The sequence below is a fragment of the Tachypleus tridentatus genome, chromosome 1 (assembly GCF_004210375.1).
Source record: "Tachypleus tridentatus isolate NWPU-2018 chromosome 1, ASM421037v1, whole genome shotgun sequence".
Classification (NCBI taxonomy): domain Eukaryota; kingdom Metazoa; phylum Arthropoda; class Merostomata; order Xiphosura; family Limulidae; genus Tachypleus; species Tachypleus tridentatus.
In genome coordinates this window covers 56,745,931-56,890,109 of record NC_134825.1, presented here as the reverse complement: position 1 = coordinate 56,890,109, position 144,179 = coordinate 56,745,931, and the positions used below count along the sequence as shown (strand labels likewise).

The following is a 144,179-nucleotide window of genomic DNA, read 5'->3' as shown; positions in this document are numbered from 1 at the left end:
AACACCCCATACAGCAAAGATTACATCTGCAAAGTTTGAAGAGCTAGAATGGGAAAAACTTCCACATCCTCCTTATTCTCCAGACCTTGCCCCTTCTGATTATCATCTATTCAAAAGTTTGTAGAACTATTGTGATGGAAGAGAGCTTGGAACACATAAAGATGTCAGAATTACCCTCTACATTCTTTTCCTCCAAGCCCCAAGAATTTTATAGGAGTGGCATTTAGAAGCTCGTAAATCATTGGCAGGAAGTAACTGATAATAGTGGAACATACATTATTGATTAAATAACATTAAAAGCATTTGAAATCCTTTCTCTTTTTTTGAACCTAAAATCAGACATTACTTAAGTGATAACTTGATAGACAGTTTCTGAATTCTAAATATTTTATGTAAATTTGTTATGAACTTTATTGGAAGCTTTCATAATTAGTGTAACTTTTAAATTAAACAACTGTTATTTGTTTATTTCAAGTGAATGATGTAAGTGACATTAGCTGATTTTTTTTGTGTGTATGTGCATACTTTCTTCTTTTTGTGAAGATTTTTTGGTGGATGTGAAAGTGGTGTATTAAACTTCATGAAACTTCATTTATCTGATGAAAAATATGCAACTATTTATTAATATATTCACAATTTGTATTGCAGGATTTAGCTTGTGAAGCAATGGAAATATTTGATGAACTTGTGGAATCAGAAGTTGCTGTTATTGTTCCACACATTAAGAATTTACTTGAAGTGTTCATAAGGGTAAATCTGTATACAATTTTAACAAATGCATTAATTTTATTGTGGTATTTCAAAAGACAAGAAAATGTAATAAACATCTGAAACCATATATTGTGCTACGGTATTTTAATTCATAAACCTTAATATATTGTTTGAATATTAGTTAGTAAAATAAATACAATTAAGATAACTATGTATGTGCTAATTTTAAGACTTGATAGAAGTTCCACCTTTTAGTTGCATGGAAATTAATGATGGATATCTTGAACATAAGTAAAATAAAGAAAGGGTACAGTGAGAATAAGCAGGAAGGACTTACAGACATACAACCATGTTCATGTATAATGAAGGTCTGTTTGAGAACATACAGATGTGTAAGTTGCATAAAGTTAGAATAGTACTTAGAAAAAAAACAGCTCAGTACAGTTACAGTTAGAACCCACCAGAAGACTTGTTGGAGAGCAAAAATCCTAATACGTTGGAGGATTAAAGGACTAAGGAACATAATAGACTTTAGAGACTCTGATATCAATCGGTCTATCTGCAGTAATTTAGCATAATAGAAAATACCATACAATAGAGTAGAATAATACTAAATTAATTGGATGCCAATTATGGAGTAGAAAAAATAAAAGAAGGCTTCGACATATACTTAACTGATAAGACACCGATTTAACCTAGCATAGAGGTCAGCAGAATCTGGATACATACCTCTCTTGTACACATTCAGATATGTTCATTGTTCAAGATCTAGTGGGAGAAATCCCATGTGAGTGGATTTACACCAGCCTCTATAAAGAACAAGAAGTGAATACATGCTATCACCACAAACAGTCTCATTCAGAACTTCCATGAAGATGACAGCATATTACAAACCCAAACATAAAATAATTTTACTTTATAATAAGTATCTAGTAACAAAGATGAAATAATTAGTTAATAATTAAACTAAGGTGATCATTTAGGCTATTATTGAACTGCGATAACAAGTGATACTTGATCTTTACAACCGTACTCTGACTACTTATTTTTTTGTTTTTATGTTTTATGAAAATATTGAGATTGCTTGCACTACTTCATATACAACTGGAAATTTCAAAGTATAGTAACATTGTGCTCAATAAATTATAGTTTATTTTAAAAACTGTGTGTGTATGTATGTGACTACTAGAGCTAAGTGATTAGTGGTATTTGTTAATAAATTATTTGATGGCTCCATCAATTCATTACATTTCTTTTTTTGATTAGTATAGTGTTCTTCAAACCATGGTGTGTACAAATACTAAATAAAAGTTGACAGTAGATGCTGCAATACAGTTTCCCTCCCTCTAACCAGTATTTCAAAATTAGTGACAGTAACAAATAGTTGTCGTAGTATTGCTGTGACAAAGACAGAACAAGCAATTTTGATGGCCTTAGGATTGAACCTGACACCTTAAAACCACAAACCCCCTCTTGATTACTTGGATTCAAATCATTGAAAATAATTTTCATTAGTTGATTATTTTTGAGACAGTCAGTTGAATCATAATTTTGATTAACTATTGAAATAATTTAAACTATTAATCATCAGAAATACTGACTTCAATTAATTGACTTAATTGTAAGTTTGATTAATTTATATGATGTTAGTCGATGTAATTGCTATTCATAAGTAATTAAATTGCCCAGTTCTAATAATCATACTTAGTACCATCTTACTGCTTAACTACTTGAAAAATGAAGATGACATCATAAACTTGCTGGTTGTGGAACATGTTTGTTGAGTGTTGGAACCATTTTTTTTATTATTCTGCTAAAAATGCATCCAGTATCTGTTGCTGGGTAAGGTATATTACTTTTTTCTTTTTTTAAACTAGATCTGTAACAAAAGGTATATTTTTACTTTGAAAGCGAGGAACACAACTTAATGAAAATTCAAACTTTCTAGAGCACTAATTTGCATAGTAATTTATATTTCAATGAAAATCCTTTTATTTTACAGGTAATCCATTGAAATGAAATAATAATTTTACATGTAGGTTAATAATTAATACATACAACAGTAATTGTGTTTTCATGTTTTAAATAGAAATAAAAAATACATCTTGCTTGACATTCAGCCTTTTTAACATACAGTTTTATGATTAGGAATCAAAGTGAAACAGTACAAAGCACCCCTCAGTGTGGATTCTTGTACATGGTGAGGGGACCTCCCAGAAAAGGTTCTGTTCTTTCAGTTTACCTCCTCTGGGATCTAGACATCCACTCACGTGTGTGCTGTGAATGGCGATCTATGAAGGGGAGGAGAGGATCCTGTTGGTTGAGGGTTCCAACCCTAAGACACCACTGTGACCTTACATTCTATTGTTGAGGACATTATCTGATGCTGGTGCTTTGGTATAGTGCTCATTAAACTCTGTTGTGGCTGTAGTGTCATTGTTTGGCATTGTAGTGCACCTCTACATAGGGCTTCATGGTGGGTGGGGTCAGTGGGCACCAAAATATTCCTTCATTATTATGGACCCCCCAAATAAAAATAAAATAGTGAAAACAGACCATAGGTAAATTACCACTTCTTGAAGATTCTGAACCAGTAATTTTCTGAATAAAAAAGGACTAGAGTGGCTTGCTGGCTCTCCATTGTGAGTAAAAAAGCTATGATCTTGGAACATTTTGATGGAAACATCCACTTCAAAACACTGTGAACTCTTCTTGCATTGAAAGGCCATTGGGAACATAGCCATTGAAGTTACTCCCCATGCTACTTTTAATTCTTCACAAGGAGTTATTGTTGAGAGGGATTTGAAGAACATTCCTGAGTCAGAGATCCTTGCTGGTTTGTCCACCTGAGGAGTTTCTGCAGTGAAGCATATCTCCATTTGCAAAGATGGAATTTGAGGCCAACCACTGTTCCGATTTTGATGTTTATATCACCACGTTCACCTGCCACCATCCAGGCAGGTTATCTAAATTACAAAGTACAGCCATATATTCTGAACCCTTTCAGATGTTTCCAGTGTCAGTGGTTTGGTCACTCAGAAACATCATGTCATGGTTCCTTGACATGTGCTCATTGTGGTGTCAAGGATGGTAGTGTCTATGAGTACAAAATGGACTCTCATTGTATTAATTGTAGTGGCTCTTGCCTATCTTATTTTCATTCATGCCCTAGGTGGGTGGAGGGAAAAGGGGTACAGCATTTGAAAACAGTTCACAACACTTCTTACTTCGAAGCTCAAAAGTTACCATCTGCCACTTTATCTCGGACATATCCTGCTGCAGTCTATTCTACTGCTACAGTGAGAGTGCAGACAGATCTCTCTTTGCCTCCAACAGAGTCATTTTCAAACCACACAAAAAGTCTTTTGCCCTCCATTCTTAAGAAAGTTCATGAGTCAACATCAACACCCATCTTTGTGTCCACCATTCTTTCCAACAGCACCCTGAATACATTTCCATTGGTTTTAGGTTGTGGTGTTTCCTCAGGTTTATCTTTTTCTCTGGCCCTGAGATGCAGATTGATTATTTGCTCACTCCCTCAGTAGCTGGAATCTTCTTCCAATGACAGAGACCTACCCACTCGACCCAGGGCAAGATCCATGGAGGTCAATAGACTTCTTTCTATTAAAAAAAAAGAAAGAGAAAAGACATGATCAAAAATAGAAGGGATCTTTGCCCATTACTCTTCCCTGTAAGTAAAAATTGCCACACTGATACAGTGGAACTGTTGAGGTTTCCATTCTAATTCAAACGATATCAAAGTACTGATTAATTCCTGTGTGTCTTTCCTTACAGGAAACGTTTTTGAAATTTGTCGATATAGTCACTTTTCGACAGTTTTCTTTATACTGTAGTGACAAGTTGTATGATCAATAAGTGCGTGGAGGTGTTTCACTGCTGATTGACCAGGATCTGCCTGCTCTATCTCAGCCACTTGATACACCCTTGGAGGTCATAGCCATCCATGTTTCCTTCATAATTTTTCTCTCTTTGTTGCTTCTGAAGAGACCTTGATCCCTTCACTGAGCAGTTACCATTTCCCTTTTTAATCCTGGGGGATTTTAATGAACATAATCCCTTTTGAGGTGGTGCTGATATTGATTGGGAGGGGTCATTCCATAGAACACATGATCTTGGATCACAACCCTTCTTTCTTCAATACTGGAGTTTATACTTATTTTCATGCATCCAGTCAGTCTTTTACTGCTATTGATTTCTCAGTCTACTCCCCTTCACTTTTCTTTCATCTTTCATGGAGGGTTGACAGTAACCCATGGGACAGTGATCATTTTCCTGTCATTTTGAGAGAGACTGGCTGTGGTTGATGCCACCTGACCTGCATGCCACAGTGGGGGCTGAACCAAACCAACTAGCCCTCTTTTACTGCTCCGTCATAACTTGATCCTGCCGTCATTTGTCAGCCATTGATAAATAAATGTGTGGCAGCAGTGACTTACTGTATTGTCCAAGCAGCAGCTCAGTGTATTTCTGAAACCTCAAAGTTTTACATGGTATCTTTGTCTGTGGTGGAATCCTGCCTGCCACATATTATAGACGGCTCACAATCAGACCTGGGATACCTTTCATAGACATTACACACTTTTGAACTGCATTGCTTTTCAGCAGACCTGTGCACATGATCAGCAGGTAAGACATCAGCAGAAGGAATCTTGGATTAAAATCACAATCAACATCTCTTCTACCACTAGTTCCAAAGTTATATAGGACAAGATTTGGAAGGTCAGTGGGCAGTATAATTCTGTTACCTTGGAATGTGCAAAGTGATAAAAAGCTTTTCAGATAAAAACTTCTATTGGACTTTGGCCATCTTGTATCTATAAAGATCAGAAGGAGAAAGTTGTCCTAACTAGACTATGCATTGGTCACAGTTTTTTAACTTATTATTTTCTTTTATCTGGGACTGATGCACCAGTGTGTGGTGTGTGTGACACTCAAGTCACAACAGTCCACATTTTAGTGTCATGCCATTGTTACGACTCTGAACGATGGCACCATTTTAGACATGTTTTCTACACAAGTTTATCCCTGACACTGGAAAGTGTCATTGGCAATAGTGACACTGTTCACCTTACAAATGCTTTTAAATTTTAAGGGGTTATTGGCCTTTTTAATGCTATTTAAGTTTTTAGTTCAGAAATTGACTTTGTCTTTTTAACATGATTCCTTTTTACAAGTTTCAAATTATTTTGAATCATTTACAAGTTGTTTGGTACAGATAATCTAGTGGTTTTGTGCCATAAAATGCTAATCAACCAACCAACAGGTATAAAGCAACACTAACAGTTTAATTATGTACCTGTCTCATATATAAGATGTTAACACTCCTACGAAAAGACGTTTCTAGTCCTGATTTCTCCAAGCCCGTTCCCCTGGCTGTGGTTTCGCTAGATAGTAGATAGGGACAGTGGGAATCTTGTTAATCCATTCATTAATGGATTTAAATGGCAATTTCATTTAAATACAAAATTATTAGCCTAATATTAATAACCTTTCAAGTTGCTTTGGGACCTATTAGGCCCCACTTTTCGTAGGAGTGTTAAATGTAGCGCAATAATATTGAGCAGTCTGAAAAAGAAAAGTCTAAGTTTTTTTGTCGTTCAGTTACATTTCAACTTAAATTATAAATATGTAGCAAAATTAATTCTGAGTCTGTGTAAAGATTTTAGCATTTTACATTATTTAAAGCTAAATTATGTTAACTAGCATAGACCTACCTTTGGGTAATGTGATATTAAAGCTATGAGACATAAAAGAAAACAAATACATTGTTTCAAAGTGACTTTGTGGTAATCAAAGAATAGTTAAATGTGAATATATTATTTTTGTTATTGTTATATCATTTTTAAGATGTGCATTAATACTACTTCCCAGAAATTAAGACTATTTTTCATTAGTTGTTGTCAATAATACTAAATTACTTTTATCATTTATTGATGTTTTTATTTGTTATAATTTTTTTAAGTAATACTTTCAGTGTTTTGATTACTCTGTAATATTGGCTTAAATAAATTAAAAATTTAATTGTATGTTATAAATTATTTTACTGTCTTGCAGATAGCTAAAGACCAGAAGCTAGGAGACAGAGTCAGGGTTAAGGCTATGTCACTTATCAGCTGGGTTATAAGACTGAAGAAAAAAGTAAGAAATTATTTTTTCCTTATCAGTATATTATTATCTTAATTAAGAATATTTTTAACCACTTCCTTACTATAGGGATATATTTGGTACATCCACAATTTTTATTGTCAGTGGCCATTTGTGCATATTTTGATGAGCATTTTGGCACTGAATCCAGTATTGTATGGTTTTTCTTGAATAATGTGTATATAACAAGTCAATCAAATAAAAATCTTTATCACATTTTTTTTAATGTTCCCCAGTTTCAGGCCTGGCATAGCTAGGTAGTTAAGGCACTCGACTCGTAATCTGAGGGTCTTGGGTTCGAATTCCTGTTACACCAAACATGCTTGCCCTTTGAGTTGTGGGGGCATTATAATGTGATGGTCAGTCCCACAATTTGTTGGTAAAAGAGTAGCACAAGAATTGGACAGTGAGTGGTGATGACTAGCTGCCTTCCCTCTAGTCCTACACTGCTAAATTAGGGATAACTAGTGCAGGTAGCCCTCATATAGCTTTGCGCAAAATTCAAAAGAAATCAAACCCTAGTTCCTGCATTACAAAATGTCTGGTCTAGTCACAAAAGGGTTAAGGTACTCTGTGTATTTTGAGTTACACTTTAAATTTTAAAACATCAATTCATCTCAAGTTTTATATTTTATACTTCCTTTTATATTTAAAGATTTACTCTTTCATAGAATTGCAAGTTTTTTTGTTTTTGTGTTTTTGAGATTCAGCATTCTGAGTGGAAAAATTTAACATACATTGCCAATTTACTTTTAGAGAGCATAACCTATCTTCTGTCTTTCTACACTAAACTGTCAATAAATATTTTAACTCATCATAATTTTTATATAATTTTGTGTAATCTTGTTGATGAACCCAACTTGTTCAGTTTCTTCTCAAGTCTTTTGGGACCCTAGTGGGACATTGGGATGTCTGCAGACTTACAGTACTAAAACCAGGTTTCAACACTTGTGGTAGGTTGAGGCCAAATAGCTCATTGTGTAGCTTTGTGCTTAAATTACAAACAAACAAGATCTCTGGTGAGGATTCTAAACCAACTGTGATGTGTGACAGTATCATTTTTGCCATGTGTCTGTGATTAGTAGTTGTCACAAAATTTGCAAGATCTTTTATGCACATTTTTAAGCACTTAGTTCTTTAATAAAACACACAGTAAAGTGTGTGTATTTAAATTCGTATATACACATATCACATCAAACTTAAGTGTAAAATTCTGTCCTTATATGTGATAAATATTCTGTTATATTCTGAGGTTTAAATAGTACCATTAAATTAACAAGTGGATAGATTTTAGAGCATAGCTTAATCAGTTGCATTTTTACATTTATTATATGTTTATTGATTTGTGTTAATATTTTATACATTGAAACTGTTTGTTTAGAAACATTAGAGTGTATTTTTTTAATACCTTTAACATTCTAAGCATTTACTTACAGTAATGTAAATCATAATGTTTGGGAAACCAGTCTCATTTAGAAATATTTTAATGTTTTTTAATTCTTTATGATAATTTATAAGGATAATGAGTTGGTAATGTAACTGCAATTTTTTAATACAATACTGTTGAAATTAAAATGTAAGCTGGTTTGTCTCTTATGATATACTTTACATTCTAAATATTATTATTATTCTGTACTAATATCACTGGTTTCATTATACATTTTCTTTATAAAATGGCTAACATAAATAGTTATAACAACAGTTGAAAAGGGATAAATAATCTGAACTTCTAAATATGAAGTTAGAAACTTAATATGTATTCTGGTTTCATTATACATTTTCTTTATAAAATGGCTAACATAAATAGTTATAACAACAGTTGAAAAGGGATAAATAATCCTGAAATTCTAAATATGAAGTTAGAAACTTTAATCTATATGCTAACAAGTTTATGTATATTTCTTATACTATGTCTGGACCTAAATATGTATTTGTACATATTTTATGCATAAGTGCATATGAGGTACAAAGACAAAAGATATCATACATAAAACAATCTAAAATAATTTGTAAACTTAAATGTCATAGATGTAACAAGTAATGTTATATAATGTATAGCACTTAAGAATTTGAAGAAACAAGTCTGTTAGACAAACTATCCAAAGGCTTGAAATTATAGAAGCTAATCTTGGCATATATGTGTATCCTCTTATGTCCCTTATAATTTGAAATAGTAATTACAACCTATCACAGTACACTGTATATAGGAAAAACTTGGATATTGTTTTACATGAAATTATAATTGTTTTGGTTTACTGAGTCATCTTCTATAATTTAATTTACTACAAATATGTTATCAACCAAGCTTTTAGTTGTGATTTCCTTTAAATGTGTAACACACTATTAAAACTGATGAATCCTCCATCATATACTGTGAAAATGCTACATTTAAGTTGTAATGCTATAGTTAGTGTATTGTCCTTCCTAATTTAACTAGGTAATAATCAAGCTGAAACTTGTAAGTAGTATACTGAGTGTCCTCTTTTCTGTCATGTGTGAACATTCTGAGAATGACAACAAAGATGAAGAAGATAGTGATGATGAAGATGAAAAAGATGAAGACGTTCCATCATCTTTTGCTGCCCAGGTTAGAGCATTTTATCGTGGAGTAATATAAATGTTTTTATTATCAACAAATGTTCAAAACGGTTTGCCATGTAATAGTGATTTAATGATCTATTTTCAAAATATATAATCCTTTCTTAACTTTTTTGCTGTGCATAGTTCAGAGTGAGCATGTTGCATCCTTTAAGAGAGTTATCTTCAAACTTTAATTGTGCTACTGTATTTTCAATTTCTACAACTAATCTTAACATCAAAACATGGTTAATAAATAAAATTTTAATACTATACAAGTTTTAATTTTAATATTATAACAAATTATTTTCAAAACATCCTCAGTCTTCCCTAGTATGAGAATTGTAACATTTGTCTCTGTCTTTTCCCTTTCCTAATTTATTTATCATTGCTCTTTGAAATATGAAATTTAACATCACTTAATCATTATAATAAATAAATCAATGTCTAATATTGTAACCTTCAATTTTATTCATTTGCAGAGCCATAAACTAGAAATTCAGAACCCACTACCCATGCCTACCTGTCACATTCTCTCTCTCTTGCAAATTACTGGTGGTTCTCTTTATTGTATTATAGAATATTATTTATAACCAATAGGAAGAACAAGTTTTAATCTTTCAAATGATGTATTATATTAAGTTGTTTTCAGTAAAGGATATTGTCTGTTTCATTTCAGTTCAAAGTTTCTCTTGTGGTAATCAGAGTGAGACACTAGTCCTAAGGTTTGTTTAGCAGTATTTTTCTCATGCCTTTTTTATCTTCACATGTGGTCAATCCAATATGCAAATTAATTTTCATTTTAAGGTCAAAAATACATTAGATAGTTTTATCAAATATTTTTTAAGAAAAAACTATTTTGTTATTTATACTAATGAATCTTTGTATGGGTTCAGCCAATTTCATTGATCTCATAACTAGAAACTAAATATAAATTATGCCTTTTTTCATATTAGAATGACAATAGATTATAACATGAAAACATAAATATTTAGACTAAATTGCTTAAATCTCATTACATTGTACATTTATATAGATTTATATATTTTATTGTTTATACTAATGAATCATTGTACAAGTTCAGCCAATTTCACTGATTTCATAACCAGGAACTAAATATAAGCTGTGCCTTTTTTTGTATTAGAATGACTACAGATTATACATTTATATAGATTTATAATTTTATTATATTGATCTTTCAGTCATCCCTAACTAACAGTACATAAGTTACAATGACTGCACACATGTATTTATGTTACCATATCAAATAATATAAAACTGATCTTTTGTCTTTGCAAAATGACCTGTCTTAGCTGCGTTTTAGTGGACAAGTGTTTTGAAAAATAGTCGCATTTCAGTTATTATACATATATATAGATAGATTTTTCTTCCAACGTGGACAGTAAATAAAGAAATAAATAAAACAATTATCTTTTCTAGTTATGACCTTTGTACTCAGTTGTTGCTTGTCACAGCTTGCTAAGCCTTGAGAAATTTCACACATGGAGGATGAGAAATAATATATTTTTTAGGTTTTATATATACAATTGAATAATACAAAAGTCATAAATTCTTACATCAGCACCACAAACATTCATTATCATTTATAAATTTTAGTAACTAAGCTGTGTTTTGGTCTTAAAAAAAAAGTGAAATTTCAACTAGGCTAAAAATTCAACTACCAGCATGAAGGTTTGTCTCAAAAGAAAGAGAGAGCACATGTTATATTTGAAAATGACTAGGAAAATCACTGAGATATTCTTAGCTTGCAATTAGTTATTCATGTTATATGTTGAAATACTTGCATATAAGTGACCATTTCTGAAAATAGAATGAGGTGAGAAGGGACACTGTATTTGATTCACTAAATAGAGTCATAGTTCAGCACTAGAAAAGTAAAAAGATTATTTTAAATTCTTTCTTTTCATTATCAATAATTTGTGTTTCTAATTTGTACAAAATGTAGACTTTGTATTTTGACATCAGAAACATCTAATTTGAACCAGCTCTACATTCAACATACTAATGACACACAGAGATTTACGTTTAGGTGTGTTTCTTTCAGTATTTACTTTTTAAATAATATATAATATCAAAATTTGAATTGTAATCTAGAGTTTGATACCAAGCTTAATGATATAAATTTATAAAATAGTAGTTCAATAAAGCTTTGATTGTGAGTCAACAAATGCAATGAAATGGCCTTTCACCCCTGATGTTTCTGAAAACATTGAAGTATGACAGGTCATAGAACATTGTTTGCCTTGTATATTTTATGGTTCTGTGATCTTAGTTGCATTATTTAAATAAATAAGAATTTAATGTACTCTTACTAAGTATAAAAAAGTGGGTTCAAATTTTATCAGCATTTGACAGCAAATATTCTTTATTATTAATGTTCTTTATTGATGCAAAAGTAACTAAAATGTAAAAATTAAAAAGTTATTAGATTAAACAAGAAAGAAAAACAAATTCTTCACAAGGTATACTCATGAGCAGCTTTTGTTATGTTGCTCAACAAATAATGTGAACTACATATTTGCCAAGTGATTTACAACATGTGCTATGTTTACTAGTGAGACACAATTTAAAAAGACAAAGAAAATAAAATGTATAAAAAAATGTATACTGTTACAGACCTTAAGGTATTTATAATAAACATGTAGGTTAATGTTACAATTTGTAGTCATTCCAGAAAGAAAAGGATAATTTAGATCTTTTTTATATTTTTTCATAGGGTTGCAAGGTAGATCAAACCAGTCTATAAAGATTTAGGGTATAGAAAATTACAGATAAGATATAAAGTTTTACTGAACAAAATATTTGATATTTTTAGGTTGTTTTAGAGGTATGCAAAAGAAATTAAAATGTTTCAGAAGAGAAAAGCATTTTTAATGTTAACATTATAATCACTTGTCTCTCGGAGCATTCAGTACTCTAACTGTATATATTGATGGACAAATCTTTATTAAAAATACTTAATTAAAAAAGGCATGATTTTTTTGTATAAAATATTTGTAATGTTTACTGAAAGATAGTCAGATTTTGTGCACACATATTAAAAGTTATAGTAAAGAAACTTTAATGATGATTTTGTGGTTGTGAAATTAATCAAATCAACCAAGCCCATGTGGAAAGTGTTAAACAAAACATATGTCCTTGACCATCAATTTTTCAGGTTCTACATAAGATAAAAATGAACAAATAAAACACGATAGGTATTTAAGTGGAATACAAAAAAAAGCATATGATGACAGTAGAGTATAGATTAGTTTCTACTGTTCGAAACATTGCTTAATTAGGAAAGATGAAACTTTTATTATTTCATAGTAAATTTCATGTTATAGAAGTGACAGATAATTTTAAATTTATGAAAATATGCATGTGTGTGTAAATATATATTTATACATATTACTGAAAGAAAAATAATTCTTCAAAAAGTAACTTCAGACCATGTTATGGTTATTATTATCTGCTTGTTCGTAACTATTTGAATAATTTTACATCAGTAGTTAGTGAGTAATTAGCATGTGTGTTGCTAGCAAACCTGAGTGTGGAGTCTCATTGGTATTTCAGAGATCTTATTAGGTTTGTTGTCCTAATAATTTTCATGTAATTTCTTTTAATTGATCAATGTATTTCTTTATTGTAAGTCGAATTGGTTAGAGATAAGCAGAAATATATTTTTAGGAAACGTAAAGATACTCTGTATAAATGTAATATCTGCTGCACATCACAGTAGCTACTTATTTTGTTTGCAAATCTAAATTATCATTATTTGAAGTTGGAGCAGGAATCCTCTTATACTTCCTTAATTTGTTATTGCAATTTTGGGGCATAGGAGCTGTGTGTGGTGCATCTTTTAAAATGATGCAAAATTAAAAAATTATTTTTAGCAAATGAATGGTGTGATGAATAGTTATGCTTATTAATAATATTCAGTTAAACATTTATTGGTTTTCAAGTTTACTCTTTGAAATTACAAGTAAATGAAATATATGTTTTATAATGTGTGAAGGAATTATAGAAAAGATGGGAAAAAGTTCATATACTGAGAGTAAACAGTTGTTTCATCTTTTCAGGTAATTGACATTATGGCACTGCATCTTCCACCAGAAAAATTGCTTCCCCCACTGGTAAGGTTAAAATATATGATTAGGAACTTCATCATTATAAATGAAATGTTATCAGGTTTTTTTTTGTAAAAGAAGTGGTTTCAATCCTATTGGAAACCTTTTTCTTGTGACTTCATAATAGATTGAAATAAGAAAAGTTTATCTATGCAGATATCAGTACATCATTATGTAATTTTCTGTTACAGATTGAACTAAAAAAAAACAATTAGACATAGACCACATTCCCACTCTGTGTTTTGTTTTATAGATGTTTTTTATAGCAATGTTTGTAGTTCTTTGTCTAGTTATGTATTTATAAAGAGAAATATTTTGCATGGAAACTAGTTAAATATTATTGGTAAGCATTGTAATCACAATAAATAGGTTGTGTTTTGTATATTAATAAATATCTTTATGTGATGATAATTAGTATTGATGGTATTTTGTATGAATTTAACTGTTTAAATTTTTATCTTTGTTTTTATCAGATTGCTGAAATTGACTATTCACTAAATTCATGTAAAAATGATCCATACCGAAGAAAAGCAGCTTATCTAGCTATAGCTGTTATTGCTGAGGGCTGTGCTGAAAGCATTAGAAACAAGTAAGGAGAGATAATGAGTTAATATATTATTGAAATTATTTTGTTGTAAATGTGGACATTCTTTAAAATGGGTAAATTGGTAGTTCTGTGAAACAGTATATTTCTGTGTGTGTGTACATTTACAATCTATAGTTGATTTCTTCCAGAGTTTAAATGACAGAATTGAAAATGCTAAAAACTGAAACCTCTTGAAACTTATCCCCCTAAACATGTGTGTAAAACATTTGCACATAAAAAATGCAGCTCATGATCAGTGAAACTGTATAAATGCAGAGATGTAGTCATGCAATGATTAGTTTGTAAGACTGTAAAATGGGTATCATAGGAGTGTCATTTTAAAAGACCATTTCACTAACACAATGAACAGAGACACTTTTCATTGGTATCTGTCAAAAGTGGTAATTTGTCTGTTGATAGAAAATAGCTGTGAATACCATTAGAGTAATTCATTAAGAGCTGGTCAGGGTTCCACTGTCTACAAACATACAGTCCAAATAACACTACACAAACTTTTATGTGGCAGCTGAAAATCAATATGAAAACTTTTCATTTTGGATTGAAACAAGAAGAACAACCTCGATAGTATTAACTGTGCAACCAGTGTACATTAAATGACAAGAAGCACATGTTGAGTTGTTTCTTCTTTTTTTTTTCATCTGACAGTAAGTAAAATATAAACTATGTGATGCACTTGACCATATTTATGTTCTTCTAACAGTGTATGCTGCTAAAGGTGGTATAATGGTGTGGAGAATGGTCTTGTTTCAGAAGTTAGGTCATTTCATTCTACAGAAACATGAATAATGTTTAGAATGTGTTGAGTATTTTGCCATTTGTGTCCAACTCACAGTGTTATACTTACATTCTGAACAAGAATTGGACTCTTTCAAAGCAATTATGCAGTAATTCATGATATTAGTTGTGTTTGAAAATAGTGCCTAGATTACACTTGTTTTTATCATACCTTATTCTTGTTGAACATCTTTAGGGCAAGACATGAATGTTGCTTTTGTTTTCATAGTCCTGTGTCAACATTTTCATATTTTATGCTGACCATACTTTTCAGTTAACTGTTTTAAAAAGAAAGAGCTTGGTCCCTGGGCTGACCTCATAACAGTTTTGTGTTTGTTATAGTTTTCATGCTATAAATTTAAAATTATATAAATTATTTTTAAAATAATTAGTTTAAAATTAGTTTAAAATTAAAATTTAAAATAACATATATTCATATGTTAACAAAATTTGTCATATTATCAATAAACTTTGCAAGGTTTTCATATGCAAAACATTAGATTTTTTATTCATTCTGAAGGTTTTTTTTAAATAATGTATTTCTCGTGCCTTTTTGCTCTTCACGTTTTGCTTATCCAACATGGAAAGTAATTGTCATTGTAACATTGCAATACTTTTGAGTCAGAAAATTTTCAAATGCTACATGCAAAATCTTTATAACATCCAAATACTGAGATAGTTATCAAATGTTTCTCAAGAAAAATTTTATAGTTTATCTGTTACTTTTACAAATGAATCTTTGTATGGGTTTGGTTGATTTGACTGATCTTGTAACCAGTATAAAAATTTCTGCCTTCTTCATTCTAGAATGATAACAAATTATAACACAAAAACAGAAATATTTGGACTAAATAGTTTAACTATCATAACATCATACATTTATATGTATTTAATATTTTTATTATATTGATCTTTTAGCCAAACCTTGTTTACAATACAGAAGTTACAATGATGATGTACATGTTACTGTATGCAATAGTATAAAACTGACCTTTACTGTACAAAATGACTTGGCTGTATTTTAATGGACGAGTATTTTGTAAAACATTTATCCAGTCTCAGTTATAATACATAATATATTTATATACACTATTACTGTTTATAAATAACTTCATGTTGAAAGCAAATGTAATTGAACCTAACATTATAATAGTATGTTGAGAAACAAGAAAACTAAAATTAATTGAAATATTAACATGTTTCAAATAAAGCTCTATTACAATTTGACAAATTTTTCACAGTGCTATGTTCACTATAAGCTCTATTAGAATGTGACAAATTTTTCACATTGCTATGTTCACTATAAGCTCTATTACAATGACAAATTTTTCACAGTGCTATGTTCACTATAAGACTGAACATTTGATTGGTTATTCACATGTCATACAAGTGTACATAAGAAAGCATTTCAAAAAATGGGAGGTAAGTGGAACCTCTGCATTTGATTCAGTATATGACCAATTTGGGTCTTAAAAAAAAAAAAATTCAGCAGACTAAAGACTCACCAGCATAAAAATTTGTATAGAAAGAATGTGATGACGTTGTGATACTGAAAATAGTTGAGAAAGCCACTAGGGGTCATTCTGAGCATTTGATTGGTAAATTGTAGTTTTGTCCCATTGTCACAAAAATATGGGCTATAATTTGAGGAAATGGGTGCATAACAAGAGTGATAGTCAAATTCTAGTAATTGATTAGAGTAGTTCAAAAAAATGGCAGTGCAAGCTGTTAACTAGCTAACTTTTATTTTTTAGTTCAGAATAAGCAACTTGTTAACTCGGGTAGTTCCTATTGCAGTTTCCATAAATTTCCAAAACGGACAGAATGTAAAATACTTAAGTATGTTTATCTAAAGTGACGCAAATTGACATTTATACAGTCTATTTATGAAACAAAATATACTTTTTTTATATTCATTTTTTGATATAAATCTGTATTTCTTTACAGATATCTTCAAAAGTTTCTTCATTTAATTGGACAAGGAATCACCGATTCTGACCAGATTGTAAAAAATGCAGCATTATTTGCTTTAGGACAGTTTTCAGAACACCTTCAAGTAAGAACGTATATTTGACATTTACATATTTAATTACATTTAGTAGTATTATTTCAAAAACTGTTTTCAGAAATTGACTATTTTCAATGATTCTCATTATTTTCTTTAGATGAATAATATATGGCAGAAATTAATATGCTTATTGTTTTTGGTCAGTCTGAATAAGTACATTAGCACCCCAGCTCAATTTCTCATTCATTTTGGGATGTTTTTCATTCCCATTTCATATCAGTCTACCCTTCTTTCCATAATTTGTATTTCATGGAGCTTTTGCTTCAGTGGGTACATTTCTCACATTTTTACCCTGTGATTCTTTCTCTTGTGGGTACTCAGGCTTCTTTGGAGACCCTTATTCCCCTAGACTATATTTACGAGTTTTCTGCAATGGGTACTTCAGAAATAGTAAAGCCTCAGCAGGGATTTCCTGGATTACCCTATTTGCCTTTCTCCTTCCTCTTAAAATGTTTTTGACTTGTGGTTTGACAAGACAATGGCCAATTTTCATCTTCCTTCTCCCCATCCAGATGGCACACCTTTGTTCCACATGCTTCACTGTCAGGAAGGGATGCATATTGCAATTCACAGGAAATCTTAGGCTGTTGTTCTTTATTAGAATTGAGTCTCAATATCATTCTGTTGGAGCTCTCAGCTGTTCATTGGGTGATGTATCATTTTTACTGGTTCTGAGGAGTGTGGAAATTGTGATTCAATCCAACAATTCAAATTTTATTTCTTTCTTCACTTATCAAGGGGTATTTGGCCCAGGCTCCTGTGTTTTCATTGTTTTGATATCCTGTTCTGGGATTACTCTCATCAACTTTCATTTATTGGCTTATTATTTCCACAGTGATTTTATTCTTGACATGGATCTTTTGTTCTGACAAGATTCTCCCCACAGAGTGGTACCTTGACCCACAAGTCTTCCAGTGCCTATAGTGTCTTAGTTGGCTAGTCGGGTAATCCTCAACTGTATGTATTTGCCACTCATTGGAATACCTAATTTCCTCTGTATTTGATCATCCTTTTTCACATTCAGTGCTCTCAATCACAGTTGGAAGGACCTCTACATTTGTGCACAGTCTCCCATATGTCTTCTTCCCAGTCTTTTCCATTATCTCAACCATACTTTGCTAAATCCTTCTCATGGTTCTGTTTTGGCCCATTCAGTCATGGCTTTTGTTACTTCGCCTTTAGGTTTATCATCTTTTCAATATTCCCCTTTTCTCTGTCAACCTCACTCAGTAGTACTTTATTCTTTTATTTCCACACTCTGGTTTCACATGTGACTTTTGTCTGGTCCCTTGTGAGAGGTTCCAAGCTTTCCACATGTGTGGCATCCTTTCTTTCCCTTACAATCTGCCCCTCATACATGTTGTACTGGTGAATGTGGAATGTTTTTGATAGTGGTCTCTCCTTTGTGGTTTCTAACCTTCATCACCTTCTGTCCCTCATCAATCCTAATTCTTTTCCTGATTGTTTTACCATGGTCTCTCTTTTCTGACCATTGCAGATTGTTTGTTTTGTTTTGCCCATTTTCCTTCTTGTCTCTTCCATTCCTGTTGTTTTCCTTTTGTATGAGTCCTTTCATGTTCATTGCCCTCTCATCACACCTCCTTGTCAATATGGAATCTCAAAATTATCTTCCATGCCCCTTCCCTTCCTCAGTATTGAGCTCCTGACTTCCTGTTCTCTGTTTAGCCTCTTATTGGACACTTATTTCTTTTTTCAGTTTGATTGTGGGTGTCAATGGTTGATTGTGTTTGCACCTTTACCACAGCTCATGTGATCTGCTTTATACTTATAGTTTTTTCCTCCCTGGGACCTTTGCTGTTCTCGACAGTTATTTGCTTTCATTCTGATTTTCATTCCTACTTCCATTCTTATCTCAATCACCATTTGTTTTCAGTCAGTGCTCTGCACAACTCTCTTACGTGTTTCCCATTCCAGATTGTTTATCATCTGGAATTCTTTCTTTTTCTCACTCGATGGATTATTCAACTTATTCATAATGCCTGTTCTTGCTTGTCTCCTAATTCCTGTTTATTCCCCCGTGTCTCATCTTGTCAAATTTTTATTCCCTATTTTTTTTTTGCTACCCATTTCTGTCATGCTTTTTAGGGGAAACTGTTAAGCTCAGCAAGTAGACCATTCTTTTCACTATTTCCATCACCTTATGGTTTCCTTCTTGGCTGGATATTATGTTGAGCCTATTACAATACAACACTCTTCTGTTCAGAAAGGAATGGGTAAGTGAGTTTTAATGTTATAATTTTCAGTGGCCTTTTTTGCACATTATTCCAGGTATACTGTTTCTTAAAACTGGCACAGTATTTTCCTGCCAGACCTATGATGCTCACTCTTGAGATAGGGTGTTCCACAAGTCTGCTTGCACTTTCATCCTCATTGTATATTGCTTCTGAATATGTGTGTACCAAACTCAGCCCTTGAGAACTAGCAACAGTAAAGCAGATGAGGTTTCTTTGTTCGTATTTGCCAATCTTTTTAGCCAAATTAAGGATTGCTTTGCTTTTTAAAATAGGATTTTGTGGTTGTTCTTTGCACTTTATTTGGTGATGCATTCCTCCCAAATCTCCAGTCTATTTTCTTCTCCCTTCTTTCATTGGAGTGAGGGAGTCTTCACCATTTACCAGCTCCACTGTAGTATTGGACTGTGGAGGCATCCTCTTGATTTTGCTTAGTTTCACTAAGTTGAAAGTGGGGATAGTGGTGTTCTGTCTGTTTAGAAGGCATGACAATCCTCCTGTCGTGCATCTGATATTATATGCCAAATACTGCCACTCTGGACTGGATTTTATCATTGTGTTGTAGTTCACCCCTCCAACTTGAAACCCTCTATCATACCACTGCCTGGATGTTAGTTCCTTGAAGTTTAGTGTTGGTGGAGCTGGTCCAGCCAATGTAAGTCCTCACATGTGAATGAGACTCTCCTCTTACCACAGACTAGGTGATACATTCTCAATGCTGCATGGCTTTGGATTGGAGTTCACCCTCCATGTTGCCTTTTTATCTTCCTTCCATCTTTTGGAAGTCAATTCCTGGAGTTACAGATGTGAGTAATGTTCAGTTTGCACACATGATGGCTTAGGCTCTTGGAACAGGGGTTTCTTTTTCCTTCTGGTTCCTATATCTAAATAGAATGATAGAGAATCCTCCTCCTACTATAGGACAATTGATCCAATATTGGTGCCACTGGTTTAGACTGGATTTGACTTCTTGCTTACAGTCCATTGCACCCTAGCAATTGTGCACACATTACACTGCCTTGTTTATTTTGTATGTGACTTACATTCAGCCCTTTTTCACAACCCACCAAATATTTGTTTCTCATGTGTTTCAGATGTGGATTTTTCTTTAGGACAACACACTCCATTGGTACTTTTCAGACATTTTTTGAAGAGTGTTCATCTAGGTATGTTTACACTGATTTCTCTACCTGACCAATGTGGGACTCTAGCTGTACTGTGAGAAGAGATAAATGATTAAATCATTTTAAATGATTAAAAGTTAATATTTCAAAAAGGATACATCACCTCATCTCACAAATAGCTATATTTACTTGTACTTTCTTCTATTTGTGCAAATTTTTACTTGTTACTTCAACTTATTACTGCATACTAACATGCAACTAACCATGCAGTAACCTTCTACCAATAGGAGTGCAATACTACCCATGTTATGACTAGCATATGTTAATCACTTCTCATTTGGCAGTCCTACTGAGTAGACATGCTTGTTTGTTTGTGGTTTAATTAACCTATCCACACAGCTTTGTGAATCCATCCTTTGCTTAATGTGTTATTTTAGGTTGTCATTCTGTTTCTTGGAAAGTTGTGATTTATATTCTCTCTCGATTTCAAATGTTATGTACTTGTAGTTTAGGGTGATCATGACTATGACCACTGTTACTGTTGTAGCAGTATTCCCAACCATGTCTTAATGTGTCAACACCACAATTCATTTTCCATGAGGTGACAACTCTGGTCTGTTGGGAGGCGACCACTTTCATACTACAATCAGAACACGCTGATTACACAAACAAGGTTTTCAGTGATCTTTTAGTTTTGGATTTGACAGCCCCTTTTTCCACCTCTTCTGAGCATGTGTTTTAATTGTTATTTTTAGGAAACTGTCCAGAAAGTTTTACCCTTTAATGAATTTATGTCCTGTACTAATCTCCTCTTTCTTAGATTCCACCCCTACCATTGAAAAAGGTTCCAATCCCACCACCACTTTTGCTATGGCACACACACTGCCCCTTCCATGATTCAAGAGTGTCTGTTTCTTCTGTGACCTTTTCCAATCACTCTTTTGAGTATAATTTGCTAAGTCACTTTTTCATGTTTTCTTCCCATAAGCTCCCTCATGTTGCCCATGTCCCTGTCTGCACATTTTCATCTTCTTTTAGAGAACACCTTCATTACTGTAGTAGTATATATTTGGATCCCACTCTGTGACAAGTTTTACCTAAGCAGGTAAACTCAGTCTTAAGTCTTCACTTTATGACCTGTGAATGTTTGGTTGACTCCAACCAATTTGTCCTCTGTGTATTGATGTAAAATGTAGAAAAAGAAGCAAAATAACATGTCCAAAGGCCATTTTCCATTCACTGTTGGGATGGATTGTTCAGCTGAACCTGTTGTAGGTGTACCTTGTGGTTGTTTGCTTTACATATTTGCTTGTTCTAGACCATACACTCATGGATTAATGTGAGTAAAGGACAGAGGGGTTACTAGCTGAAGGATGCACTTTATTGAAGAGACTGCTCTGCTTTTCTACGTAAGATATCATGGTCACCCACTGCATTATCTTCAGTGTTGTAGTCCTTGCCATTTACCAATTCTTAGCAGTTGTGGTGGTGGACCATGGATGCATGTCTTACATAATGGACACAATACCATTCAGTTTGAGAACAGGGTAGTAGCATTCTGCAGTTGTAAGTGGTGTGACATTGTTCCTACTGTAGATCTGATGTAGAATTCTAGGAACCATTAGGTTTTGAATGTGTTGCTCTGCCATAAGTATATATACATATAAACAAAAAAAAATTGCAGTCTGTTCCTCTGGCTGAAACACTTTCTACCATTCTGTGGATGTTGGTTCCCGGGGATTTAGTGTTGATCAGAGATGGTCCAACCACGAGTCCTCATGTGTTTGGCTGGTACCCTCCTCCTATCACCAACTGGACTTAACTTTCCTATGCCACAAGGTTTTGGAACTGGAGATGCAACTCCAGAATTATTGTTTCTCTTTCTACAATTAACTGGATGTCTGTCTAAACCTGGTGAATTTGATGTTGGTTGTAGCTGGATGAGACACATAACTTCTCTCTTGTTTAAGGTTGCATAACTTACTCCTGGAGACCAAAGAACTAAATTCCCAATGCTGTCAGACTTTGAACCAGAGAGCAACACTCATCTAGGCTCTTCTCCTTTCTGCAGTCTGCTGATTTGTAGGTTCCTTATGGATCTAGTGTTGGAGGTGCATACATGCAGAGATCAATTCTTGGTTTAGGAGTTCCTCTTCCCTACTAATGCATATTTTTGAAGTGAAATATAGAGAGCCTTCTTCTTACTGCAGCCCTGCATGGGCAAGCATGTCAAGGCGTGCGACTCGTAACCTGAGGGTCGCGGGTTCGCATCTCCATCGCTCAAAACATACTCTGCCCCTTTCAGCCATGGGAGCATTATAATGTTAGGTCAATCCCACTATTCGTTGGTGAAAGAGTTGGTGGTGGGTGGTGATGACTAGCTGCCTTTTCTCTATTCTTACACTGCTAATTTAGGGACGGCTAGCACAGATAGCCCTCAAGTAGCTTTGTGCGAAATTCAAAAAAACAAACAAAAAACAAATCTTACTGCAGAGCTGACATATAATTCTAGATCCTCCTAAATGTTGGTTAATGTTGTACTTCCATTTGCACCCTAATCATTCAATACCAGGAGATCCTATTATTTCTCTGTCTTTTATTTGGGATTCCTCAAAGTTCCCACTCTTTATATTTTGGAGACATCCTACTACAGGGTGAAGAGTATATTTGGTTCAGAAGTGGTGCAGTCTCCAAGTGGAATATTGTTTTTAATTCTTTATCACACCTCATTTCCTTCCTTTGGGCACTTCCAAAAGGCAAAACATTTCTTACTGGCTCTTTCCCCAGTTCAGTGTGGGATTCTAGTTTTTTGTGAATGTCAGTATGATATTACATTGGAAGTTAAAATTTTCCTAAATGAAAAATATATTTCTGAAACATTTAGCTCTCTCAGATTTTCCACCCATCGTTCCCACTTACTGTGTGAATTAGTTTAGGTAGTTATGACTAATCGTAAAGTGATTAACATGTGCATGATTAGAAAGAGCACTAGTTATAACAGGGGTTGTGTTGCACTCTTAATGTTGAAGGGTTGCTGCATGATCATTAACTTAATAGTATGCAGTTATTGAGTAAAAGTTACAAGGTAAGTGGTAAGCAAAAATTTGTGCCAATAGAGGTCAGGCAAGTCAAGAAAGCTTTTTGTAAGGGAGATAAGTATCTATCAGAAATAAATTTTCAATTGATAAAAATATTTATGTTCATTTACTTAAAAACAATTAATTGCCATTATGTTACTGGAAATTACTAACAATAAGCTAGTTTTGGACTAATTTCTCTAAGCTCTTCTAATAATCTCCAACAATACTCTGTTATTTCAAGATTTGGCACTCTGCTAGATCCTGTCCATTTTATACATATGTGCCTTTAATAACTATATGAGGTATCCCTGATGTAATGAGTTCTTTAGAAAAAATATAATAATTTGTTTAAAAAAGTTAAAAATAGTAGCATTTGAGAAATTTTGTGTCACTTGTTAATGTTATACTTTTAATTAGGTTATTTACACTAGTGATTTTTTAACCAGTTTTTTTTCCCATTCTGGTTTGACTGCAAATAGAACCAGAGTTTACAGCTCCTTTTCCGAAAGTTTTGAAGTGTTTATTTATAGTTTGAATAAAATATAATAACAGTTATTACTGGTTCATTTTTTCTCATCAAGTAATGATGTATTAGTGTTCATGTCTTTATTTTCTTGAATAATGTTGCACAAAGGGTATGAAATACAGTAAATTTCAGGTAACTTGTTACTCCAAAGGAAAACAAGGTGATGTTATCCATCTGCATTAGTAAATCCACTTCTTATCTATAGAAATGACAATACCAATGTTACAAACTTTAAAGGAAATTACATCAGTCTAAACCACTTTTTTTTCTTTTCTTCATTGCAGTTTCTTTTGTCCCAATTCTAGTTTCAAATTTTAAAAAAATCTCAATTTCCTACTAAAAACATTTTACAAGTAATTAGTTGTGTAAAAAAATGTTTATTTTCACTGTAGGCATTCAACAAATGTATTTTAGGTATAACAAAGAAAATGAAGTATGTACATATATTATTTTACATACAATTTTGTAATTCACATTTGTAAACTGAAAATGTATGACTCAAAACATTCCTATAATCATTTTTTACCCACTTTACAATGTTTAGAAGTTACAAACAGAAACTGTTTGCATTAGGTGTAGATTGCAGTATCAAAATTCTTCATTCCAACTTATTTGATTTAAATAAATTCTACAATGAAAAAAATAAATTGAAGTATGATAAACAAAGTACCAATTTGTATAATGTTTGAGCAGCTTGCATGCATGCCTCACAGAAAAAAGTTCTTTAATTTAATTTATTTTCAATTAAGTTTTCTGTCTGACCCTGAATTTTCATATATGAGTTTTGGTTACTTTTGTTTAAAAAATCTATAACAATGAATAAAAATAGCATATAAATAAAACAAGAAAATATAGCACCTTAAGCATTGAGGGTGTTTTGTTCTTAAGTGACCTGCTTTTGTAAGCCATGTTTTCTGTAACTGTGCTGGTTGTTAAAAATTAATTCATGTAACCTTCAAATATACACTTTAAAATGTGAACAGTAATTCAAACAGTAAAAGTACCAAATTTTATCTATTCTCAATAAACTCTACTTGAAAAAAATGACACGTTCTACTAAAATGATTTAAAATAAAGACATCATAATTATACAAATTGTTAAATGACCTTTCTGTTCATTGTTAACATTTACTGTAAATGAGTTAAAGAAAACAAGCTGGAAGAAAGTAATAAAAAATACATTATTAACCAATAAACAAATTCTTGTATGTTGTTTTTGTTCAAGGACAAAATAAATTAATTTCTATTCTGGTTTTTTTTTGTTCCAAAAAATACTTTTCTCTTTGTGTATCCTTTTGATACCAATCTCTGATTTAGTCAAAAATATAGTAATGAATTGGTAACAGTTTGAAATTATAGCTTTTAAAAACTCTTTTGAAAATTCATTAATGGTGAACTTTTAATTAGATATAATGTATTATTTAGAAGCAATATTTAATAATGATGTAGTGACAAAATTTGAAAATTGTAGTTTTTTTGTCAAAAAGTGTTTAGAAAAAGTCATTCTTGTTGATATTTTCAACAAAGAATTAAATGTAGTTTTAATTTTGTTACAAAAAGATTTCAAAATTTGTGTTTTTCTCTTAGCCAGATATCAGTAAGTTTGCATCTGATCTTCTTCCACTGTTGTTCAACTTTCTATCACAGCTAAGTCAACAGCTACAACATGGAGGAAAAGATCCAACAAGTCTTTCAAAGATATTTTATGCTTTAGAATCTTTTTGTGAAAACTTAGGTAATTAGGTTAATTAAGTACTTAACTAATGAATAGATTTACCAAAAATTTATACATCATTTGTCATTTTATATTTTTAGTTTCTATGACACTACCTTATTAAAAAAAACAAATTATACTGTAATGGAGTTTATGCTCCAATAATTTTGTTTCTGGCATTTGTGCTGAATGTAATTTTTATCATTACACATTTCTTGAGTTAAGAAAAAATTAAACAAATATTTCTTGAATGCCTTGGACGTCCTGTAAGAAACTCTGTATTCAACATGCCAGTTATAAGCATTAATTTCTATAATTTTAGTTTGTAGTAAGAATCTGTAGTGTAATATTTCTTAACCATTCTGTATAGGTTGATAGAAAGGGGTGTTTTTAGATGCTCTGTTGCTTCTAACAATTTTTAACTTTTCCAGAGGAGAATCTGATTTTTATAGTGTAGCAAATTGTTGTATAGTGGCAATAAAATATAAATATTGTATATTTATAATCTGATATGCTTAATAGACAAAATAAAAGTTTTATAATTGCACTAAAATTTCAAATTAAATTAACTACACTGTATTCATGGATATAGTTAGGTTTAAAGTGATATCATCAAATTAAAGTCAGATAAAGATTGAAAGAAATAAGTTGGCAGATGGCAGACTTGGATATTGGATATATTTAACTAATATTTAACACTCCTACGAAAAGACGTTTCTAGTCCTGATTTCTCCAAGCCCGTTCCCCTGGCTGTGGTTTCGCTAGATAGTAGATAGGGACAGTGGGAATCTCGTTAATCCAATCATTAATGGATTTAAATGGCAATTTCATTTAAATACAAAATTATTAGCCTAATATTAATAACCTTTCAAGTTGCTCTGGGGCCTATTAGGCCCCACTTTTCGTAGGAGTGTTAACAAAAGTTAGTGTGGCCCTGCATGTAATGATATCTGCTGTATTTGATACTTCCAACTTTCAGTATATTGTGTGTATTTTTACAAAATTTGGAAGTCTTTCAGTTATTATAAGCCTTTCACATACAAAAGGTCATATTTTTTGGCAAAATATTTTTAATAGACTAAAATAAGGATTTGTCCATAAATATATTGTGCATTTGTTTTGAATAGTTTTTATGCAAAGTGATTTTCATGTTAAGAATACTTTTTCTCTTCTCAAAAATCTCATATTTCCATTGTAATAACCCCTAAAACATCCTAAATGTATTTCAAACTTTGTTATGAATAACACTATTTTATCTGTTTTTTCTATCCTATCTTTATATGGGATCAGTAAGTATGACTAACCTCATAACCACAAAAAATGAAATAAATGTAAAATACCCTTTTTTCTTACTAGAATGACTTCAAATTATAATATGAAACATTAGTTTATATTAAGTATCTTTGAGATGGTAACACTATATATATATATTTATAATGAAATTTTATAATTATAGGTTGTAAATCACATGGGGTATGTGCATCTCACTTTACACTGTTATATCACATTACTTTTAAGCTGCTTAGGTGCTTGCCTCATGAAACCTCTTTATTATATTATTATTATTTATTTTACCTAATCTAATCTTAACTCACCTATTTTTGTATTTTAGTTGCTTGTATAACAATAATAGAGTAAACATGAAAACATGTTGATTTTTAATGACAGTCAACCTAACTTCTTTTATACTAATGATAGTAATGCACTAGAGAACAATAACTAATAACCTACTAAAATTAGACAATTTTCCCTGACTCAAACATTTTATAGCTTTCTAACTATGCAAGAATACTTATTACAAATTCATCCAAGTTAGCTGTTGTGATTCTGTTGGGAACAGAGCCTGTACTGTGAATGAAACTGACAGTAATCTTTTCACAACATAACAATATACAATATAATTTAATAGATGAAAATCTTAGCTTTCCGTTGGTTATAGGTAGTGTATAATTAAATGTAAGGGAGAGCTAACTGTTAACAAATCTTAAAAGAGAAGATGTGACAGGTGGGTGTGGCAGGAGGAGTCTCACTTTCTGTTTGATAGCTCCGTAACCAGACAAATTAATGACTGTTAAAGTTATGATTTGTTTGAGCAATGACAATTTTATAATGAGTAATTTACATTTAATTTTGTACTTTTTGGAGGGGTGATGGATAAAATAAAGAAAAGAAGATGCCTACAGAAAATATCACACAAAGGGAAATTCAGAATTTATTTTAATATTGTCTTGTAAAATTAACAACTTAAAACATATATACTCTTAAAATATGGATTATTAGCTAAGATATTTGTTATACTAATTGGAATAACATAACTAAAAGCTAGTTTAATAAAATTTTGAAAGTAAAACACAAACATTCTGTCATGTACTGTAAAAGATACCCAAAGTAATCTAATTAAAAGCACAATTATTGTGATAATCATGTGATGGAGACATAATGGTTTGTAATCTGCTTGAACAACATTTAAGTTTCTGGAAAATTCTATTATAATGCTCCTGTTTTTCATGTTCCTTTCCAGTAGCAGGTCTTTATTGGATAAAGATGTCAAAATTCATATTATCTATTGCTATTGTATTATATAAATATATATTTTAAATTTGAGCTATTTGGTCAAACAGCTAAAACTACTCCTTTATAAACACATACAGTCAGGAAAAAAATGTAGAATACAGATAAAAAAAACTAAATGATAATATTATTGAAGCCATGAGATACTTTATTTGCACTGAAATTTAATATGTAATTATCTTGCAGAGGAAGGTCTAGTTCCTTATCTTCCCCAGCTAATGACACACCTGTTAACTTTTCTTACGACCTCCCAATCTGTTCGTGTTCGAGAACTAGCTATCAGTGCAATAGGAGCTGCAGGTAGGTGAATTTATTTATTTTTAAGTTTACAGTAAGAATAAATGGTTTGTAAATGAAGAATAATCACTAGAAAAAGGTTGTTATTGGTTTTTGTTTCTGAGGAATTAAATGATTTTAAGAGAAATCATTTCAATTTCTGACATTCCATCCAATTTTTATTATTGAGTTGCCCATGTCTAATAAATAACAGTTAATGAATGTTGTATGAAATGTTTTTTGTGTGACAAATGAAATTCACATTATATACAGTAGGTAGTTTTTACTGATGTTCCAGCTATTTAGTGTTGTCAAAATTCATGCACGTTCATAACAGCGTGTAATATGCCATAACCAAACATAGCTGAAATTTCGATGATGTGTAATAATTTTTAAAAAGTGTATATTCAGTGAATGTAAATAAAATATTGAAAAAGATTTTTTATATATATATGTATGTATACATCAATTTTTTATATTTGAAATCACTTTGAATTTTTTTATAGACAAAACTAGAAGTTTAACCATCTTGTTTAGCTTTTATCAGGCAACATGACAAGCTTAGCTAAAAGACAATAGTTTAACTGATTGAAATTTACATACAGACAATAACAAAAATAATAGGTAGTTTCTCAAAAAGTTCTGATCATCGTGAGCATTTCATAAATAATTTATTTATGTAATTTACAATATTTTCATTGTAATAAGACATTGTTTGTTAAACCTTAACTGTTATACTTGTAGATAGTATATCATTAAAATTTAACAGTTAATAGTATTAATGCTATAAAAATTTTTTAAAAAAGTAACAGTTAAACTTGCACATGGAAAGATGAAGGTTTAATTATACTTTTCATTTGGTATTTTTTAGTTTTAGCAAAAAATAGGTGATTTGTTCATTTTCTCATACATTTTGTACAGAAAACAATAACATATTTAAACAAAGATAAATCACACATGGGTAATAAGTTTATTCCCTTTTTAATTTCAAGATTAGTGATTTATCTTTTTATTATAGGAAATGCAACCAAAGAAGCACTGCAGCCTTACTTTCCTCAAATTCTTGAACAGCTGAAAGTTTACTTGTGTGAACCTCAACCTGGGGAATTACTACCACTACAAGTTCAAGCAGTTGGTGAGAACTAAATTACCTTATAAAAAACACTTGTTATAAAATAGAAACTTGAAGAAATATTCCTAATTTCAATATTATTCAAGATGTTTATGAATTATGCGTGTTATGGTAGTTTTAAGATTAACATGTTTTTTTATGTTAAAATCACATGATATTCAAGATTTCAATAGAACATAATACGAGATAAATGAAAACTTAGTTTGATTTTTTCTCTTGTCAGACACACTTGGAGTCTTAGCAAGGACTATTGGCAGAAATCATTTTATTCCTATGGCAAGTGATTGTATGAATATGGGTTTATCTTTAATTGACAAAGTCCATGATCCAGACCTTCGCCGATGCACGTTTGTATTGCTAGATTTCTTTTTATGCTTGTTATTAATATAATTTATATTTTCATTGTTAGCTACAATTTTATGATATATGCCATATTTTTCAGTATATAAGATGCATTGTTTTCCAAAAAAAGGGTTTCAAAACTCCCTGCATAATATACGCCAAAGGTAAAACATTTTATGCCTCCCTAGGCATATTGTACCTTGTATAGCAAGGACTAGAAACTAGTCTGATCAACCTTTACACTTCCCTTGTTTTTTTCTTCCCTAATGTGTGGAAACTGTAATAAAGGTAGTTAAAAAATGTGATGTGAGCAATAGCCTTAATGGCACCATAGATGATATTGTTGTGGAGGACAAGTGAGAATAAACTTCCAGAACTTGTTTTCAGTGAATTCAGTGATGCAAAAGAAGATTTTGAAAATTTTCATATGAATGAACAATGTTTTGATGTAAATATATGAAAGAACCTTATTTTATTTTATTGTGGACACTACTTTTGAAGAATTCTAAGGAATAATAAAATATTATGCTGATGTTGAACAAATAAATAAATAACTGTGATTTTTTTTCCATGAAGAAAGCCTTGAAATTAGGGGTATGTCTTATGTACAGAAAAATATAGTAATGAATTTGTACAATTGTAACACGATATTGTTTGTCAAACCCTAAATGTTATACATAGAGAAAGTATATTATTGGATTTTAACAGTTGTGGTATTTATGCTCATTTATTCCATAATGTAATAAATATGATGCTGTACTTTGATCTGCAAAAGGAAAATTATCAAGAGTTTACTTTGAAGAATTATAGGAACAAATCTAAATAAATCTGTTGTCATAACCCAGGAAAGCAATAAAAGCTGTTATATGCACTTGTATTTGTTATTTTCATGTACTTTTTCTGTCTTCCAGTTTTCATATTTTATTTGCCTAAGTTTTAAAATCTAAATGATTACTAATATTTTTTTAAAATAAAACTGTATTGTATCTGTTGTGTTGCCTAACTGTAGAGAAGTCAGCAATGTGGTATAAGATGTAAACTTAAAAAATTAGAAATTACTCTGAATGACTTTTTTTTTTTTTCTGGAATGATTGGATATTAGACAATTTACACCACTCTTTATTCTTAAGACAAATTCATTAGACTTCCAGTTTGAGTTATTTTATTGCTTTACAGCTGCATGTAAATAATCCCAGAATTTGCCAAAAGCCATTAATCAGAGCTGGGCAGCTTTGTGTAAACAAAGAATGAGTTACAAGTACAGCATATTAGAATTACTGTTTCACCTTATGGTGTGTTCATGTTTATTTAAAGGCACAACATTAGGTCAAGTTTGCCCTTACATCAACAGGGTTACTTATCTAGTTTTAAAAATAATGAAAATGCTGATTAATGTATTCATTGTGAGTAAGTGATATTAGAAATTGATAAGCATAATATGGATGGAAATGTTTAAAAACATACATTAGTGTTTTATTATTTTGAAAAATTGTAAAACCTTGAGGCCTTATATCTTATTTCTTTAAATTTGCAAAGGCTTTTAGATTTTAGTGTACTTCATTGGTTTTATTTTAACTATTGCAATGCAGAATGACAAATTCATAACAAAAGTTTATTTTGGGCATCATTTTGTTTTGCAAGCTCAGGTCAAATATGGCATATAGAACGTGAAAAGTGACTCAGCAAGAACAGGTGGTTGGGGCTTGACTCACAATCTGAGAGTCATGGGTTTAAATTCTCGTTACACAAACATACCTTTTCAGCCCAGAGGGCATTATAATGCATGGTCAATCCTCTTTTACGAATGAATAGTAGTAGCCCAAGAGTTGGCAGTGGGTGGTGATGACTAGCTGCCTTCCCTCTAGTTTTTCACTGTTAACTAACACAGATAGCTTTCATACAGCTTTGTGTGAAATTCAAAACACACCAAACTAAACATATGAAAATAAAATTATTGCAACATATAAAGTGACATTTTATAATGAATTTCACTTGAATTGAATCCAGGTTTGATTATGAAAAACTATAAAATGGTTACTTTTTGGAAATATTTTGCTATCAATAGACACTTCACAATAAATATAAAGGCTTTTATAGTTGTGTCTGAAAATGACATCACATTTTTATAGTTAAATCATCATATTAAAATAATTTTGACAGATTTTTAAGTTTATTTTTTTAAACAATGGAATATTTTTTTTGTTTCAGTAAATAAGAATGAAACTGGAAAGGTTTTATGAGATTGAGTCTGCTCAGCAGCTCAGTAGATAGAAAATATTTTACATTGAACGTAGCCATTAGTTTTAATATTCAAGATAAATAACTTGATTTTAAAACTTGAATGAACAAACTAATTCAAACATGCAATTGAGTGTGTAATAATAGTGTTGTGTGTAAGTAACTTACTATAAATTTTTCTATTACCCATAGATATGGTCTCTTTGCATCAATTTCAGTAGTTTTGAAAGGCGACATGAGCCCGTATTTGCCAGTTGTAATGGAAAATATGATTGATTCTCTTCAATCCACTGAAGGAATTGTGGTAAGTTTAATTACTGAAGATAAGACTGATCAAAATAATGGTGGTGCTTTAACAATGATTCATCAAGATTGTCACAGATAACTTTAAGTAAGTGGTGTGCCAAATCTCTTGATAAAAGAAATGAATAATTTTTGTTGAAAAAAAGAATGTCTACAAAGTCAAATTTTATGAGGTAATGAGTAAAACAATATAGTATTTTTTACTTGAAGATTTGTTCTACATTAAAGATATGCAACTGCATAGATCTAGGGCTGTTCAGAAATCATAAATGAGCTGTTCACTTCAACTCATTCTGTCACTGAAAAGTAGGAACATAACATTTGTCCAAATGTAGTGGTCCCTAAACACATCTACTATGCCATATGTTTCTCATGTTTCAGCACAGAACTGGCTGAGATTACAGGTGAGAAAGACTGTTTCTACTGCCATGGGTCCATTTTAATGAAATTAAACAATTTTCTCTACAGCGCTAAAGAAGACATAGACAATTTCTTAAACCTTCTCAAATAAGTAATTGCATTGAAAGGCTGGATTCAGACAACAATTGCAGTACTTGAGTCTGAGTTAGATGGACTGTCACTTGACTCAATCATAAATTTGAATAAGAAACACCTTATGGACTAGGATACAGTCATGATCAAGTTTTGTTGATGTTTCACAGTGGTGGAGTTTCAAGTTATCTATTGAATTTAGTTTAAGGTTCAAAAGAGGTACACTACTGAGAGTTTTCCATGAGGATAATCTGTGCCATTTACATGCTGGGAAAGTATATCCAGCAAATTGTGAGGATATCCTCATAGACTAGTTCACTGAGTAGCTACCATTCTTACCATATAAAGAAACCTGTATTTACAGATGCAGTGGTTGTACCTTTACCAGAAAACCCTCCTAAAGTAACTAGATAATTATTTTAGAATTTCAATAATAATACTAAGTTATAAATAGCTTTTTAAATAATTATGATATTTTTGAGTTTCCATTTCTCTTTAAACCTAAGCAAGCAAATTAATTCAAATGTTCCAGTAGATACAAGTTTTTTGAATGGGTATCTAAATCATGCTGAGCTCAAGCTTCAGCAAGGGTAAACCAGCAACCACTATATTTTAATGCTAAGACACAAACCTACTGGAGACTAGAGAGTGAGCAGGACTTCTCTGTCCTTTCCATAATTTTTGTTCTGCAGCCATTACTACTGCTGTTTTCGCCTAGATGATGTCTTGAAAAAGAGGATTGATACTTTTGCATCTGAGTCACTTCAAAGTGAACTAGACAAACCAAATAGGCAATAATTATAAATGAGCAACTTGCTTTTTGGACCTTCAACATGAGTGAGCACAACACATAGCTTGTGGCAAAATGTTTGGTGATATATGATCCACCCCTAGAGTAGATTTGCCACAATTTCCAGAAGAATGTGTGAAATGGTTGAGGTCTGAAATGATTGACATGTATGAGTTCATATATCAACAGCCAGGAAGTGCTTTCATGTTGCATATGAGGTGCTACAATAACAGTTAACTCTTGCCACAGGCTCAGTCATTGACTAACTTCATTACCCCAACTTAGGGCATATTGGCAGGAGTACAAAATATACAGTATAGCTAATTAATGAATAAACATTTGCTCTAAAATTCTCATCAGTGCTATTAGTGTAGCTATCAGTTTGGCCATCAATTCTTATTACATTTCTTTTAGTCACATGCTCAATTTGTTTTTGATCACATGTTCTATTCATACCTAATTTGTTTTTCATTATATATATTGACTTTGTCAGTACACACCAACAAACCACTATAAGTAAGAAAAAGTGACACTTCATAGTAATCAACACTAGCTTTAGGATTGCAACCTTATTATTTGGAACAGACCCATACTTTACAGAACGAACCATATTCTTTATAAAATATATAGTAGTAGTTTTTCTCTCTCAAACAATGGTAATAACACCATGGAAAATAGATGAACCCTTTCCATATGGATCACAGATGAAAAGCCATGTCATTGCAGTTGTTGACACTTAAAATCTTATTGAACTACTGTTTTATAAATTTATCTCATTAAGTTTAATGTCAATCTAGAGATTATAATTCAAATTTCCTTATTATACATTATTTAATTTATTAATTTAAAGGTAACTATTAAAAAAAACATCTAGACATCAATTTTTTGTCTTCCATGTGGGAAATGGAATGCAGCTCTGGTTCATATTAGGTGTTTGTGATGTCAAAATACAAAATCTATTGTTTTGTATAAAACAATAACTCAAAAGCCAGAATATTAAATACGAACCTCCTATCTTTTATATTTGCTTAGATATCGCTCATGTACTGAATCAAACACAGAGGCTCCACTTGCATATTCACGTTTTTGGAAACAGTCGCTTATATACTCTTACTTCTATATATGACATGAATAAACAATTGAAAGCTCATAATGTCCCTCAAGTTGTTTTTTTTCAGCTGTTTTACAGTATTGGGAAGCCCCCTCATTCTTTCAAACCAAGATTTCAAGTAGGTAGGTTGTGTTTGTAGTCTACTCAAAATTCTTTAAGATTGGCCATCTTGGTTCTTGTCCTTTATTTTCTAGCATGTTAATTTCATTGTCATGTGTGCTGACAGTGTTAATATCTTTTTCTTCTCAGCCATTTTGGTTTATTGTTTTTTGTTTCTAGCATGTTGATTTCTTCATCTTGTTTATCAACTGTGTTAATATCTTTTTCTTTTACCGTCATGTCTGTTGCACAGGCATGCGATGGTTTTATTGTCTTGAAGTTTTTACATGTTTTACAGTAATTCCTCTGTGCTAAATCCAAAAATATTTTTCTTCATCAAATACAGATTTATAACAAAATATGTATTTTTATGTAAATGAATAGTTTTTGTTGGAATTGAGTCATTTTTTGTTATGCTTAAAATGTTGACAACCACTAGCTATAGATTTCTCTAGACCAATCATGACGTGAAAGTTTTATTAATCATTCTAGAATCAACAAGAAACACACTGCTAGTGTATAAACAATTATGAGACTGCATGATGTTATTTCTGGACAGTATTTGTTTGTGTGTGCATTTTTACAATATTTTGTTCTTTTCAATATTATTTCTCTTGAACGAGTAAGTGATTCAAACGTATTGTATTTGTAATAAATTTATTGCAAAGAAACAAAAGCAAAACATTAAGAATTCATCAAAAAGGTGTATTATGCATATTTTGGAATAACTCTTAGAGATCAAAACAAATCATGGACTTCACACAAAGTTTGCACTATTTGTGTCAAAGAGTTGAGATATTAGACTAGGTAAGAGAAAAAAAATTCTTTACCTTTTGGAATTTCATTGGTTTATTGTGAGCCTAGAAACCATGGAGATGACTGCTATTTTTGCTCATATAATATGCACGGCTAATACATTCAAAAAGGAAATTTTTTATCCAACCTTACAGTCTGCTATAAAACCTATTGCTAATGGACCTGATGCATCTGTATTTACTCCATGCAAGTAGATTTATAATGTTGCATCTGATTCTGAGTCTGATATCAAGAAAGTCCTCCACTTATACAGTGGCAAATCTATTGATTTATAGTGGTAAAATCAAGAGGTCGATTCACCTCGATGGACACAGTGTGATGTGACTTTGTCCTTAGAAAACACACACTGGTGTCAAGAGAAATGATGATAGGGATTGTTTTTAACCTGATAAATAAATTGAATTTAATTATTTACTGAGAGATTTGGGCCTTCCAAAGGATCATTCAAACATGAAGTTCATACTTCAGGCTAATAACTTGCTTTCCACAAGGACATCATTTTACTGCTTTGTTTGCAGCTAAACCAAAAGCTACACAAAGGGCTATCTGTATTTTGCCCACCATGTACTTGTGTAGTAAGAGTTGTGTTTTTTTCCGGCATAGAACATGAATCGGGTGATCATGAATCTAAGTGGAAAGGACATTGTTTCATTAGATTTTGCACTAAAAGCATTGTTTTTCTTTCAACTAGAATATAAATAAGGTGGTTAAAATTTAAGTGGAAAAGATATTGTTTAATTAGACTTTGCCTACATTTATTTTTTCTTTGAAGCCAACAGGAGTGAGTAGTTCAACTCACAAATGATGATACAATATTGTTACAGTTTAGCTATTGGTGTAGGTGAACATCTAAACTAGTGAATGAATTTTAGTATTTTATTGTGTTATATTGTATTTGGCATGTGTTTATATGTACATGTGTACATATATTGTAATGATAGCACAAATAGTAATTTGGTTAAAAGAATTTTTGCTGTCACATTTTGATTTTTCTTAGCTCTGAGGGTGATATTGATAGAATGAGTTGAGTTTAGAAGTTCACAGGTGTCAGCACAGTATGTTATGTTGACTGTAATGGTAAATAAACCGGAAACCATTTCTGACTCTTCTAGTACATGTGATGATATGTGACATTGAATTGTATGATTGTATGTATAATGTTGTGTATGTTTATAGACATTACACAAAATCATGCATGAATTTTGTATGACAGAAATGAATCATTCAGAAAAGATGTAACTGTCAAGCAACATGTGAATGAAAATGAATTATTTGACCCAAAAGCTAAAGCTTTCTAATTTCATACTTTTAATCTTTAATAAGGTTTGTTTTTAATATCATAGCCCTACTTATAATTTTCTTTACTCCTGTGCAGATTTATTTTGTAAGTAAGGATTTTGAATTTTGTTTAAATGTTAAAAGATATTTATCTTACATTCTTGTCTTCATACTAAAAGGTTTATTATAATTTGGTTCTGAAAGGTCTGTTTTATTTTCTGTATTTGATTTAATGTTCAAGGGTTTATTTTATATACAATTTGGACCTAGCATGGTCAGTTGGTTAGGGGGCTCGACTTGTAATCTGAGGGTTACAGGTTTGAATCTATTACACCAAATGTGTTCTCAGCCATGGGAGCATTATAATGTAATGGTCAGTCCCACAATTCAATGGTAAAAGAGTATCCCAAGAGTTGGCACAGGGTGGTGGTGACTAGCTGCCTTTCCTCTTGTATCATAATGCCAAATTAGGAAAGTTTAATGTAGATAGTCTTCATTTAGCTTTATACAAAATTCAAAAACAAACATATATATATTTTATATAGAGAGGATACTTAATTTTCGATTTTGCATTAAAAGTTTCTATGATTCTATATTCTTGCCCCCCATCACAAGTACAGCAGTAAGTGGCTTTGCTATAAGTAAACACACACACACACATTCTATATTCTTAAATTAATTATAGTGTTTATTTTGTTATATACTCAGTTTGCTATGATATAATTGAGTATTATGATCTGTATGAAGCTGAACTCCCTGTTTTACTGTGTCTCACAGAAGTGATAATAAATTACATCAGTTCCAGACCAATGCATAAGTTAATTTAATTTTATGTTTCCAAATTAAGGAAGTGTGTAGTAATAAAGCATACTAAGTGTTTTCTGTCTTCTTTATTTAATAAAATGAACATTCTAAGATCATTTAAAATTTTTCAAAATTTGGGGGCATATATATGTATTTAGTTTTAGCATTAGAATGTTGGTCAAGTAATGTGGCTAAATTACTCTCACTCTAGTTACCTGTTCTGGTTCATTTTCCTTTGTATCACATGTGTTTTCTCATGAGATGGTCAGCAGATCTTTCCATTAGAGAGTATTATATCTTATTTTTGATTGGGTTAAGAATAACATCAGTTGCATGTTTGCAATGAGAGTTAATACTTGTGTATAATGCTCTGCTTTCTCATTATGAGAAATAAGGACTTACTATACATAATTTCCTATGTGAATCTCAACCTGTCCTTTCAAATATAACCATGTATTTGGAAGTACCACACACAGTACTTAAATTATATTTTTATTGTCAGAAATTGGCTGGTTTAGTAAAGTCTTTACCTAAGTCACTTTCTTTAGACAGCAATAGTGAGATGATAATAGTTTAACAGCAGTGTTTGGAAATCTTGAACAATTTTTATGATTTAACTTTAGGTTGTGTGTGTGCATATGCACATACACACACTTATCTCTTTGATTATTTAATTATTCTTCATGTAAAACAGGCAAATGGATTTTAAGACTGATAGACAATGTATCCACACTGTAACGTGAGTCCTACTTCAGCAGTTACCTTCAAAACCTAAGGTACATTTTATATCCTACATTATAACCTGTACCCTGGGTACAATTGGTGCAGCATTTTTTATTTTTGTTTGGGCTTCTTTTTGTTCATAACAAATTGTCAATAGTCAAAGGTTTGGATTTGTTGTTCTTAATGCAGCCCTTATTTTTGATTTTGTTTTATTTTAACTGTTCAGTATTAATATTTTGTATATATTTTTTAGACACACTTTTCTGAAGAAGACAACAAATTTCCTCTTTTTGATGAGTTAGATGATGAGAATGATGAAGAAGACATTGAGAATGATGAGGATAATGATGAAGAAAATGATGTTGAAGGGTATTCAATCAAAATGTTCCCCTTTGTGTGATTATATTACTAAACTATTACAGGCCAACATTGTTTTTTATTTTTATACATTTTAATTATTCTGGTTGTAATGGGTAATAATAATAATAATAACTTTTAATGTTGTGGTTAATCCTCTCTCCAAGGTTATTTTATTATTGCAGGGCATCTTCATCTGTTGGTATTATCCATAAAAACTTTTCATGAATATTCTCATGTCTTTCTTGTTGAAATAATTCCTAACACATTGAATCTATCTTCAAAAGTTTTAAGCACTTTTCACTGGAAATTATGAAAACTATTTTTGTTAAATTAGTTTTATTAGTAATGTATCCAAGTTTTTTCTTCTTTAATAGTAAGTAATACCTGTGTTTCCTTGATGCTATTGATCAATTTCATCATAAACTTGTATACTTTCATTCATTAAACATGTGTAACATTGTTTTCATACTGATTGATCACATTGAAGAACATTTATTCATATATTGTGCTGTATGTAACTGGTGATGTTCTTTCCATTTATGAGATTTTTTTGGTTACTCAGCTATAGTGTTGAGAATTCTTATTTGGAGGAAAAAGAAGACACCTGTTGTGCCTTGAGGGAAATTGCTGCAAATGTTGGGTAAGTTGTGAAGAAATATAACATAGAACATACTAAAGTATTTAACTTATACCTGAACAGTTGAGTTTCCATTTAATACATTAAAATATATGAAATAAGCACTTATTATTTTATTTTACATGTTTCTGAGTTCATTGTACAGTATGTTTAGACATATATTATGTGAAAAGGAAAATTGAAAATATACTTTTTAATGGATACTAAATAACACATTAAATATTTTTTTCTATTTAATCTTTATCCTCTCACTTTCAATATGACATTTCACTGATATATCTTATGAAGTATCTTTTCTCATAGTCAAAGAACCTTGTTTTATTGGTAGGAAAGTGCCTATTTACATACTAATTTAGATTTCTATGCAGCTGTTGCAACTTGAAATTCTATCCATGTGTTAATATACTTAAGGGTTTCAGTATGTTATACATAACTTTGAATAGCCCTTTACTTTGTTCAAAGATTTTCTAAAATTTCTGTTTTTTGGACATTTTCATTTTTTTCAGTAAATATTGTTTTAACCCAGCTATATTGTTGTTGTTTTTAAAACTTATTTTGCAAACTGTTTTCTGTTTCTAACACTGCTTTCACATTATTGCTACTAGCCTTTTACTTTATTAAATTGTTATTAGCTTATGGTGAAGAATATATTTCTGCATGTTTTATCATTTGGTTAACTTTATAGATTGTTTAAGTTATGTAATATATCTTGTGGCCTTTTTCTAACACATCCTTTTAGGATGTCCATGTCTATACCATTATGATCTCTCAGTGCACAACAATAGTCCCTGGTGGACACAATCTATCCCAGTGATGACTTCCTTTCAAATTTGACTTTTTTTTTCTGTGCATGGAATTATTTTACATTGATTTGACCTCCCATGAATGATTTCTTCATATTTTTCTGACATATGTGGCCTATGACTGATTTTTGGGTGTAAGGTCAAATAACTTCTTTATAATAGCTTTTCTTCATATTGATAACATAATTTACAGACACATAGATACAATGGTTCAGATATTAAGTAATTTGATTAAAGTTCACTAGTAAGGAGAAAAGATTTTTTAACTCTCATTTTGTTGAGTGATGTACTCGACTAATGTGTGTGTGGTAAACATGGCTAATGAAATGTCTCAAGGCACCTAGAAAAGCTACAAATGTCTCAAGTTGAGAACAGGAAATCACTTTGAAGTGTTGATATAGAAACATGATGTGGACATTGATATAGACTAAAGTTATGATGAAAGCAGCAAAATAAATAAAACAGGGTAATCAGAGCATTTCTAGTCAACTTGAAATTGTTTTGATGCAAGATATTATATTTTATGTAGTACTTGTAATCAATATAGATTCCCTTGTTCAATATTGGCTATAATCTAGCAATAGTTTAGTTCAGATAATTATTCACATTTCTTTTTTTTAAAACTTGCAGAATGGTTTCTTTTCAGAGCTGAAATCAAAGGATTCAAACTTCAAGGTGAAATTTTGGTTTAGTGTGTTTTTCTCAGTTAAGATATGGAAATTCTGATGTTTGGTTCTTTGTTTAAAATTATAGGGAGTTTACAGATTTGGATATTTTGAGTTGCAGTGATGATAAATATGGGATATTTTTATCATGTTCATTGAATCTGTTTTCCTTTTTTTTTTCTGGTTTTTCTGATGTAGAATTCTGGACATTTATTGAATTTATTTTCAAAATTAATACTAAAATCATGTGCAGAAAATTAACAATAAAATGCTTCTTGAAATAATAATTGCCAGACTTGTGAATATTCAAGGTTATTCCATTAAACCCCTCGGTGTGGATTCCTGTATGTGGTGAGGGGACCTCCCAGGGAAGGTTCTGTACTTTCAATTTACCTACTCTGAGATCTAAACATCCATCCACTTGTTTGCTGTGTGTGACGACCTGTGAAAGGGAGGAAAGGATCCTCATGGTTCAGGGATCCAACCCGAACACACCACTTTGGCTTTAAATTCCTGTAAATGGGCAGCCTTGGGGTGGCCCCCCTTGGGTAATTGGCTGGTCCACTTGGGCTAGGGTCAACCAAGTACCAGTGTTGGATGTTCTCATCAGGTGTTGTAGACATTGTATCTGATGCTGGCATTGCTGCAGTGTCCTTGTTTAACATTTTAGTGTGTCCCCTCATAGGGCTTCATGGTGGGTGGGGTCAGTGGGCACCAAAATTTCCTTTTTTTTATCATAGATCCTCCAAATAAAAACTTAAATAACAGTGAAAAAACAGTCCATAGGTAAATGACCACATCTTGAAGATTCTGAGCAGCAATCTTCAACATCTGTAACACCTATTGTACTTCATTTTCTTATCCTACATTCTATTTTAGACAAACCTTTATGGCAAATGTCTCCCTTTTTCATTCAGAATGGATTAGAGGGACGTGTTGGCTCTCCAAAGTCAGTAAATAAGCTTCAATCTGGTGGCATATTAGTGGAAACATCCACATCTCAACACAATGAACTCCTTGCATTCAAAGGCAATTGGGGATATGCCTAGTGAGGTTACACCTCATGCTACTTTGAATTCATCAAGAGGAGTTATTGTTGGGAGGGATTTGAAAAACATCCCTGGGTCAGAGATTCTCACTGGTTTTTCCACTCAAGGTGTTTCTGCAGTTAGGTGAATCTCCACTTGCAAAGATGGAATTACGATGCCTACTAATGTCCTCATTCTGACAGTTAGATCCCACGTCCACCTGCCACCATTAAGACAGGTTATCTTATATACAATGTATGGCCATATTTTCCAAACCCTCTCTGATGTTTCCAGTGTCAGTGGTTTGATCATTCAAAGACATCATGTTGTGGTTCCTTGATGTGTGCTCATTGTGGTGGCAAGGACCATGATGTCTATGAATGTGAAACGGAACCTTATTTTGTCAATTGCAATTGCTCCCACCCATCCTACTTTTGTTCTTGCCCTAAATGGTTGGAAGAAAAAGAAGTGTTTCAAAACGATTCATGACATCACTTATCCTGAGGCTCGAAAGTTTCTGTCCACTACTTCATCTCAGACGTATGCTGCTGCACTTCATTCCACAACTACAGTGGGAGTGCAGTCAGATCTCTCTATGCCTCCAAAAGAATTGTTCTCAAAAAAAATTAAAAGTCTTTTCACCTCCATGGTTAAAAAAGTTGTTGAATTAACTTCAACACCCATCTCTGTCCCTTACTATATTCCAACAAATCCCAAGATACATTTCCTGGCATACATCTTCTTTTCCCACCTTAAGATGCAAAATGATCATTCATTCATGTCCTCAATCACTGAAAACCTCTTCCAACAGCAAAGACCTGCCCATTGATCCAGGGCAGGATCCACAGAGGTTGATAGACCTCTCTTGAATAAGGACAGTAAAGAAAAAAGACGTGGTTGTAAACAGAAGGGTTCTCCACCCAATTCACCTACACATACATAAAAATGGCCACCTTAATACAATGGAACTGTTAAGGTTTTTGTTCTAAACTGGATTACATCAAAACACTGATTGCTTCTTATCATCCTGTATGTCTTTCCTGACATTTCTGAAACTTGCCGATACAGTCACCTTTTGGTGGTTTTCTCTGTACAGAAATAACAAGCTGTGTGATGGACAAGTGCATGGAAAAGTGGCACTGTTGGTTGATCAGCATATGCCCACTATGTCTTTGCTACTCGACACACCCTTGGAGGTTGTAACCATCCATGTTTCCTTGGGTCATACCATCACTGTTTGTTTTCTCTATCTGTCACCTGGAGAGACATATGATCAATCAGACCTTGTTGCTCTCATTGAACAGTTGCCTGTTTAATCCTGGAGGACTTTAATGGACATCATTCCCTCTGGGGAAGTGCTGATATTGATAGGAGGGGTTGCTCTGTAGAGCGTATGTTTTCTGATCATAACATTTCTCTTTTCAGTACTGGTTCTTCTGCTTATTTTCATGCACCTAATCTGTCCTTTGGTGCTATTGATCTCTCTATTTGCTCCATTTCATTATTCTCCCATTTTTCATGGAGGGGTTGACAATAATCCATAAAGCAGTGATCATTTTCCTGTAATCTTGAATGAGACTTTCCGTGGTCAATGCCATCTGACCTTCATGCCTCGATGGAAGCTGAATCACACAAACTGGCCCTCTTTCACTGCTCTTGCAGAACTTGATCCTGCCATCGTCTGTAAGCCATCAATAGATGACTGTGTGGCAGCAGTAACTGACTGTATTATACAAGCAGCTGTTCAATGTATTCCTAAAACCTCGACGTTTTCCACTATGTCCTCGTCCATGGTGAAATCCTGCCTGCCATGTGGCACAGAAGGCTCAAAAATAGGCCTGGTATACTTTCCATAGATATCCCACACTCTCGAATCGCATCGCTTTCCAACACATGCTTGGTGGTTAAGACGTCAAAGCCAGAAGGAACCTTGGATTAAGTTCATAACCAGCATATCTCCTACCACTAGTTCCAAAGTCATATGGGACAGGGTTCAAAAGGTCAGTGTGCAATATAATTCTGTCCCACTCTCTATCTTTCTCTCTGATGGCCAGGAAGTAGCTAATACTCAGAGCATCACTGATACTCTAAGTAAAAGCTTTTGCCAGATATCAGGCACTTTTGCTTCTTCGTCCACTTTCTTAGCCATTAAGACTTTGGCAGACGGATCACCTCTTTCCTATTGAGCTGATTGTCTCTATGACTATAATCATCCCTTTACACTGGTGGAACTCAAACGGGCCCTTCATCAGTCTGGCAGTACATCAGTTGGACCTGATGATGTACACTATGAAATGCTGCACCATCTATCTCCTGCTTCTCTTGCTATTTTTTTGATTGTTTTTAACTGGATCTGGTAGGAGAATGTTTTTCTGTTTCCTGGAGCCAGGGTATTGTCCTACCTTTTTCTAAGCCTGGGAAGAATACCAAGATTCCTTGAAACTACTGTCCAATTGCTTTGACGAGCTGTCTTTGTAATACCTTATAGAAAATGGTTAATGCTCATCTTGTTTGGTTCCTTGAATCAAACAACCTCCTCTCGCCCACCCATTGCAGGTTCTGACAACAGTGCTACACTGTGGACCACTTTATTTGACTTGAAATGTCAATCAGAGAAACCTTTCTCAAACAACATCTTGTATCAATATTCTTTGACATTGAGAAGGCTTATGATACAACATGGAAGTATGTCATTTTGTGAGACTTATATATATGGATTATGTGGCCATTTGCCCATTTTTATTAAAACATTTTTAATGGACAGGAGATTCCAAGTTTGTGTGGGTTCAACACTTTCCCAATCTTTTCCACAGGAACTTGGAGTCCCTCAGGGCTTTGGTTTGAGTGTCAATCATTTTAGTATAAAAATTAATGCCATCACTGAACAACTTCCTCTCACTTGCAAATGGGCTCTATGCCGACTACTTTCACATCTCATGTCAGTCATCGAACATGAGGTATATTGAGCAATAGCTACAAACAGCCCTCAATCAGTTACTGAAGTGGACCACAACAAATGGTTTTAACTTCTCTTTCTCTAAAAACCATTTGCATGCATTTTTGCTGCCAGTGGGGTATTCATCCTGATCCTGAACTCTGTAGAGGTGAAGTTGTGCTGCCTGTGGTCCCTGAGATAAAATTCTTGGGGCTTTTCTTTGATCATAAGCTGACCTTTATACCACACATCAAGCAGTTACGGGTCAAATATACAAGAGCACTCAACATTCTCTGTGTCCTCTCTTCCATCATTTTGGGTGCGGATAAATGTTCTATGCTAAAGATATATCGTGCTCTAATTTGTTTGAATATGGATCACTGGTTTATGGCTTTGCCAGACCTTTGGCCTTAAAGATGCTGGACCCCATTCATCATCAAGGACTTCAGTTCTACACTGGAACTTTCTGCACTTCCCCAGTTCAGAGCTTATACATAGAGTCTCATGAACCTTCTTTGCACCTCTGACATTTGCAACTGTCTTTACTATATGCTTCAAAACTTCATTTCTTACCAAAGCATCCCACCTGGGGTTGTGTTTTCCTTTCTCAGTGAGCTGTACTGTTTCAGAAGAGACGATCTGCCATTGCTCCTTTTAGCCTTCGTATCCAGGCGCAATTGGATGAATTGGCTCTGTCCTTCAATAACACTGCTGTATTCACTTGTCAGTCCATCCCATCATGGCTTCTTACAGTCCCCAAGTGTGTCTTTAAGTCATCCGAGAAAAGCAGACACTCTCGATTGAAAATGCTGTCTACTATTTGCTGAACATCTTTCAAACCATCCTTCCATTCCTACTTATACAGATGGTTCGAAATTAGGTGACTATGGCTTGTTGTTGTTCGATGGTTGTGTGCAGAATCCCCTCTACATCTTCTGTGTTCACTGCTGAACTGTATGCCATTTCTCATGCTTTGGATCATGTAGAAGCTAAGTACTCAAACTGCACTATTTATACTGACTCGTTTACCTCTCTACTGGCCCTGGAATCATTTTGTGTTAGTTCATACCCTGCTTTTGCCGATATTCAAAACCAACTTGCCCATTTCTCTTTAACATCTACTCCTTTCCAGTTTTTCTGGATACCGAGCCAGATTGGTATTCGCGGGAAGGAGCTCTCCAACACTGCAGCTAAATCAGTCTGCTCTGGCACTATCATCACACTGCCTGTTCCATACATTGACTATGGTCCTGTATTCAAAGCTCGGCTCTATGCCAGCTGGCAGTCGACTTGGAGTGAGCAACACGAAAACAAGCTTTTCTAAATAAAACCCTATATTGGACTTTGACCGTCTTGCTCTCATAAGGATTGGAAAGAGGTTGTTCTAACTAGACTACGCATTGGTCACAGTTTTTAACTCATTGTTTTCTTTTATCTGGAACTGATGCACCAGTGTGTGTGTAACAGTCAGGTCACAACAAGCCACATTTTACTTTCTTGCCTTCATTACAACTCTCAACAATGGCACCATTTTAAACATGTTCTGTCCCCAGGTTTGTCCATAATGTTAGTGGTATTGGTGATGGTGACACTGTCCACCTTGGTATAATTTTTAGTTTTCTAAAGGACATTAATCTTTTTAATGCCATTTAAGTTTTTTAATTTATAAATTAGACATTTTTTAATGTGATTCGCTTTTAAGAATCAAAGTCCATTTAGTTCGATTTGAAATTAGAAAATGATTGTAATGTTAAATAACTCAAAACAAGGACTGAAAAGGCCAACTTCAGGTGACTAAAATTGCTGTTTGAACTACCCATTATTCATCCTGGTGAGTTATTATTAAAATTTTGCTTCAAGTCTTTTAAAACTTTTATTACTTTTTGAAAATGGCCATAATATCAAATAACTCGGAACCAGGACTGGAAAGGCCAACTTCAAGTGACTAACAGTGGTTTTTGTACTTACCTGTTTAGTCTTCCTGGCAAGTTATGATAATTACAATTATGCTACAGAAAGTTCTTTACAACTGGTATTACTGTAGTTTTTCTCTTAACATTGTTGACTAGATGTAAACATTGGTTTTATGTTATTTATGTTGTTTTTTTAAACTTTGTTTTGTTTTACCTTAATTGCCTTTTATGAATTTTACTAAATTTAATTTTATCTTTTTACTAGATGTTTGGTGCAGATAGCCTTGCTGCTTTGTGCCATAAAACAGTAAATCAACTTTCCAACCAATTCCATTAAATGTGCAAAACAAACAGAGATGGACAATCTTTTATGAAATAAATTTTGTTAGTTTGTAATATTTTATATGTGTGCAATAAAAAGGTGGTACATGGGTATTTATGTAATAGATGAATAACTTACTTTACTTAAAACTCAAACAATACCATAGCAGTACTAGGAATAGTAACTGGCACTGCATGAACTCCATTGTTTGTTATTTGTCTGTTAATCCTTTAAATAAGGACTTTCTGTCAAAAGCAACTTTTTTCATGACAGATAGGTTGATAATATTTAAGATGGACTACTATATTTGGAAATAATTGTTCCTTTATTATTTTATTCCATCTTCTGAAACTTAATGAATTTTCTGTCAGACATTTCTTCAGTCAATCATATATATATTAAAATATTATTAAGAATAAGACTTGCATTCCTTGTCCATTCATTGTCAGGTTTCTTTGCTTACATTATGGCCCATCACTGTGCTTGTTGCACATTCCTTCATAGTGACTGTAACTGACGATATTTTTGTGACACCCAAACTGATGAAGCTTGAGATTTCAAAAGACAAATTACTAAAACAATGTTATTAAAAATTAACTGTTTTAGAACATTGTATAAGTAAAAGATTATCAAAGTATTAACTGCTCTTGATCCATAAACATCACTGTTTTCTCTTTAATATTAATCTATGTTCAATAAGTTCCAAAGGATAGTTATATTTAATAAAAAACATTTCCCTTTAACAGAAGCTGTTATTGGCAAATAAATATAAATAATTTATGTTATTTCTTTAGGAAGGGAAATGCTGGTCTTGGAGAACTGGCTTAGTTGGTTACCAAGACATATTTTTTATTTTTTTATTTTTAACTATTTTCTAGAGCTACATTTCTACCTTACCTAGAAAAATGCTTTGAAGAGGTCCAAAAACTTCTTGAACACCCAGGGGAAAATGTTAGAAAAGCAGCAGTCTCTGCTCTTGGCCAGTTTTGTGTAACTCTTCACCAAGTTGCAAGTGTAAGTGGGGCTACAGACCAACAAGATGGTATGTAAATACAAATCATTCTTAATATTAAGGCTTGTGTATTTGCTTAACTTTTGTATTTATCTGCTTGAGGGTTGTATAAAGGTTAATGACTTCAATGGGTTGATGTATGTGGTTGAGTTTTAAGTTGAGCATTAGGTGACAATTCCAGGTGTTGCACAAACAGTCACTAGCTCTTCCTGTGGAGATTGAGTACCTTGCATAAGATACAAGTTTCTTTGCTGATGCTACGAGTAGACTTCTGGTTGGATACTGTCCTATTGATTCATAATTTTTTTATAATCACAGTGTATGCTATTTGTACTACTAGTACTCTCATTCTTTCTGAATCTCAATGAAGTCTTTCAGTGTTTGTTGTTTTTGTTTTATTAGTACAAAGAAAGTTAATATCTTCAGTAAAATTATCCATGATTTAAGGTAGAGGCTTCATTTATGAACATGTCAGTTTGTATGTTTAGTTTTACCATTGCATTACTTGACACATACATCCAGGTAATAGTTCTGCTATTCTGCTGCTTTGCTTTTTATCTTACATCTGTTAAACCACTATTTTATACAGTACTGCTTGCAAGTCAGTCATAAGTATTATATAAGTATATGAGTTTGGAACACACAATAATTGAAGATCTTTTCTTGTTTACCAAAACTTAATTTGGTTTTAAATTGTGTATAAACTTCTAAATGCTGATAGTTTGTTTTTTATCTAAGCACTGAAGAAGGCTCTTGCTGTTGTTATACCAAAGTTCCTATCTATGGTGAGAGAAGACACAGAAAGAACTGTGGTATTGGCTGTGTTAGAAACTCTAGAAGATATGATAAAAGAAATTCAAGGAATAATGATTGAACAGAGAAGCACAGTTGATGCACTAATCAGTTTGGTCAAAGATGTGTTCAGGAGTAAGGTAAAATAAACTTTTATAAATATTACAGTGTCTGTAGAAAAATTGAAAAGAGAACTTCATAACCTGAAAACTTTAGAAATAAATATAAGTATAAAAATGAATTTCAGACAAAGTTCTGAATACTAAATCAGCTTAAGTTCCTCGGCAGTTCTTACTTCACTTGCTTCGGGGTGAATGTCAAAGTTATTCCACATATATGTACTTCTTGCAAGATATATTTCAGTTTGTACATTATGATGCCTTTACTGGTGAAACCATGGGTGTAATGAATGATATATTTGTCAGTTGAACAATTGTCTTTGTTTTCCTCAGTTCTATAAGATAAACTTCTTTAATATATGAAATCTATTAATACTACAATACATTAATTTGAAGATGTTCAAAATAAATATATTCTTGATAATTTGGCATTGCTTCAAGAAAAATTTTTTACATGGTAAGCACTTTGCTAATCAAGAGTTATAAATACTCTCTGCATGCATAGTGAAAAGACTGTATTAGGCTTTGTTTAAAATGATAGTTTATTTATGGGATATCTCTTGTTTCATAAACTTGCAGGAAGAAAAAAATGGTGTCTGTTAGTCAAAACTGAGAAAGAACAATTAGATTATTTTCAATAGGTATAGTTGAAGCTGGTCATCATATCTTGTTTAAGTTCAAAATAACTCCCAAGTGGTAAAACTTTTACATTAATAAATTGATTAAAAAAGAAAATTAATAACTGTTCCTTTGTCATGAAATGAGAATAACTAGGCTTAGAAAGTTTTGCACAACAAATATGATTAAATATTTGTTTAAACTCGGTCCAAGAGGCTTTAACAAACTTGAGAATTCCTAAAAGGGAGAATATATTTGGGAGCTTAGTTATTTTTTATGCAAGAGCTCACCTTTGGGAGTTATACTGCTGGCTTTAAATTGTAGTTGTTGTTTACTGTACCTTTAAGATTCTGAGCACAGTTTTTTAAAAGAATGAATTTAGGATTTTATTACTTTACTTTCCCAGGTTTTCTGGCATATGAATGAGGGATATAGCTGTTTGAACTCTGTCTTCTAAAATGCTTTAAAAATAGGGGGGAAGTGCTTAATAGCAATAATTATACAATAGAGTTAATAATGTATACAATTTTGTCTTAGGCTGTCTGTTTATATATCTGCTGTGTCTTTGTTGTTCATAAGTTTATATTACAAAGAACCAAAATTCAAATTTCATAAGCATTCAGCATCAGATTACAGAAGTGAAAATGTATATAGAATGCATATCACAAGTTTGCATAATACAGTAGGAATAGGGCAGGTACACAATACATGCAACACAAAAGATTTTGAGAGACACGCTAAGACGATAAATGAACCACATACAAAATTACAAGTCATAGAACTGCTTGAGAAAATTAGGAAAACAAGATACAACTAAATTAACTAAACCACATTTCACAGTCTCACTGTCTGACTGACACTGTTGAATGCTTCTAGCTGTATTACAAACAAACTTACCATAGTTATAAGTGCACTGAATAGAACAATAAAATAGGAACAATGTGCAAGTTTTAGCATCTTAATTTGCATTAAACATCACCAAAAATAAGAACTATTTGACATACACTGAATGGAAACACCATTTTAAATTACTCACATCCACTCTCTCACTTCATATACTGAGTAATGTGGTCAAATAAAATGTTAAAGGGTTGTGCTCTTCTTGGTATATAGCATTGTACAATAAGATCTGGAAATTGAGATTAATATGAGATATGCCAGGATAGGGTGAGCCTCGAGAAACTTTTCTATCTAGACTAAAAGACAAGCTACATTCTTTTGCAAAGGAATTTGTAATGTGTATTGTAAATTAAACCAAGTTTGCATTTATGAAGCATGGGAGTCTATAAATAGTTCAAACTGCTGCAACCACTTTTTACTACACTGTATTGACAGTGTGTTTCCAGTTTTTAATTGTGAAAAATTATTGAAACTGAAAGTGTTATACATACTTATAAGATAAACTCTGATCATAAGGCTGAATCATTCAGCTGTGGTGGATGAGCAATTATACACTATTTAATATTTTAGTTATTATTTTGAGCTTTAGGTGTCTGCTTTTTGTTTTTCCTGGATTTCTTCTATTTATGTTCAATTAGGACTGTAATTATATCCAACTGTGCTACTTATTCTGTTAAACAAGTTTCCCATTCAACTGAAGATAAATTAAAACTATTTGTACTCAGTTTACCTGGTGAAATACTTTACATGAACAGTACCTGTTTTTTCGTAAATGCCAACTTGCATTACCAGTTTTATTTTATTAAATAATTGTCTAAATTAGGTGAAGTAATTAATTAACTAATTTATCAATCCTTAATGTATGCACACAACCACAATGTTCACTATCAGCCAAATTACATTGCCACTATAGTATGTACAGCACACTTGCACACTCATAATGTATGACTGATGATATACATACAATATATCAACACAAATGAATAATGCATAAAATCATGTCACTTTGTATGAAAATAGTTCATGAACAAGTGGCAAAACATTCTTTTTTTTAAATTGAAATTGTAGGAATATGTGCACTGAAAAGTGAGGGAAAAAGGGGAGTAGTATAATCAAACTTCCTCTGCACAACCTCATGAGGGTGTGTCCTCCAATCCTGTCCATGCATATATCGTTTCTCTGTGTTCATAATATTATACAACATATGGGTACATAAAAATCATGTTTATGATTCTTATACTTTTGTATAGACAGTAATATCCATGATGTCAGTGCACTAAAACCAATTAGTATTTGTTTTCCTTTGTGTTGTAAACCACTTATGTAATTAATGCACAAAATCCTGTTGCCTACTCATGCAATTTTGAAAGAAGGGACAAGTTTTGAAGAAAAATCACACAATTTGTGGTTACACAAATATCTGATTCTTCTAGCATTGTATAAACAGACTTTATATATACTACCTTCAGTAATTCAATTAACAGAAATCTATAGTCATAATAAGCATAATGAAGTTTAATAAGTTTAGTCTACTTTATTGTATACAGGATGATAGAAAGACTAAATGAAGTAGGCATGGATTGGATGTTGGACACACTCCATTGTAAAGTTATACAGAGGAAGTTTTATTACATCATGCACATTCCTACACTTTCAATTTAAACAATATTTCATGTCAAATAATGACAAAGAAAACCACCACTATATTTTGGGTAAAATTACTGAATGCAGTTCATAAACAAAGAAATTAAGGAAGCATAATATAATTATTCTAAGACTGCAAAAATCATAATGAAAGATATTAAGCATATTGATCTAATAGAAAGTAAATGTTACCATAAATTTGTTACATACTTAATTTTTGACAATTGTCTCACCAATACATGGGTGTTAACTTTTTGTATGTAGATGTAATTTTGTCCTGTGAGAAATTTTTAAGGTCATTTTTTGTCTTAGAATTTTTGGTCAAACATGTCACAATTACAGTCAAAAAAGGTGTTAAACATTGCATAATAGATATTTAGTACCACCATAAATGGGTTCATGTTATTGGGAATGAGTACTTATTCAATGCAGTAGCCACTTAGACTGAAACTAGTGAAAATTCAGATATTTTAAATGGTTTCTGATCTGAAAAAATTGAAAAAAAAAGGAAATAGAAATGACTGAAAGTAGATTATCTTGGGTGACCATTTGCAAAATGGCTGAGAAAAATCAACTAGAATTACAGACATGTTGCATGTTGTTTAGAAAGGGTTAGAAATGAGAAAGCAATAATAAGATTATGTTCACAGATATATTTCTAAAATAATGAACTTTTCACAAACATTTACACATTACTCTTGTGTTAGAACTTGTTAATGTATAATATAAAACTGAGTATTGGAAAACAAAATGTTTTATTGAGTGTTCAGGAAATTGGAGACAGATACGTTTGGCTGTGGATGGATTTATTAAGAATTAATAATTGATAAATTTTGTGTTAAAGAATATTATGTATGTATATATGTATGTCTAGGTAAAAATCACAAACACAACCCTTTCTGCAATTATACTAGTAAAACAGCCAAAATTATATGTGATAAGAGGAAGGATGGGTAAAAGATGTAAAAACATGTTTTAACATTGAAAACAAGATTGCAAAGACCAGCTTCCAAAGACAGGGCCCATGGCTATCTAAAAGAATAATTAAAATACACTTAGGACACATCTGAGTCATTATTTCTTTGAGACCTGATTATATGTTTTAAGTTTTTGTGTTGGAAGTTGGATGTATATTTGTGTCTGGACTATACAGTGAAATAAGCCTTTCTTCTTCACTTTTTGAATGAACTGGGAAAGAAAATTAATGTCTAATCAGGTAATTTTGTTATTTTCCCAGTATTTATGGATAGATAGAAACTCTTCTAAAACTTATCAGAACACTATATATCATCTAAAATTTGAAAATTTTTACAGAAAAGGATACTAACCCTACTATAGTTGTTTTTTTTAACCTGGATTTACAATTTGTTAGTACCCATGTATTTCAGTGATAAATAACAGTGTACAGTTTTTATTTCATTTTTAAAGAAAATTATCCTACAAAGATTTTGAACTTCAAATACACATTTGATTAAAACTGAAGAAACCAATTATCATTCTTGTAAAGTAGATATTTGAATTTTAAAATCTCTGCCCAATATGCTATAAATCTCATGTTGTGCTCTAAATTATTTTATGATGAGTTAAGAATATCTTTTCTGTAGTTCTTTAATTTATAACTTATATTGTTCTAATTCTTTTACTATTTTATGCATAAAAATATTAACAAGACAAGACTTAGCAATTGTGAGTTTCATTAGACCCATGGCTTGCAAATACTCAATTTTTGGCAAAATTTAGGTCTTATTAACATTTTAAGTACCAATTCAAGCACATCTTACTTGCTGAAAATAACAAGATGGTTTAGTCATTCAGGTAAATTTAAAAATTTCTTGTTATACTAAAGTTCTTGTGGAGAATTAAACAAGGTGCTAGTTCATGCTTTTGAGTTCAAATGACCTTTCTGTATTCTATAACTTTTATTGTTATTGCACTGATTAGAACTATTTGAATCACACAATATTTATTATGTTTCTAAATATCTAGTAATTGATCATTTGATATATCTTAATAATATAATGCATACACTTTAAATGTGTTTATACATCAGTAATATGCTAGTCATAAATTGTATATAAAGTATTTAATTTATGAAGCTGTATATAGAAATAGGGCTATGTTTGAAAGTTCTTCAAACATTTTTTTTGTCTCTTGCAAATAAAAAATGTTTGACAATATTTGATTAGTAATCACACATTAAAAGTTACTTAGATGAAAAGATTAATCTTTTGATTTATATACTATGCTTTTTAAGCAAAAATTGTATTTAAAACAAATACACATACACTAACAAAATGTTATACTCAGCAGCTTTATCTGTGCACTGGACCAGGCCATTATGGTGAAACATGGAAGAGAGGTATATGTTTATTAGACCTGTTTAATCTGCTGGCAATGTTATTCTTAAAACAACTGTGAATGTTCAATGATGATTTGTTTTGCTCATGTTAGATGTCATTCTTTCAATTGACCACAGTGAGGTGCTCGTACAATGTCAGTACCTGTTTTATTTTATTTTTATGGATTAACCTGCAAAATAAAAGGTTTTTCATTCAGATATAAATCAGTATTTATAGTGATATCATCAATAAATTATGCAAATTAGTACTATCACAGGTTTGAATCTTTGTTCTGGAACTTTTTCTGAATATTCAGAGGTCAAAATCTCCTGTTCCTTCAAACAACTGAAGGAGAACCTTTAAAAAATTTTGAAATTAAGAATTATTTTATATTGTAATGATAGAAATGATTTGTTGAATTTTAAGAATACAATTTTCTTCATTTAAATTTAAAGAATTAACACTACCTGCTGTCTTGTCTAAATTTACTTTCTAAATTATTAACATTATTTTGGTATTTATATTGTGCTAAGTTGTTGAGTAAAGTTTTGATGATACTGCTATTTAATTATTAGTAATTAGCAGAAAAAGTTATTTGGACAGTTTAAGATAAATTTTGATGTTTAGACATACACAAAAAACATGCATCAATACTTTAGTGTAATTGTTTCAGCTTGCATGTCAAGATGAATCAGATAATGATGAACCATCTGAAGGACAAGATCAGGCTGAATATGATAGTATGTTGGTGGAGTATGCAGCTGAAATTATACCATCTCTGGGGAAAGTGATGAACTCTCAAGAATTTGCTCCATATTTTGCAGGAGTTTTGCAGCTATTCCTAAATAAAACGGTAAATGTTCTTCAATCTAAGGTTTGTAAAGAAGGATAAGATTTTTATAAGATTTGGTTTAGTATTGCAAACTATTAAATGTAGTTAGTTCAAATTCTTTTCCCTGTCAGACATAATTTTATAAAAACCTGTGTCAGCATAGTCTTTGATATGTTCTAGAATAACTATACATTGTACTAGATACATCACCTAAAGCATATTTAACTTTAAGATTAAATCTATTAAAAATAACTTCACTTTCTGGTGTAGATACAGTACATTATTCTCTGAAAAGAAAAAAATATTATTTAATCTTTCTTATGTTAACTTGAATCTAAACTTGTAACCTCTCGCCAGGAACTTAGTAGTGCTTCTTGGGGCTTATTAAAACTTTGGTTTTTATACCACAGTTGGCAGCACAGATAGCCCATGGTGTAGCTTTATATGTTTGTTTTCTGTTAGGAAAACATCCCTTGCATTTGTTAGTAACTAATGGGTACAATAAAAAAGTTCAAATAATTTGTGACAGCATATATTTTAATAGTTATTAGTATAGGGAACATTTTAAAAATAAAGCATTTATTAACACTATTATAATTTTTAAAATAATTAGTATATTTTTGATATGTATTTTCTAAATAATTAAACTTTTAACATTTCCCTACAGAAAAAGTCATGTAGCATAGCAGACAAGTCATTTTCTATAGGAATGCTAGCTGAGGTTGTTGAAACATTAAATCAGGATGCAGTATGTGCTTTTCTTGAACATTTGTTACCAGTCTTTATGAATGGTATGACAGATGATGATGATGAAGTCAGAAGCAATTCAGTTTATGGTCTTGGTGTTTTAGTTGAACGTGCCGGACAGCCTTTATATAAGTATCCTTTAAGTATTCATCATTAACATTTTACAGATTGAGTCTCACTCATACCAGTATTTACAAGTTTAGATATTTATTTAAATAATTAATATTTAATAATAGAAAAATGCTAAAAATCCTGTGCAAGTGTTAAGCCTTTCAAGGAAACATCCAACCTTAACCTATAATGTGTACTGCACCAGTCTATGATGCTGTTACTGCACCAGTCTATGATGCTGTTATAATTAGACAGTAGCTAATCACTAATAGGGAGTGTGACACATTCTTCGTGCACAAATATTGTCTTTAATTTTATGAATGTATTCTTTTCCTTGACACAGCAGTCTTTAGTAGTTCTCTTCTTTCATTAAAAATTACTCAATTTTTGTGCTCATTATTTTCAACTTTTCAGTAACAATTAAAGTGTTGTCTTTCTTTCCTTTATTTTCTTGATTTTTATAAAAACGTTAAAATTTATATACCTTTATTTCAGGTAGTGCTGATTCAAATTATCTTTTATTCTATTATTTTTATTTCCTCTTTTAATTAAGCTGATATTTTAAAATATTTGTTTCATAGTATGTGATTCTGTGGTATCTATTTATTCTTCCTCTGATTTCTCTTTCTACATCAGCCTTGTGTATCATTTCTGTCATGATATTATGTGCATTCATCCTCACAAGTAGCTTTTGTCTGATCCCTTGTCGAAGAGACAGGTTTTTTTCTCATAGCATAATTCATTTATATTACTCTATTTTCAGCCATCAAATCAACTCTTACAATTTATCACAATAAGTAGATTTATAATTTCTGGCTCACTGAGAAATGACAAAAACTAGTTTTTACATTGTATTTATGCAACAGTACAATTATTTAACATGTTTTATAACCTAACAATAAACAAATAAGCTTAAATTGTGGCCAAAGTCACATTGTACTTGAGTCAGACTGTAGATTTAATTGTATTACACTGCAACATAAAACTCTATAATAACCAATATTTATTCCATTAATTGTCAATGTTGGTATCACAGCTACAATATACAACATGTTCTGATTATATACAGGAAAATACTAATTTAACCCTTTTGCAATGGGCTCAGTATAATATACACAAACTCATATACACATTTGCACATATTAAGTACTTGCATTATAAATTTTGATACACTGTGTGTACCTTAAAATTTGGTAGACTTTTAGCAAAGATTACAAGTTTTTGTACAACAAAAAATTAAATATTTTTACTAAAAATTTGTTTGAAATATTAAGTCTGTTTGGTTACTAGTGCAAAGTAATTTCATGTTATGATTAAAAAATATTCTTACTCCTAAAAATCTTGAATGTTTTGTTACCAGTGAGATTTTATGGTCTGTTATTTTCAGTACCCAATGTGGGGTCTGTGAACTGACCAACCTCGTAACCATCATAAAGATAATTAGTAAATAAACTTGCATTGACACAGTGCACGTGCAGTCATGTCACCCTATCCAATAATATAAAGCTGACCTGGTCTTGGCTATCTTTTCGTGGACTAGTATTTTGTATTATAGAGCAACACATAAATTATTATACATTATATATGTATATAGATTATTACTATTTAGAAATAAGTTATGAAACTTATTTTTCATGAAATATACAACAGTAAATAAGTAGTAAAGCAAACAATTATCTCATCTGGCTACAACCTTTGAACTCTGTTGCTGCTGGACATAGGTTGCTAAGCCTTTTAAAATTTTGTATGTGGAGTATGTTAAAATTTATTTTTAGGTTTTTTATATATACAGTTGAATAACCGAAAGGTCATAAATAACTATACTGATACAACAGAATTCCACAATAATATATTAAATTTAATAACTAAGCTGTATTTCGATCTTGTAAAGTATGAAACTCCGAGCAGACTGAAAACACAACCTACCTCCTTGAAATCTTGGTTCAAAAGAAGATAGTAGCCTTTTCACAGATTAAAATGCCTGATAAAACCACTAGGGGACATTCTGAGCTGTTGATTGGTTATTCATGTAATAAATGTATATAAGGGACCGTTTCTAAAATAGGAAAGAGGTGAACAGGGTTACTGTGTTTGATTCAGTACATAAGCCAATTTCAGCAAAATAAAAAATAAATTTGTTTTATGTTCTTGATTATCGATATTGGTAATTTGAGTTCCTAATTTGTACAAAACTGTAGACTTAGTATTGTGACATCACAAACCAGTGATGCATTCAAAATTTCATGTGACTCACTAAAATTTATATTCAGGTGGACTCTTCAATATTTACTTTTAAATTAAGAAATTAACTCATATATAATATTAAAGTTTGAGTTATATTCTATAATTTGATTCCAAACTCATTGACATAAATTTGTCAAGTATTAGTGCAATAAAATTTTAAATGAAAGTCAACAAACAGGATGCATGACCTTTTTGACCAGTGACCTGTCATGAAAAGGATAAAAAATATATTAATGTATTAAATTCTTGGTACTTATCAAATAGTAACAGAAACATAACTTAATATTTTAAGTTAAACAAATTATTCTTTATATTTAGCTAATACTAATTAAAACTTTCATTTCAATCTAATGTGGAATAACTTTATTATCCTATAACCCAGTACCAGTAGTGATAGTTAATTATCTAAAAAACTAAAGAAGAAATAAAGCCTAACAATGTAGTATTAGGCTTAGTTTTATAACTTGCATTTATTTGTACCTGTACTAATAAAATCTTAGTATTCAATCCCAATTAATGTACCTAATATAAATATATTTTTAAAATATTGTAATAATACATATATTCTCCAACTAGTTTCTTTACATTAGAATTCAAAGCTTCCATTCATTATTCTCCACAGCTCCCTCTACATATTATAACTTTCTTGTTTCAATTTTATTACCAACTGTATCATTTTAGCCATAATATGATTTTTTTTTCTGTTTGATTCCTTGAGCTTCTTTCTATAGCCGTTATCCTGAGTTTCTCCAGGCAATGTCTGTTATGCTGTCCAAGGAAGATAAACCTCGTGCTAGAGACAATATCTGTGGTGCTGTTGCACGGTTAATTATGACTAATCCAGATGGTGTGCCTATAAAAGAGGTAGGAAATATGTACCTGTTAATTATTAGTTAACTTTTCTGTTATCAGCTCATATACCTTGCTTAATTCTTACATTCGTAAATAAAGCACATATAATTGATGTAGAAATTAATAGCTGAAATTCAAAATATTGCTTAGTGCCATTAAATACCATAAACCAACCAACAAAATTTGTTCTTCATCCTTAATGTTAACATCTGTTCTGAATAGATGTTTAAACAATTAATATAAAGAATACCCATAAAGTACCCATTTAGTGTACATTTAATTAATGTCAGCTGACTTTGAAGTGTTTTTTTTATTTTGATCAATTACAGGATTTCTATTGGTCCTCGAAAAATCCCTGAAAAATAATAATGATATTAAAAGGCCTGAAAAACTAAAATGTTTTCATCAAGATATCTGTATCCAGAGATTTTAACCAATAGAAAATACATTATTTCTGCTCAGTCTAACTCTGTTTTACTCTCACTCATGATCATCAACTTATTAATTTGCAAAAACAGAGTTCACTTTCTATAAACAATTGTGATTGTGTGTGTAATGTCAAGGGATGAATAAATATCAAATAAAAAAGCATTTTAAATATGAAATTATTTTCCTCTAATATATTTAACATTTTACTTGACTCCCCCTCCAATAAATAGTGCCTCTTTGGAGTAGGTAGTGAAAGTGTGGATACATGATATTGTTTTACTAAATTCAGTGCCATACATAATATTAACTTATATTAGTCTTTACTGAAACACCATCTTTAGATCAATCTAACTACATTTCATGAAGTAAAATGATTAAAGTGCACTGAAGATTTTGATTCTCAAAGCAAGCACTGTCAATAGATAATTAGGTACTTGAGTGATGGACTGTTGCAAAAAAGTAATGTTTTATTATTTTTTTCAGTCAGTTGGAATTGTGTAGGTTATTAGCTTGTGGAGCTAGTTGAAGAGAATTTGATGTGTTAGTAGTAGAATGTAGGTTTTAACCATTTTAGTTGTTTAGAAATCATTGAAGCAATACTAAGCAATATAACTGTACTAATATGAAAGTCAATTAAAAATGAAGAAATACCAAATTCTGCCAAATATGAATCCTTCAACGTGAACTTGCATCTTTGCCATCCATAAACTTGTATAAGAAAAACATAGGACCTTTGGGAAATCAAAGTCTCTCATGAGCAGTATCTCCTTTATCTAAAGATTATCTCTTCACAGCATTTGTCCTTGTCCCAATGTTCCTTGATCACAGTTATTTTCTAATCATGTTAATTGTATTATTGCATTAGTTCTCTTAAAAATACGTTTCTTATAAATACTCAATCATTGTTCAAAACTTTTCTTCATAGCAAATAGAAATTAATTTCACTTGGTGCTAAATAAGTTCTTGGTATAAAAACTTCCCCTTTGACAGGTCTTTATGTAGCAGAAAAGTACAGAAATTTAGGAACTATTTATTCCCACATTAGTTAACTAAACTAATGTAAAAAAATTAAATTAAACTGGGAATAAGAAATGAAAAGAGAAGGTATTATGGATGAAGATGTGAAATTGGACTTGTTTAGCATACAAAACTTGGGTTGAGCATGAGTGACCAACACTTGGCTTTTGTGATTATTATAATAGTATACCACATCATACCCTCGGTGTGGATTCCTGTACTTGGTGAGGGGACCTCCCAGGGAAGATTCTGTTCTGTCTGGTTACCTTCTCTTGGATCTAAACATCCACCCACATGTTTGCCGTGCGTGACAACCCATGAAGGGGAGGAGAGTATCCTGGTGGTTAAGGGGTCCAACCCTAATACACCAATTTGGCCTTGAATTTCTGTAGACGGGTGGCCCCCCTTGGGTCAGTCGGCTGGTCCACTTGGGCTAGAATCAACCAAGTACCAGTGTTGGAAGTTCTCAACGGGTGTTGTGGACATTGTGTCCGATGCTGGTGTTTGGGTATAGTGCTCACGAAACCCTGGCATTGCTACAATGTCCTTGCATGACATTGTAGTGCGTCCCCTCATAGGGCTTCATGGTGGGTGGGGTCAATGGGTACCAAAAGTTTCTTTTTTTCCTGTGGATCCTCCAACAAAAAATATAAATACATTAGTGAAAAAAACAGTCAATAGGTAAACGGCCACGTCTTGAAGACTGTGAGCAGCAATCTTCAACATCTGTAACACCTGTACCCCATTTTCTTATATTACATTCTCTTTCAGAAAAACCTTTAGGACAATTGTCCCCCTTTTTTATTCAGAAGAGACTAGAGGGACTTGCTGCTTGCTGGCTCTCCAAAGTTAGTAAAGAAGCTTCGATCTGGAGACATATTGATTGAAACATCCAAATCCCAACACAGTGAACTCCTCTTGAATTCAAAGACAATTGGGGATGTACCTATTGAGTTACCCCTCATGCTACCTTGAATTCATCATGAGGAGTTATTGTTGAGAAGGATTTGAAGAACGTCTCCGAGTCAGAGATTTTCGTTGGTCTCTCCACTCAAGGAGTTTCTGCAGTGAGGAGTATCTCCACTCACAATGATGGAGTTGCACTGCTGACAAATATCCTCGTTTTGACATTTACATCACCACGTGCACCTGCCACCATCAAGGCAGGTTATCTAACTTGTAGGGTACAGCTGTACATTCCAAACCCTCTCCGATGTTTCCAATGTCAGAGGTTCGGCCACTCAAAGACGTCCTGTCGTGGTTCCCTGACATGTGGTGGCAAGGACCACAATGCCTATCAGTGTCATACAGTCCCACATTGTGTCAGCTGCAATGGTTCCCACCCTTCCCAATTTTGTTCTTGCCCAAAATGGTTGGAGGAAAAAGAGGTGCAGCATTTGAAAACAACTCATAACATAAGTTATCCTGAGGCTCAGATATTGCTGTCTGCCACTCCATCTCGGACATATGCTGCTGCACTTCGTTCCACAACTACAATGGGAGTACAGACAGATCTCTGTGCCTCCAAGAGAATCTTTTTCAAAACAAATGAAAACCCTGTTGACCTCCATGGTTAAAGAGGTTGATGAATCAACTTCTACACCCATCTCTGTTCCTCCCATACATTCCAACAAACCTCAAGATCCACATCCTTCTGTTTCAGATACAGGCATTTCTTCTGATACATCTTTTTCTCCCATCCCACGATGCAAAACAATCATTCGTTCGCATCCTCAGTCACTGGAATCCCCTTTCAACAACAAAGACCTACCCAATTGACCTGGGGCAGGATCCATGGAGGTCGGTAGACCTCCTTCGTATAAGGACAGTAAGGAAAAAAGAAGTGGTCATAAACAGAAGGGTTCTCCATTTTGATACAATGGTACTGTCGAGGTTTACGTTCTTATCTGGATGATATCAAAACTCTGATTGCTTCCTACCATCCTCTATGTCTTTCCTTACAAGAATCATTTCTAAAACCTGCTGATACAGTCATCATTCAGCAGTTTTCTCTGTACAGAAATGACAGGCTGTGTGATGGTCGAGTACACGTAGGGGTGGCACTATTGGTTGATCAGTATGTGCCCACCCTGTCTTTGTCACTCAACACACCCTTAGAGATTATAGCCATCCATGTTTCCTTGGGTCATACCATCATTGTTTGTTCTCTCTACCTGTCCCCTGGAGAGAGACATGATCAATCAGACCTTGATGCTCTTATTGAACAGTTGCTGTCTTCCTTTCTAATCCTGGGGGACTTTAATGGACATCTCCTCTCTGGGGAAGTGCTGTTATTGATAGGAGGGGTCGCTCTGTAGAGTGTATGCTCTCTGATCACAATCTTTCTCTTTTCAATACTGGTTCTTCCACTTACTTTCATGCACCTAGTCAGTCCTTTACTGCTATTGATCTCTCATTTTGCTCCCCTTCATTATTCTCCCATTTTTCATGGAGGGTTGACAGTAATCCACTAGGCAGTGATCATTTTCCTATACTTTTGAGAGAGACGGGCTGTGGTCGATGCCACCCTATCCGTGTGCCCTGGTGGAAGCTGGATCAGGCAGACTGATCCACTTTCATTGCTCTTGCAGTACTTGATCCTGCCATCGTGAATCAGCCATCAATAAATGACTGTGTGGCAGCGGTAACTGACTGTATTATACAAGCAGCTGTTCAGTGTATTCCTAAAACTTTGACACATTTTCCATGATATCCACATCTGTGGTGGAATCCTGCTTGCCACTTGGCATGGAAGGCTCAAAATGGGCCTTGGATACTTTCCGTAGATATCTTACATTTTCAAACCGCATAGCTTTCCAACGGGCTCATGCACATGCTAGGTGGGTAAGATGTCAAAGTCAGAAGGAATCTTGGATTAAGTTTGCAACTAGCATATCTTCTATCACCAGTTCCAAGGTCATATGGGACAGGATTTGAAAGGTCCGTGGGCACTATAATTCTGTCCTCCTCTTGATCTTGCTCTCTGATGGCCATTAGGTAGCTGATGTCCAGAGCATCACCGATACTCAAGGTGAAAGCTTTTGCAGGGTATCTAGCACTTCTGCTTGTTTCTTCACCTTCTTGGCCATCAAGACTCGAGCAGAGCATTCATCTCTTTCCTTTTGAACTGTCTCTTTGACTATAATTGTCCCTTTACACTGGTGGAACTGAAGTGCGGAGTGAATTAATTCTATGTTGAATCACAGGTACATACTTGAAGGGGAAACTGGCTATCTTCTTCATTGAGCACACAAGTTTTTTTACTGATGAAAATATCTAATGTCTAAATTTAAATCTCTGAAGTTAAGCAGCTTGTAATGTTCAAAATCTATAAATGTTCCTGGTCAAATGTCTGTTGTTTTCCAATTAATTAGGGTTTATCACAATTATAGTATACTGACTGTAGCAAACCAACAGTATAATTAAACTCTCTTTCCATATGTTGAATTATAAACTGTAAGGCAACATTCTTGAAAGTTCACTTGGCAGCAATACTGGCAATCACTGGTATTACATACACACTTAGTACATTGTTGATTCTTATTTAGAGAATAGGCAGGACTTTTGCAATACACATATAACGATACAAGTTATATGCATTTATAAATATTTATTATACTGCAACAAACACAGATATTAAAATAAATATATAATATTAAATCTGTTACAGTTTTACCTTTCAATATTTTATAACATGATTATTTATTTACTTTTCTTATGAAAGTATGAAGTTTACTGGAGAAAAGAGACTGCATGTGTGTATACACTTCCATATTTACAGTAACTAAAATATCCTTGTGGATAATGTACAGTTTCAGCTGCTGTTAAAAGCACACATCAGATTACTTGGTTTTTGGGAGATGACAATGTGAAATGTAAAAAAATTAAATGTTTATGGCAAGTACAATAAAATAGTTCCATGTGTGTTAACACATGGATATCAAGTTATACAATTCTGACATTGTGTTTTGATTATGTTTTATAGAAAGGGTTTATGTACTCTTTAGTTCTACTACTTTTAATGAAAATTCTAAATTAACTCTACCTCACTGTAGTACTACCATTTAATAATTCTGATGCAAGTTTAATAGATTTGAGTGAATCTTCATGCTTCTAGAAAATAACCAGTTGGTAAGAATGAAATGTTTTTGGATCCAGAAAAGTAGATAATTCCATATTAGAAAGCCCTGAAATTTTGTTCTTGGTCAAGCTAATATCTGCTTTCAATCTTAATCATTAAGTTAAATTATATTTCTAATTTATTACTTTACATATTATTAGTTTAAAGAAAACTGTGTTCATTAATTCCCACAGTTCTTTGGAATTCTATGCAAAATTTTTAATAGTAATGCATTGTTTTAATTAACATGAAATCTATACTTTCAAATAAGTTTCAGAGTTAAACACCCACTCCAGCAAAATATTGGAAAATCAAAAGGCTTAAGACTTGTTTTAAAATGAGTGAACTACATATGCACTTTGTTTATATTGCCCTTTATTTGTCAATTGCAGCTCAGAATCAAGGGTTTGTAAAAAATAGTATTTGAGGTCTTTCTTTGATTTTATAAGTCACTGCATAATAAGCTTCTAGCTCAACATCAGAACTCAGGAGTTGGGCTGAGCAATGAACAACAAAAAAAATAATTGTATAAAATGCTATTTACTGTATATATAAATGCAATCTAATGCTTTACAAGTCTTGGTTTAAACACTTAAAATGAACAAAATGTTAGAAAACCAACAGATCTTAGAATTGTTTTAAAAACAAATTACTTGCAGAGATTTTATCACATTCATCTTACTTTGTCCATTGTGATGTGGAATTAGAGCTATATTAAAAAAAAAAACAATTTCTTTCTCCAACAAGCTACTGTCCAATAAACTTTTCTTATAAGTAAAATTTTGAATAAGTATCTTGGCAACTTCTTACTAAAATACATTTTTAGATATCTGCAGGTTTCTTATTAATTTTTAAAATATAAATATTTATTAACCCTTTGAGTGCATAATTAAATTTTGGCTAGTTTCTCAAAAAGTGTTGATTATCAGTAACAAACAAAGTGTAAAGTTTAACCTTTTCTTTTAGTACTTTTTAAACATCAGAATCCACTATTAGTGTTTTTTCTTGATGTATGCACAGACAATACAAAAGCGGGAATTTAAATGGGGAAAAGTTGTGTTTTTTTTGACACTGTGAGCTAAATATGCTTGTCAGAACAAATGGGCTATAAACTGTCAGGTTGGATAAATCCAACTGTAACATCCAAAGAATTAAAGGTACAAAAAATATTTCAGTTTTTTGATTAATTAAAATATAAAATATTGCAGTGTTTAAGATTTATTTTTACTGTTTATTTTACTGCAGTGAATTATTGTTATTATAAAAGAAATTAAATAATTACCAAACCAAAATTTAAAATTTTTATAAGGTAAAGGTTATTTTTATCTCTTATTCTATAAATGTGTAAATTATTTCTCAACTTGTGCCTGTTGTATCATTTGAAAAGTCCTTAAATCATTTTATCTCATTGAACTTTTTCATATGTTATGTTTCTGTAACTGTTATTTTAGTTAAATGGTTATTAAATTTCATATACGAATATTTTGTTCAGTTTTATTGATAGAGCTTTTTTAAAGCCTTGTTATGATTTAACTTAACATTAAGACCTATTGAACTGAATATAAATGCACAAAAAAGACAGAAAATATAATTAACTATACAGAATTTTGTAAATCTTTTTTTAAAAAATGTAGATGTGTAATTACATAGCCTGTAAGTTTATTCAACTAGCTACTAGTAATGCTTCATTTCTCATTTTACTACAGGTGTTCCCAGTGTTACTTCAGTGTTTACCTCTTCAAGAAGATTATGATGAAAACACTACAGTTTTTAGATGTATCTATCACCTATTTAACTTAAAAAATGAAGTGGTGAGTGTAAACGTTATTTGTTATTTCATTAAATTCAATGTAGATTTGAATCCCATCACTGAACATGCTCATCCTTTCAGTCATAGAAGAATTATAATGTGGCAGTCAATCACACTCTTTATGGAGAGTATCCCAAGGGTTAGATAATGTTGACTAGCTACTTTCCTTCTAGTCTACCTCTTTAAAATTAGGAATGGTTAGCACAAAAAGACCTCAAATACTTTTATGTAAAATTCAATAAAAAACTACCTGTTCGGTTATTTCATTGTGTTTGGTCTTTGTCATAGAAGATGAAATAGTGAGTTCAATTAACTAATTATCATTATATGTGTTTATATTTATTATATTTATATATGAATTAGATTTTTGCAGGTTTTAGTAACACTAAAGCTTATTTTTTTTATTTCGGATTGCGTTTACTGTAATCTCAACATTATAATGATTTTTGTGATATGGCATTTATGTTCATGAAATAAAAACAACTTTTTTATAAGGCAGGTCTTTCTTCACTCCACTTGAAAACACTCAAGCTTCTTATTTTATAATTCCTCTAATTTTTTTGTCCAAAATTATTTTGTGTTATTTTAAAATTATTTGTATTTTATATATGCTAAAAAATAACTTACTTTTACAATATTGCCACGTCAGTTACAACAAATGTAAAACCTGTATAACTGGTTCACTGAGAAAGTATAAAAAAATATTTGATACAATAAATTAAGGTGAACATAAGAATAAGAAAGGTAATAATTACTACTCAGAAATGCAGTATGTAAGATTAGATGCAATTGTATAGACTAATATTAACATAAACCTAATTGATTTAAAACATCATTATTAAATAACCTTGTATCTTTTTATACCAGGTGTTTCAAAATCTCCACCACATATTAAAAATAATATCATTAGTAATTGGAACTAACAATGTAAATGAAGGTAAGTAGTTATTGTTTTCACTTTAAATTTGTGTGTGTGATTATTTGTTCATGTAGTGACTAAAAAGGAATTGTTTCTGTATATTTTAATGTAACTACAGAAATTTTCTGTGATTATTATTGTGCTAATCAATATATACTCTTCAAAAAAAGAAACGCAAAAGGCAAAATTTGAGACATATTGTTAACAAGTTTATTCCGGGTAGTTCTGTATGACATGTGTGAAACTTTGCACATTCACTGCCGAACATCCAAAGTCTGCAAAGGCAAAGTCCACGCTCACTAGGTGAAGTTTAACGTCAATAACAAGTATGCCCTCCCTGAGCATCAATAACTGCTTGGCATCTCCTGCCCATGGAAGCGATGAGATGATGAATCACATCCTGTGGAATGGCTGTCCACTCAGCCTGCAAAGCTGCTGCAAGCTGAGGTAGAGTCTGCGGTTGAGGTTGTCGCCGTCGCAGACATCGGTCCAACTCGTCCCAGAGATGTTCGATGGGGTTTAAATCTGGTGATCTGGAGGGCCAGGGAAGAACGTTGATGTTGTGGTGTCTCAAGAAGACAGTGGTGAGTCGGGCTGTGTGAGGACTGGCATTGTCATGTTGAAAAACGTCGTTGACGTTCACCGTGATGGGTTGCACATGGGGCCTAAGAATCTCGTAGACGGTTGCGTACGGTCTGATCGGAAATCCTACGCAGCCCTGGTATGGTTGAGGCAGTAGACATCACAGTGGTGGCCCTATCCCGAAGGTGACGTAACCAGATGTAGCGATCTTGTGCGGGCGTGGTCACACGAGGTCTGCCAGATCGTGGATGGTCACGAGTTGATCCATGTTGTTGGTGACGATTCCATAGCCTTGTGATGGTGCTTGGGTGGACATTCACAGCTCTGGCAACATCTGATTGAGATTGAAAATTTGGCTGTATTAAAAAAATTAAAAGTGCAGACTTATCTTCAAAACTACTTTAACATTTGTATTCTAACAGTAACTTAAATAGGAAACTCAATTTGCTTTATTTTTTGTGAATCTTTAACTGCAGCTTAGTAGATTTAGGTTGGTCCTTAATCCATATAATTAGCTAGCAGTGCAAAATAATCCTAATAATAAAAGTATGTATAATAATAATAATATATATATATATATATATATGTGTGTGTGTTTATTTATGTATGTATTTAGAACATTTAAATAGATAGATAAATATTTTAAACAATAATGTTAATGAAAGTGATTTTAAAAATAGTATCCGGTATACTGTACTGAAGGAACATGTAAACACTAGTGGTTTGATTCATATATTTAATGTCTCTGAAGACCTTAACATCTGTATATACTGAATTTTAACAAACCCTCCATAGTAATGGCTCATAACCAATGAAACTCTATTAACCCTTTTGCTACAGACCATGGGTCAAAGGCCATGTCATCTCATTTGTTGACTTGCATCGAAAATTTTATTGAACTACTATTTTATGAATTATGTTAAGTTTGGAATCAAACTGTATGTTATAATTTAAACTTTAATATTATACATGAGTTAATTTAATTTGAAAGTAAATATTAAAAGAAAACATCTAAATATAAATTTGTGAGTCACATGGTATGTTGAATGTAGCACTGTTTAAAATTAGATGATTGTGATGTCAAAATATTAAGTCTATGATTTCACACAAATTAGTTACTAATACTATAAAGTTAGAATACAAAATAAAAACTTCATATCTTTTTTTATGTTGCTAAGATATGGCTTATGTACTGAATCAAACACAGTAACCCCATTCACCTCTTTCCATGTTGGACAACAGTCTCTTATATTCATTTACTTCAACATATGGCATGTGAATAACTAATCAGCTATTTTAAACTGTTCTTTTGGTCCACAATTACATGGGGGTAGCTTGTGTTTTTGTTTGCTCAAAGTTTCATACTTTTTTAAAATCTAAATACATATTAGTAATCAGGCTTAAATTATAGTGGAATTCTATGGTATCAGTATAATTAGTTATGATTCTTTGGTTATTCAACTGTATATGTAAAACCTGAAAAACAATTTGTTTAATAACTACTATGTGTGATTTAAAAGGCTAAATAACCTATGTCTAACAGCAACCAAATACAAAGGTTGTGGCAAGAAGAGATATTTGTGTGTTTTACTTCTTGATTTATTGTTCTGTACTTTGAGAAAAATAAGTTTAATAATTTATTTCTGAATATTAATAATCTATCTATATAATGTATAATAATTGAAATGTGACTATATATTACAAAACACTAGTCCTCTAAAACACAGTAAAGTCTGAAGGTCAAGAGTTATATTACTGGATATGTAATGAGTGTACATGCACCATTTCAATGCAAGTTATGTAATGTTAGCTAGGCATGACTGGAAGGTCATTATAATAAAAAATTAATAAATGTATGTGTAAGTATATCGCATTATGAGACTTAAGCTACTTAGACTAAATATTTGTTTTTTTGTGTTATAATATGTAGTCATTTTGGAATGAAAAAAGCATAATTTATATTTATTTCCTAATCTCTAATGGTGATTGCAAGGTCACTCAAGTGACAGACTCCACATCAGAGTATAGAAAATTACATAAAATATAAAGTCTTACTGAAAACAAACATTTGGAATATATTTAGAATGTTCTAGAGATTGCATAAATAATATTTGAGATTTTTGGGGTGAAGAATAGTTTCTCTTAATTATAACATGAAATCACTTAGCAGTTTGACTAGTAATGGAAAAAACTATACTTACAAACAAATCTTTAGTAAAAATATTTTATTACAAAAATCTGAATTTTTTGTATACAAAGTACTCATAACCTTCACTAAAAGTCCACCAAATTTTGTGAAAATACACATGCTGTATCAAAATGCAAATGTGTAGACAAACACTTATATTCTGCCAAACCCATTAAGAAAGAATTATACAGTTCTGACAGAGCAATGTTAAAGAGCTTGACATTTGAGATAACTTACTACAATACATTTTATTGACAGTGAATATTGATATACTTTGCTAAACGGTTTTGTGTGTGTCTGTGTAACCATATTTTGTGACCTCGGTAAGAAAATCAAGTTATATTTTTGTCTTCAGTTTAAGTAAAAAGTTAATCACATAGAGAAATAGTCTAGTAATCCTCTTTTCTGTTTCAAAAATGTGTAATTTGAAAAACGTTTTTAAGTAATTGATATAAGATCTTTAAAAAAGAAATTAATACAGAAAGTAGTCTATAATGAGATATGTAAAGAAAGTAAAGCATTATGTAAATTTAAACATAATCTACAATTATCAAACCTGTCTGTGTTTATGTGTGTGTGACAACAGTAGCTCCAAGAGAGAACCTATAGGTCTGAAAGTTTGCACACGTACTGAGGGAATTTTAAGGGTGACCATCTGGGAATTATTTTTTAGATTTGACTCAAACAAATTGGACAAATATTTTGCTCTATAGCACCTTATGCCCCATAATTCTGCTTCCTGGAGGTATATAGTAAAGTATCTTCTCTCTCTTTCTCTCTCTTTTTTTTTTTCTAATTCTTACTTACAAATGCACAGTATATGGAAGTTTTCTGCCAAATACTTTTGAAAAAAAGAATAAAATGGTAAAAAAGGACAAATTTTACTAAAAAAATTAACAAAACTTCAACAGGATATGGAGCCAAACATTTCTTAGTTAAAGTTAACAAGGAGGGAAAAAAGGCATAGCGACCTCTTAGAATCCGTGGAATAGACCCTCAGTAGTAAAAGAGGTTTAAGTAAATGAAGTTTAGGAAATGACATCAAACAAAACAGTTACAGAACTCCAGTTCAATTCAGATTTGCCACGAGCATCAACGAGGTGCAGGGGCAAACACAAGGTAGTTTATCTCAATCTGTAAGTCCCATACTTATCTCATGGCCAATTTCATGTTTGTTTTCAGTGATAACAAAAACCTTTCCAACTCAGCATCAGATTGGAAAACAACCAACGTTATCTATCCTGGAGCACTGCAAGGATAAAGAATAAGCCAAACACTTTGATAAAATATGACTAAAGTTCTCAGTGCAATGATAAATTATTAAGACATTAACAGATAATTCTTAATTACAATGAAGATTTTTTTATTATAGAGTAAATTTTACTACTTCTATGAAAAGATGTATTTTGTATCTAAAACTAGTTCAAAGCATACTCAGTCAGTCAAATGGTAAAATATTAATCTAATGACCCAAGAGAAGCCTGGTACCATGGCTAGTTTTACTTAAGTAGGAAAAGATTGTCCATATGAATAACATTTGTATATTTTTCCTAAAATTTGGTTTACATCATTTTGTGTTTGTGAATTTTTGTTTTTATTGTAAATGATAGTGATTAAAAAGATATTGATACTAATAAAATCTATTCAGGTAACTACCAGTTTTTAATTTATGGTGCTTTAATTGAAAATAAGTCTCCAAGAATTAAAACAATTATGTTATGTGCATTTTAATATTTACTGTTATTATAATAGTTCTTTTTTTCATTTATATCTATCATAAGTAATTATTTTCCATCTCTCCTGATCATAACTAAAATTTCTGTTAAATTTATTTTTTCTGCTTCTAGAAACAAGGTCATTGCTTGTTCATATAGTCAGAACAACCCAACATCAATTTCCTGCTGAGTTTGATGGGGTAGTTGCTAATCTTCCAGCTGAAGGAGCTGAAATATTAAAAGCTGTTATTTTAAATACTTAACAGAAAAGAAAAAAAAATTATAGTTTACATTTTATTATGTTATAACGGTTGACTATTACTTTCTCAGTTGTAATGTTGTGTGTCACTGAATTAAAAGTTTTATTTAAATAACAATTTGAGCATATTGAAAGTTTTATACTGTGAATTAGAAACTGACAGTTGTTTATCAAAGGACCACTGTATTGGTTGAAGTGATAAGAAAACCATTGCTTCAGTGTCAACATGAACTTTTATAATTGAAGGTTTTCTTATTTTATTAAGAAGAGAAAAATTAATCTATAATTTTGTTACTATAAGTTACATGTTTTGAATGTAAAGTAAAAAACAAGCTTATTTTTATCAATTGCAGTATGTAGTTTGAATTTGTTTGAGATAATAAAGTTTATAACTTATTTATATGAAGTTTAGTGACCCTTTATGATTCAGTTCATAAAATACAGTTGCAGAATGCCATACAATCAAATTGGAATAAGAGAATAATAAACATAAGATAAAATTTCAAGACAACATAAAATTGTTGTAGTTTTATAAAGTTTAAGCTGTAAAAAATGTATTTTTGAAGATCAATGTAATATAAATAAATGAAAAGATGTATATTGGATATTTTTCTATATGCACTTTATGCTGTTAATGAAAATACAAATGTGCTAATGTGATCAAAATTAAACAAAACAAATGAAAAAGTATTTCCAAACAAATTAAATGGAAATTCACCTGCATTTTTAATTTGCTGTTAACTATGAAAAGTATCTGGTAAATGATTCTTCCCAATATGTTTGTGTAAATATTGTTTTTGTATTAACAATGAAAAATAGTTGATTAGTGATTCTTCTTTGTACGTTTGTATAAATACCATTTAATTTGATATTAACTTTGAAAAATATCTGGGAAGTTGCTGCTATATTATATATAGATGAGAAACTTATTTCCCCAAAAGGAACAGAAACAACCATGGATGGGCCACCTGTTTTAACCACTATAATAACGTCAATTATACAGTAGATATAAAATGTTATCACATGAGGGAAGCATAATTTTGCAATTTGTACCATCATGACATCAGTAAAATGTGCTTGCCACAAAAAGATTTATGCATTCTGTAGACTACAACACAGCATGAAGCAAGAAATAAAAATATTTGTTACTCTTATTAATTTTGGTTCTATTTACTCTTCAAACAGAATACTTTGTGGGATCCTGTGAAAGTATGTTTAGTATAGCATAGTTTATTAAGCTAAGAAATACTGATCTCTTATTAAACACACCTTCCTAAGATGGTAGTTTGTGTTAGTTTTTCTAAACATCAGGTATAAATAAGAAGTTGTTTTAATGGATCTTACTTCAAGAAATAATTTATCTTAACAACTTTTGCTTTATGTTCAGATTTTTTTAGACATTTAGACTGCTCAGTAATTATTAACTTAATTATAGTTTCTCAGCTGCCTTTCACTTGAAGGATGGTTTGATTGTAATTTTTTTGGTTTGTTGTTTATCTTTAATGGGCAGGCTGTGTAGTAGTCAGCACAAGAATTTATATTTTAGTTTCTTATGACAGTTTTTAACTGTATTTCACATTTTACAATGTGCCATATATTTGAGCAAGTAATCAATTTCTGTTTTTAAAGCTGCTCCTAAAGTTTACAGTAGGAATATGAAAAACCACACGTAGGCTACCTTCAAGAGTTTATTATATACCAATAACAACATAAAGCTAGCAGAAACTGCATTACAACGGTTTCTCATCTGCTTAAATGTAAAATTAATCATGTATCATTAATTTGTCATACAAAAAAAAAACAGTTTTGCCAGGTTTCAGGATATCTGTTAGGTTGTGTGAAGATTGAAAACTTGTACTTCGATTCACAAACTTAATTTTTGTTGAGAAAAACCTACTGCTAAAAGTACAACAAATAAACATACTTAGAAACAAAAATAAGTGGCCAAACTATTTTCTTATGTGAGGCATTGTGACATATCATTGCCTCACAGATCATATAATAATTTAGCTTAGGAATTAAATAAGTTTCCTATTATGGTTGTCAAGATTTTTAGTGTTAGCTTTGTTTGAGTTTTATCTATAATTTTTAAAACAAGCTGTGTCAAGTAGTGAATGTGAAAACATTTCCACCTGTACACCTTGTGGCATGTTTATTAGTCCTTAAAATATGATTTCAGCATTGTAGTTGGTAATTAATACTTGCAATAGTCACAGATAGCACTCTTCCCTCTGTGTACTTAACCAAATTATTTAACACATATTGTTCTATATTGGAGAAATGAGCAGAGAAATGGAAACTAGATTCAAAGAACACAAACACCTTCATCAATCCTAGCTTATTCAAGTTTTGTCAGAAAGGCTCTCCATCCTTTTCCTCCCACCTTATACTGCATCCCAATTCCTTTCCTTCCTCAAGATCCAGTCGGGCATGGCCAAGTGGTTAAAATGCTCAGCTCGTAGTCTAAGGGTTGCGGGTTTGAATCCCATTGCATCAAACATGCTAGCCCTTTCATCCGTGAGGATGTCATAATGTGACAGTCAATCCCACTATTTGTTAGTGAAAGAGTAGCCCAATAGTTGGCAGTGGGTGGTGATGACCAGCTGTCTTCTCTCTGGTCTTACACTGTTAAATTAGGGAGAGCTAGCGCAGATAGTCCTTGTGTAGCTTTGTGCGAAATTCAAAACAAATATCTTCAAAATCCCATTTCTCACCAGCATCTCCCATAAGTGGTTCAAGACATCATAAAGGATGCTATCAAACAGATTTCTCCTGTGCTTCCAGAATTCTATTCCTAAATTTTTATCATTACCAAGAAGACTGATAATTGGGATCATATTATTGATCTGTTCCATCTGAAATGCTTCCTCAGTGTGCCTTGGTTCACAATGGATTCCCATCTGTTTCTAAGCTGGCTTTCCTTATAGGGTTTTGGATGATGAGATTCGACATCTCTGGTGCTTATCTTCACACCCCTATTGGTTGAGCTTCATGTTGTTATCTGCATTTCATGCACGGTGAACATGTTTGTCAGTTCTGAGCTCTTCCTTTCAGACTGGCATTGACACCCTACATTTTCTTTTGTATGGTCCATTCATTTGTCCAATTTGTACATTGCCAAAGGCTCAATTTCCATCATTATATCAATGACTGGCTTCTCCCGGTTCCATTTTTTAGAACATTGTGCAAACGCCTAACTTCTCATAGAAACTGCTTGGGTGGGTTGGATTATTGAGTTGGAGAAGTCTGTTATCCACCCCCACTCAATATGTTGTTTACCTGAGGGTGTTTTCAACTCTCATTTCAGTCGATCTCAGCTTTTTCCTCTTCGTCTGAGAGCCATGATTTTTTTAGTTTAGAAGGTGTTATCAGGAACTTTTTCCTACTTGAGAGGTTATGTACCTTTTGAGAACTTGGGTACTACTGGAGACTCTTATACCTGTGGTCCATGTTCACATTCATTCCTTGCAGCGGGACTACAAGATCAATGACCCTCAGGAGCCCTCTGTATTAACAGATGTTCCTTCAGCCCAACTTCCTTTGGTGGTTAAACAGAGACAGCATGAGAATAAGAGTATCTATTCCTCCTTTCCGTGTGGATAACCATTTCCTTAGAAATGCCTCATTCTTTGGATGAGATGCATACTGAAATTTGCATAAGATATTAAGCCTTTATACTCAGGAGGAATTAGATCTTCACAACAACCTTTTGGAACTCCTTTCTATTTGTTAGATTCATTTTCTATCATATGTGATCGGCATGACAGTTATGATGCATTCCAAGAATTCAACAATTGTCTTACCAGACAAGGGGGACGCTTGGTACCAATTCATATGTTCCCCCATATTTGAGATCTACTCTTGTGGATTCAAATCTATCAAATTCGTTTGCTGGTTTTTCACATACCAGGTTCCTTCAGTCATGTCCTTGATTGTCTGTCCTTTCCCAACAAGATTCTACCCACAGAGTGATTTCTCAAGCCATATGTATTCTTGTGGCTGTATTTTCAGTTGAATACTCTCCAACTGGGTGCAGTTGTCACTCATTTGAATGCCAAGCTTCATCTGTTTTAATCCCCAGTTCTACATACTTTGGATTATTCAGCGAGGACTGAAAAGACTTTTTCTTTTATGCATGTTTTTCTTTCCTTCTCCCTCCAGAGTAAATTCTCTCATCCAATCCATTCCATTTCGAGTCCTTCTTATGGCTCGAACTTCTTATCATAGTTTCTGTTCCTTTTCCAGAAACAATCTCCATTAACTCTTCCTCTCTCCCAGTCCCTCCTCCAGTAACTTCACTCAGGGGATACTTCATCCTTTTGTGCCCATAATTTAGCTTCGTTCGTAGCTTTTGTCTTGCCCTTGCAAATAATTTGGGATTATCCACATGTGTAGCATCCCAGTTGTCTCTCTCTGTCCATTCCATATACATACCTGTATATCAACGTACGTAGAAAATACTCCGTCATTGGTCTATCTGGCATGAATTCTTTCATTCCTCAGATATGTTATTTTATTTTTTACATGGTTGTTTGACAATGATCTGTCCATTGCAAACTATAGAGCAACCCTGCCATCGAATTTTCGTTTTTCCATTTGTGTTGTGTGTTTACCTCTTCAGTTATTTCCCTTTTGTTTTAAATCTATGCGTCTCCATCCTCCTTCTTATACAATTCAACTGTCAGATTGGAATTTAAATTCCAATGTTTCTTCTTCCTCTTTAACCACTTGCCTCATGTTTCTTGAAGACATATTTTCTTTTCCATTTGACTTGTAGATGTCACCTTTCGGATTTGTTTGCCATCAACTTTACTGCATTTGGTACCACAAAACTTTGTCCTTTTACATCCTGACTGTTCTTTCCTTCATAAAATATCAGCTTCACAAAAAGCTGATTTTACCTTCACCAATATTTCCCTTCTTTCCATATACCATATTTACTCTACCTCTGATCATCTATATATCCTGTTCATGCTTTGGTGTTACTCCTTCCATGATTGTCACAATTCTTTGTTGTCAATTGAAATCTGTCTATTTCTTGTGATATTTCTTCTATCACCCTTGCTGGTTGAGTTTGTTATATTATCCGAATTGCATATTTCTCATTTTCTTCTGAAATTTGCAGATTCTATGGTGTTTTATCCCATAAGATTCATCGTCCTGCATGTGGACCATTCCCCAGACCTTTGTCTTGAAATATAGATATCGTTTTCTCCCTGTAGCTGTTCGTCATACGTTGGTACAATTCTGGGTGGGTTAGTTATTTTTATTTAATTCCTTCGTATTTTTTTAAAAGCCTACTTAACATGTAATGGATCCCACTCTGTGGCGAGTGGTGCCTGTCTAGATATACTAATATCCAAAACCTGGACCGTGAGATCTGTAAAGTATATAAAGCTCATTGTTGAAATCGGGTATTCTACACAATTGCTTGCAGGTTCTTCCCCGTGGTATATTTGCATCATAAATTGTTTGTAGTGAACCATACACTCGTGGACGAACACGAGTAAAGTAAAATAAGATTGCTGCCTACCTCTAATATTCCTTCAGTTACTTTTCAAAATGAAGTTTCACAGTCACCCATTGCACTTTCTCCAGTAATATATTTCTCTGGATTTTCCAATGCACTTCTCCATCCCCCCGTCCTTATCACTTTTCAACTCTTAGCTGCTAAAATGGTGAATCATGGAATAATCCCCTTAATGTGTACAGTTTCATGTAGGCAGAGTAGTGAAGTGGCATTCTACCTGTGTAGAAGGTGTGATAATCCTCTTGCCACAGATCTGGTATTTTATTACAGATGTGCCAGTCTGTCCTGGATTTTGTCATCTGTTTTGCAGCTTTTCCCTCTCGCTGAGACTTTACCACCAGCTGGAAATCTGGTTTTGATTGGGACTAAACCAGCCAACATAAATCCTCACATGTGATTTGGGTCTGGCGTGGCCAAATGCTTAGGGAACTCGACTCGTAATCTGAGGGTCGCGGGTTTGAATCGCCTTCACATATACTTGCCCTTTCAGCCGTGAGAACGTTCCAATATACGCTCAATCTCAGAATTCCTTGGTAAAAGAGTAGCCCAAGAGTTGGCGATAGGTGGTAATAACTAGCTGCCTTTCTCCTAGTCTTACACTGCTAAATTAGAGACGGGTAGTGCAGATGGCCCTCGTATAGGTTTTCCCGAAATTCAAAACGAACAAAGAAACACATGCGATCTGGCGGGTAACTTTCCCCTACCATGGATTGGAAGTTATATTCCAAAAGGCGATTGTTTCTGGACTGGAAGTGACTCTCGTCATTGTATTTTCATTAATCTCGATACACATTTCCGAGGTTTATTGCTTCAAGTTGTAATGGATTTGTGTACGTGATGGTTTATGTTCTCGAAATAGAGGTTCCTCTTCATTTCTGGTTCTTAGACCTAAGGGGAGTAGTTGATGACCTTTCTCCTACCATAGGGTGGTTGAGTTTCTCCTAGTGTAATGATCTGAATTAACATTGACCTTCTGCTTAAGATAGTCTGACATGTCTTGGCAACCTACACACATTCTTCTTTCTTAGAGGTTCGCAAATGTTACTTTGTTCCGCCTATTGATTGTGACACCACATCTATGGGCTGCCCATTAGCGAAAAGTATACCTGGCTCAGATGTGGCGCTGTCTCACATAAGTGTTTCCGTTCATTGAGATGGCACATTCCATCGGTGCTTGTCAGACGTTTTTAAATGGTGATCCTCTCGGTAATTTTACACCGTTCCTTCACATACACAGTGTGGAATTCTAGGTGTAACTCTCAGATGAAGTAAGTAATCGTATGGAAATTTAATTTAATATCTTCCTGTACTGAAAATATATTTCTGATAGATATTTACCTTTTGTTACTTGTCCTACCTACTTCCGGTTCTGTTTTGCCTCATCTGGAAGCGAAGATTCGGTTCAACTGCATAGCGAGTCAGCTGAGACAGGAGGGCTCGTCACACTACCATTGGTAGAAAACAGTCGCATACTAATTTGCATGCTTAAACTCAGCTGAATCACATGGAATTAGGTAGGAGTTTCAAAGCTAGTAGCGAGAAAATATTTGTGCATTAAAGTGCATTCAAATCAAGAATAGCTGTAAGTGTAAGGTTATGGTAGAACGCATACTAATTTATATGCTTAAACGAAGCTGAACTAAGAGGAATTAGGTGGAAGTTTTGAGACTAGTGGCGAGCGAAAAGTTGCTCATTAAAGGGCAGTTTAATCAAGAATATCTATAATGGTTGGGAGAAGCAAGCAACATGTTTTCAGGGCATGAAATTACTAACTTAAAATTGACTAAGTTTTAACACACACATACCAAATTAGAATATGACACATCTCTAAGTTTAATTTGCAGCTGATGTTAACTGTTCAATTTGCCGTTGTTTTCATGTGTTATCGAGGCCATTCCATTAATATTCGGGTATATACGTATTAATGATACGTTTCTAATCTTATGCAAACTACTCAAAACGTAATATATCACATACACGCCCAGGTTATGATAAAGTATATATATAGAAAAAGTTTTTCATAAAACTGAAAAAGAATAAACATTTTTTCTATATATTATTATTATAATTCAAGTTAAGAAAAGATATTGATAAAGTAATTATTTATAACAAAACTTTCGAAGTAAATTAAATAAGCATTTACCGTCATATAATGATTATTCATGTTTGTTTATGATACATAACTTTTAAAGTTTGTTTTCGTTTAATCGAATAAAGACACAGATAATACATTTTATGAACACAGATTTTAATCCAATAAATAAATGAAAGGTTTACTCCGCAGACAAAAGGTTTATATCATGGATCATATTTGGGATATGTATAGTAATCAGAACTAAAGCTATTTTTTATGTAACATGTATGAATGTAGCCTACAACAGACATAAAACTATACACTTTATATGCTACACACGGTCTGAAGATCGTAAAAACCATGTTTCTTTGTTCTTGTTTTTATAAACCTTTACATCACGATTTCTTAATATTATATTAAATTGCTAACTAACCCTAAAGAAATAAAACATCTTTTAATATAACTACATTTTACTTTTACAATTTCATAGACGAAATAGTCAACATTCTTCCACTTGTAAATTTGATGAGCTTATTTTTTCGTAAATTTTAACGTTTCAACTTATGACCTGACATTTAATATCTGTTTGAACATGATCATGAAAAAATCCATTTCGGCTAATAAATTTAAATACGTATCATGATTGTGTAAATGTAATATTGCTGTTCTTTTTCTTTTGCAGGATCCTAAGCATTAATAGTTTCTCATATTCTTTTCTATGTCTTATTAATATAGATTTTTAATGATATACTTGCATTTGCAGTAAAAAATCTTCAGTATAAGATTTTATAATAAAACTAATTCAAAGAAATAAAATTATCTTCAGTATCATGCACTACAATACAAAGAAACGACTATCATTTTTCCATATAATAATGCCAATTTTTGTGTTTTAATTAATTTAGTCATGCCACTGAAACATGACACCAGTTACAGAGCTAACATTATTTCTTTTCTTGTAGTGTTGTCAGCTCCAGAATATCAAATGAAATTAGCAATACTAGTATTTAATAGCCAATGATACGTGATGCTTAAATTTAAGCCTATTTTCGAAAAAAAAAAAAAAAAAGTATCTCGCATGACTCTCAGGAACAAATACTGTACACTACAATAAACCATTAAGACATTCAATATATACGTTTCAGATGGAATTTCATAAATACGAAAATTTCAATAGTTTCAATATAAAGTGACTGTGATTTAAGTAGTTACACGAAGTTATATTATTTGTTTCATTATGACGGATTTGAAAGAACCACTTTATGTGTCATTTACACGTACTTAAAGTACAATGATTAATATGTCCGTTTTGATGTAAACCAGACATAATCAGTTATGGGTTGGATTTGCCTCACTGTGCCACGATTTTATTATATTAACTAATTTCTATCTAAGAATGGGAAAACGTACAATAAAATTTAACAGTGTAGTGTTGATTGTGTAGATTTTCAGCTATACAAAAGCAAGTTACTAGAGGGTACTTCATAGAGAGATCGACATCTATTATTCATGAAACACATTTCACGACATATAATTTACTATAATACAAGATTTTTTATTATATTTTTGTATGAATATTGTGATTAGTTAGAGTTGAAACTTGAAAATCCACACAATATATACAAACAGTTATGATAATATACAATAACAATATTTCTTTCTTTCTTCCTTTTTTTTTAAACTCGCGCTACTACATTTTTTCTACCTATTCGTATATTAAAATAAGTAGTATATTCGTCTATGGTTTAGTTTTAAATTTTCTCCAAATAAAGTTTCTTTCTTTACACAAATATAGAAAATACTTTTTTTTTTAAATCATCACAAATTTTGTTTTAAGTAGTAGGAAAAAATATTTGTGTTTAAATAGAGTTATGATACAAGAAAAACATATTCTATTACAATAATACGTGTTTAGTTAAGTAGCTGAGTTCCATATATAAAGATAAACCACCACCGCTATTTGTGTGTGTGTGTGTGTCCGAGAAAGATTTGAAAAAAAACTACCCAGAGATTACCTACTTTAGTCGTCCATAGTTTAGAATTGGTAAACTAGAGGATAGGCAACTAGTCAACATTACTGACCGCCAACTCTTGACCTATTCTAATCGAATAGTTGGACTGATCTTCTAATTAACTCTCTCATAGCTGAAAAGTCAAGGATCTTAGATGATTGGATTCAAATCTCAGTGATGAGAACGCTAATATACTGTAACTTTTATAAAGGAAGATCTGATATTGATCTTTAGGTACATTGACGTGAATTAACCATATACAGCATATTTAGTATGAAAAAAAAACTAAATTTATATCTAACTGCAAAAACAAAGTATATATATATATATTCTTGTATAATATAGATAAAATATTTTATAAAATAAGCCACAGATTTAGAAATAATAATGTTGTAGTTTAAAAATTGGTTTATCAAGCATATAATTATTAAGATTATATCAAAGATATTTATTTTTTTAAAACGATGTCGTTGATCAGGCATTTTGAAGTTAAACCTTTAGGAAGTTTTTATTCTGGTGTGAAATATAATTATTATTAATTATGCCTTATAAATTATAAGTAGAAGAGTTTCGCAGCTTAATGTCTTTTAGAAATTTAAATACATTTTTACTGTACAAGATTTCTCTGAAATAAATGTTTAATATTTTTAGTATACGAAGTTTCCAGAAAATAAAAGTTTAAATATATTTGTACCACACGAAGTTTCTGTAAAATAACTTTATATCTACTTACGCAAGTTTTGTCTAGACCAGTTGTTTGTTATTTTTGTATCACAAACAATGTAAGAGTTTTTACCATTAGATTATCGATTGTATCATATTCTATCAAAAAAAAAAAAAACCGCCCACTAGGACAGCAAAAGGTTTACGAGTTCGACATACAAGATAGGTCATTGCGGCCTTACACTAACGCAAACTATTGGAGAGTTCTCGGTGGTTTTTTGTTGACTGTATTAATGAAATGTCAAAATAACAAGAGTTTGTATTCATTTCACACTTAAATCAGCATCACACCTTTAAGTACAGCAAATTACAATTATTTGTAGCATGTCTAAAAAAAGACAGTGAAAAATATGACCTGAATGTTTCCAATTGTTTTCTTCTCTGAGTATACACTGTCGAAGAAACTTTTGTATTTGCATGCCAGCATTTGTGAAACACTTGATGGAAAATACGTCACAAGTAATAGCAATATATGTCTGTGTTAAAAACAATGACAGATAATGTCACGTGTCGGTCAGCTTTTCTGATTGGTTTGAGCTCAACTTTAACTAACTGGCCTTTATAAGTCTTATCAAGTTATACATGTTTCTATAATGTATGTCTGCTGTACATGATTTGACATTCTAATAGTAGTTACGGTTTCACTATTAAAACGATATACTCAACAACTGTGCAAAAAAAAAATTGTGTGTGTCACTCGTTTGTTTAGTTTTGAAAAGTGGTTAAATAAAAGGAATAGCGTACCAGTTCTTCTTTGTAGATATCAATTCCACTTCCAATACGCAAGCTTTGCTACCTTTCTGATTATAAAGTTAAAAAACATCCAGTAATTATTTTTTCTGAAGACCCATACAGTTTTGAAAGTTTGTTTTGACTAAGTACATGACACGTCACTGCGACAGCCTACGAAATATAACTATACAAATGTATATACACAATATATGTAAATACACTGCCATAGAAGCACGCATGAGAACACATTATAAATCTTTCTCCGACACTTCATTCTACTGACCTAATGTTTGTTTATCTTCAGTGTTATCATTATTACACGAGTAAACATATGTATGCTTCTTGACTTAAACGAAATTTGCCATCACATATTAGTCTGTTTCTCAGTTCTGTTCAATGTTTTTGGGCTAGGACTATTTTTATCATTAGTCGGGCTCCGATACTGGCGAGTTTGTCGAGGCCTTGGTGACCTTGGAATTTTCTGAAGAAATAGTGGTAATAGAAGTGGATCCGTCGGTATTCTTTCCACAAATTTTATGGTGGTTTTCCCAGTGTCGATGTTGACAAAATGAGCCACAGTATCGTGCTACCTTACATCCACTACAAGTTTCGTTTGCCTTTCTTCCACAGTTCCAGCAATTCTAAGGAAAAATGTGACAGATCCAATTACAAACGTACACAACGAGACAAACAGTTAGACATGGTCTAAAGGAACTTTTACAATTTATCCATAAATTAGGTAATTCGTCAACATTTTATTTCGCTTTGTAACAGTACGGTATATGTTGCTGTTTAAATAATCTGATTTTCCTAAGTTATAAATAGATATTGGTTATTTTCGCTTAATTTTATTGTAGTTGTTTGACAGTAATGCCACCTGTGAATTTCTAACACGGGTGATCAAACTTTGAATTTTAGTGATGTGAATCCGTAAACTTATCACTGATCCATCAGGAGCAACATCAAATTCTCAAAGAGTTTCCAAATATTATTCAAATAAGCTTTTCAAAGCAATCACCTTTTCTTGGATAAAAGAGGATTGAAGATAGTTTCATAAGTTCACAATAAGCAGTTCAATCGAGAAAAGATTTGTTTGTTTTTGAATTTCGCGCAAAGCTACACGAGGGCTATCTGCGCTAGCCGTCCCTAATGTAACAGTGTAAGACTAGAGGGGAGGCAGCTAGTCATCACCACCCACCGCCAACTTTTGGGCTACTCTTTTACTAAGGAATAGTGAGATTGAGCGTATATTAGAACGTTCTCACGGCTGAAAGGGCGAGCGTGTTTAGTGTGACGGGGATTCGAACCCAGTATTACGGGTCGAGTGCCTTAACCATATCACCATGCCGGGCCTCTGAGGAAAGATTACCGCATTCCTTACAATGTCTGAAGCTTTCCATGTACAATTATTTTTAATGATTTTCAAATATTTTAATAGTTCACTTTTCTTTTTCTTGGGTATAATAAAAACAATTTTGTACATAATACGTAACTAATTTTGTACAGTTATTTATATTGATAATAACTGCGTGCTACAAAGAGACTGTTTAATATCTTAATATTTTACTGTTTTTTATAAAATTAGCTTCTTATTGGTAGTTATTACATAATTCAATACTTAGTTCTTAATGTTATTATTTTATATGTTGAAATAATTATTACTTTGAAATTTTACACTAATTGTCTAAATGTTAAATTGCTTTATTTATTAAAGTTATTATTGATTATAAATCTAAAATGTATTATTTATTTAGTATTCTTGTGGACAGACTTAATTACGCTACTTTTTCAACTAGAATCTTAATGTTTTTATTATATTTTGGGAAATTCGTTATTTTAAGTATTTTCAGTAGGCTGCAATGTTTGATTAGTAACATATCTCACAGATTTATCGATATACATTTATTTAAGTATCTGTGTGTTTTTCAGTTTTATACATGTGACGTATATAGTTGGATACGTATTGCGAAAGTCTTGCTAGTCCTCTAAATTTGTAGAAGATTCTCCAAAACAAGAATCAACAATATGTGGTTTACGTGTTTTTGAATATTATTAACCGTTCGAAAATCTCGAGCGAGTATGTAAAAGCAAGTTATTACAAAACACGGAGAGAATATTGTTATTGTTCAGTTATGGTCAGTATATTGTAAACATTGAGTTATAACTGTAGTTAAAGCTTATTAAGCGGAAAACTACAGAATTTGACCAGGAACGTTCATAGATTTCAAACATTACAAAACGTTCAACTTTAATGAATTACTTCCGACGTTATTATTTCTACGGGGAAATAAAATATCTTCGCCGGAAAAACTCAGCTTGTAACTGGTGTAAGACCTGCCAAGAAAAGACAGGAGCTAGAACAGCTATCATATGTTACTTATCTCTATATTGTTGTTGTTAACCAAAGGCTAGTTAAGTATAATTGTTGACAACAAAATACTACAGCTTATTTACTTCTATAGAATCTTCTTGCTGATTAATAGAAGCCAAGGCCTCTTCTGATCCTTGTCGTCTTGCTTCTGTTATAAGCCTCTCCATTTTTATTCTTTCCGCTGCAAGCAACTCGTTGGCTTTAGATTCTGCTGTAGAAACAGCTTTCTGAAGTTCTGTGACAGCCTGACGTTTCATTTCTTTCACAGCTTCTTCTGAAAACAATCAACTAGTCACACAAAATGTAAAAACAGTTGTTTTTGTCACTATTCACTGAAACGTTTGGTTACGTCAGTAGAGAAATTGACAACTGTTATACGGAGATAATTCATTTACGTAATTATAAAAATGGGCGATTTAAATGGTAGTCACATTTTAGCTTATAAAGCAAGCCTTTATTCATTTAAGAAAACACATAGAGCTTGAACAGTATTCATTTATTGTCTCTGGATACTAGAGGCAGAATGTACTACTGGGACACCAGGCAATTACCTGGTGGGTCAATGCATTTAACCCATTTTTTAGTCATTATGCAGCATGTTAAGAATTACTGGGCCGCTGTTAGTGATATTGGCCTGGTTAGTCCTTTAAAGCCAGTTGGTTACATAATATACAGTTATAGATGTGTTTTTATATCATAGGTAGTCATAGTCCGGTATCATATCTGGAAAAGAAAACCTGGAAAATAGTTGACAAAGCATTTTTGAGTAGAATATGATACACACTACTTATATACAATTCGCACCTGCAGACTGAAAATGTTATGTATCATTTTGTGTCTACGGCCTAAACAGAAACAAATAATATAGTGGTCACCAAATATAACAAAATTTCTATACCTTCTGTTCTGTTCAAGTTATAAATATATCCTTAGATTTTTTTATTGTTATTTTAGGCATCCCGAAATCCAATAGATGTAAAATGAAAAATGTAGGACTTAGCATTGAGTGTCATGTGAAAGGTCATAGTAATTTGTTCAAGATATCTGTAACATACAAAACATTTCACTAAAATATTTTACTTAAACAAAACACAACGGTGATTTCAGATCTTTTTCAGAATGTTTAAGCATAAGGCAATCCACTGAAGCTAACATGTAACAAACAGTCTTAGACATACAATGTCATTTTAGAAAGGTCATAGTTTTTCAATAAAATCAATCCAACATAAAAAAGATACAACTTCATACCATTCGAGATACAAATATTTGTTTGTTTGTTTGTTTGTTTGTTTTGAATTTCGCACAAAGCTACTCGAGGGCTATCTGTGCTAGCCGTCCCTAATTTAGCAGTGTAAGACTAGAGGGAAGGCAGCTAGTCATCACCACCCACCGCCAACTCTTGGGCTACTCTTTTACCAACGAATAGTGAAATTGACCGTCACATTATACACCCCCACGGCTGGGAGGGCGAGCATGTTTAGCGCGACGCGGGCGCGAACCCGCGACCCTCGGATTACGAGTCGCACGCCTTACGCGCTAGGCCATGCCGGGCCCATATAAAAGTTTATGATGGTATTAAATGAAAGTATCAAAGACGATCATGCTGAGTTAATTGTTTGTTTGTTTTTTTAATTTCGCACAAAGCTACACTAGGGCTATCTGCACTAGCCGTCCCTAATTTAGTAGTGTAAGACTAGAGGGAAGGCAGCTAGTCATCACCACCCACCGCCAACTCTTGGGCTACTCTTTTACCAACGAATAGTGTGATTGACCGTCATATTATAACGTCCCCACGGCCGAAAGGGCGAGCATGTTTGGCGCGACGGGGATGCGAACCCGCGACCCTCAGATTACGAGTCGCACACCTTAACACGCTTGGCCATGCCGGGCCTGAGATACAAATGTAACCGGAACTTACACCATACTGTGATATTATAAACGTTTATAAATTCAATAAAGTACAACATTAAATTCTGCGATTAACACTGAGATCCATTCTCAATAATCATGGTGGATGTGGTTACACTGATCTAGCTATTCTTGATTCAGCTACTCTTGAATGTGGTTACACTTATCTATTTACTCGATTACTCTACTTGAGTCTTGATCAATCTACTCTTGAATGTGGTTACACTTATCTCTCCACTCGATTACTTTATTTGGATCTTGATCCAACTACTCTTGAATTGGTTACACTGGTCTAACTACTCCATTTTGGTCTTAATCCACCTACTGTTGAATGTGGTTACACTGAACTAACTACTCCATTTTGGTCTTGATCCACCTACTGTTGAATGTGGTTACACTGGTCTAACTACTCCATTTTGGTCTTGATCCACCTACTGTTGAATGTGGTTACACTGAACTAACTACTCAATTTTGGTCTTGATCCACCTACTATTGAATGTGGTTACACTGAACTAACTACTCGACTTCTCCACTTGGGTATTAATTTACTGCTCTACACATGCATTATTTATCATAAAATTACAAATTTCAGAAAAATGTGCATCATACATTTATAAAGAGAAATAATCTTTACTCTTCCAAGATGATTTCATACGTTTAACCCTACATATTTCTATTTCACATTGAGTGATGAGATGACTACAGCTTGAAACTAGTGTTTTATAATGTTATTCTATCTTAGTTGTAACGAAGACCTTATATATATATACATACACATACGTTATCTTCTCCTCTATTTGTTAGTATTTTTGAAAACATGACTTTGATCTTTCCAGGCGGCCTTAAATGTTTTGTCCAAACTTTGAATTTTAATTTTAATTAACTTCTGGTTCCCCGAAATGTCAGAAGAAATCTTTGACTATCTTTGTGTCTTTAGTATATCAGAGGTCGTATTTGGTTAGTATCATGTTTATGTCAAAATTTGAATAAAAAACCAAAAAATTATATATATCATTTTCAAAATAGTAAGATCCAAATAATATAAAATCCGAATTTCAGAAGATTTATTTGGTTAGCATCTTGTTTACGTCGAAATTTGTATCAAAAACAAAAAATTGCCTCAGAATACAATAATTTCAAAATAAAAATAACCAGATGGTATAAAAACCCTTTTATACAATATACTACTCAAAACTGTCTTGATAAGTCTGGTTTCTTGGAAATGTGATTCACTTAATAGCAATTAAAGCGCAACTTAAAATTAATTTATTTAAATTTGTTAATGTCAGGAATTATCCGACTGAGCCAATATCGTTTGGCAACTAACAACGAAAGTGGCCTGTCAGTGCAAGATATTTATTTTAACTTAGTTTTCAACTTGTTCTGACCAATTCTGAAACTTGACTTGTAATTTTTAAAGTTATTTTGAGCCTTTTATTATAGATAAAACAGAGTCAATAAGAAGGGAAATTTGTCCACGAGTTTCTTTGGTTGCATGAAACGTATTCAGATTATCCAACAAATGTTGGAAACTAAAAACAACAAAGAAACCAAACAATTACTTTTAATCTTTTCCATAATAAATGGTCGCAACTACTTTTCAGTTTTTGACCGATTTGTCAACAGTATAGTATTATCACTGGTTGTTGTAGCATTCTGAAAACCTTTCAGCGAAGAGGTAGATATTGTACGTTTGTTCTGTTAATTGTGCTGTTTCATTCACAAGAACCACGTTATTAATGCGACGGGGTTTGCATAGCACTACACTATTCTTACCCCTGCGAGACTAGTGACAACATTGGACGAGCACGGATGATTGTTTCGCTATTATTGTCGTGATGAACCCAGAGATTCGTTACTTGAAAAACGGTGAAACTCAATCTTTGCATGAAAGCAAACATACGTTCACTGCTGATTTACATTCTATCCTCTTGTAGAAATGTTATCACCTGCATCGCATCCTGTAATAATAACCAGATGCATTTGTAAACCTTGAAAGATCGAATTCATTGACAGGATACTGATCTCTCTTCTTTCTTTTTTTTCAGGCATCTGGACTTTCACAGCCATTTCATGAACAAGATGTACTCCCAAACCTTTTGTACACAGCAGTTACCACACATTATTATGTCCAGGAGCGAATATTCTCAGCACAGTTTTGGAATACGTGATGCGTAAATGACATAATTATCTAGACCAAGAACGACTTACACAACGTGTTTGTTGGCGAATACTATAAAAGTTTGAGAAGTGTCCGTTGATTGACTATGTTGTAACTTCGTCTTTAGAATTTATACTTTACTATTTTTCACACACACACACACATACTTGTCATGCAAAACTAGGAAGAAGATAATATTATTATTTCATATCTATAAAAACTGTTTATAGACAAGTACTAATTCTGCTACTTAATATGTTCGAATCAAGGTACGTGCGAACACTACTGCTTACCAAACAGAACAAGCCGTCAGTTTCGTTTTATTTACAACAAAACTAATTTTTAAAACCCAGAAGTGTAGACAGGATTCATTGGTATTATCCACTACATAGTTTTAAGGAGAATCTCCAAAAAGTGTGAACAAATCATATCTTAAAGATGGAATCCTGGAAGATAAGTCATCAAATTGTTCAGTTTAGTCAGACTGAAATAGTCACCGTTATTTAGCTTGTGGGGCCTACCAAAATTTATTCAGCCGTATGTTTTTTTGTTGCATGTTCTGAATTTTGTTAGAATTATTTACGTGCTATCTACATGTTTAGGAATTTATAGGAAACGCGTTGTTTCAGATAAACGCTTCTACTACAAATGAAGTAACTTTAACATTGTAAAGACGGCAGTCATAGATCGTTTATTTTCCAGGAAGAACAAGATTTGTAGTGCAGAAAATGATAATAAGAAAGAAGAAAAATACATCACTACAATCATACTGGATAATGAATGCTCTTAACATGTAACAAATAGAAAAACAAATATCAAGAATATGTAGAAAGGAAACATAAGACACTCATTCATATCGCCATATGTCAAATAACTTTATAATTAAACAGAGGATATAAAATACCCTTTTTTATGGAAACAGGATATTCAATCACAACACTATCTTAAACTATCTTAAAGCCCACTTGAGAGCAAAACCATCACATGCATGGTCGTTTGTAAATGTGGACTCCAACACATTATAAAAAAAACTAAGGTCTGAATTAGGGATCAGGGATATACATTATAGACCCTGCAGTACACACATATCTACAATAGTCTAACATGCCAGAAAAGACTACCATACAATAACATGGGATAATACTTAAATAATGAGATGTGTATATTGTAAGAGAAATATAAAAATGTCTTTTGCCTTCATTTAACTAATAAAAAAGCTTATCATTATGTTATAAAAATCCTGGATACCCATCTTCAAAGCATCCAAAGAAGTAAATAACTAAAACGTTTAATGGGTGAGACCCCGAAAGAGTGGACAACACTCTAGTCTTTTGAAAAAAAAGTTCTATTATCGAATCATACCTAACTAAAGACGCCACCACATTAATGACCCTGTTGTAAGGTATAAACTAATTACTGTTGATTGATAAAAATGTCTTTAATAAATAATTAAACTGAACCGATTATATAGGCTATGAACAATGATTACGACTGATATTCAACTACCAAAATGTATCATAAGTATTTAGTAGTTTTAATGGGAAAGTATCTAATGTAATAATATTATAAATATCATAGTTTAATACTTATCACATGGTAAATAACATGCTGAAAAACAAAAGCAGTTTATAGATGGTGTGCACAGTAAAAAATGAGCGCAAAGTAAGAGACTATGAGAAAAAACTGTGCAAGTTGGTACACATGTGGTTTGTTACAAATGCACAAAAAGAAAGTTATGGTAATAGCTGCATAATTCCTGCAAATATGCTTATGGTAGTTCCCATGTCACTTGCAGGCAAACTTTCTAGCTTATAGACCCTTCTTCTTTGCTTAATTATAATGACTGAATAGTCTTTAGTATAATTATATTTTGGCTAAGTGCTATTTTGCAGCCAAATTTAAAATCTAGTGTCTCTTCTTCTGGAACTCCTTCAGTTTTACTTTCAATTGTACAACAAACTCTTACAGCTACAACTCAAATAAATTAGATTTCTTACTGAGAACGTAAAGACATTAAACATTAAAAACATACCAGCTCTCCTGCGAACCTCAGAAACACGTTCCTCAGCCGACTTGCAACGAGTCAAAATATCGTTGCTTGGTTTTTTCATATCAAATTCCCCAACTTCTAAATGTCTTCGAGTCCACGGGGAGAATTCGTTCCATTCTACCTGACTTCGTTGTTGTAAGATCGCTAGAGCCCGTTTTGTTTTGTCCACCATTCCAAGAATACAATTCAGCATCTGACATAAAATATTATATCAACAGCTTCTGTTTCGATATACGTTAGTTATATTTTAAAAAGTCGATGAAAAACAAAACTCATCAACTGTATACAATTTATCTTTAAGTTTAGTGAGGAATCCCCCGTAACGATTCTAAATCAATGTACAATGTCAATAAAAACTTCTTTCATGTGACATAATAGTTGTTCTTGTTTTTCAAACGACGCATCATGGTTTGATATATACAACTAACTAATTCAAGCAAATCGACATCCTGCCATCTCAAATATGTTCGACTAAGCTAAAGCTATACTTATAATTTTCTTTGTTAAGAATCCAAGAACTTACATTTAATTCACGAAGTGAAACATTACGTAAGTTCCCATTCTTAAATTTGCAAAGAGGAGAAGAAAAAAAGTTATATAAACTAGTGTGCCAGAAAACCAACACGTACGGTGTATATGTTTTTCCATTCATCTTCCATGTCTCGTTCTTCTAAAACTTCTCTTTGAAAGGTTCCTAAGAAGTAAATATATATATTGTTAGATAATCATTCTTTAGACCTTTAAAGACCTTTAAATTATGATAAGTAAGAGCAAAGTAATCACAAAAAAAGATAAAATGTTATTTTTTTATTTTAACATTTAACGGGTTCTTTAAGGCTTAAGAGAAAAGTCTTACCACACTCACCAATGGAATACTTTAAGTTGTAGTACTTTTAAAGTTAACAGTTTTTCTTCGTTTTTTTAGCAACTCCTTAACTGTTTATGGTCCATTGTCTTTTTAAGACATTATATCACTAACTAGGCTGTTTCTATAAAATACTGAAGCCTACATCATCTCGATCTTCAGGTGTAAGAGTTTCAATGCAAAGTGTAAAAATCTATTAACACTTAAGGTGGTAGTAAAATGAATTTATAAATATTTTTAATACGTCATCATCGCTAAGCGCAAGGTGCAATATGTAGTGTTATTTTTCATAAGAAACCTGGTTTCATTCCTAACATAATTTTAAAAAATGCTTTGTTAAATCGCGCTACATAGGATAGCAGGATATTTCCACCTTTCGTGATTTTCAGTGTTTCACAAGTTTATAAAATAATGTTTCTTTGTAGCTACACAGTGGATTGTTTGTGCTCTGCCCATCACTGGTATCGATAGCGTTATAAGTCCGCATACACACCGCTCTGCCACTGAAGATACTAAATTATCATCATTTGCCAAAACTGATGCACATATCAAAAGAAAGCGCGAGTTGAAATACTCAACTCCTTAAAAGAAATGATAATAATTTTCATAGTTGTAAGAACTCTTATTACCCCATACAAAATAACCATAGAACTTACGTTCGTATCTCTCATATCGATCTCTTTCTCTCATTCTGAACACATAAGAATTGTCGAACCTAAAACTCATGTTAGAATGCGCACTATTGGCTGTTACTGCAGGACTTAATCGAGATCCAATGTTGAGGTTCGGTAACGTGAGATGGCGTTTAGGTAGATAAGGTCCCTCAGAGCTTGTGTCATTATATCCGTTATTTTCAACTTGTCGCCTAGAATCACTTATATTAAGCACAAACAGTAAATCTTATTAATAGTTATTTTTCTTCCAGAAAAACATACACACAGAAAGGTTGTAGTTAATTATTTATAGGTACACACATGATGTAACACTAATTCAGTAACTTCCTTGTGAGAATTTAATTTCCGTTTCTTGTTTTTTACATTTTCTTTCTACATGTTACTCTAACGTTTAATTTTGACATGATCTCCTGTACTCTCGTCTCGTTATCTTTTTATTCTTCCTTTCTTCATAATCCATAACTATTAAAATAAGTGATCTTATAAGAATCATAATAATTAAACTTGATCTCTCCTATGAATTAAATGTAAGAAAGGTTAATTTTAAATATTGTATTTGGTATAACATTATATAAACTTATTTTTTGCAGCTATATTTCACTTCACATACAAAGCTACTAGGATTAATGCTAATAAATGTGTTACTCATCAACGTATTTTATTTAAGAGATACACTCACTGACTATGGAAATAATTGCATGTAATATCTGACTTAATTAACAATAATCTTCAATAATTTTCTGTAAAAATTTTGAAATGTTACTAGTAAGGAATTGCAAGGATAATGATTTTTTTTTACTTTTTACTTTTAAAAAAATTAAAAAGCTATTAAACTTTTAGGATAAATCACAAAATGCTTGTAAACCTGAGCGAGAACAGAATTCTTTAGTTTATTTGTAGGAAATTTTCTTGTTAGAGATTCTCTAACTAATTCATGTTACTAAAATATAAGGCTGAGGAAAATTGAGTTCTCACGCCTAACTTAATATAAAGGAATTGATAATCATAACATATTTGCATTTGTACCAGGCTATCTGTTGCTACCTATATTTCCGAACTATGTACCAGTAGCACCCTATCACCTACAATGCGCGTTAAGAGATTGACTGTCACGCTTATGATGTACACAATCCTTAATGAACCATAATGTACTAATATTAGTGAGCAGTAAACCACTATTCTCGCTATCAACCTGTCAGAAGGTGTCGGTCTTTTCCTATTTTCTTTGCTGTCTAGTTGGAATATCTCAAAAGGTTCTCCACTAGGATGCGCTGCTGAATCCAAAACGGCTTGTTCGTACTGTCTTAGATATTGCTGTGGTGTCTGTTTGGCTAGCCGAGCAAAATGTAGTATTTCAGAGTGTAACATCGGCAAATGAGACTAGAAAAAAGTTGTTAAAAAGTTTAATTACAGTAAAAGTTAGTTACTTTCACGGCGTTAATATTAGGAACATAACTGTACTGCACAATATATTAAAATTATAAGGAAGGTAAAAACTAATACGTAAATTACACTTGTCTCACTTTATATTAGGTCAACTTTTAGAATACTTCATGAAAAACTGATATTATTGTAAAGAAAACTATTTAATTTAATATTAATACAATTACATCTTTCATTTCTTAAGAGAAGAATAAAAATGTTTAATAGTGGAAAAATAAATGTACTAACAATTTTTTAACTGAAATTATTTTCCCTTATGAATACACTTCATACCTCCTAATATTTGCTCAACACGAGGTGTTATGTTTTTTCATATTGGCATAAAATGTGTAAATTTGAAGTTATTTTAACACCATTTACTAGTCCATTTAAGACACAAACGCAAAAAAAATAATAATAATAAATAACGTGTACATTTACTTTTAACTATAACTGATACATATGAAACTACTGATTTGCAAGAACTTCAATTACCCAGTATCTTGATCAAGAATAATAACGTTTGACAATCGAGAACTGCCAGTTTATTCACTGAAGACAAGGACGTTACCACAGGTTATTAGACCGCAATCACAATACTTCACAAATATTCCAGACCAAAGCATAAGATATGATTAGTTTAAAGCTAGCATTTTATACGCTAGGTGCGGCTTAGTGTCATATTTCAAGTTTTATTAACTATGATATAAATACTCAACATTCACGGTAACTTAGCTGCTACAATACAGTCCCATTATATAATGAGTTATGCTTGAACCATCCTCAATTTTCATTAGGATAGCTAATTCATAAAAGGAAAAAGACACATTGAAAACTCTTCATAAACTGTAGTTTTAAGGAAAATGTATATGTAGCTGAAATCAATGTGAATCACAATAGCTCTAACAAAGCATATCGCACTTAACAGCAATATGACAGAATTAATTTTGAGGCCACAAAGTTACAGAAGCCTGCTATAAAAGACGAAATGAATTATTACAATTACAGTTTTAAAAGCAAACTCATGAAAGGTTGTTTAATTTTCGTGCAAGTCACTAACATAACAAAAACATCTAAGTACTACAATGTATTTTTTTAAAATATGAATAACGAACAATTATCCCGCCTTATCTTACAACCATAAATAACAATACGATGGTGTAAAAACGGTTCATTAATTTATGGAATTTTAAATTCAATGTTAAAGTACACTTTGTACGATACCTTCAGGAACGGAGTTACAAAAGGACGAAGAGGATAACCTGTAACATCTTGAACCTTCTGGTGAAATTCTTCAATGGTTAATGAAGAATTCTAGGAGTAAGAAACTGGTTTAAGTAAAATAAACTGGTACAAGACTAATTTAGTAAACACAACCTTTATCCTACATCCCGATAAAAAGTTTTAATTACTGAGGTAAAAAAAGTAGAATATTAACAAACACACGGGAAAAAGTTAGAACAGTTTGTGGCAACCTTTTATCCGTGGGTTACCAAGTGACTTGTGGCAATGGTTTGGCTGACCTGCCAAAAATTGACTTTACCAGTGCAAACCGTAAGGTCACCATTATTGCTCAGCTCAAGTTTCTTGGCTATATAAGATAAATAAAGGAAGAAGTCACGACTATGGAGAATTTTAAGATCGATTTTAGGTTCAAGCTGATCGAATTATTAATTCTGTTTATTGTATGTAAGTAAACATACACATTTAAGTTCATGTACTGGTATTAAAGATTATATGACGGACACTGATCCTACACAATGCTAACATTTTCTATATATGTATAATTGGCCCGCGTTCATAAAAGGTTGTCGAGGTAAAAATAATGATAAAATATATCAATTTCTTCATCCTTTTATTTCTTTACTCGTTAAAGCTTTAACTTCTGCTGCGAATTGTTTGTACTAATATATTGTTATGTGTTCACATTCTAAAATTTAGAAGTTTTAAAGTTGCGGTTTTTTGTTCGTGCTAGTTGTGGTTTGTGTAATACGTACTAAATTTGGATCAAAAGAAACTTGTAAACACGAGCTAATAATACACATAGGTTAACTAAGCTATGTTGAAATGATCATATAGTTTCATTACATCGTTACGATCCATGTCGCTACATCTGGTAATGCTATATCTGACAATCGTGTTTCTTGAGAATAACACAGTTTCCATTATAAAAGACTCCATCGTAAGGCTGTCATGTTCAACGCACACTGTTCCTTTCCGCTAGCTATTCAAAACCCCTTATTGTACGACAACAATGATTTCTCACTGACTATTTTAATAGTCCGATTGCACGGAAATATGGTTGCTTTAACGGGAAGTATTTGGATAGAATACTATGAATACTTGTTTCATTCTTCAGTTGTTTGAAGTATGCAACCGCTGAACAGAAGGTGTGACCAAAAGCCTTATATTTGTAAGTCCTTCCTTGTTGGCCTCGTATCCAGAAAGAAATACTTTTTGGTTATATTGCTACTGTCACTTAGGTGGCTTTTTAAATTGACCTTTAAGTTCGCGGATTTACTTAGCTATAAGATACAGACTCTGCTTAGCATAGCTGAGGTATGACTTGTTGCAGGTAACTTTCTGGAAGGTCATATTTTCCCCAAGTTCATCCACAGTCCTTTGTTTTCAAATGCAAATCAGTAAAAGAATATTCTTTCTTGAAAATTCTTAATCCCACCAATCGTTACATCTATTTATGATCGGAGTGTATGAATATTTTGCATCTGAAAGAGCTGTTACACACCCTTCCGAATAGCAATGAATTTTCGGTGACATCACATTGCTGCGAAACGCCAAACGATGTCAAAATGCAGTTCTCGTACATTTCGTTTCATCATGATTTTAATTCGGCCGTGGGTGTCACGTGGTTTGCCTACTTTCATATATAAAATGATTTTAATATAACGTTCTCAGCCCTCTGTATCTAATCGTCTGCATTAGCAAAATAACACCAATATAACACTGACACCAAAGCGCTTTGCAGTTATTTTAATTCACTGATGTTTAGTTTTATGATGATAAATTTATTATCATGAAGAAAAACAGAAAAAGCTTTTATCGGTGTTTCTCAAAATTTGTTAGGTGCAATGCTCAAGTAATGTAATTATGAAAGTATATGTTTATTTTGTGTAAAAATTACTGTAGATTACAAATAATAATCTGTGAAAGTTAGTTGACGATTGTACCCTGATCAGTTAGTTTAATTGAATTAAAAATAAGTTAAAATTGTTTATATATTTAGAGGATAATTCAGGACAGAAACTTACTACTAAGCCCATGATGAAAGCATGTACACGTTCACCTACGTCCGGTGAGATTTCACTTCCAAATTGTTGAAGAGTTGATAGAAACCGTTTTAGTTTGCTCAACTGACGTAAGTTACAAGTCAAGGGAACATCTGAAAATGGAATCCCACAAACCATGGTAGTAGATAGCGGTAGACTAATCGGTGGAGAAGGTGGTGTTTCTATACTGGTTGTGTGAGGAGAGCCTGTTCCAGTCATAGCTGCAGACAGAAAACAAAACAAAAAAAACTTTATAAGTTCCCCCCCACACACACACAGATAAAAGTCTTTCGCAACTTAACGCACTATGTGTACCGAAACATTCAACCAGGTCCTATCTCTCTGTGTATATACACATTAATGTTATAATGCCTTATTAACATTGCTCAAACATTCCCAAATTACTATAAATATCTAACGTAAATTCAATACAAAATCGATAGAAGTTTTCAACATATCTTAAAGATTCCACGGAAGACTGTTGTTAGTCTTAAGATTTTCTTGTGAAAAACGTCAGAAACATCTATTACTTTATAAATCCTCCATATTTTAAAGTTTGACTGAAATAAACTTGACAGGAATTGCTCACTGCACAGAGTTCTCTTTCTCTTCTGACTGAACGAACACTAAGTTTAACAGTCTTGCAAGTGACGTAGCTCTACACAAAATGAACAGTTGTGATTCACTGAGTTTTTAATATTTTTTTGTCCGATAAGAAAGCAGCAAGACAACTTGTGACGCGAAGTAAGGAGTGAGACCTTATTCCTGAAATTGGTGTAAAACGTACATACAAACAAGTCGTTTTAACATGTTCACATACATAACGGAACTTGATGTTCCAATTTACAGTATCGTGGTAAAGTAAAGAGACATTACAGGTGTTGCCTAATTTCCACTGACGTAGATGGTTTTCAGTTGTTTTACCTAATACGTTATTTTTGTAAGCTCCATAAAGCGATGTAATGTTTTTGGTTAGTTAACAGCATAGTGCAGCAGCTTTCTGGCCTTCCTTTCTCAATATGTCTTTTTTATCGCTGTAACCTTCCTATGCTTAGTTCAGTGAAACGATGTTTTCTTTTTCAGTATGATATGTGATTATCTTTACTATTTTATTTCTATTTTAATTTTAAATAATTAAGAATATTTTGCCAAAAATGAACTAATTTGTAATTAACGTAGCACATGCATCTCTTTTCCTTCTCTAATGTGTTTTTTTTTTCTAATATTTATTAACAATCATTAGCAATGGCGTGATACTCTCATCTGGTAAGTATAACGTCAACAAACAGAGGTTTTTGATTTCCTAAAGTACGTCCGAATTGACCACAAACACATGTATCACTCGGAACAAAAACGTTAAAGATAAAAAACACATTTTTAAATCAGTTATCTGTGTATACATCTACTATAGAAGACACAACTTCCCATGACGAGAGTGACGATTTAATGCAATCACATTTTACAGTGTCTACATGTAATCAATCATTTACTTGTTAACTAAAGGAAACTAGAGAGTGAACATTTTCTGATTTTCCCGTTCAGATAAAGATCACGTGCTATGATATTCATTCATAGAGGACATGTTTGCACATTGATAGAAACCTGTACATGTTTGAATGATCTGAATATATTTATATGAAATGATCATTAATATAGATAATCTAAAGACTGTGAGAAAGTGTACTAGGACCACGGTTTGGCTATAGAAACGTGATAGTTACACAATTTTCGTTCTTTCTTGTTACCTTTCTTCGCTTCTGTCTTGTGTAACTTTTGTATTTTGTCATATAGTGGTGGCTAGAATGCCTTCTCTCCTAATCCAGCTGGTTTGTTTGTCGTTTCGAAGTTAGTGCAAAGTTAAGGGCTATCTGCGCTAGCTTTTCCTAATTTAGTAGTGTAAGACTAGAGGGAAAGCAGTTAGTCATCACCACCAACCGCCAACTCTTGGGCTGCTATTTTACCACCGAATAGTGGGATTGATCATCACATAATAACGTCCCCATAGCTGAAAGAGCAAGCATGTTTGATGGGACGGGAATTCGAACCTATGACCTTCAGATTAGGAGTTGAGCGTCCTAATCACTTGGCCATGCTGGGCCCCTACTCATGCAACGGGTAAAAAGCCTAAAATAAAACACAAAAGCCAGCCGTAACAAAAAGACAAACAAATAAAATCACATTTTATTTCACATATTCACTTGTGTGTTTTGTCATTTGTCTTGCTTTGCTGAATGTGTTCGAACTTATACTTTCAGTAACATTTCCTAGTCTTTCTATATAAGTTATTTTAATTATTTACCTTTCAGGCTTACTACACAATCACTGGACAAGGTATGAACAGGACTAATTATGCTTAACATTGTATTTAATTCCAATTCCATGAGGACCTTTTTAAGCGCCACCTCATTAGGAAAACTAATTTACGGAAAAGAAAAACGAAGGTGTTTAACATTTCTGTCAATATCCGTAAATATCCCAATATGACCATCCGTCTTTCATTTCTTCAGAGAAGAAAAATAATAGTTAGATGTGGAACAGAAAATTTACTAACATGTTTCCAAACTGAAATTATTTTCTCTTATGAATGAACTTCATACCTCCTGATATTTGTTTGGTGTGGGGGGAATTCAATCCCGTGACCCTCAGCATTGGTTTAAACTGATTAAAATCGCTACCATTCGGTAGTGTTCTCCAGCACCTTCCTATTCAATGTTTTTTTCTACTTTTTACTCTTTTTATGTGTCATTTCTACTCTACAAGTTCTCCTCTACCAATCTACTTATCATGATAATTTATCATTATCTGATTACCTTTCTGTATGTTTCTATACTGACTTTCTTGTTGTGTCCAAAACCATCAGCAGGACCTCTATTTTTATGTTACCTTCTAATATATCTCGTCAGTGAGACAATACGTGTCAACATAATGTAACCACGACAGTGTGTTTATTTTGTTCTAATCCATAGAAAAGAAAAAAAACGTCTTAACTCTGTGTCACCGTGTCGAAGGTCACGTATTTAAATATATTCAAAATAAAAACAAAAAGTGTGTGTACTCTGTGTAACTATTAAAATATGAATAATCAGATCGTTATATCTCATACATAAAGAAAATACTCTGTTAGTTGCGTGTAATGATATCCATATGTATCACTATCCTGTCATGTTCCAATCACAAAAATAAAGTGTCTTAAGTCTGTATTATCACACCAATACCTGTACTAGATTGTCATGTTCAATGCAGAAAGAACAGAAATGGTGTCTTTATTCTGTGTTACCATCTCAACGTGCATGTCTAGATTATCATGTTTCAAATAAACGATGCGTCTTCTTCGCGTAACCATGTAAAAATGTCATTAGATTATCATCTTACAAAGAGAAGAGAGTTTCTTTACTTTGACTAACCATGTCAATACATGTCGCTATACTATGTTCCATTAAGAAAAGGATATGTCCACTTTGATCAACAATATCAATACATATCACTAGAATACGTTCCATTAAGAAAATGATATGTCCACCTTGACTAACAATATCAATACATACCACTAGACTATGTTCCATTAAGAAAAGGTTATGTCCACTTTGCCTAACAATATCAATATGTATTACTGGTTGTCTTCTATCAAAAAGGAGATGTGTCTACTTTCAGTATCTGCGTCAGTATATATTAAAAGCTATATTCCATTAAGGAAAATAATGTGTCAAGTTTTCAGTCACCAAGACAATTTTAATCGCTGCGCTATGTTCTGTATGGAAGAAGATTTGTCCACTTTATCAGGTAACCATGTCAACATATACCGCTAACTTATTGTGTTTTATAAAGACGATGTACGAGCTTTGAGAATCACGTTAATATGAATTCCTAGAAAAATAATAGGTCTTAACCTGTTCTGTGTTACCATGGTGGTTGTCTCATTTATTCTGTTAAATAACAAAGATGTTTCAATTAGTTGAAAGTTGATTTTTTTCTCTTTTATTCAATTAATATTTTCTTTATTAATGTCAATATCTAAAGAACATTTAAATATAAATATTTCAGAATTTTTTCCTGTAAGCAATTACCAAAATAGTGTTCTTACTTTGAAATCGAGAACTTCACCTTACCTTGTACCGTGTGCATTTTATGATTCGTCACTTGTTCACATACACTGGCGCTAGATGTCGCTTGCTTTGCATTACTGTCCATAGAATCGGGCATTCTTTTGCAGTTCGCTAAATTCGAGTGAGAATGAATAGTACAGATATTAATAATAAATTTCACATATGCGAATTTTTCACATGTAATGTTACGTTTTTTGAGTATTAAAGTATTAGAGCATGCATCTAATTAGAATACAGAAGAGATAAACGTATGCTTCGTAAGATAAGACAAATATAAATATATAAATAAGTAATAAAAGTAATGTTTTGACAGAAATTATACAATTGACAACACAACAAATTAACTTCAAAATGGATTGATGTTATTTTATAATCTGTACACAGAGGGGTCGAGTTCTATTTTCTTCTCCACTTCATCTGAATATAATTTGTCTCATTTCAGGTAGAGAATACACTAAAGCCCTACTGTTATGTCAATTTTAGTGTATGCAACAGGATAAATTAAAATTATAGCAGTATATATGCTTATTTTGATGTATGACACAGGATACATTAAACTACAACGGTATATATATATATATACGCGATTTGATGGATGTCACAGAATAAGTTAAAACTATAACAGTGTCGCCCTGTTTTAGTGTATGCCACAGAGTAAATTAAAACTATATCCAATGGTACAGTAATCACAAAATGTAGCTATTAACGATTTTTCTTAATCATTATTTTGTTACAACTCATTGAATATTATCAAAGTATAATAGAAAACTTTGTTCATATATATATATATATATATTACCATCACAATTATTTATACACTACTGTTAAATTATCCTACAAGTGTCTAAATACTGTACGGGTGTGTACAATTATAATCTTAAATACTTAGATAAAACTGAACTTTATCTCCAAGCTGTGAAACATATGTAACTACTAACATTTCCTTAGAGCTCGTATATCAATGTGCTTCTACGTGATGCCCCCCGCTAGTACAGCGGTATGTCTCCGGATTTACAACGCTAAAATTAGGGGTTCGATTCCCCTCGGTGGGCTGAGCAGATAGCCTTTGTGGCTTTGCTAAAAGAAAAACACTTCTATGTGACACCTTAATAATGTGCATACAGTAGGCTTAACTCACATTCAACGTGCTGTGTAATTGTTCAAATTACGTCATGTCTGTATGCCACTCATACAGAAATAACTTTCAAGAGTAGAGTGTGTAACACTTGAAAAAAAAAAAAAGATACGTAAAGTTGTACAAAATCTGCTTTACTTCACACGTACAGTATTTAACGAGGCTATTTTCAAATTATTAATGTTTTAAAGTTTATTTCCGAAATAATCAAAAGAAATGAAACGACAAGATATTGACATGCATGCAAGAAAACTCTTTAAAAATGTATACTTAAGTTTTGAATATGCATGAATACCCGTTTAATGTTTTAGCTTTCTGAAGTATGCTTTGCCTTAAAAAGAAAGTAGGACTCGAAGCGTCATTTTGGTGAACCCTTACTCTCTTGGCCTTGTTTTCATAGATCCATCTTAGTTATGTTGCGTGCTGTTGCCTGAGGTAAGTAGACGGCTTTCGTCATTGACTTTTATGAATTTTCATTTGTTACAAAATGCCACATTTTTCTTACCACTACTATGATACGAATTATTGTAGGCCTCTTTCTGAATGGTCCCGGTGCTCTAAACTGATCTACATTCCTTTGTTTTCAGTTAATTAAAATGATACCCTTATCCCCCGTATTGGAAATTTTAATCCGCGATCTAAACACATATTTATGCTCTTAATTATTAATATTTTATGAAGGTAAAAGCCACAGAGTAAGCTCTCTTCTGGGCTGCTGAAAGCAATGAACCACAAACAGACAGTGCCACTAACATATTTTCAACTGATTTGCTGGGTGTACTACATAAAATACATAGTGATTAGTGTGTGTGTTTTAGCAAAGCCACATCAGGCAATCTGCTGAGTCCACCGAGGGAAATCTAAACCCTGATCTTAGTGTTGTAAATCCGTAGGCTTACCGCTGTACCAGTTGATTAGTCCCAAGATTAACAACAGACAGCAAAGTAATTGCATGGAAAGACCATTGCCTGAACGTATATAGGAGTTCATGCAGAGGTGAATCTAAAGGACGAAGCTTATAAACTTTTAAAGGAACCCCTATATCAAACCTAGTATATTGATCCTCACACACTGATAAAACAAAACCTGAACAATGAAAGGTACTTTATAAAACTTCAAAGGATTGTTTTTTTTAGCAGTGTAAGACTAGAAGGAAGACAGCTAGTCATCACCACCCACCACCAATTTCTGGGCTACTCTTTTACCAACGACCAGTGGGATTGACAGTCACATTATAACGCCCTCACGGCTGAAAGGGCAACATTGTTTAGTTTGAGGGGGATTCGAACCCGCGACCCTCAAATTACGAGTCGAGTGCTTTAACCACCTGACCATGTCGGGCTCGACTTGAGAGGAAATGAGACAGCTGGAAAACAAAGTATCGTACGGGGTTCTTAACAAAAATCGGAAATGAATAGAACAATATACAGGTAGTGATAACAGACCTTCTTGTACCTCTTACAAGTCAGCAGTTGACAACATGACGGGTCAGTACCTTTATCATTTTCTTTTTAATATCTTGTATTACTTATCAAAGTTTATTGGTAAAAATTGTTTAAATGTCAGATATATCTATGTCTGTTTTTGTGAATTTCGCGCAAAGCTACACGAGGGTTATCTGCTTTAGCCGTCTCTAATTTAGCAGTGTAAGAATAGAGGGAAGACAGGTGGAGCCACTCTTTCACCAAAAAATAGTGCGTTTGATCACACGACTGAAGGGTGAACATGTTTAGTGTGATGAGAATTCGAGCCTGCGACCCTTAGATTATGAGTCAAGCGCCCTAACCAGCTGGCCATGTCAGGCCCACAAAAAGAGGTGTTTAAACTACAATGTATTTTATACAGAAATGGTAAAATTGGCATGTACTCCACAACATTTGATCACTGACATCTATAGTCATTTATACATTGCCCAACGAACTCTTCCCAAGTCAGTCGCGAAAAAAAAAGTCAAATTTCGTCGTACTCAACACTATGGATGAGGAATAGAGCAAGAATAAAATTATTATTGGCAAAATGAAGAGTGTGTGTGTGTGTGTGTGTATTTTCTTATAGCAAAGCCACGTCGGGCTATCTGCTGAGCCCACCGAGGGGAATCGAACCCTGATTTTGCGTTGTAAGTCCGAAGACATACCGCTGTACTAGCGGTGGGCCCAAAATGAAGAGAAACCCTATTTGAAAGGCATTCTTTATTCAGTAATACTATTTAACTTGATTGGTTTGGTTTGTTTTGAATTTTGCGCAAAGCTACACGAGAGCTACCTACGCAAGCCGTCCCTAACTTAGCAGTGTGAGACCCAACTTTTGGACTGCTCTTTTACCAACAAATAGTGGGATTGATCGTCACATTATAACGCCCCCAAGGCTGAGAGGGCGAGCATGTTTGGTGTGACGGGGATTCGAACCCGTGACCTTCAGATTATAATTTGATTGGCAAGGCATTTAAGCAGAGGTTGTTGTTTCATTTTTTCAAGTATATAAATTTGTTTGTATTGTAACAACTAACAGAAAAAAACAATGTTAAACAAACAAGTAGACACCATCTGGGGAAAAGCTCAAAAGAACAAACATGTTATTTGAATATTACAAATGCAAATAAGTATTTGCCACAAAGCTCGTTACATCCTAATCGCCCATAGTTTTGCATAGATAGTAGGTTGCTAAGTTATTTGGCTAGGAATAACTTATTAGACAGGAGATTTTAGACGAATCACTTATTTTCATGCGTAGTAACTTAGCTAATAATAACTTATAAATCACTTGCATACTCAGTTACTTGATTAGCGAAAAATTATAAATCACATGTTTAAATAGTTGGCTCTTTAGTTAATGATGATTCATAAATTAGGAATTTCTAGATAAATTACTCTTTTCAATAAGCAGTATTATTTAGCGACTGAGTTGTGATTTTTTTATCCACGGCCTAGCTCAGAGTTTTCTTTTAAAGAACACACTTTTAGCTCACAACTCCATCTCCTGACTGATTTTAAATACAATTATAGCCGCGGTAATTGAGGCTTCCCTCTTATTTCAGTTGTTTTCTCCCTCTTTTTAACTAATTCAGTCTCAAACTCCATAACTTATTCTATATTACTCAGCTTCATGATTATTAATATGTGACATCATTTCTTTTTAACTTGTTTTCTTGATTTTGTTGCCTTAACACTCGGCAACATTTGACTTTAGAAATTATACCTTGCTAGCCGATTACCCTTGCCGCCAGCGCATTTGATCTGCGTGTGACGTAATCATAACGTTCTCCGTGACGGGAAAATCGTGACCCCTATTGCAAATCTCCATGCTCACAGGATAAAAATTTCGCGACGTTGGGGGTTGAATATCGTTTCCAGTATCGTATGAGTAAGAGTTTCGGTGTAGTATGATTTACATGTAAATTTCACTAAACGATAAACACACAATAAAAATTCTCACTGAAGGTTTACTTTCTCTTATTTGGTTACTTAATTAAAACGGCAGGTGGTCGAACAGACAGATGTGCTTCAACAATAACAACCGGGTTATCTATAATTGTTTAGCCCACAAAATTTTATCGCTTATGAAATAAACAGCATGTGACAAAAATAAACGGTAGTTTCATGTAGTACGCAAACAGGTAGTAATGTAGATATCCTAGATTATCTATTACCATATGTTATCTCAAAGTATACTCTTCTTTACTTAGTAATTCCATGCTACGCTATGCAAATTTGTATGTGACAGTGAACATTTAAAGGTTAGAGTTCACATTCGAGTTTCATCATATAAATACCCGAATTATCCAAAGATACGATTGATTTATTTTTATCAATCTATATACATGGAGTTGAGTGTTGATGGTAAGATAAGCTCAGTTTCTTCGTATTATACTTTCAAGATGAAAGGTAAGCCCAACTATATTACACTCAACTCACAGTGAAAGTATAAGTCTCTGGTACGAATGATGTATTTAACAACGTCTGACTGTACAGTATGTTCCCTACGCATCCTATATTATTCGTTGTGCTTGACATCCAACAGATTTGCACTGACTAGTGGTATTGCTACAGATGTACGAAAAGTTATAAAGTAGAAATATACCAATACTCTGTACTTCTCTTACCCAAACACGAAAGCCCAGTGTAAGCTGTTATAATATATTTTTATATTTTTATCCGAAATAAAAGTTGAAGTGGACAATTGGAAAATATGCAGGAAGTGGATTAGGCTTAACTCATTGATGGTGATGTTCATAATTACTTATGTTTAGACTTTGTCGTGTGCAACACCTGGTAGTATTTTGTGGCTCCCACCCAACTGGTTAACACACACCTTGACCAGCCCTGTGATGAATTAATAAGGAGAAAGGCCTTCATTACCAGCTTTTACTGTTTTAGAACCAAGTGCACGAACCTTATTTTTCTTCACTCTTACTCATTCAGTATGCTAATGTCGCACAAAATAATGCATCAACTTTATCAGTAATGATCACATAAACGAAATGTTTGAACACAAAATCGTTTACTTTATCCTGTTTTGTGTAGATACAATTCTGTATTGAGTTTCTTTATATAATAAATAAAAACCATCTGATATTAATTTATTTACTAAAAAAAATGGAGTTTAAGGGCAGCAAAAATTTCCATTTTCATAGCCCCACAGTGGCACAGCAGAATTACAACGCTAAAAACCTGGTTTCGATACCCATGGTAGACAGAGCACAGACAGCCCATTGTGTAGATTTGAGGTTAATAACAGACAACATCATTTTCACATAAAATATTAATAATAAGATGAGAGGTAAAAAGATCACAAATCTTTGAACGCGTACATCTTTTCAATTTGAAAATATGATAAAAATGTTACAGACAGTTTAAAATTCAATAATTTTGGATACCATCAGTTCCATAGAATGCCAGGAATTTGTTCCTGAGCATTTCTGTATGAATATATTGTGGATTTTTGAAGTAGTCAGATTATTCAAATAATTTTATTTCATTTTACCCTATGTGTCCCTAACAGATTTTATCATAACACGTAGTACAAGCATAGGTTCAGTTTTCGATCAAGTAAATTTTTGATTTATTACAAACTCTGGTTTAATCGTAAATTTAACATAAACAAAAAGTTATTTGAAAAACAAACAAAAAAGCAAATAACAACAAAGCGTCCAATTGTTCTGTTTTTCTCTCTCTGTTTTATTAATGTTATGGAACAAAAGAAAACCTAGATTAACCATGAATATTTGTTATATAGTTATTGCCGGCTTGAAGGAGGTTGAATTCTTCTAGGCCTGTTGTAAGAAATTTTGCAAACTCAGTGTAAATAGAAAAATATAAGCTCTTTTAAGATTGTCTAATATGATTTCCTTATATGTCATATCGAAAATATTGTAAACAAGTGTGTGTGTTTTTTCTTATAGCAAAGCCACATCGGGCTATCAGCTGAGCCCACCAAGGGGAATCGAAACCCTGAATTAGCGTTGCAAATCCGTAGACTTACCGCTGTTCTAACGAGGGGGCATATTGTAAACAAAGTAAGTAAAAATTCTCATAAGGTTGACGCTGTTTAAAACATTAATTAAAACTAAAGTCACACTCTCAAGACCAGTATTTACTATACGTTTAAGAGCCCCCTGAAGAAATATGGTCCGAATGCGACACAGTGATTAGCGTTTAGAACTATAACTATGGAAGTCCAAAGTTTATGTTCCCTTAACGCTTTGTTAAAAACATAAAAGAAAATCGTACTCTGTATTTAGGAGACGTAAATATATTATTGGAGAGGCGGGGAATTAGCACTCTTCAGTAAGAAAATAGTAGCTCAAGAACCAGAGGCGGGTGTTGTTGATTAGTTGCCTTTATTTTTTAGTCTTTCTTTTCTATGTTAGGGTTTGTTTGTGTTTAAACACAAAGCTATACAATGGGTCATCTATGCTCGGCCCACTTCGAGTATCGAAACCAGTTTCTAGAGTTGTAAGTACGCAGAAGTATCGCTGTGCCACTGATGGGGGAGGGATATATCAGTGACAGCTAGCACAATTTTAAATTAAATCTTGCTACCTCTGATATATGGCATTAATGAAAATATAAAGGGCTAATTAAGTATAGTTTATCTTAACATGGAATCAATAGAATAGATTAGGACAGTTGAAAAATATTTAAACTGTAGTGTTACTTAAAACGTTTCATCAAGATCTGAACTAGACATATAGCCGCCGTTTAATGTGGACTTTTGCAACGTATAAGGATGACAGTTAAGAATATTTCTATATTCAGAACAAAAGAACAAACTGCGAGAAAGAAATAAAGTTTAGACAAAACTCAGATGGCACATAAAAGTATTTCAAGTTCTAATATGTGTGTTCATATCTCAAAAGAACTTTTATTTGTGCCTTTGACTAAGCTTACAAATAACTATAAAACACATTTTGAAATAAAAATTTGTATTCTAAAGACAAACTGCGTTTTATTCAACTAGTGGTTTAGTCTAACGTCTCCGAATTTCTGACTTTCTGAAACTTAGAATAAACTTTATTCTGTGTCTTTTCTTCTACCTATTAAAACGTACACTGCATTAAGAGACGAAGATCTTTTTAGATGATTATAACAAATATTGTGATCAGCTTTCCAATGGACTAATTTTAAGCAACAAATCTGCGACGTTTTAGCTAATAAGAAGGGGCCGTCTTCAGGCAAGGCGTGTGTTTAAAAACAGTTACAGAGCATGACTGCTATTCTCAGAATTTTCATGTTAAATGATTTATATTTTGTGTAGAAGTTAATTATTCACAAAAGTAAAAAATGCGGCGAGTAATAATATGGATTATAAACAATAGTGTTTGAGGAATGATATGGATTATAAACAATAGTGTTTGAGAGTATTTCCGGAATATTTGTCCGGAGAAGGTTTCAGTGTTATAATCAGTACAGCTATTGTGATTTTCCAAAATACTAGCAAAGAAATCGAGATATTTTTAATTCAAAATTAACCTATAAAATTTTATCACAGCTAATATCTCTTTTATTGAGCATACCAGTAAGAACCTTGCCAGAAAATGGAAACTCCTTACCGAAAAGCACAACTTTTAACATTACTCTCGTTAACTGTACAAAATCCTAGAACAAAACCAAAGATTCTCATGGGAGGAAGACTACTTGAAACAAAAAAAAATACAACGAAACCAACTGAGACACATAAGAATCATTTTATTTTACGTGGTCGTGAAAGAAATTGAACACGTATCAAAGGACAGTTGAAAGGACATTGTTACGTTTTGAACATTTAGCAGAAATCACATCGAAAATATTAATATTCTACAAAGTGAAAATGATATAAACGGAAAGACATTAAGCATTAGAAACAATGGAGTTTTAAGTTTTTACTGATGTAGTTAGAAAAATATCTCGCAAGATTCTATTTTATTGTTGATAAGCAAAAGAAAAAAAAAAAAAAAAACAATGGGCGATTTATCTTTTCCTCATCTTGTGTATTGAAACCTAAGTTTTAGAGGTATAAGACCTCGGACTTATCACTGAACCACCAGAATAGATTTGCGAAATTCTTATCCGACCAGTGTCCAAGAACTAAAACACGAGAGCGCTTCGTGTACTGCCGTAAAACCAACATATTTATTTGTCGCCCTGTACCATGTATGTTAATTAACGTTCCAGATGTTAAACAAGTGATCCAACAAAACACTTGCTGGTTTAGTGTTGATTACGTACACACACACATGTACATATGAAAGTTACAGAAAGAAAGAACAAGAAAGAGATAGGCTTGCTCACCAAGATCTAATGACAAGAAGCCAGTTAGAAACCCGAAATTGTTCGCCAAGAGACTGTTAGAAGACGTTAGGAGCTGTTTCGTGAGAGGGAAGCACGTCATTCACCTCGCAATGATCCTGACCTGACTGACAGCCGACCATAAGGTGACGTTCCTGCCATTATTCTAAAAATATGCGAATGAACACGTACTGCCAAAATACACAATACATTTCTTGAAATTTTACGTAAATTTGACCCTCAAATTAAAGCAGTAAAAGATCTGAGGAAGTCAAGCAGTAATGTTGACTCCGAGGAAAGACTAACAGTAGAATCAATGAACGTACAACGTGTACGTTAAATAAAATGTTATTGAACACTTTTCCTAATGTTAAGTATGTTACAGAATGTTGCTGTAATTTCAGATAACAATATGCATTTCTTCAACTTCGGTTACTCTTAACTGAAATAAATATCTGAAATTTCATGGAAGGGATTTTAAAAGGTTAGACTTCATTACAATAGATGACTTGGAAATAATTTTACCTTTTATAGATTCTGTAAGAATCATCAATAATGAAATATTTTCCGCAGTTATTAGTTAAAAAAACCTTTCATCATTTTTCTATGTAAAGTTCTTTGTTAATAGAACTTCGTCATTTTACAATGGTGGATAATTAATTGTATGATTATACTTCATAGGTTTCGTGTAAAGTTACTAACAGTGTGATATCCAAATAATAAATTATTCACGTAGTAACGTAATTCTCACAATAAGTATTGTAAGTATCTCTTACGTAACTATGCGAAATGATAACTATAGTGACAAAAGAATACGAAACTGAAAAAAATACTATCGCCTAAGAACAAACAGGAGAATTATTGAGCTCTCTATTACAATTCTCTTTCCATTGTTCAATAATGAAATTTCACAGTTATCTTAACAAGTAAAAAACTGATTTAAGAAACGCAAAATTTGAATGCAAAGTAAACATGTATTATTGCAACTGTGAAAGTTTTACTTTTGCATATTTCGATGAGTTACCTTATGTAGAGGATGAGTACGGTACACTGAAACGATTTGGAACCGCACAGCGTCGTTGCAAACCAAGTCACTGCGCCCCGTCATAGTCTAGCTGACACTGTGCATCTTGATGATAGCTCTCTAACGTAACTTTTACTTCAAACGAGTCTGTCGTAAGACTGTCTTATACAAAGCACATCACTCCTCTCTACAGCTTTTCAGAATTCATATAGTTTACAAAAACGACGGTTACCCAGCAGCCATTTGAACAGTCTGATTGCACAGATATCTATATGCAAATTGACTTATATCTTTTTGTGGAATAGCATGAATATTCATTTCATTTTTCAAATGCTTGAGGCATGCGACAATTGAGCAGATATATTGCAGAATGTAAGCATGACTTGTGTTGCTTTTCCAGACAGAGATATTTCTTTATTATGTTTGTTATTGTTGCCTGGGGCGCGTAAATGGATTTTCCCAATGGTCATTGTGTTTGCACATTTTCACCTTTTACAAAATATTACACTTTACTTACTACGTCTAGGGTTCGGTTTATTGTTGGGCTCTTTATGGATGGTACCGATGTCCCAACTTGATATATATTATTTTGTTTTGCAATGTTATTAAGAAAAAAAATACCCACGTTAAGGAAATTCTAAATTATCGATATGAATACATCTTTATGATTCGAGAGTATGAATATTTTGAGTCGGAAAGTATTATTACGTACTTTTCTTCAAAGCAAACAGTTTTCGATGACATTGGACCATCCATGTAACGCAGAATAACGCTAAAATATAATTACAGTGCATTGTTTTCTACCGCCGCTTTATATTGATTGGTGAGTTATGTCAAAATGATTCTGGATAAGTGAGTTATATGAACGTTCAAACACCAGTTTTGAGGAAACTACATTAAGTTGTAATTATAAAGTATTTTTCACTATCACAAAAGATCTTACATACAAACAGTGTATTAGAAAAGCCTGTACACACTAAAAATATAACACTGCAAAGCGAATTAATTGTACGTAAGCCAGTTATAGTCCTCGTACTTGTAAACGTCAGTTTGTGTCTGTGAAAATCCTCAATTTTAGAAATCATTGTTTGTTTGTTTTGAATTTTACGCAAAGCTTATTGTCATAATTTAGAAGTGTAACGGATTTTAATACTCGTTCTTGTTTTAGTTTGATGCACGTGACGTGTATTGTCAGATGTGTATTGCGTAAGTTCGGCTTGTTCTCTAAATTTGTAGAAAATTCTCGACTATAAGAATTAACAGTATATGTTTTACGAAGAGTAGCTTATCTTAGTATATTGTTGAGCTTTCGAGAATCTCGCCTTAAAGTATATAAACCGACGAGCCGAGAGACAGTTTGGTCACTACAGTCAGTTAGCTATAAGCCTCGGAAGTTATAATTGTAATTAATGCTTATTAATCGGAAAACTATAGATATTTCACCAGAAATGTTTATATATTTTAAACGTTTTGACATTAAGAACTCTTTAACTCTAAAGAATTATCTTTGGATATCAGTATTTCTATGAAGACATCTTATAGCTTAAGCAGAAAAATATCTCACGTACGAAGAATAGAGTTAGCTAGCATTCCCGTCAAGTGAAGTGTATCTGTGTATCAAAATAAAAGTAATTTGCGCTTCGTGGATGTGACTGTTGATAAAATATTCAGTTCCATACAAGACAGAAGACTGAATATTGTTTGTGAGCTTTACACCAACATATAAATAATTATTTGTAATAGTCGTTATTATAAATTGTATTATTGTTTGTATATTAAGATATATTTGTGTTACAAAATAAAATTGTGTGTGTATGAATCTTATTGATACATATTAAGATTTAATTATCTTCTAAATTAAAATTAAAAGTTCCGGCTAGTTGAAATCTTAATACGCAGTGCACTTAACATAATAAATTGGGGACTTCTCCGAGATAGAATATAATACGTACAGAAGTGCTAGATTAAAAAGAAGGTAGGTAGTCATCACTACCAAGCAGCAACTCTTGGGCTACTCTTTTACCAAATGAAAAGTGAGATTGTTCGTAACATTTAATGAAGGACTGAAAAGGTGAACATATTGGGGACGAGAATTTACCCCGGCGTTTTAAGTTCAGTGCTATAACCACCAGGCCACGCCAAGCCTTTCACAATTATAATAATATTTAGTCATAAAAATTAATAGAAATACGTTTGAATATTAATAATTTTATTTTTAGGAATAATGCCGTTATTAAATATAACGTATTAAAATATATTTTACATACCTTATTAGAAAACCAAACGTATTTTAAAAAATGGTTATGGGGCTATTATTAACCAAGGCTTAATTTTTATACGTAATTATTCTTTATTTTATATTAGCAAATCAAATAAATTTTTCTTACTTTGCTTTGAATGTGTTGCTGCAAGTTTTTGTTCTTTTTATCTCGTTGTTTCTTTCTTTTTTTGAAAATGTTTTTGCGACACATGTTCATGGTGATTGGACTGTATTTGTTATATATCATATTTTCATTCTGAAATATAATTCCTATAGTTGTAATATGTTAATGAATTTTGTTTTCCAATGTTTGTTTTCATTTGAGTTTTTATTTGAAATATTTCTTTTCTTTTTTTTTTTACTTTTCAAAAATATAAACTGCACTTTAGCTCTTCTTGACGTCTCTGTTGTAGAAATTAAAAATGAATCGTGGTCTTCTGTGCCACAATAAGTAATTTAATATGTTTGTGCTAAATAAGAAACCATTCGTCTTATCTAAAAGCAGCCTTATATTTATCACCTGTTATTTCATTGATCTGTTCATAAAATGTCCCTGAAATGCACCAAAAATATTATTTGAATATTGGAAAAATCAGATTGTTAATTACGTGTATATTTGTTCTCCTAGGTACTTGTAACAAATATTATGACCGCCGCTAGTACAGCGGTATGTCTACATTTACAACGCTTCTATCAGGGGTTCGATTCCACCCGATGTGGCTTTTGTATATAAAAACACAAACAAATATTATATAAAACGGTAATTTAGCATAATAGCATCTATTGTTGATAAGCATGGATTAATATGGGTACTTACTCAAAGTGTTAACCTTTCGTATCACGTGTCATGAAATTTGTCACTAATTTCTTTCAATTGAACAGAGTATTGAAGACGGAGTTGCATCTTATAAAATATTTCCTTTAAGGTAGACACACTACGTTATTGTATCTAATTATTGGAAGTAACACATTCACTTGGTTAATATAAGGTACAGACAGGGATCAAAATATTAAATGCCGGCATTCTCGACGAATTTAACTTTGCTTTAGGAATTCTACCGTTTCAGTTGGCTTTTTCTCCCGCGTATACATGATTCATTCGTATTTCTCTAAATATAACTAATGAAAGTGTGTGTGTGTTTTCTTATAGCAAAACCACATCGCGCTATTTCCTGAGTCCACTGGAATCGAACCCCTGAGTTTAGCGTTGTAACTTCGTAGACTTACCGCTGTACTAGCAGAGGACCCACTGAAAGTGAACATAATGCATGGATTAAATAAAACAAAATAATGAGGAACTGGTACTTTACATGAGGGAATCCAATCTTTTTGAAAGCTTTCCCTCGAGTGAATGCAATATTATTTCATTATATCTATTCCTGAATAAAGCATAAAGTAGCTTGTTTACATCACAGATAAAAATGCAAGAACTGTAATTAATTCAGTTTTAACTTATACTTATGCAAGTGATTAACATTTGAAGAAAGGAAATATCGCACAAGAATATTCTTTTCTATTTCCTTAACAATAAACCAATGTTATTCATAATATTGGCTATAGATATGGAAACAACTTTACCTGACTTTACAGGAATATAGAAAACTAAACACATTCTTCAGAGACTAATGAATAATGTAGTAAAAATAAATATAGAATTATTTATATATATAAGTATAACAATTCTCTAAATCGAATCGAAGCTACAGCTAAAAATACTGTTCGCAATGGTAGGTAGTGTAGAACATACATCGTGTCTGGCATGACCTGCTGGTTAAGATCCTCGACTCCCATGTAGGTAAAGTTCTGGTTTATGTCTGTGCGTTTTATTTTTTCAAGAAAAATACAATTTTTTTTGGTAATGTTAATTTTCACTCTGTGTTTTTGGCAATATTCCACTATCTGATTGAGAACTAATTGTTTGCAAACTGATAGCGGCTACAGAGAGGGTTGTAGAATTCGTCCATATCGCTGGCAGTTATTAATGGGGTTGTGAAACTCATCAATCATTTACGACTTGAAAATGTTAGACAAAAATTTGGATCCGTTAAAAGAGTGTCCTTTACATACATGATGATGATGAGGGTAAATTTAACTACCCCCCATCAGGAGTTAAATATTCTTAGTAGGTGCCATCTTTGTCCACTCCACCTTTTATGTTATCTAAAAAGTTAGATAACTGGCGAGTAACACCTGTCTGTATCACATTTACAATGATGATAGTGCTAAGTATCTATAACAACTCAATATGTACTGTAAGAAAACGTCCACCTACACTAAACAATAAATATATCGCTTAGATTATTAAAAGTGTATTTTGAAACGGTATTTTATGTCAAATACACGTTCGATAATGTGATCAGGTGAAAAACAGACAATTTGTCAATGCAACTGTTTGTGAATGTATAACAACCAAATAAAAAGAAGTGACAAATTAGTACTAAATGTTATAGTATAATATTCATGGATATGGCGCTTAAGAAAGGGAAAAGGATAAGGTTACATAATATACTAATATTAATACAGCATTTGAAAGTAAACATCCAAAATCGTAAAAGAGAGAGACAGAACACGACTTCACACGTCAAGAATATCAACGATCAAACACCTTCCCAGACTGAACTCACATGTATACAAAACGAATGCACAGTAAACATGAGTAATTTTACATAAAACGGTACTTTTACTTAAGCCATCCTTTGTTTAACGTTTTAAATTCGAAGTTTCTGAATAAAGGGAACCTTAAATTTGCGTATTTGTGGACTTAGCAAGAATTCTTATGAATAAAGAAGATACCATAATTGGATCTGTTAAGCAATGGCTTACCAAGAGAAGTCTGTTTTGGCCATTTTGTTGCTTTGTTGCTTAATCAGCTTATGAAAAGATTTTCCTATTCCAGTCGGTAGAAGATAACTTTTTTTCCAATGTATGACATATTTTACAGTATTTAAGCTGGTAGACAATACTGTAAGGAAAAGATGTATCTGTGGAATCTACATATTTTCATGTCATAGTTTAAACATTTGGTAAATATGGTGTATCGTTCTTGTATATGAATCAAGATTTACATGTATTTATACTAAGTTATACAAAATCTTTAGAAGTGAGTAGTTTTTTGAGATTTGCGACTGTAATGTAAATCCCTTTCACGTATCAGCCCCCAAATATAGTCTCCCATTATATTTTCCTTATACGCTCCCAGGTCACAAAAGCAAATTTGGAAGATAAATATAGGTCTTTTCCATTGGAAAACAACATTTTCTGCCCAGGAACAAGAAAAAGTGAAAATTTTGTTACATAGTGAATTATATATAATGCTGGGTATCCTTTACCTCCCATTTCACTGATTTACAAGAGAAGCATCTGATGTCTTGTTACATTGTTCGAAATATAAAGGATTGGTCATTCAGCTTTTAATATATGTTTATAATGATATCACAATATTGCGTAAACTGCTATCTTCTTTACGCCGAACAGCTTTAAACCATTCAAGGATCATTACAAGATCTCATAAAATGACATCAGGATGCCTTATTCATACAGAAATCCATCGAGTTAATTTGAATTAACAGTAAATTAAACACTATCTCTCAAACCGGGCTGGACAATCATACAGCTTCTGCTTCGAAACTAAACTGGATGTTCGCAGTTACAAATGGGTGTCATTTTAGTATACAGACAGCTAGAATCGGGTTCCACGAGACTGTAATATATGACCAAATGCCAAAATAAGTGCATTCTGTTAACATCAAGGCATTAAATAGCTTAACTGTCGTGGTACTAAGAGCATTTGAATATATTGAATGTCAAAAGTCAGCAAAATAATACAAACTTAAACTCGATATTTTAATTATAATTTCTTTCGTAACAGCTATAATTAATTTGTGCTATTGTTTTGAAATATTAAAACATATTAATTTGAAAATAAAATTTTCTTGCACGCGATTATTTTGTTTCTTTTTTTAAACAAGAGACACAGAATGGTTCAAATAATTCAGAAATGGAAAATGAGGGAAATGAATTTTTACAGTTTGGTTCTGCTGAACAAACGGTGATTTTCGAAAGGTTTAAGTTGGTCCGGAACTTCCACATCAGGTTCAGTAGTGTTATGTGTAGCACTGAACACAGATTTCATACGTATTTCGAATCAAAGTTTATTAAGTAGGGAATGCAGTCTTTTTTTTTTTTTTTTACTGGTAACTATGGTTTCTCTGTCGTGAAGCTTCAACATGTGACAGTTGTAGAACTGACACAGTTTCCCAGATTTATACAAAGGGCACAAGTGGAATAAACATGAACACACATATACATTAATATATATAAGTATCGCTTATAAGTACGCTTTTCACCTCTACAACTTCTAACAAACATTACGCACAACACATGTAAATTAACGTTTTATATTCGAAAACGTATTTTGTTTTGCACATTTGTTCAATCTTTATGTATCAGTACAGACTAACTAAACCTTCCTTATTCACACTTAATCATTTTCCAGTTTGTTGTGTATTCTGGAATTTCAAAGAGTTTTCAGTCTTGTACTTATTCATAACAACTCACATGATATTATAAAATATTTATTTCGGTGTATATACATTGCGCGACCTTGGCGATTGAAATGTCTTCCCTTCCATATTTGTGTGATATACGTTATAAGTTATAAGACCTAGCATGGTCAGGTGATTAAAACACTCAGCTCGTAATCCGCGGGTTCGAATCTCCGTCGCACCAAACATGTTTGCCCTTTCAGTTGTAGGGACGTTATAATGTTACGGTCAATCCCACTCTTCGTTGGTAAAAGAACACCCCAAGAGCTAGCGGAAGGTGTTGATGACTAGCTGCCTTTCCTCTAGTCTTACACTGTTAAATTAGGGACGACTAGCGCAGATAGCCCTCGAGTAGCTTGGCGCGAAATTCAAGCAAAACTAGGTATAAGATTTCTTTCTTTTCTTGGCCAAGCGTGTTAAGGCGTGCGACTCGTAATCTGAGGGTCGCGGGTTCGCATCCCGGTCGCGCCAAACATGCCCGCCCTTTCAGCCGTGGGGGCGTTATAATGTGACGGTCAATCCCACTCTTCGTTGGTAAAAGAGTAGCGGTTGGCGGTGGATGGTGATGACTAGCTACCCCCTCTAGTCTTACACTGCTAAATTAGGGACGGCTAGCACAGATAGCCCTCAAGTAGCTTTGTGCCAAATTCCAAAACAAACAAATCTTTCCTTTTTTGGCAATGCTTGTATTTCGCGCACTGAGACAACTAAGTATCTGCTTTTCGTTATTTGTCAATCATTATTTAAAGAAAATAAACACCTCTGTTTCGATAATTATTTACGGTGCGTTATGTGAAGCGAAATACCCGGCTTTCATCTTATGCAACAAAACATTACGAACAACTTTGCTTTCGCTCCGTAGATACTTTTATATTGCGCGTAAGGAGTAATAAGTCTCTCTATTTCAATACTTGAATAATGTTCAATTGTAGGTTATAAAATATCTGTTTTTCTATATTTGTATATTGAGCATTACAGAAAATAAAACACACATCTTTCAACAGTTGTACGTTGTTGTGTATTGTGAAAAATTAAATATCGCGCATTATGGAAAAATATTTCTTTTTCGACTCTTCATTGTCTTGCATTAGTTGAAATAAAATGTCTCTCATTAGACAAGTGAATTTATATAAGGGGAAACACAATTGTCTTTATTTTGAAATATGTGTGTTGAGAGATAAAGGAAATGCCTTTTGTCATACAGTATATTGTGAATTACACTGAAGTGAAATTATTTTATATTTCTCTGTTTCATGTGACACGTAAGACCACATGCTTCAATTTGTTCTCTGTAAAACAAGGGATTAAAATGTATTTAGTGAAACATTTATTTTACTTTATGTGTATATATATGTGTGTGTGTGTCTGTCTGTATGTCTGTTTATATAGAATTATGATAATACAAATGAAACTTTGGCAGGACATATATCAGGGTTTCCTTGCTTTGTTAATTTTGCGTAAAGTTACTTAAGGCCCACCTGCGTTAGCCATCCTTAATTTAGCAGTTATAAACTAGAGAGAAGGTATCCAATTAACGCCACCCACCGCCAACTCTTATCAACGAATAGTAGGATTGACCGTAACATCATGATGAAACACGTGTTTCAGTAGTTCATATATATATTTCCTTTGCAATATATATAAGTAACGATAAAAACTCACATATACAGGGAATTATGTAGTAACAGAAAAATAAACTTTGTTTTTCTTCTTCAAAACTTACACATGCTTTTAACATGTGACAGACGAAATGATTAATCAACCTCCATAAATCATAATATCACTCACAGAATGATGATAGGCCTAAGTATCTATAACCACTCAATATGTACGACAAGAAAACGTCCATCTACACTAGACAATAGATATATTGCTTAGATTATCAAAAGCGCATTTTAAAAGGGTATTTTATGTCAAATACGCGTTCAATTATGTAATAAAGACATACACTTTGTCAATGCAATTGTTTGTGAGTGTATAACCACCAAATAAAGAGAAGTGACAAGTGTTGTAGTATAATATTCATGTACATGGCGCTTAAGAGAGGGAAAAAGATTAGGTTACATATAGATAAAACGTACATATGCAGGGAATTTTGTACTAACAGAAGAATGAACTTTGTTTTTCTTCTTGAAACACTACATTTGCTGTTAATATATTAAAAATGATAGGAATCTAAAAATATCTAATAACACTATTTATTTAAACCTTTCGTTTATGTACCAATTTTACTGAAGTTTCAGTGAATTATATTAAAACGATTTTAGAGCATTATCATGTCGCTACATTCAATTATGTTCTATCTGACGATTGTACACCCTTTTGCAAATTAATTGAAACAAATGGTCATTTTACAATATTTTCAGCATGGCGGCCGGTGTAGGCTCGCTGGACCCGCTGATTTCCTTTAATAGTCATTTTTTCACACAGACGGCGTCATTAGCTGTGTTTTGCAGTACGGTCGATCTATTTTTGGGTTATATGACTAAATTTTGAGGAATATTACATCATTCGAAATTGCGTTAGAAGGGCAAGGAGACCAGTTAAAAAACAACTTCTTACCAACTCAATGAAGAAAAACGGTATCAATGGGGTCTGAAATACAAGAACTGGACGCAAGAACAATGGAGGAAGGTGTTATTTAGTGACGAGACTCATTTCTTCGTACAGGGTCAAAGAAATCTTCATGTTCGCAGATCTCCAGGTGAGAAACTTCGAGAATCTCACATCAATCAATTCGTAAAACATCCCTTGAAGAAGATGTTTTGGGGCTTTTTCAGCTACTATGGCGTCGGAGGCTTACATGTCGTAGAAGGTATGATGCGAGGACCACTGTACATCGAAGTTTTGCAGAGAAGAGTCGTTCCAGAATTGAAAAAGAGCTTTCCAGGTGGATCTGGCATTTTTCAGTGAGATCTGGCTCCGTGCCACACATCGAAACTTGTAAAGAATTTTATGACTACAAAGCGAATAAAGGTGCTGGACTGGCCTGGAAACACTCCGGACTTAAATCTATTGAAAATCTTTGGGCGATTTGTAAAGAAAGACTTCGGAGAAAAGACTCTACAACGGAAGATAAGCTAATTGAGGTGTGGTACTACGAAAGATAAGCTAATTGAGGTGTGGTACTACGAAAGATAAGCTAATTGAGGTGTGGTACTACGAAAGATAAGCTAATTGAGGTGCGGTACTACGAAAGATAAGCTAATTGAGGTGCGGTACTACGAAAGATAAGCTGTTGAGGTACTACGAAAGATAAGCTGATTGAGGTGCGGTACTACGAAAGATAAGCTAATTGAGGTGCGGTACTAAAAGATAAGCTAATTGTAACGAAAGATTGCAGTCAACTTGTGGACGCGATGCCAAAGCATTTTAATGATCTTCTAAAAAATAAAGGCGATTATATATTATATCATGTATTAATTTGTGAGTAATTTTTGGATTCTCAGAAATGAAACGCAAAAAATTGAAAAAATCGTAATTTTCCGTCTTGTTTCAATTAATTTGCACAAGGGTGTACATTGCAAAAGGGTTCATCGTAAAGTTATGTTTAAAGCATGTTTTCCGCAATCTATTCATTGTACAAGGATGGCGTTTCCCGAACGACAGCTTCACAAATTTAATTGTACAAAAAATCTACAAACAAAGAGACTTATCAACACGTGTTCTTATGAAGTATCGTGAATATTTGTTTCATTCTCTAGTTGTTTGAGTAAAGCAACGGTTGAAAGAACCGGAAATATAAGAGAAAGCCTTATTTTGATTAATAATATCCTGTTAGCCACCTGTTTTAAGACGCCCACTTTGTTTATTGTTGACGCAGGTCTCTTTCCGAATTCTCTCGGTACTCCAAACTGATCCATATTCCTTTGCTTTCCAGTGCCATTACGTACAACAAAAAATTTCATTTTGGGAATTCTAAGTTCTTAATCTGAACACATCTTCATGATTGGTGATTATGAATATTTCGCGTTGGAAAAGGTGCTAGATATTCCAGGAAACAATCAGTTTTTAGTAGAATTATACTATCTACAAAACAATGGTTTTCATGCGAAATTCTGATTTTTGTATGTTTAAAATTTTTAGTTGTAAAGGTTATCGGCCATTTGAAAGCAGGTTGTATTATATGTGTTAAGAAGAGAGAAAATGGATGGGTAGCGTTAATCTGAAATTAACGCAGTTACATATGTTACAAATTCATATTTTATAAATAATATGAACTAATCAATAAATTTGAGCATCATAATCTGTAAATTTCTATAGCAACAAGAACAAAACTTTCCGCACACAAATAAATATCAACATTTAACAGAAGCACGTGCTTTCTAGCTGTAATAAGAATATGTTGAGATTATGAGGGTTAGGGGATGGGAGGTTTACGAATAATTATATATGTTTATATTTTTAAAGCAACATCTAGAGTAAATTTGGTAGCTTCAAGATTTTTTTATTGTAGAATTTACTCAAAAAATTTCAAATACTTTACAAGTATGGTAGACAAAATGAAGTGAAGCTACCCACTGGGTAAATCTGAAGGTTTACAATGCTAAAAACCAAGTTTTAATATTCATGTTGGTACGGCACAGATAGTTCATTATGTAACTTTGTGCTCTACCACAAAACAAACGAAAAGAGATGGAAAAATAATGAAGGCATCAGCAACAATCGATAGTTGTAGGTGTTAGGAAAGTATAAACATATAAATTTACAATTTTCATAGTATTATCTTTAAAAACGTTTCATTTGATCCGATCCATATCACTTACTGTTAGGCATGTTTCAACGCAAGATTTATGTTACAAGATTTTATCAAACAAAAAATGCAATTTTAAATTTAAGAGAGTATTAAAATTGTTTGAAATATAACTTTTATATATTTGTTTACAGGCTTCAGTTGTAATTGAATATATTAGTCAGTAAAATGTATTATCAGTCGAACCTAAAGTAGAAAATACATTAATAAAAAAGAAGACAATGCAAAGCGAGAAAAAGACGACGTTGACTAACCACTGATTCATATCAAAGAGTTTGATTGATTATCAAGAAAAACACCTAACTTAGGTAATAAAGGCAGAAGTCGTGTACTTTATTGAATGTTAAAACATACTTAGTAAAACACTCATGTCGTGTAAGCTGTGTTATCCAAAGGCTGATTAATCAAATCGTAGTTACGACAGTACGTGAAGCAGATAAACCATTATTGCTCCACAAACGAGGCTTACTTTACACAGATGGTTTTATTTGGTTGTAAAATATATCTATTTAAAAAAAAATATTTTTTTTTTTTATTATATCATATTATTATTTTTATTAAATCTTCTAACTACCTTCCCCGTAGTCTTTCACTGCTAAATAAAGGAAGTCTAGAACTGATAGAGATCGTGTAACTTTGCGCGAACTTCGAAACAAACAAAACTATTACTGGTATCATCATGCATTGTTAGTTAAGTATATTAGCATAGAAAACTATGGCTTACTTACTACTTGTTTATTATTTGTTTGTTTTGGCAAAAATTCACGCAATGCACTATTTACACTTTACGCACCACGAGTAGTTGAACTCCGAATTATTATTTTTTCAGCTGTTAATTAGTAAATTGATCTCATGGTGGATGTAAAATTTATATTGAAACATGTCTGTTAATAAATATATAAGTGCACAGTGACTTTTCGAACACCCTGTAGTGCACGCGTTCTTCACATATGCGGTATACATATTAAGCCATATCAGAGCGATAAGTTTCCAAAATCAATGAAAACTTTCTGCCTACCTGCGAATGTATCTTTTCCTAAAAGAATTGACCAATCAAGACCAAATTTGGCATGCTAACTTAGTAGTCTAAAAACAAACCAAATTTATAGTAATTTTTTCCGTATATCGAAAAATATAAATATTTTATAGAGTAATCCGTATATCGTTAGAGTAGTAACTAATTTTTAAGCAACTTGCGCGTGTTTTTCCGCGTTTTCAAGATAAATGTGGTGTGCGTAGTACAGATAGCACATTGTATAGTTTTACAGTTTATAATGAAACAAACACAATCAAAAACTTAAAAAATCCACATTATTCAAACAATTACTCAAACACTATTAAAAGTAAAATTTAAAAAAACTATATTTAGTTCTAAAATATGGGTTTAATAGAAGGTACAATATCCACCGGTTGAATATTATCTTTAAACGTCTCTTGAAATTCTCATAATTAAATGACAAACTATTGCACTACAATAGTTTTGTCTGTCAGTCATAGATGGCGCGCTGTGCTATGATATTAAAATCGGGAACATGATTAATTTTAACTGTTTCTATGTTTTCAACAATATATTGAGTGACAAAAGATAATTGAGTGAAACGTATCTAGTTTATTTCTCTCCCTGTCTATGGAATAACAGACTTACAGCTATGTCAGCCCTGCAGACAATGGAAAGTTTCCTAACTTTCGTAAGTGGAGAACAATATGAAACTTTGTTTTATTTTTGGAATTTCGCACAAAGCTACTAGAGGACTATCTGTGCTAATCATCCCTAATTTAGCAATGTAAGACTAGAGGAAAAGCAGCTATTCATCACCACCCACCGCCAACTCTTGGGCTACTCTTTTACCAAAGAATAGTGGGATTGACCGTCACATTATAACGCCCCCATGGCTAAAAGATCGAGCATGTTTGGCGCGACGGGGATGCAAACTCGCGACCCTCAGATTACGGATCGCACGACTTAACACGCTTGGCCATGCCGGGCCCTGAAACTTTGTTTTCTCAAGACGGACGGTATGGATATTAAAACATTAATCAGAAAACAGACAGTGTTTAAACAATCAAAAATACTCCGGTTAATGTGTATAATGTATAATGAAAAGTCAACGAAACAGCGGAAAAGTAAAAAGGATAAAACTTTGGGAGAATTTAATAGAAAGTGAAAATATTCACTTAATGTCACAAACAAACGAAAATAAAGTTGCAGAAATAAGTAGTTCAGTATAATAAGTAACTATGTGAAAGCATAATACATCTAAATATTTTAATGCTGACAAAGAAACTTAAGCAAATAGTTCGTTTAAGTCAATGGATAAAAAAAGGATCCACTCTTAGTTCGTGTGCATCTACTCTAGTCTAAATAAATTTAAATTCCGTTATTTACGATAGTTAAGCTAATCGCAATATTATGTATAGACAACGTTATCCCACCTTATTTCAAGTGACAATCAGGTAGGTAGTCTCATACGGTCGAACATGACCCAGAAGCGTTTCATTGACGTGCGATAGCAAAAATAATCTAGCTTGGCATCTACTAAAGAGGTCACATCTCTAGCGTGATATTTACTTATGATACCATCGTGGAACTTTGTTTATATGTATGATGCTGGAAAAATTTTGTTACGCGATGTGCAACCCCCAACATCATGAAATGTTTGTCCTATATAAGTTTGCAATAGAGGTCACGATTTTCCCATTTCGCCTCCGTTTTCTTTCACAAAGAACCTTATTTTTATCCGTTTTTAGGGTGCATATGTGACATATATGTTAAAATATTTTTATTTAATAACAATGGAGCAGTTGTCAATACAGTCTGTAGTATCCTATATGAAATTAAGACAACCAAACAACTGTACACTTTGTTCGTAACTGGATGTATAAAAGTTCTTTTGAAACATTACACGTTTCAAGAAACTAAATTTAAATTTACAACACTGTCACACTAAGAACAAATCCTACTATGATTTTAGGGCTATTTCTGATATAATACTGTTCTCAAATAGATAACTCCAAAGTTATGATGTGAGGAACACGGGCACTTGCAGTTGTTAAAAGTGAGTAATTTGAATATGGTCTGGAAGTGTAGCGAACTTCGCGGCTCAAAAACGATGTAAGCTACGAAAGGTTTTGCACTATTAACCATATCAAGTGTCTCTTATTTTACAAACACGCATGTTTATATAAAGTGGAAAACATGTTTAGTTTCACATGAAAATGGAATCGTAACTGTAAATAAGGATTATTATTACTCTATAATGGGGGAGTGTAAGTAACTAGTTTCTTTAGGTATTTCTTAAAAACTTCTTCAAATGAACTGACGCCTTTTTTCATAATTTTATGTTCCTAAACCAAAATATATAACAATAGCTTATTTAATTTAGACCAAAGATAATGACATTAATTTATCATCAACGTATACGAAATTGTTGTTTTTAAGAAATTTCTTTAAGGTGTTTTTCTTCCATTTGTTTTTTTTTTCTTCAAAATAAATTGAAAATTCCATGGCCTTTTAGTTATTAGTATGAAAAAAAAAACGCCTTCAAGAAAACATCTCTAAAGACTATGTGAATAGTACAACATTGAGAAAATTGAAGGGTTGTCTACTAGGTATGGTTTGATGATAATGTCACTTGCTTTTTACCAAACTATAAGATGCTCGCACAAATTCCAAAGCTGTCAAAACCGGGCCTTATTGAAGTTATGTGAAACGATTTCTAACCCAAGCTGCTTTTGACAGCACGCGTTCATTCATTCAGCTCGAGACTAGGGCGGTCGCTTCTTGATCTTTGCTAGCGACACAGTAGGAGCACGCGCTAAGTGCTCTTGGCTCGAATTCTTCTGACACGTGCACCTGAGCACGGTTTCACGTCGTGTCATGCTTTCTAAAGAAATTCGCGTGTCCATCTGGAAAAGTAAATTGATAAAGATTCCTCATTATAAATAGAAAGGTAACAATGTGTCTTAAAATGTCGTTAGAGGTGTTGTATGTGTAGTGCTTTTATTGAAAGTTTTCGTAATGAAGATTTTTAATAATCTTCCTGACTGATAATTATACACGATTAAGATGATGAAATTTATTCACTCAAACAGAAGTGACCCCCCGTAGCACAGCGGTATATCTTCGGACTTCTAACGCTAGAGACCGGATTTCGATACCAGTGGTGGGCAGAACACAGACAGTTTATGGTGTATCTTTGTGCTTAACTACAAATAAACAAATAGACAGAAATATCATAATTATTGTTCGTTTTTTATATACACATATTATTTTGCATTCTTCCTATTTACATGATGCATTTAAACTTTTGCCTTTTACAGATAAAGCGTCAATTGATCTTCTCTTTGGCACTTCAAGAATAACTTGATACACTGATTTCTTCTATTTATTACATAAAGTTTCTTCCACCACATAATAAGAATTGAGAGCTAATGTATTTTGTTTTATCTAAATTACTGATAATTAAACCTTCTTTACTTTTTTCGTTAATATCAATGTTCGATTTATCCTTATTTTAACCTATTAATTGTTATCTATTTCTCTAAATACACTTCTGTGAGCTTATATATAGCCTTAGGGGCTGCCAGGCCTGGCGTGGTCAGATGGTTAGGGTGCTTAATTTGCAATTTGAGAGTCACTGGTTTTAATTTCTATTCTCAAAAAGATGGTCGCCCTTTCATCCTGGAATGCGTTATATCTGTCAGTCAATCCCACTACTTGTTTGCAAAAAAATAGTCCAAGAGTTGGCGGTGAGTGATGATGACTAGTTGCCTTACCTCCAGTCTTTTACTGCTAAATTAGAGACAGCTATTGCAGTTAGCCCTCGTGTAGCTTTGCGCTATATTCAAAACTAACAAGGGCGACCATATTTTAGTGTTGAAATTAAAATTATTGTACAAGATATTACATATTATGTTACCATTTTCACAAATATGCATTAGCGATTGTCTTAATTTGTATTCAGTGAGCACATGTTTTAAGAATCGTTCTTTGGCTATTCTCCTGTAAAAAAAAAACCTAAACAAATACAGATTATCATATGTTATCGTAACTTCTATGTGTCTGAGTTGCATTACAATCTCCTATATTGGGCCCGGCATGGCCAAGCGTGTTAAGGCGTTCGACTCGTAATCCGAAGATCGCGGGTTCGAATCCTGGTCGCACCAAACATGCTCACCCTTTCAGCCGTAGAGGCGTTATAATGTCACGGTCAATCCCACTATTTGTTGGTAAAAGAGTAGCCCAAGAGTTGGCGGTGGGTGGTGATGACGAGCTGCCTTCCCTCTAGTCTTACACTGCTAAATTATGGACGGCTAGCGCAGATAGCCCTCGGGTAACTTTGCTCGAAATTCAAAAACAAACAATCTCCTATATTACAGCCGTTATTACGGTAGCAATCATTAGAATAAGTTCTTTGTTTTATGGAGCTTCTATAAACTTAACTTAATGTGGAACGGGCAAAAACCTAGACCCCGTTTTGCAAAAAAATAACAAAACACACTATATTTCATTTAATCATAATTGTTCATAAGAACTTTTAAATGCGACTTCGATATAAGATGACACGTTTGCTATTAAATCCATCACCTAATATTTCAATGAGGATTTGGACCTTCATGCCAGCTCATCCCAAGTGCTGTACATACAGAACTAACTCCCTTGTTGCTGGATTTCAGAAATGGCTTCATTCCATAAGTTTGTCACCATAATTGTCAGCCATGATGGTGCTTTGATCGTCGAAACTAAACTGAAGAACCAAATCTTCTCATTTTGTGAATTAGCGCATTATGTTATTTATCTTAGACTGATGTGGCTGGGCATGACGATAACCTGAAGTACGTTGTTGGGATGATCTTATCAATTCAACTCGAAGAAATGGTAGAAGTAATATAGTTAATATATTTTAGTTGGCTAAGTTTGGTTTGTTTTTTTTTTTTTTCGCGCAAAGCTACACGAGGGCTATCTGCGCTAGCCATCCCTAATTTATCAGTGTAAGACTAGAGGGACGGCAGCTAGTCATCACCACCAGCCGCTAACTCTTGGACTACTCTTTTACCAACGTCTAGTAGGATTGACTGTCACATTATAACGCCCTCACGACTGAAAGACCGAGCATGTTTGATGCGACGGGAATGGAAACCCGCGACCCTCAGATTACGAGTCGAACGTCTTAACCACCTGGCCATGGCGGGCCATCGCTTAGGCTTGGTCTATTGACAGTAGTTAAAAGGATCACGAATACCTTGCCAAGTTGATATTGTTTATTCAGCATTCTTTGGGAAAGGATAATATGCGTGATATTGCACGATATCATACTACATGCCATATTTAGCAAATACACGAGACAGCTCCAGAATCTACTTTAGCCAGCCCAGAGCATGGATTTGATTGCAACTGAAACAAGACCTAGTGAGCAGAAATAATAAAACCCGAAATCTTACTTCACGTTGAACAGTCTTAAAAAAGTAACAGTGGTCTAGTCCACCTGGTGTATACCCACATTGGGTCCAAAACTGTGATAATGTTTATGATGATATATACTCCCTGTGAAAATAGAGCTCAACAACAAACAATGTCACTCCATTTTTCAAGGGACACTGTCTTAATACTTTTGGTAATAAAATGTATACATAACCTGTTCACTCATTTCATGAATACATGCTCCACAGTAACACGAGGAAGTCGTAGGTGTTTATCAGTTCCTGTTAATCAGTTAAGTTCTTTTTTCCTAAACTTAATTATATTACTTTAGAAGACAGAAAAAAAAGAATATCTCATCAAAGTAATCAAACAGTTATCAAATTAATCTTGTATAAAAAAGCAAACGACATGCTCTTAAAAAGAGGTACAATAACATTAATGTACATGAGTTTGATTAGGGCATGAATTATGTTAAGTTGATTCTCGAACATGAAGTTTTAGCCTAATTAATGCCTGTATCTTTAATGTAACACGTAAATTACATAGCTATAACTTCAAAATAGTGTACCATAATCTGTTAACATAATTATCTCATTTATTTCAATTTAACATATATATTTATTCGTATTAATTTTTAACAATACGGATATTACTGGAACCAGTACAGTCCAGGCCACTTTTAGTTCTCCCATTTTTCTTAACTTTGTATTATTACTGGTGTTATTACCGGAATAGAAATAAGGAAATAAAATTACATTCACTTGAGGAAAAGTTACCAGGAACATTTCATTACCTCGAGGAAAAGTTACAGTTCCTCATTATTTTTTTAATGTAATCCATGCATTATGTTCACTTTCATTGGTCATAACTAAGGAATACCAATGGACCATGCATTCCTGATCAGGAAAATTCTTCAAGCAAAGCTAACATTTTCGAAAATGCAATATTTCGAATCCTATATTATTATTATTTGACCCAGTCTTCAGTCTACGTGATATGTATTGCACACTACAGTGAACGAAAGTGAATAACGCATTTTCAGAAATTATACCACATCATTTGTCTTTAAATCAACACTAATGTACAACGTATTATACATCATCAGAAAAATTAAAAATCATTTTTAATGGTATCTCTGGCCGTAATGTATAATTAAAGTTTGTTTTTTTTAATTTCGCACAAAGCTACTCGAGGGTTATCTGTGCTAGCCGTCCCTAATTTAGCAGTGTAAGACCAGAGGGAAGGCAGCTAGTCATCACCACCCATCGCCAATTCTTGGGCTACTCTTTCACCAACGAAAAATAGTGGCTGAAATGGCGAGCATGTTTGGTGCGACGGGGATACGAACTAACGACCCTCAGATTACAAGTTGTATGCCTTAACACGCTTGGCCATGCCGGGCCCGTATTATTATACAAACAAGCAGATTTTAAAGAGAGGAGAGAACAGAATCTTGATTTAGTTATTATGACTTTCTTATCATTGATTTATCCACGTTATTAATTTAAAACAAAACATTTGGCAAAGCTCTAATCCTGTGTTTGAATTTAGTAATGACACCGATTATGCTACAAACTAGACACACACACGTATATATATATATATATATATATGTATGTTATTTTCTCCAAATCAACCAATCCTTACTGCTCTTGCTTTCGAGTAGGAACCAAAAGAAGTTTCAGTTATGGTAGTTATAACCGTTGTTGGGTTGAAATCATTTTATGACTCTCATATGCTTTATTTTAAAAAGCACATTTTTACGTCAGATTTTAAATGGCTCAGGAAGGTATTGGGAGACTAAAGAAAAGGAAATTAGAGTACGTATGGGATTGTGGTAAAGAAGTTTGTGACTAAAGAGTTATAAACGTTGTCCAGCGCTTCTCAGACCATTGTTACACATCGCTGCGTCACAGGTTTATGGCATTAATTTACGTCACAAGTACTTCTTTTCAGTTATAGTAGTTTGTATATCAATTATTTATAAATTATACTAATTATATGATACCTCTAATTTATAGTATTTATTATGTACAGTGGATATTCATGAGGGAAGAAATCTAGTGGGTAGTAATATAGCAAGCTAATGTTTCCCCACACTAGAAACAAAATGTACTGAACATTTATATATTAAGACATAAATTACCTTGCACAGCAATGAAGTTGGGATTTTACCTGCTTTTCGACACGGCTCAGTAGAAATGTAGCCATACAAACTAAATCAAAACAATAGATATCAAAACGTGTGGGTGGTAGAATTTCAGAGAGAAGTTACACGACGCTGCAATTCCTTGTATCTCACTCTCGCGTCTAATCTTAGCCATCCTCGATGCTCACGCTCTAATCGTTTTCCTAACACTTGCGTGCACAAGATATGTCCTCACGCGTTGCGCACACGTATGCACAATACGTGCTTACCAATAAGGAGAATGGACATAAAAACTTTATATGTGGATGATTCTTCCTTCTACAAGCTAAGAAAAAAAAGTAAAAAAAGTGTGAAATCGTCATTTGGTAACTGTCTTGGACATTGGGCTTTTGGGAACTGTTAGGAAAATCGAAAAATTACAATCTTATGAATGCGAAAACAAACGTCGCAGTTTCTTGGGTGTGAAACAACTTTTTTCAGGTAAACGGATAAAATGTTTACGCAAAAATATCTATTTTTTTAGGGAAACCAGTCATTAAATTTTGGAATAATGGTTTGAATTTTTTTTTTAAATTTCGCACAAAGCTACACTAGGGCTATCTGCACTAGCCGTCCCTAATTTAGTAGTGTAAGACTAGAGGGAAGGCAGCTAGTCATCACCACCTACAGCTAACTCTTGGGCTACTCTTTTACCAACAAATAGCAGTATTGACCGTTACATTATAACGCCCCAACTGCCGAAAGGGCGAGCATGTTTGGTGTGACGGAGATTTGAACCCGTGACCCTCAGATTACGAGTCGAATGCTCATCCCACCTGGCCATGCCGAACCCATTTAGATTAATAAATAGGTAAAAACGCGGAATTCGCGAAATATAAAACTAATAATTCTCTTTAAACCATACTTGATACATTATTTTAATAAGCATCTTGAAAGTTATAACATAACTCCGAACTTCTAAGGCCCTAGCAATAATTGTGATCGAACATTTAAACGTACTGTTAAACTGTAAACTGTCAGCTGTGTTACAATAATTTCCTAATGTGTTGAATATTTCCCCAATGACGTTCTACGAGAATATACAAAGGGATACTTGAAGAACCATGCATAATGTCTGACAGATATCTAAATAGTAACCCAATAGTGAATGTGTTAAATGAAACTTGTTGAAATATATGTAAAAAAATCTCCTAACGATAATCTGAGAACGAATTTCGGCGGTTCGTTCGTTTATAGAGCAAAGCCACGTTGGGCTATCTGTTATGTCCACCACAGGGAATCTAACCACGGATTTTTCTCGTTGCAAGTCCGTAAACTTATCACTCTCCCACCTTTAAACAATTTTGTCGGTGACAATAGCAGAATTATTTGTTACACTTCACAAGAGAAGTTTTCATCTTTGCATCTTACTACATTTTTACATAAATCCTATCTATTCATAAGTTTAATACCAAAAATAACATAACAAACTAAACTGTTTATGTTTTAGAAAGGTAATAATGTGTAACCTATTAAACTACAAACCTTACTGTGTAAATCACTGTCTTGGAATGATTCTAATCAATTATAACTGATCTAAGATTACAAATTAAGAAATACCGTAGCTGTTTTTATATTTAAAGAAGACAGTGGCTGTCTGGTAGTCATGAGTTAATGAAATAAAAGAAATTGAACATGCTTTTAACAGTATTACCATGAGTGAATTTACTATACAACGTGTCCATAGGATACAACGTATTCGTATTAGTTTGGTTATCAATACGCTTTCGAATGTCATAAAATATCACTTACTTCTAGCAGTATTGCAAGAAGATTACCACCTACTGTCAAATCTATTTTTATATTCCCGAAACAGAGCCATTTTTAAAAACTAAAACTTACTTCGAAGCTAGTATTTAAAACAACGTTAAGAAAAACAAATGTTTTGAATTCTCTGATATTAAATCGTTTCTTTATTGGAGGATTTCGTTACGGCCGTAAGAAGCGGTAAGGCCATTCAGACTATGGGCTAACCATATATTACGGCATGTATATTTGCTGTTTTTATATTAAAACTTGCTTCTTTTGTTTCAATCCATTATTTTGTGTGTATGTCTTATTTGTTGTTGAATGGCTCAAGATTCAAACTCATATCATTAAATTTTTAAAACATTTCTGGGGTATTACGCCCTTGGAAATGGCATGCTTTTCACACTCTGTTTAACTGTCGTAATTTCCTGACTTTTCCACTGTTGCTTTCCACAGCAACGGGGAAGAATAAATTATTGCTGATATTACATTCATAAACGTAACTATTGCACAAAAAGGATGTTTTTAAGTACATTGTAAAAGTAAACAGCGCACCTCTGTTTAAATGTAACTGGCGGAGAAATTTTTTTTTCTGAAATTATAATCATAAAAGGCAAGTGTCAATCACCGTTGTAAAGAGACACTCTTTAGATATTACTCATGATAAAATATGGTTTCCTGAAATTAGAAGGACCTTTGTTTTTATCACATCAAGTTGTGGGGGGCAAAGTTACAAATGTATATTGGAGGATTAAATTTTGGTAGGCTTTGGTTCCTGTGAGATTTAACGGGTTTTTATACCAGTAAGATGTTAAAGTTAATGTATACCTCTCTATAAACGTAGATAATTCAGAGATTTGTAGAGAAGTTTAAATTCACGTAATACTGGTTTGGGTTTTACTGGCATGTGTTTGAAGTTTGTAATAACTCACCATGATCTAAAAGCTTATAATCTAGATCTGATATCACACAGACACTTGGATTGCATTATTCACAAAAAGGGGTGGACCGAAGGCAATGAATACAAGAGTACAACATAATAATAGAGAGAGAATGAAAACTTGGGCCACTTACTGAAGTATGTAGATTCGTATTATCTTAACATTATAAGCCCTTTTTTTATTCTATCACATAATTTCTGATAACAGGGTAATATGAATCAAGAAATAAAAGCAAATAATAGTAATAATAATATTGAATACTGTGTAGTGTGAATCAGTACAAGACTTTACCCCAATATTTGTAAGTTTTAAACTAAGTGCTAAGCTCTACAGACCGACAGTAATATACGAATCTCAAATTAACCAACAAGCCTATAACAGTTTAGTGTTGGTTTGGTTAACAGGACTTTAGAGTCAACTGTGACTAATTACATCCCAGAAATCTACATTTAAAAAAAATAGACGAATTTAACTAATAGCATTAAAAAACAAATGTGCGTAGGTTCAGTTTAAAACTGTGTACTGACTTATTTACCATTGTAAGTGTATTGTGGTGTTAAAATTTTTTTATAATTTGTTGATATTAAAATTTATTCGTAATTAAACACCAAACACCTACATATCACCCGTGAAATCCACTTCTACAGAAAGTCGAAGGATGATATTTCCTATTGATAAGTTAATAACGGAATAAATAACAATTCATCTTGAGTTAACTCGGGTGAGAAATTCTTGATGTAAATATTTCTTAAACTTGGCCACGTGAGCACGACTTACACCTGATTTCAGATAATTTCCAGTTAGACCAGTTTAGGGAAATCACGTATAAACTGGCATGCTTACTGCTACCGTGGATGGTCATAACTTTTGCCTCGTCAAATTCCTTGGAAAATCCTTCACCAAATGAGAAAGTTTTCTTCGATTTTCAACAAGTCATTCTAAAACAGCACGTGTTCTAAGACTTCGAGCTATTACGCAGAGAGAAGTCGGTTGTTTGTACACTCACGCGTGGCTGCAGGCGCACAACTGTGCCCGTGAGACTGTAACAAGGAAATTTGTTCTTTGTGTGATGACATTCACCAGTTTCTGAAAGTAGATTGACAGAAGTATCATCCAACTACCCGACCCAGATGTATAGATAGGCTTGTGTAGGGCCAATAACTGTTGTGGGTGTAGTTGTAAGTCACCGTTTTCTCTCTTTTTGAGAAAATCTAATATTAGATTCACATGAGTGGTAAGTATGAAAACATGAATATAGTATGTTTGTTTAAATTTCGCGCAAAGCTACTCCAGGGCTATCTGCGCTAGTCGTCCCTAATTTAGCAGTATAAGACTAGAGGGAAGGCAGCTAGTCATCACCACCCACTATCAACTCTTGGGCTACTCTTTTACCAACGAATAGTGGGATTGACCGTCACATTATAACGTCTCCACGGCTGAAAGAGCGAGCATGTTTGGTGCGACCGGGATTCGAACCCTCGACCCTCGTATTACAAGTCGAACGCCTTAACACGCTTAGCCAAGCCGGGCCTGAATATAGTAACTATGACAAAAATAAATTAATTTTGATTTTTTTTTCTATGCATAAACGGACTTATTTCATGGTAACTCAGTTTTATGTTGTATTATGTAAAATAGATTTTAAACTGAATAATTTAATTGTAGCAGTTTAGGACTACTATTAAATAAAAATTGTTTTTTAGAACAAAATGATACATATTATAATGTATACTATCACAACACTTCTTTGAAACTAGAACATCGTCATTTGCAGCCAGGTTGAGGCAAGCTGTACTATACATGTGGTACAATAACAGATTATGGTTGGTGTAGTTGGTATTGTACATTAGATGCTATTACGAGGACAATCGAGAACAACTGTTTCGGAGCATTGTTAGTTTGTTCTCTTTTTTTTTTTAATTTCGCGCAAAGCTACACGAAGGCTATCTGTGCTAGCCGTCCCTAATTTAATAGTGTAAGACTAGAAGAAAGGCAGTTAGTCATCACTACGCAGCGTCACCTCTTGGGCTACTCTTTAACCAACAAATAATGGGATTGACCGCCAATTTATTACACCCCACAACTGAAAAGGCGAGCGTGTTTAGTGCGACGGGGATTCGAACCCACGACCCTCTGATTACGAATCGAGTGTCTAACCACCTGGCATGCCGGACAACTTTTAGTTAGACATTGAACTATGTTCTAAATAAAACAACTGTATTGTCACTTTTGCCCCACCATGTATGCTGTTGTAGCTTAGAAAATAAAAAAAAATTCTTGAGAAAGGACTTGAAACAATCTCTAAACGATAATCGTGAACTCGAATTGTTTTTGTCTAGAGTTTTCTACAATTCAATTGGTTATGTAGAATTAATAATAATGATTCAGAACAAGAATGTTTTTAATGTAAAATCATGTCCATGTGAAAGATGCAGAATTTCAAAAACAAAAGTGTCATATGTCTATCTCACCCATTCGTAATGTAATAACGTCTACAACATTTAAGGCAAAAACTGAAACTTCACCTAACAATTGTTAGCTTCTGAAGGTGGTTCAATATTACTTACAAGACGATTGGCTGGGCATGGCCACGTGGTTTGGGCACTCGACTCGCAAAATGAGGGTCGTAAGTTTGAATCCAGTCCTACCAAACTTATCTGGCCTTTCAGCCTTGAGGGCGCTTTAACGTTACGATCAACTTCACTATTCAGTGGTAAAAGAGTAGCCCAAAAGATAGCGGTGGGCGGTGATTAATAATCGCCTTCCCTGTAGTTTTACACTGCTAAATTATGGACGGCTAGCACATATAGCCCTTGTCTAGCTTTGCGCAAAATTCAAACCAAACCAAATAATATTAGATTACCACCAACAACTGTATATCAATAATGACTAAGATTTTGGACAACCGGAAATCTCTACTTAAAATTATTCTTGTTATGTAAGATGCAATTCATCCATTGTTTTGTAAGCTTCACCATGTCATTCAGGTGAAAAACAGCTTTGGAAAGAATCCCATATTTTTCTGAACATTCCTACTATAAATGGTTATATAAGATAAAATACCTATTTTTATAACATAATACCCTCTTTTGTACCTGAAGACATTTTTATTTTATTTTATGAAATACGCTGCCATAAACATTTGCATAATACTCAATTTATTTGGATAGGTAAAATAGAATAACACATAAAATGGCAGATAACTACTTCGTCCTATATAAGTGAAAAGTTGCATATTATTGTTATTTTGCAAGACAAAGAGTAATGACAAAGAGTTCTCTAATTTTAAAAGTGGTATCACAGTGGGTGCCAATCTAGCAGAATTTGTAATGTCAAAGGTTGTTTCTTTGAACAAGTATTTTAAATTCATTTGTTACCACAGTCTATAAACAATTTACTATATACTACTGGTGACAATATAATTAATGTCATGTAGCAACTGACTAATTGTCCAAAAAATACTTATCTCAAGTACAAATTGGAAAATACTGCTTGAAAACCTTAAAAGCAAAAACTTTGGGAAATGAATGACTGGAATCATGTTATACGGTCAGATGATTCATATGTGACGTAGTTAATATAATGGAATGCTCAAAATATAGATACAGTCATATGAAGCATTTGACCTGACTTAAAGTGTTTCTACAGTGTGAGCATCTGAAGACGGTATAATTCATGATGACAAGAAACGCACTTGAAGTAAAAACGTATTCAAAGAGAAGCGTAAGTCCATAATGTACCCATGTATACTGTGTTATCTGTTTAAACTCCATTTTCTTGAGCTCACCTACAGGGTGGCCCGTAAGTCCCTACCCATCCATATATCTTATGTATCCAGTGTATCTGCGTGCTGTCCCTCATTCTCGCTGTATAATATTATGCAACTCCATGTTATGTGAGACATTTTCCTCAACATAGCAGGGGTTATTGTTCCAAATGCCGTGATAACAGTTGCCTTCAACTCATCATTAGTATTATAACGTTGTTTAGACACAATATGGATGGGTAGGGACTTACGGGCCACCCTGTACATTACGCCATTGTTAATCGTACATGCTCTTGTGATCCTAACGAAACTAAGAAACTTAAACCAAAATATTATCAACAGAAGAAATGACATTTCTTTCATTCAACAATGCTGAAAGAAAAACTAATCCCTAATTTTGTGAAGATAAAAGTATCCAAGAATTTTAATCAGTTTACAAACACTATATAAAATTTACAGAAAAAAAACTACTAAAAGGTTGTATATGGTGTAGGTAATAGTTTTCATGTTAACAGTAGTGGGCGATTTGAGTGGAAGGAAGCAATCTCTTCCATTATGTGTAGATTTTTAGCTAACTTGAATGTTTGTCTCGTGTATAATAAATAATGATTTATTTTTACTTACAACATTTGTGTATTTCTTTGTCTGTTAGCTAGAGAAGAAACTCAGTTTTAACTTTTTGTGGATTTTCTTCCAAAGCTTTTGCTATTCCATTTATTAAGATTATTTTTAGTCATTAGTACACTTGAGGATACCACGTTATTTTCAAAAGGTTGTATTAATATACAGAAGTTGTACATATATGAATAGGCTTGGCATGGTCAGGTGGTTAGGACGCTTGACTCAAAGTCTGAAAGTCACGTGTTCGAATCCCCGTTACACCAAACAAACATGCTCGCCCTTTCATCCGTGGGAACGTTATAATGTGATCGTCAATTCCAATATTTATTGGTAAAAGAATAGCCCAAATGTTGGCGGTGAATGGTGATGACTAGCTGCCTTCCCTTTAGTCTTGCACTATTAAATTAGGGACGGCTAGATCAGATACCCCTCGTATAGCTTTGCGCGAAATTTAAAAACAAATAAACACAAACATCTATGAATACCACCAAACAATGGCCCAAAAAGTAAATTAAACAGAAGAATACCAATTGGTTCAGTTAAATTATGAGAGAAATAATTCTAGTGAAATGGTGTATCACTTGCATCTCATTCACATTCATTTAATCTATATCCAAGGCTTTCTAATGGTTTTTGTACTGGACCAGTTCTTCTGTAGTTTTTCAAAACTTGAGATAAACTGGAAAGTTGGTTTTGGGCTATTTTGAACGACAGCCTTTTTTCCTCAAAACAAATATCGATTCGGTGTCCCACAGTGACTGTAACAACAGCCATTCATCGCTGTGGTTATCATAATGATACTGGTGATAATAGGCAATAGAGTTGACTTGGCTGCCCAAAGAGTACGTTGGTGTGCATAATCAATCTTCTGGAAGACAACTATATGTCATTGCAATACCATCATTATTGTGCACTGTATAAATCCATTTTGTTTCTCAATCAGTGCTGCAGTAACCGAATAGATGACTATACAGCCACCTGCTCTTGTGTTTCTGGTTCAGGAATGAAGTATCCACAGATTCTTCTGGTTCCATTACTTTAAAAGTGCTTACTGAAATAATGTAACTTGTTAACATTTTATATTCGTGTTACTCTTCACGTACGATACATCTTCCTTTCTGTTAGTGTTTATGCTGAAAGCAAATTGGTTATCTTCATCAAACACTAACATCAAATAGATATTCATAAAAAGTATAAAGTTAAAAACAATGAAATTATATGTTTTCTACTTTGATCACCATCAGCCAGAAATTAATAATGTCATGCTTGTTTAATTCCAAAGGCTTACTGTAAGGCAACTACAGTCACAGAACTCACTCTGTAAATTACTTCTAATACACTTTGCCAGAACACAGTGATGGCCCTGTAGAGTGTTGCTGTCAGTAAATATTTATGCATTATCACTTGTACTTAGCATTTGTTTTTTTTTCTGTTTTTTTTTTTTAATTTCGCACAAAGCTACTCGAGGGTTATCTGTGCTAGTCGTCCCTAATTTAGCAGTGTAAGACTAGAGGAAAGGCAGCTAGTCGTCACCACCCACCGCCAACTCTTGGACTACTCTTTTACCAACGAATAGTGGGATTGACCGTCACATTTAACGCCCCCACGGCTGAAAGGGCGAGCATGTTTGGCGCGTCGGGGATGCGAACCCGCGACCCTCAGATTACGAGTCACACGCTTTAACGCGCTTGGCTATGCCGGGCCTGTGCTTAGCAATAAATTGATAGGTGATTTAAAATTTGCTAAACCTTCTGACCAATTAAGACCCAGTCATGTCTACTTTTCTGCTGATTTGCATCTGTACTGGAACAAATAATGTGCCTAACACTAAAAGCAAAAACCTGAGTTTATAGTTAGAATATAAAAATGTTAATGACACTGCTACCAGCAAAGCCACACTTTCTGGTACTGCATTCTATCAGTAAATTGGTACTTGCTATATATCATTAATGGGAGCAACATGGTGCATTGGCTTAGTAATTTCAACTTGCAGTTTGATAGCTGCAAATTCGAGACTGATGTTCAAACAGATGTTTCCTTGAGCAAGACACGTTCAACTTACCCAGGTATGTATGAGGGATAACAGCTATTAGCTGGAGGCTGCCATACAATAGACAAACATCCCATCTAACATCATTCTTATTTATTTGTGTCCTTTAAGATGGATTTCGACACCAGCTTGTATGTGCCATCTCAGCATGGAAAGGATTTAACCTTGGTATACAAGTAGAAAACATCTAAACTTCTTATGTAAAATAATATTAAATTTAAATTATCAGTAGATCTTTTCAATTGCTACCATCGCCCATAAATAATCCTAATTGGGAAAACAAACACAAACATTAATAGCAAAAGTCATCCAAGTGTCTCATACAACAGTATGAAATATAATTAAGTTTTCTTGTTTTTTTTATTAAATTTTACATAAATCTACTCAATGTCTGGCTGTCTAGACTGTCTCCAATTTTATTAAAACGAACTTAGAGTCTCACCGCGTCACAATAACCCCATACCTGGTCATGCTCTATCTGACGACCATAAAACTTTAAAATAAGCATACGATGTAATTATCATTGAAAAAGGCTCCATCTTAATGTTACCATGTCCAAAACACACTCTTCCTTCTTGGGCGCTTTTCATAATTCATCTTGACTATCAGTACAACAGTTTCTTATTGCCTACCTCAACTTGAATAGAAATATATAGGTCATAAAACTAATGATGTCACTGGTATATCTTTCTATGAAATAACATGAGTTCATACCCTTTTCATTCTCAAGTTGCTTGACGCATACTAGGGTTGAGTAGATATGCTATGGACGCAGCTTGTGCACACACGATTTGTATCATTTTTCCAGATGAATATTTTGTTGATTGTATAACCTAGTGGTTAAGGCACATAATTTGCAATTTCGGAAATATGTGGTTCTAATCCCGTTACCAAATATACTCGCCGTTTTAGTTACGGAAACATTATAATGTGACGGTCAATTCCATAATTCATTGGTAAAGGACTAGCCCAAGAGTTGGGAATGGGTGATGTTGATTAGCTGCATTCTTTTTTCAAACTTAAGGTCTACGGCAGACAAACATTGGTAGGTTTGCGTAACATTTAACAAACAGAAAACAAGCAAACTTGATTATATCGTTGTCTAAGACATTTGTATGACTTTTAATAATGATGTTCGTGTTTGTACATCCTCATCTGCTACAAGATGCTGCACTATGCTTAGCACAGATAGGATATGACTTGCTAGAGGTGTTTTTTTTTCTGGATTGTTCTGGTACCCAAAGTTAATTCTTATTTCTTTGCTTTCCAATTTCAGCATAAATGCTGCTCTGATAAGTTTCATTCCACCGCAGTTTGCCCAAATTGTATCCTCTACCTGAAAGCTTCCATCCAACTTACTGCACATCTGTGAAGGAATGATTTACCATATACTTGCTTATAACATCCATGATAATCTTATAATTGTTTAAGGTAGATTCAGATGAGGTACTACAAACAGTTAGTAGAAAATTCTATGTTATGGTTCTAGAAATCCGGAACTGTAACTAGCTTCAGTTTTGAGATGCCGTACATGTTCAAACTGAATTTATTATGAACCATGATAGTGGTACGTAATAGGGACTACGAGGAATGAACTAAATCCATAATATAAGTTTCGGGTAAAAGGTATCATAAGCAGTAAAGATTTAGTTCAAACTACACCTTAAAAATCCTTCATTATTGACTGCTAAGGCTGTATACATATAAAATGTACAGTAAATACACTGTAAGTGTACTGCTACCCTGTTGTTTATGAGCCCATTCTGAAGTATAACAGGTGGTCATCCAAGTCAGTCCATTAAGGACTTATAAATGCATGAAAGCTTCTTGGACCATTAGCCCGAAATACATGCCTTCAATACTTCCAGTAATCATTACAAGTTAGAAAACAACAGATGTTTGGAACCATGATAGGAATGAAAGTATTTTGGAATGGATAATAAAAACTCCATGTATAAAAAAAGAATCTGCAAAAACCCACATATATAAATTACCATTATCATTTTCCTCAAGAAGCCCAGTGATATCTACGCCTATAAATTTCAATATATTCTATTTTGTCTAGCTTTGCACTTATATCACAGTTTCTGCACACTGCCTCTTCATGTCGTGAAACAAATGTAGTCACTAGAACAAATTCAAACGTTATATGTAACAGCACTACATATTCATCAAGTTCTCACATTTCACAAAGTTCAAAGCAACTCTTGCCTTAGAGATCTTAGATCTGATAAGCGCACCACACTTCATATGCCAATAACATGGGACATGCCTACAATAGAACACACTACCTAACATCTCTAACTGATCATATGTGTGTCATAATTTATAAACAACTGTGCTGCATTTGTCGGTGTATGATGGTCATATTTCCCTGCAGTATATATAATACACAGAAAGATGCAGCCAAGCTAGATTTGAATCATTTATATGTTCA

The 144,179-nt window shown here is 32.9% G+C and overlaps 2 protein-coding genes across 5 annotated transcripts in view; one reads left to right on the top strand and one right to left on the bottom strand.

Moving 5' to 3' along the window:
* LOC143249333 (importin-4-like) overlaps nt 1-73,015 on the top strand; it is a 94,115-nt gene extending 21,100 nt beyond the window's left edge. The window contains exons 9-29 of one of the 2 annotated variants that reach the window (XM_076498985.1): nt 649-750; nt 6,787-6,870; nt 9,314-9,463; nt 13,536-13,589; nt 14,057-14,172; nt 16,912-17,020; nt 25,602-25,749; nt 28,486-28,599; nt 29,594-29,710; nt 29,931-30,054; nt 32,480-32,591; nt 38,957-39,072; nt 39,626-39,703; nt 48,245-48,408; nt 49,117-49,310; nt 55,464-55,643; nt 56,290-56,501; nt 59,456-59,588; nt 66,849-66,953; nt 67,820-67,889; nt 72,489-73,015. In XM_076498985.1, coding sequence (XP_076355100.1) covers nt 649-750; nt 6,787-6,870; nt 9,314-9,463; nt 13,536-13,589; nt 14,057-14,172; nt 16,912-17,020; nt 25,602-25,749; nt 28,486-28,599; nt 29,594-29,710; nt 29,931-30,054; nt 32,480-32,591; nt 38,957-39,072; nt 39,626-39,703; nt 48,245-48,408; nt 49,117-49,310; nt 55,464-55,643; nt 56,290-56,501; nt 59,456-59,588; nt 66,849-66,953; nt 67,820-67,889; nt 72,489-72,619 — 2,613 coding nt within the window. In that variant the 3' untranslated portion in view covers nt 72,620-73,015. The remainder of the gene's footprint in view (nt 1-648; nt 751-6,786; nt 6,871-9,313; nt 9,464-13,535; nt 13,590-14,056; nt 14,173-16,911; nt 17,021-25,601; nt 25,750-28,485; nt 28,600-29,593; nt 29,711-29,930; nt 30,055-32,479; nt 32,592-38,956; nt 39,073-39,625; nt 39,704-48,244; nt 48,409-49,116; nt 49,311-55,463; nt 55,644-56,289; nt 56,502-59,455; nt 59,589-66,848; nt 66,954-67,819; nt 67,890-72,488) is intronic. The other variant, XM_076498996.1, reaches the window with a different exon arrangement.
* A 7,361-nt stretch (nt 73,016-80,376) lies between these two features.
* Nucleotides 80,377-132,788, bottom strand: LOC143249324 (protein CBFA2T3-like). Of its 3 annotated transcripts, none has more exons than XM_076498973.1 (10): nt 132,574-132,788; nt 102,531-102,638; nt 98,407-98,645; nt 96,362-96,451; nt 94,908-95,095; nt 93,698-93,915; nt 92,806-92,870; nt 92,159-92,369; nt 86,141-86,328; nt 80,377-84,327 (listed from the first exon to the last, which is right to left on the bottom strand). In XM_076498973.1, exons 2-10 carry the CDS (start codon nt 102,622-102,624, stop codon nt 84,112-84,114), a joined length of 1,509 nt encoding a protein of 502 aa, XP_076355088.1. In that variant the 5' UTR covers nt 102,625-102,638; nt 132,574-132,788; the 3' UTR covers nt 80,377-84,111. The 3 variants fall into 3 exon arrangements, with proteins under 3 accessions (XP_076355088.1, XP_076355067.1, XP_076355078.1); XM_076498952.1 differs by having other exon boundaries at nt 86,141-86,331; nt 132,574-132,786; XM_076498963.1 differs by having other exon boundaries at nt 86,141-86,331; nt 132,603-132,742.
* Nucleotides 132,789-144,179: the final 11,391 nt, after the last annotated feature.

Coding starts and splice junctions, on each gene's coding strand:
- LOC143249324 (XM_076498952.1), bottom strand. CDS start 102,624: ATGCCCGATTCTATGGACAGTAATGCAAAGCAAGCGACATCTAGCGCC. Junction 98,646..102,530: donor TAAAATGCACACGGTACAAG/GTAAGGTGAAGT, acceptor TTCTGTCTGCAG/CTATGACTGGAACAGGCTCT. Junction 92,871..93,697: donor TCGATATGAGAGATACGAAC/GTAAGTTCTATG, acceptor TTTACTTCTTAG/GAACCTTTCAAAGAGAAGTT.